At 38.8% G+C, this 122,155-nt stretch overlaps 4 protein-coding genes and 1 long non-coding RNA gene across 12 annotated transcripts in view; 2 read left to right on the top strand and 3 right to left on the bottom strand.

The window, feature by feature from the left end:
- The first annotated feature begins 9,621 nt into the window (after positions 1-9,621).
- Positions 9,622-24,055, top strand: LOC137045388 (uncharacterized). Its single transcript, XR_010898761.1, has 2 exons — positions 9,622-9,876; positions 23,436-24,055. It is a non-coding gene; the product is annotated as an uncharacterized lncRNA (long non-coding RNA).
- On the bottom strand, positions 13,243-47,378 carry LOC137045376 (Na(+)/H(+) exchange regulatory cofactor NHE-RF2). Of its 2 annotated transcripts, none has more exons than XM_067421972.1 (7): positions 47,301-47,378; positions 46,816-47,038; positions 45,384-45,626; positions 24,327-24,527; positions 18,858-19,011; positions 16,085-16,188; positions 13,243-15,028 (listed from the first exon to the last, which is right to left on the bottom strand). In XM_067421972.1, the coding sequence occupies exons 1-7, from the start codon at positions 47,342-47,344 to the stop codon at positions 14,861-14,863; spliced, it is 1,137 nt and encodes a 378-aa protein (XP_067278073.1). In that variant the 5' UTR covers positions 47,345-47,378; the 3' UTR covers positions 13,243-14,860. The 2 variants fall into 2 exon arrangements, with proteins under 2 accessions (XP_067278073.1, XP_067278081.1); XM_067421980.1 differs by having other exon boundaries at positions 13,244-15,028; positions 47,237-47,365.
- A 1,538-nt stretch (positions 47,379-48,916) lies between these two features.
- sun1b (Sad1 and UNC84 domain containing 1b) lies at positions 48,917-102,337 on the bottom strand. Of its 5 annotated transcripts, none has more exons than XM_067421932.1 (21): positions 99,958-100,237; positions 97,431-97,525; positions 76,163-76,369; positions 74,162-74,364; positions 71,322-71,549; positions 70,917-70,997; positions 68,152-68,259; positions 67,850-67,948; positions 67,366-67,459; positions 66,941-66,999; positions 58,970-59,172; positions 58,594-58,854; positions 54,520-54,612; positions 54,012-54,055; positions 53,774-53,918; positions 53,401-53,667; positions 52,964-53,048; positions 52,766-52,881; positions 51,952-52,119; positions 51,716-51,808; positions 48,917-50,775 (listed from the first exon to the last, which is right to left on the bottom strand). In XM_067421932.1, the coding sequence occupies exons 1-21, from the start codon at positions 99,967-99,969 to the stop codon at positions 50,659-50,661; spliced, it is 2,778 nt and encodes a 925-aa protein (XP_067278033.1). In that variant the 5' UTR covers positions 99,970-100,237; the 3' UTR covers positions 48,917-50,658. The 5 variants fall into 5 exon arrangements, with proteins under 5 accessions (XP_067278033.1, XP_067278040.1, XP_067278049.1 ...); XM_067421939.1 differs by having other exon boundaries at positions 100,166-100,189; XM_067421948.1 differs by lacking the exons at positions 97,431-97,525; positions 99,958-100,237 and adding an exon at positions 102,084-102,337.
- A 947-nt stretch (positions 102,338-103,284) lies between these two features.
- LOC137045318 (centriolar coiled-coil protein of 110 kDa) lies at positions 103,285-119,662 on the top strand. 3 transcript variants are annotated; one of them, XM_067421897.1, is made up of 15 exons: positions 103,285-103,534; positions 104,076-104,257; positions 107,162-107,290; positions 108,630-109,620; positions 109,948-110,069; positions 113,412-113,580; positions 114,399-114,449; positions 114,542-114,648; positions 114,749-114,865; positions 114,944-115,045; positions 115,138-115,254; positions 115,459-115,532; positions 118,291-118,353; positions 118,499-118,561; positions 119,005-119,662. In XM_067421897.1, exons 1-15 carry the CDS (start codon positions 103,483-103,485, stop codon positions 119,075-119,077), a joined length of 2,412 nt encoding a protein of 803 aa, XP_067277998.1. In that variant the 5' UTR covers positions 103,285-103,482; the 3' UTR covers positions 119,078-119,662. The 3 variants fall into 3 exon arrangements, with proteins under 3 accessions (XP_067277998.1, XP_067278006.1, XP_067278012.1); XM_067421911.1 differs by lacking the exon at positions 103,285-103,534 and adding an exon at positions 103,542-103,796; XM_067421905.1 differs by lacking the exon at positions 114,399-114,449.
- A 131-nt stretch (positions 119,663-119,793) lies between these two features.
- Positions 119,794-122,155, bottom strand: part of dnaaf5 (dynein axonemal assembly factor 5) — a 24,139-nt gene continuing 21,777 nt past the window's right edge. The window contains exon 13 of the mRNA XM_067421887.1: positions 119,794-120,134. Within this exon, the coding sequence (XP_067277988.1) occupies positions 120,010-120,134 (125 nt within the window). The 3' untranslated portion in view covers positions 119,794-120,009. The remainder of the gene's footprint in view (positions 120,135-122,155) is intronic.

Raw genomic sequence — 122,155 nt, 5'->3', positions numbered from 1 at the left:
AATTTTTTTTCCGTCCTATTATTGCATTCGGTCCGTATGCAATAATAGGATTTACAACCTTACTGTCAACGTATGTTTCTCCATACCTCCGCACTCCTGCAAGCGCAGACATCATGTGCTATGCAGAGTTGTAGGCGTTCACATGTTGCATCTAAAACAAGTGGAAAATGCAGACTGCATCACTTTCTCCTCTTTTTAAAAAAACGCTCTACTACTAGCCTGACAAGCCAGACCCCCATCAAGATGTTTGGTCTGGAAACTCACCATAGACAGGGCTCAATCCGAGGGGCGGGATAAACGGTTGTCTTTCAAACTCCCTCTGCACGCGATAGTACAGCGCTACAACCAACCAGAGCAACGAAGGTGAAGCAGAGCTCGCTGACTGATTAAACATTCGCCGTATCCAGTCAGCAAAACCCCGAACACATCTTCCCTTTTTAAGAATGACTTCAGTGCTGCTCTTTGTTCTTTTCTCAGAGAAAAGCTTAACTCCAAGTCTTCCAGAGTCGCGGTCAGAGCTGATTCGAAAGACCGCCGCCGTTCGCCAGTTTCTGTGTTTACTAGAAGAACGCAAACGCAACTCGGCTGTCGTCATTATGGCCCCGCCCGCCGACTCTATACATGATGTGATTGGGCCGTCCAGATTTTGAGGAACACAGCTCAGATGGGTATTGAGAGTTCCTAGACGACACTTGCGGGCAAATTAAATTTGCTGCCGCTAGGGTGCGTCTAGATTTCTAGGCTACTCTACTACTAGATATTTATAGAAATTTAAAACCTGCCCTGTACAGCTATGATCAGCTCAGCTGTTTGTCCATCTTGGCTGAGCTTTCAATGTTGTTATTGAAAGACCGAATCTTACCAGTTGGTTCGTCACATGACCTGCGGTGTGCAGCAGCATTTTAAGAAGTTTGAGATTTTTTTCATCTCGCAGCGGCGTGGACATTGTCTGGCTATCTCCAGACCAAGTTCAATTTAAGACATTGGTCTGTGGAGTCTGCTCTGTATTTTCTACTGCACAAGAGGTGTGATCAACGGGCATAATTCAAATGACTTTGTACGAAATCGGATAGTCCTTTAACCAACCAGACCACAAGAGGCGTGATCAACGGGCAATGACCCATCGCTTCACTATCCGTCATCATGTTAAAACTGGCAATAGGTGGATAAGCCAGTCTGTGATTGGTTCCCACAAAAGTGTAACAGAAGCAGTAGAAATGAATGTACAGGTTTCCAGACTGAGCTGCAGGGCGAAATCAGATTGGTGGCAGATCAGGCTTGGTTTACCCAGTGGACATGTTTGAAAAAATACAAGTGTGTAACATCGCATGCGCGTCACATAATAAGACTGTATTAGAAGCGCACTCGCAGAGAGTCTACATTTTAAATAGCGAACTTTGCAATGCAAAAGACGCATCATGTGAATTAGAGCTGCAACTAACGATTATTTTTTCTATCGACTAATCTAACGATTATTTTTCCGATTAGTCGACTAATCTAACGATTTATTTTTTTACCCTTTGAAATTTTTCAAAATTCTGTGGCACCCCCTCACATAAGTTACGCTAGAGGTGTAACAGTACAGACTGCTCACAGTTCACTTTGTATCACGGTTTTAGGTTCACGTTTCAGTACAGTTCGGTATTTGCTATGTTCAGGGGAAAAAGGACTACTGTCAAATGAAAATAAATAAGAACAGATAACTTAAATAGAAGCAGCAGCACAAATAAATCCTATTGCGCAAAGATGAGAACAAAATAAACAATGCTTTTCAGGTGGGTCTAACATTAGTTTTTAGGTAGAGAAATGGAATGAAGTAATCAAAAGTAAAATAACCACACATTTAACTGTTTAAAATTAAAAAAAATAATCCTTATTAAACTTACAAAAGCTATTCAGTCAGGAGCATTGAGTGATGTCTTTATCTTTTGTTTGACATTAAACAGACAGCAGTGAATGCTACTGCCCCTTTAAGACCCACGGATAGTCGTCGTATTTTCTGTATAAAGTTCACTTAAGGCATAGAGTAGGCTATGACATTTTGACATACTTTTTGTGAGTTTGTCCGTTTAAGCACAGGATTTTAAAGATAACTCAATATTTGCGCGCTTTGGGACGAGTGCACAAAGACAGATCTTCTCATTCGAGTCTCCTGGCTACACGGGGGTGATGACTGTGAAAATGACTGCTCATATTCGGACGTACGGCAGCACTCGCATGCGTTTTATAAAGTTTACAAAGAGAGACCGTTTTGCCCTCGTTTTTCTTTTATTATCGCTGTTGTTGTAGTGCATACCTGAGGAGTCAGCACGTGTATCCATCGACAGAAACATACATACAGCATTATTTAAGTTACAACCCATATTAAAGATGCGTCATCAGATGCGAGATGAACCGAAGTGTAAGTGCGTCCCCGCAACTTTTGCTCGGGATCCCGGTTGGGAAACACTGGTCTGTATTGATTGACACCGCGCTGGTTTGTTTAGAATTATATGAGCGCCGTGACCGCCTTGTTTTACGGTCGAATGCAACGCGTGTGTGTGTGAGTGAATAAGAGACGCGCAAAAGGGCGGTGAGAGAACTTAAGGAAATGCAGTGCGTGCGTCTTTTAAGTAGTGTAAAAATGCATGAATGACGAATGTGGCGGCCGTTATTGATTATGTGGCAGTCCGCCACAAATTAGTCTATGTGGGAAACACTGTTTGGCCTCTGTTTAAAGTATTCACGGTCTTGGTTTTTGTGATAGAACCAGGAGCAGAAGCCAACATTACGCGAGATGAACATCTGACACGACGCGTCGACGCATTTCACGAACGTCAACGTATTTCCGTAGTCGACGTCGACGCGTCGTTGCAGCACTAATGTGAATGCTCCTCCTTGAGATGGCAAACCGTGATGTTCCCAGAATAGGATTTATGCATTTCTATGTCAGCATGATCAATGCCGAAATAGTGTTGTCTAAAGTAGCAGCCGCGATACCAAATCGGTACTAACATTTTAAAAATGCTTTGAGCGCTGTATAGCTGTAACGGTAAACACCTCTGACTGTCCATTGTGCTCACGTGCTCATCGGATGTGCCTGTGATTGGCTACAGGACTGATTGGGTATCGCTGTCGGTACTTTTGACAACATTATGCCGAAATGAATCTGCAGCAGTCAGATGATACAAGTGAAAGCTGGGTAAGCTGTTTACGTTCATTATTATTGTAATGTTTTGTGCTTTGAGACATGAGGTAGTTAAACGCTGTCTCTCCTGTCTTGCAGAATATGCTGTCTGTGTTCATGTTAAGTAGGTGTGGCGTTGGAGATGCTCTGAAGGGAGGGTGGGATCTCATGCACTCAAAGCTAACTTGTTATAGCTAGCCACTCCAGAATTACCTACCCTACCTTTAACTATAATTAACTGCTTCCACTAAAGTCAGAGTCTGAAATACAGAGTCTGTGAGAACTTGAACCTGTATGTATGTGTACATTTTAAGCTAAAGTCTTGATGTTAATAAAAACAACTAAAATCTACCCATATAATGTAATATGCTGTGATTGCATCACTACCAATCATAATCTAAAAAAAACAACTAATAATTTCAACAGCAAAAAAAGCTGAGGTGGTACTGCAAAGTTGAAGCCTATTTTTCCATAGCAAAATAGGCTACCTAAACCGTTTGCGATGTGACTCATCTAGCGTTAGTGAAATAGTGTCAGCTAAATCATGTTCGGCCCGTAAACGTCTCTGGTTACTCAACGTAACCTTAGTTCCCTGAGAGGAGGGAACGAGACATTACGTATGGGGAAACCCTTTTCCTCGAAATGCTGAAGCCTGATTGAATCACTCTATTGCTTTGCAATAGCCAATGGCGTCCTGGCAATCGCCTGATTGGCTGGCCCAGCCACTATAAAAGCGATGTCAGGCGCCAAAAAACCTCAGAATCTTTCGACTGAACGAGAGCTATTGAGGCAATGAGGAGGCGTTTCACACGGCAGTTTACGTAATGTCTCGTTCCCTCCTCTCAGGGAACTAAGGTTACGTTGAGTAACCAGAGACGTTCCCTTATCGAGTCGGTTCCTCGACATTACGTATGGGGAACGTATAAAACCCCGCCGTGTGAAAAGAAAATAGAGTCGGCCCGGTACAACAGAGCCAATGGCGCTTTCGGCTGTAACCACTGGTATCAGCGCGTTCGCCCCTCCCCCTTCAGGTCAGGTATCGGACCTGGTTGAAAACCCTGGCAGAGAGCCAACTCTGCGTTGACACTGTCAGCGTCTCCCTTGTATACAGTCGAACTACGTTGGACTAGTGAATTACAGGGGGTGAATAAGGCAACAAGATGTTGGTGCTCGAATATATAGCCGGCGTGGATAAGCGGGCATAGATAATGGGGATAACACTGAAAATGTGGTTATGACTTAAAGGCGCTATAGAGTTAACTTGACTCTGTATTGTCCCGTGCTGCTTAGACGACCTAGTTGAAACCACGTCTGAAACACGCGCTGGGTTGGGGCGTGTCTTCAGGTGACTCAGTCGTCCAATGGCTGTTCAGCCTTCTCCTCCTGCACTGACAGAACGTGTGGTGCAAACGAGGGAATATCTAAGTTATAAAATTTCGCAAAAGTGTTGTGAGATGACCAGCCTGCCGCAAGGCAAATGTCTTGAATAGACATACCTTTAGCCCAGGCCCATGAAGATGCCAGACTCCTAGTAGAGTGGGCACGCACTCCTATCGGGCAGTCAAGTCCCTGGGAATGATAAGCTAGGCGCACAGCCTCCACAATCCAGTGCGACAGTCTCTGCTTCGACAGCGGGCCACCTTTCCTGGCGCCAGCGTAGCAGACGAAGAGCTGTTCTGAACTTCGAATCTGACTAGTTCTGTCTACATAAGCACGCAGCGCACGCACGGGGCACAAGGCGCACTTCTGTGACGCTGAATCTGAGGTTGGCTCTGTGGAACAAAAAGCTTGTATCGTGACAACCTGGGCCCTGAACGGGGTTGAGAGCACTTTAGGCGTGTAGCCGTGTCTGGGCGTGAGTCTGACCATACAATCGTCTGGACCAAACTGCATACAAGCATTACTAACTGAGAGGGCATGTAGATCACCTACCCGCTTCCCACACGCCAGCGCGAGCAGCAGCGCCGTCTTAAATGAGAGCACTTTCAGTTCGATAGACTCAGCTGGTTCGAACGGTGTGTCAGATAGCGCTCTGAGCACTAAGGCTAGGTCCCATACTGGCATTTGGCGAGGGCGAGGGGGATTCAGTCGCCTCGCTCCCCGAAGAAAGCTCGTTATTAAGGGGTGTTTACCCACTGAACGGCCATCCAGTATACTATGAGAGGCTGCGATAGCGGCCACATAGACCTTCAACGTAGAGGGAGAGCTGCCATTATCCAGACGTTCCTGTAGGAAGGTTAAAACTACGGGAATAGCACAAACCACAGGGTCTTCATTTTTGCTATCACACCAGTGCGCAAACACTCCCCATTTCAGTGCGTATAAGCGCCTCGTTGACGGTGCTCTGGACTCTGCTAGCGTGAGCCAGACTCGGTGTGAAGCATCCAACTGGTTCACTCCACACTGATTTTCCACACGTGTAGGTCCCACAATTCCGGCCTGGGGTGCCATATGGAGCCCCTCGCCTGGGACAACAGATCCCTCCTCAGTGGAATTCGCCACGGAGGAGTTGACGACATGTTCATCAGCTCCGGGAACCACGGTTGGTTGGGCCACTTTGGCGCTACCAAAAGCAGAGCGTCCCTCTCCTCCCTGATCTTTTGCAGCACTAGCGGCATTATTTTGACTGGGGGGAACGCGTATTTCCGACCCGTGGGCCAACGGCTCGACAGCGCGTCCCCTTTCAGGGGAGCGGTCGTCAGCGAGAAGTATAGAGGGCAGTGAGTGTTCTCTTCCGACGCAAAGAGGTCTATTTCCGCTTCGCCAAAGATGCTCCAGACCATCTTTACTGTTTGGGGATGCAGTCTCCACTCCCCATGAACAATGCCCTCCCTGGACAGCATGTCGGCTCCGCGGTTCAAGCTGCCCGGTATATGTACTGCCCGGATCGAGAGAAGTGCCCGATCCGTCCACAACAGCAGGCGTCTCGCCAAGCCGTGTAGGGCGCGGGAGCGCATTCCTCCCTGGCGATTGATATACGCGATCACCGCCGTGTTGTCTGTTCTGATCAGAACATGACGGTCCTTCAGAAACGGAAGAAAAACCTGCAGCGCCAGACGAACAGCCTCCATCTCCAAGCAGTTTATATGCCAGCGCTTTTGGTCTCCCGTCCACGTACCGAACGCTGGTCTGCCATCGCAGAGGGCTCCCCAGCCTGACAGCGATGCGTCTGTGGTCACCACTATCCTCCTGACCACCCTGCCCATAGCAGCACCCTGTTCGAACATAGCTGTGCCGAACCAGGGCGTCAAGGTCTCGAGACATGCTCGCGTTATGACAAGGCGTTCTGTCCCTGCCCTCCACGCGTGTGATGGGGCTCTGTTCTGTAGCCAGAGCTGCAGCGGTCTCATATGCAGTAAGCCCAGCCGACAGACGGAGGCTGCAGCCGCCATTAGACCCAGTAGTCTCTGGAACGTTTTTAAAGTGACTGCCCTGTCTCGCACAAACGAGGCCAGTGTATTGTGAATGGACTGGATTCTCTGTGTCGATAAGCGCGCGATCATCGTGCGCGAGTCCAAAACCATACCCAGAAAGGTAATGGATTGGCAGGGCTGAAGCGTGCTCTTCTGCATGTTCACAGACAAACCTAGGCGCGCTAAATGAGCGAGGAGCATCTGTTTGTGTTCCTCGAGCACACTTTTCGATTGAGCAAGGATCAGCCAGTCGTCGAGATAGTTTAGCACGCGCATTCCACTGAGTCTCAGGGGAGAAAGCGCCGCATTCATGCACATCGTAAATGTACGGGGGGCCAGCGCTAGGCCGAAGGGTAACACTTTGAACTGGAATGCAACACCTTCGAACGCAAATCGCAGAAAACGCCTGTGATGAGGGGCTACCTGGATGTGAAAATAAGCGTCTTTCAGATCCACCGCAATGAAATGATCCCCGGGCTGAATGTGCGCCAGGATTTGCTTCACTGTAATCATTTTGAACGATCGTTTCGCGAGCGCTTTGTTCAGCGGTCTTAGATCTAAAATGGGGCGCATGCCCCCGTCCTTTTTCGGAACAAGGAAGTAGCGGCTGTACAGCCCGCACTCCCTCTGTTCCTCGGGTACCATCTCTATCGCTTGCTTCGCTATGAGGGAGGAGATTTCTGCCCGTAACAGTGGGGCGCTCTCTTCCGACACTTCTGTCATAATCACACCGTTGAAGCGGGGTGGTCTGCGAGCGAACTGTAGCGTGTAGCCGCGCTTTACAGTGTTGATCACCCACTCTGACGCCGCCGGTAGCTGTGCCCACGCGCTTAGGTGGTTCGACAATAGTGACGGCGGTGTTCGCTGCGGCGAGGGCGTCGTGCCAGTCGCCGGCAGAGCATCGCTGCTTACAATGACGGCAGGTGATGTGTCTGTGGTCTGACCCACGGAGACATTTAAAAACTCGGGTTGCGCCGAGCTTCCGCTCCGCCAAACATCTCCCGAGGGAGAGGTTTCGCTTATGTCGCGGACAGTAGTTAATGGAGGAAAAGAGCTCTTTTGGTGAGTCATGTAACGTTTTATTGCAACACAGTACATTGTATTTGACACAACATTTGAATGCACATTGGGATTCTTTGTTGGCTGCTGAAAGAACTCTGAGCGGGAACGCGCTCTTTTGGCCGCCGGTCCGCTGTCGTGCGCGGGCCGCGCTCTTTTCCTCCTCACAGGAACATCAGGAGCGCTGCTCCTTTTTCTCCGCCTGCCGACCCTGATGATGAGGGGCCGACTTCGCCCCGAAACGGGGTTTCCTGAACTGCCTCTGACGGAGTGGCGGTTCCGGCTCGCGGCGCGGATTCCCGCCCTGGACAGGCGCGCGCCCAGCGTAACCTGCCTGACGTTGAGCCGATGACGATCTGGACCTCGCTCTGGGAAGCGCATTCGATCGTTTGGGGAGAAGATGCGGCAGCATCTTAGATTGCTTCAATGCCTCCGTGTACTTCTCTGAAAACGCCTCCACCGCGACGCCAAAGAGGCCCTGCGGGCTTACCGGCGCGTCGAGGAGTTGCTTCTTCTCCGCGTCCCGCATCTCCGTGAGTGTCAGCCACAGATGTCGATGCAGGACAACGAGGCTGCCCATGTTGCGGCCGATTCCCTGGGCCACCTTCTTAGAAGCGGCCAATCCGAGGTCCGCTGCTATGCGCAGCTTACGGACTGATTCTGGGTCCGGGCCTTCCTCGTCCAGGGACCGCAGGAGTCGCGTTTGGAAGACCTGCAGGATTGCCATCGTGTGGAGGGCAGATGCTGCATGTCCTGCTGAAATATATGCCTTTTCAGCGATGTGAGCAGTGGCTCGGCATGGCTTAGAAGGCAGTGAGGCGGCTTTCCAACCGCGGGACGGGCATAAGTGAGCCGCGACGGCGTCCTCGACGGGAGGCGGTCTGGCGTATCCTTTTTTCTCCGCCCCTTCCACTGTCGTGAGCAGTTGAGTCCCTTGAGCATGGGCCCGAGCTGAGTGAGGGGAGCGCCATGAACGAGTGAGCTCCTCGTGGAGCTCGGGAAAGAAGGGGGCGGGCCTCTGCGCGACGTCCGCCTGGTGGCTAGCGCCGAGGAAGGACCCGTCCATCCAGCGTTTGGACGGCTGTTCAGGTGCCGCCCAGTCCAGCTCCATAACCGCCACTGCCTCTGAAAGAATATTCATCAGTTCCGTATCCAGAGAGGTTGAGGTACAGCCAGCCTCTGAAGGAACTTCCGACCAGGCACCCGGATCGGAAGCACTCGTGGACATGGCGTCGTCCTCTCCGTATCCGAATGAGACCATTTCCCGCGCTTCGGCCGGAGGGCGGGAACTATCCTCAACATAGGTGAGTGGGGGTTCTGACACGCGAGGGCAACGTGGGGGATGGGCCGACGTCAAACCCCCCGCAGAGCCCCTTGAAGGGGTTACCTGCGATCTGCCGGCCCGCGGCTCGACGGCGGCGGGCTGAGGAGATGCAGGAGGCAGCGGGTCGTCGCCGCGAACGACGGCTAGCCGCGCACGAAGGATCCTGATTGGCAATTCCTCACAGGCTCGGCAATCTGATCCTTCCAATGCCGCCTCAGCATGGGCTAGGCCCAGACACAGCACACAATCCTCGTGTGCGTCCGGAAAATCGACGGGCCCGCCACACTCGCGACAAAGAGACATCTTGAAGTTAGTAATCCGCCGGAACGCAAGAGGGGATTCGCAATCCGCGTGGTCCACTCTCGTAGCGTAAATCAACGACGAAACCAGGCTCCAGGTGAAGAAGAAAGATTCTGAGGTTTTTTGGCGCCTGACATCGCTTTTATAGTGGCTGGGCCAGCCAATCAGGCGATTGCCAGGACGCCATTGGCTATTGCAAAGCAATAGAGTGATTCAATCAGGCTTCAGCATTTCGAGGAAAAGGGTTTCCCCATACGTAATGTCGAGGAACCGACTCGATAAGGGAACTGAGGTGTGTGAAGTCGCTGGGTGTGACCGTTCCCCAATCCCCTCCCCTCACTCACAAATTCACAGCCGGCCACTGACAGGACAGATTTCCCGTCTCTCCTTTTCTCCCCCTCTCTCTCTCTCTCCGAGCTGTTGTCCTTATTTGGCTTCGGTAAGAGTGTGTGGTTGTGTGAATTGAGAACAGAGAGAATTTCCTCCTGACTGTGACTCACTGCTCCTCTGACTCACGCGCATGCTAACAAAAACACTGCATCTCCATGGAGACCCAGACTGCCGCCCTCTCGGCCTGTCTTTCAATGGCAGCAGCTGCCCTTCACTGACAAAAGGTAAACTGCAACCCGATAGTAGCCTACTTGTTAGAATACCTTGGTTTTACTACGTAGTTTGAACTCAAAATACAATTACAACTGCACAAATATACGTAGACTAGACGTAACGCCAATCAAACCAAATTTTAATATTGATATATTTAGCACATTTTGTGGTTTACATGCAGAAACATGCTTTTATTTATTTTGGAGGTGTACTCATTTGGCTTGTTTTAAATGAACAGAAATCTGTTAAAAAAAACATCATGCTCAGCTTTAAAATGCTTTTTTGAAAATGTTTAATTATTTGTTGTTTATTTTCAGAATAGGCTGACTGTTACAATTAGAGAGAAACATATTATGCAATTATGTGTTTATTTAACTTTTTAATTCTTATCTATCTTTTGATTTGATTCCTGTGTGTGTCTGTGTGTGTGTGTGTGTGTGTGTGTGTGTGTGTGTGTGTGTGTGTGTGTGTGTGTGTGTGTGTGTGTGTGTGTGTGTGTGTGTGTGTGTGTGTGTGTGTGTGTGTGTGTGTGTGTGTGTGTGTGTGTGTGTGTGTGTGTGTGTGTGTGTGTGTGTGTGTGTGTGTGTGTGTGTGTGTGTGTGTGTGTGTACACCCTGGTTGTATTTGGAATTTTTTTAAATTATACACTGCAAAAAATATAAATCACTGTTTGGATTTACATTGGCAAATGCTTAAGAGTCAATGATTGGATACTTGTTGCAGTGATTAATTATATTTGTAGTGTTATGTTATATGTTTGGAGTTAATTGGTGGAGTGTGTAGTTTAATAATTTCTTAAACAACCACGTAGGACGACCCATTATGACCATATTCCAGGATGACAATGTCAAGATTCATCAGGCATGAAGAATCATTTTCACTAGAATCAACGCCTCTGAATCCAGACCTTAAATTCATTGAAAGTCTTTGGGATGTGCTGGAGGAGACTTGACAGAATGCTGGACTTTTGCATTGTCAATACAAGATCTTGACCAAAAACTGATGGAAATTAATGTTATGCGTGTTATTTTCATTAATGCAAGACTCTAGAATAACTATTGCAAAACATAACATGCTAGAATCATAATAAACCACTGCAACAATGATCCAATCATTGACTCTTAAAATGATAGTTCACCCTAAAATTGGATTTTTATCTGCGTACCCCCAGTGCATCCAGATGTAGGTGTGTTTGTTTCTTCAGTAGAACACAAATGAAGATTTTTAACTCCAGCTGTTGCTCGTATAATGCATGTCAATGGGGTGTTTTTATGAGAGCCACTATGAGAGTAAAAAACACATAGATATACGAATCTATATTAAACCCTGTGGCTCGAGACATTTAATATTTAACTAAAATATTTACTTTAATGAATTGTATATTTTAATAATTTAAATTAATATATAATTCATAATTATTTAAATTGTAAACGAAATATACCATGTAACATTTTTCATGCAATAAAATAGCAGTTAAAAATTAAATAAAGAAATAGATGGACATTTTGTAGTTGTAAAGCATTACTAGATTATGCCCATATTAATGTGATGATAAACTGCATCTGTATGACTTCATACACCAACTAAAAACACCAGCTGGTTAAAAAAATCACTGAGCAAAAATTTGTGTTAGTGCAGAGAGCATTTGAGATAGACACTTGATCTGATGCACCAACAACAGACATTTTAAGTGCGACTTAGCTGTCAAATACTCCTTGGATTTACTTTATGCATAGTGCATGCATCCAAACAACTTTTGCTAAGATATGGAGGTTTCATAAAAAAAATAAGTCATTCTTTTGCTGCTCTTATAGTGCAGGCAAAGCCTCCAGTTCCTGCGATGCATTACATTGCTAGATAAGAATGACAGTAAACTGCTTTTTTACGGTCCTTGCCGCAGGTTCTACTGGTTACACAGACTTTACAACTTTCAGCACCATTCTTAAGTGTTTTCAGGGATTATGAGGCATTCATTTTGTTCAGCAAAAGACATAAAATCCCTGTTGAGCAAAAGCACTGATTTGTAATGGGCATGTTGATTGTCTTTTTTTATTGCATTGCAATTGCAAAATTTTATTGTTCAAAAACGTTGTACCATTTTATATAGGTATAAGTGACATGAATCGGGTCTTTCCCACAGTCTTGTGTTTGATCAGACTGTCTGCAAGATATTCTTATTCGTGGCACATCGTATACAGTATATGATTATATTGCTCAGGTTTTTAAAGCGCATCTTCAGTACAAACAGACACTCCTGTCTCCAATCTAAAGACTGGAAGATCCGCTCAAATATCATTATCATACCTCATCGGTGTAATCATGGGTTGTGGTTGAACATATTTGCTTGCTCTGAAGACAGTGCCTGTATGAACGATTGAACGTCTAGAAGCCGTGTAGAAAGGTGTGGACAAAAATGCTGTGTTAATGAAGGAGTGTTTGTTGGGTTTGTATGACAGATGATGAGAGAACTTTTTGCACAGATGGAAGGACAGAGAAAAATGAGAGCAAAAAGACTAATGTAATCTGTGAAGTACAAAATGTATATGAATCATTGTTGATTATATCATTTGTGGTGTTATACAAGCATCACTATTACTAATGCTCATTATTATAGGTAGCTTTACAGTTCAAGTAACTGTAAATAATTATATCATCAATAGGCCTTGACAACGTTGTTTTTCCATTACTTTAACACATACAAATAATTGAACCAATTTCAACTTCATTTGTTTAAGTTATACAAGCTTCAACTAAGTAAAATTAAAAGAAAAATGAGTTGAAATTACTTGTACAGCCAATTTGATTGTACTTAGAAATGTAAGGCAGCCAGTTTTTAGGTTGAATTAGGGGGAAATATAAAGGTTAAGAGGTGGGCTCTTTTGAAAAGTAACCACCTAGCAACCCTAGACAACACCCTGGCAACACAACAAAACACCAGAACACCTTAGCGACGGCATATAGCATCATGGCAGCAAGCTTTCCATGCACACACATCACTCGACCCAGAATCCAGATCGCGGTCAACTTTTAAAAAGCTTTGAGAAAATCCATTTAGACAGAGAAAAATGTACTGTACATTTTTACTTAATATACTTGTAAAATAATTGCAAGAATGACTTAACTAACTAAACATTTTTGGTTCAGTAGCCTAAAGGAAGGTACTAATAAATCAACATCGCAAATGTTTTGTAATATTTTCATTTTTACAAAATGTTATGCACATTAATAATGCTATTTATTGTGTAAGATTACATTATCAGTAAATGCTGCTGAGGGAGTGATGGCAAATTTGACATCCTTATCTTCAATCTTGATCTTTTCACTTATCGTGGATCACAGTTTTTTTTTTTTTTTTTTTTTTTTTCTATTGAAGCAAATGGAAATATATTAGCTGTCTTCTCTTGTTCACTGCCAAATTTACCCAGCTAAGACGCCTTCTGCTTCTGAGAAACCCCAGACATGTGAAACAATGTCATGAACAAAATCTACCAAACATCATTGTGAATTGACTAAGAACAAATCGTAAAATATTTCCTTGGCTTTGCTCAATGGGACTTCCTGCTGATAATGCGTTTAAAGTACAACAATAATCTTATTCTGATTGTGATTGTCACACTTTATTGAAAAAAATAATACTAATATGAATATTTCTGATAGGAAATGATTTCCCATTGGTGCTCAATGGCGGCATAGGGGAGCAACAGAAAAGAAAAAAACAAGCTATTTAACTACATTAATACTAAATTGCAAACATGGAATGTATTATGAATTATTAAGATGAATAATAGTAATGCTGATGATGCTATATATCACAATATGTGTGCAGTAAATGCATATAGCGCTCTCTTAAAAGCTTTTATGATTGTCTGCATTATGAACTGTACCAAAATAAAGGTGTGAATCCTATATCCCAATCAGCCATGTGTGAGATGAGCTTGAGGGTCACTGTCATGTGTAAATCCAGCTGTCTATGCACAAAGTTCAGTGACCTTCACAGCATCAGTCCTGTTACATCTGTTCCTCAAACTCTGTATAGATAAGATGTACGTTAGGTTTATTACTTTAGATTTGCTTTTCTTCTTAAACCGATTCGGTTCCTTGCGTGCCATCTGTCTGTCAGTATCCATCCATCTCCCAGAATGCACCAGTAGACAATATACTGCAAATGGAGCAATGACTCTTTGTGGCAACTTGCAATTTCGCTCTTGTTCAATGCAAAAGTTTCAAAAGTCTTGCAGTCAAGCTGTAAGACAGTAGCATGTGTTATGATGCTCCCTCTGGTGGTGAATGCTCTGCTATAGTCCCACTGCTTTCATAATGACCAAGAGTGCATTAACGGCGCCCTCTGGTGGCCAAGAAGAGATGTGCAATTCACACTCCCCTTTCTGGGTCACTCGTTTTTTCTTCCTTTTAAGAATCTCAGTAATTCTGAGACACTTTCTTCTTGATTTCCAACAGTGGTATGTCCCTTTAAAACGGTCCAAAAGCATAAGACTTCATCTGATCAGGTTGATTATAGGTTGTGTCTTTGGCAAAAATAAAATTCTCATTCACTGATGATTCACATAAAACATGTAGGCTACGACATAAAATGAGCTTCATTATTATTATTATTTATTTAATGATTTTGTTCTGTTGAGTTCACAGACTGATGTGCTGTGGTAGTCCATATGCAGCGTCATTTGGCTTTTGGTACCTGTATGTAGAAGTGTAGCTGAATAAACAGCATGAAAATGAAATTCTCCACAGAAACCTCTCCATACGTACAGCCTGACCATCGTTTTTCCCTCTGCTGACTTTCATAGGCATTTACAAGACAGAAATCCCATTGTGTAACTTACAATATCCATTCCGGGTGAGTTTTTCAACTTTTTATGGTTCAAGTTTTCTTTTTCTACAAAAATAGGTGCCTCTTTTTTCATCAAAAGTAGTCCCGTCGTGTCCAGACTGTTGAATGCAACACACGTAGGAATCTCTGGGGTTTGGGAAGAAGATTCAGAAATTGCTAAAAATCTCGTGCTTCTTGTTCCAGTCCATTTGGGGCGCTCTCTTTCTGGCACGCTTGGCGTGAGCTTTCTCTTTAGCCTCCGCCGCCGTGGGGCTCAGAGATAGACCTATTTCTTCAAACGGGTCGAGAAGATGGCTGCTGCTTTCCCTCGAGAACTACAATGCATAAATACACACATTACACATGGAGACAGCTTCAAAAAAGCCATAAAATGCATTATATATATATTACTGGTATACCGGTGTGTGTGTGTATATATATATATATATACAGTACAGGCCAAAAGTTTGGACACATTACTATTTGTAATGTTTTTGAAAGAAGTTTCTTCTGCTCCTTCAAGCCTGCTTTTATTTGATCAAAAATACAGATTTTTTTTTTTTAAATATTGTGATATATTATTACAATTTAAAATATTTCTATTATACTTTAAATTATCATTTATTTCTGTGATCCAAGGCTGAATTTTCAGGATCATTACTCTGGTCTTCAGTGTCACATGATCCTTCAGAAATCATTCTCATATTCTGATTTATTATGAGTGTTGGAAACAGTTCTGCTGCCTAATATATTTGATGAATAAAAGGTTCAAAAGAACTGCATTTATTTAAAATAAAAACATATTTTCAAATAATATAAATCTCCTTTACTATCATTTTTTATCAATTTAACACATCCTTGCTGAATAAAATTATTGATTTAAAAAAAAAAGAAAAAAGGCTGAACCCAAATTACTGACCATTAGTGTACAAAAGATTGTTATTACAAAAGATTTCTATTTTTAAAACATTTTCTTTTTTTCTTTTTTACTTTTTATTCATCAAAGTATTATAAAAAAGTATCACAGGTTATGAAAAAATATTAAGCAGCAGAACTGTTTCCTACTTTGAAAATGAATCATCATATCAGAATGATTTCTGAAGGATCACATGACACTGAAGACTGGAGGAATGATGATGAAAAATCAGCTTTGCATCACAGAAATAAATTATCATTTAAAGTATAATACATTGAAAACAAATTATTTTAAATTGTAATAATATATCACAATATTAAAATAATTTCTGTATTTTTGATCATAATCAAAAAATAGTAATGTGTCCAAACTTGCATACATACATATATACACAAACACACCCACACACACACACTGTTTCTTGTACAGTTGTTATCTTGAGCTTGCAGGTTTTGTTTCTTGTGGAAATGGTCACCTGTATGTTTGTGTCCTGACTACTGCCGTCTGAGTATGTGGATCGTGAAGACGTCCCGTTCACGTGTGGGCTGGAGGAGCCATTCGTTATGGACTCGTCAAAATCTGAAAAAAGAACCAATGCTAAGAACACTGTTCATTTAATGAGATCAAGATCAGAGAACATTGTGGCTGATGTTGAACAGAATATCAGCCATAAACATACATGTGTGTGTACATGTTGTGCATAAAGGAGAGAGATGCTGTGATGACAAGTTCCCTCTAGAAGACCACTGGAAGAAAACTGGGTCACCTGATGTTCAAAGACCTGACACAGAGGATTTACTGATACAGGATGAAATGCATGAAAATGAAACAAAGGAAACAGTGGCTGGAAAAGCAAGTTGATTGGTCTGGAACAACCATATAGTGGGCTGAATCAGGATCCTGCCAAATAACAATTATCCAAGAGATGTCAATAGCCTGTTTAAAGTGTTCAACTCAATTTAACTTTAATCTGAGCCACATTTCAGAAGCTGGACTGCTGGCTATCAGACAAGACTCAGAACTTTATTTTCCAGAATGGCCTCCAGCCTAGGACTTTAATGCGTGTTCAGAGGTACAACCTCTGTAGAGCCTTGAGAGGAAACTGAACATCTGTCTGTCTCTAAATGAAAAAAAAAAAACATCAACTCCCCCTCAAATCACAAGAAGAGGAAGTCAGGGCTGCACATACAAACTGAATAATAAGACTAACCATTATTAATAATTCTTGAGCAGCAAATCATCATATCAGAATGATTTCTGAAGGATCATGCGACACTGAAGACTGAAGTAATGATGATGAAAATTGTAGCTTTGAGTTATAGGAAAACAATGCATTTAAAAACATATTCCAATAGATAAATTGTAATAATATTTCATATAATATCAGTATTGTTGAGCAGTCTTGGTGAGCATAAGAACACCTTTAAAATTTCCAACCAACAATAATAATGATCAACTATACAGTGGGTATATGGACAGTATTCAGACCCACTTAAATTTTTCACTCTTTATTGCAGCCATTTGCAATATAGTTTGCAATATTTGCAAATAATTTAAGTAATTTTTTTTCTCATTAATGGACACACAGCACCCCATATTGACAGAAAAACACAGAACTGTTTACATTTTTGCAGATTTATTAAAAAAAAAAAAAAACCTGAAATATCACATGGTCCTAAGTATTCAGACCCTTTGCTCAGTGTTTAGTAGAAGCACCCTTTTGATCTAATACAGCCATGAGTCTTTTTGGGAAAGATGCAACACGTTTTTCACACCTGGATTTGGGGATCCTCTGCTATTCCTCCTTCTAAGATCCTCTCCAGTTCTGTCAGGTTGGGTGGTAAATGTTGGTGGACAGCCATTTTCAGGTCTCTTAAGTCAGGGCTCTGGTTCTGGTCACGGAGTTGTTGTGAAGCCACTCCTTCGTTATTTTAGCTGTGTGCTTAGGGTCATTGTCTTGTAGGAAGGTGAACCTTCAGCCCAGTCTGAGGTCTTGAGCACTCTGGGGAAGGTTTCGATCCAGTATATCCGTGTACTTGGCCGCATTCATCTTTCCCTTGATTGCAACCAGTCATCCTGTCCCTGCAGCTGACAAACGCCCCACAGCATGATGCTGCCACCACCATGCTTCACAGTTCACTGGACTGTATTGGACAAGTTATATTTTTCTCCACACATATCGCTTAGAATTAAGGCCAAGCAGGCCTTGGTCCCAGCAGACCAGAGAATCTTATTTCTCTCCATCTTGGAGTCCTTCAGGTGTTTTTTTTAGCAAACTTTCATGTGTCTTGCACTGAGGAGAGGCTTCAGTCGGGCCACTCTGCCATAACTGGTGGAGGGCTGCAGTGATGGTTGACTTTCTACAACTTTCTCCCATCTCCCGACTGCATCTCTGGAGCTCATCCACAGTGATCTTTGGGTTCTTCTCTCAGTTTGCCCGGACGGCCAGCTCTAAGAAGGGTTCCGGTCATCCCAAACGTCTTCCACTTAAGGATTATGGAGGCTACTGTGCTCTTAGGAACCTTAAGTGCAGCAGAACTTTTTTTCCACCTTGGCCAGATCTGTGCCTTGCCACAATTCTGTCTCTGAGCTCTTCAGTTCCTTTGACCTCATGATTCTCATTTGCTCTGACATGCACTGTGAGCTGTAAGGTCTTATATAGACAGGTGTGTGGCTTTCCTAATCAAGTCCAATCAGTATAATCAAACACAGCTGGACTCAAATGAAGGTTTAGAACCATCTCAAGGATGATCAGAAGAAATGGACAGCACCTGAGTTAAATATATGAGTGTCACAGCAAAGGGTCTGAATACATAGGACCATGTGATATTTCAGTTTTTCTTTTTTAATAAATCTGCAAAAATGTCAACAATTCTGTGTTTTTCTGTCAATATAGGGTGCTGTGTGTACATTAATGAGAAAAAAAGAACATAAATGATTTTAGCAAATGGCTGCAATAAACAAAGAGTGAAAAATTAAAGGGTGTCTGAATACTTTCTAGACCCAATGTATAGTATAGCAAATCTCAACTACTTGATTGTTATATCATCAAAACATATTACCTATCCGCAGACATACCATACGCTCATGCAAAGCAATATATATTACATAGCAACTGCCAGATTTTTTTTTTTTTTTTGCAGTATGTAACTATATTATCGCCATGCTTCTAAGCTATGAAACAATGTGTATTGTGAGAAGCACTATAGACTAGAGCACATTCATTTTCATCAAGTCTTTAACCGTACCTTTGACATGGATGCTGGTTGGGGTGATGCCCATCTTTTTGAAATGCTCATCTGTATCTGGATCCACCACAAGTAAACGCGTCTCATTACCGCCGTTCTTGATGAAGGCCACAACCTCAGCATGTCTCATGTTTTCAATGTTCACTCCATTCACCTGCACAGAGTTAATACAGCACAAGTTATTCCTTTAAAACAGAACAGCTCGAAACGTTTTTGTACAAAAACATTATTCATATACAATGATATTTATTTGGTACTCCAACAAATTTCACACAATACAATGATTCATGGTAGTATCCAAAAACTATGGTTTTACGATGGTAACATGTCCAAAACAACTTTTAAATTGAGTTGTATATGGTGAATTTAATATATGTATACAGTATATACATATGTTTTTTCTCATGAGTTTATAGTAATAAATAAAAAATAACTGTTAAATGCGCATTGGACATAAAAGTTTGTAAATATATATATATTGTATACGCTCTTGTTCAGAAAAGTAACCTGCGTATTTGTTTTAGCCGATTGTAATGTATTTAGTTCAATAAAACACATGTACTGTAAGCGGTGATGGTGTTGATGATTTACCTCGGGCTCGGACATGAGCGAGAGTGAGCTTCAGTGCATCGCCCTAAGACTGCAGAGAATGTGCTCAGTGTAAAACACACACTTCTTTCAACCTGGTGTCTAATAAAAGTTAAGCAGAAAATATGATAGCTTATGTAAGCTGTAACTGCACTTGTTTCAGAGTAACTTTGTCAACTATTGTCAACCCTTTTCTTTCCCTATTAATGTTTGCTGCTGCTTCCTTTACGTCTATGGCTGATCTATGAGGAGTGCCGTTAAAATTAATTTATGTTAATGCGTTATTAACGTGTTAATAATTAATTACATTTATAAAGCACTTTTCTAGGCACTCAAAGTGCTTTACATAGAAGGGTAATCTCCTCAAACCACCACCAATGTGCTGCATCGGATGATGCGACGGCAGCCATATTGCGCCAGAACACTCACCACACACCAGATGATTGGTGGAGAGGAGACAGAGTGATGAAGCCAATATATATATATATGAACATAAATATTTGATTAGCATATTTATGAACAAATAATTTAAAGGTGGGTTAAGTGTTATTTTAAAACCGTTTTAGAAAAAGGCCTCGGGCCGAGTGGAATAACAAACTTGTAGCCAATCAGCAGACAAGGGGCGTGTCTACTATTGATGGTGAGAAGAGCGCTCGCTCTCGCTCAGTGCACGTCATTATTCAAAACACACGAGTCACACACATAGGTCACACATGACGGACATTAGCCGAGAACTAGCCTAATATATGCTGCTTTTGCTTGACTATGGCCGTGTGTCATGTTCGCTTGTTTGTCCATTTGCGATCGTATTGTGGCTCACTTCAGCGATGATAAAGACCCGTTCATTTCCACACCGTATGGAGCATCTAAATCTCATCACTGTGCTTCAAGCATCAGCTCACAAAATGTGTCCGACAAGTAAGATACTATACTCCTAATATATGTTTGTTTCCTCTTTTCATGATCTATATAACCCTTATCCAGTCATAACTGTAATATGTCGTCAGTTGGACTGTCGTGCTCGTGTTCTATCGAGTTGTTCATGAGAACGGTTTGTGTTTTTGTGATCGCTATAACTCTAATCTTGTCATAACTGTAATATGTCGTTAGCTGGACCGTCGGCTCGTGTTCTATCGAGTTGTTCATGAGAACGGTTTGTGTTTTTGTGATCGCTATAACTCTAATCTTGTCATAACTGTAATATGTCGTCAGCTGGACTGTCGTGCTCGTGTTCTATCGAGTTGTTCATGAGAACGGTTTGTGTTTTTGTGATCGCTATAACTCTAATCTTGTCATAACTGTAATATGTCGTCAGCTGGACCATCGGCTCGTGTTCTATCAAGTTGTTCATGAGAACGGTTTGTGTTTTTGTGATCACTATAACTCTAATCTTGTCATAACTGTAATATGTCGTTAGCTGGACCATCGGCTCGTGTTCTATCGAGTTGTTCATGAGAACGGTTTGTGTTTTTGTGATAGAAGGGGTGACTTTTTTATTGAATTTTCAACCTGGATTAGTTAAACAGATTCTGCTACAGTCGTTCCCTGGGTTACGTATGTGTGGGGCGGAGCTATCAAAATAGAGCCGAGTCCCTTTTGGGTGTAGGGGGGGGGCGTGTTTGTTTTGGTGATTTTAAATATCAACAACGGTTATTGATAGCACTCACCCCACCTTTAAATGGTACTTTAAAGTACATCATGGTATAGAAAAGCTAGATATTTTCTATGGTGTATTTTAATGATAATATAGGGGTGCATTATTTTACTCTTTTAAAAGTTTTTTTTTTTACATTAATAGATTATTCTGCAATGAATCTTTAATCATAAGTAAAAGCTTTATTTATCCCATGATAAACCTGTTCATCCATTTTTGCCTTATAGTGCCCTGCTATTGGTTGCTTAGCAACATGTTTTGTGGTAGAATTAGGTGTCCAACAAGTCGAACAGAGGAGAGATGGTGAAGACATTTTACCGAAATTACAACCAAATCAATCAAAACAAAAACAAGGGCATGAGAGCCACCCGCGAGCACGCTCTCCTTCTGCTGAAGGTGATTTAATCTGAGTGTTTGTCCTGAGGACAGATGGACCGTGTGCTTTATTCAACTGAACACCATCAAATATTAATGCGTGTTGCTGTGGCCGCAGCAGCAGCCGTGTGGGTTTCAGGTATCAGTGTCCTGAGAGAAGCACAGAGAGGTTTGCTTCTGAAAACTGAAGGGGGCAGGACTCTCACTCTTTTACTGAGGGTGGAAACAACTGCAAATGGATACAAAAAAATAAAAATCCCTCCCAAAAAACTGTTTTGGTGTCAAATTCACAATTTATAGCATATACAATAGCTTTTTTTAAATTATTATTCCCAGTAATAATTGTCATTATATAGCCTTCTGTAAAAGGACACCCCTCAAAATCATTTAATTGAGGTTTTCCAGTCACTTCCATGACCACAGGTGTATAAGATCAAGCATTTAGGCATGCAGACGCTTCAAACATTTGTGAAAGAATGGGTCGATCTCAGGAGCTCAGTGAATTCAAGAGTGGTACCGTGATTCAAGTCCATTTGTGAAATTTACTCACTACTAAATATCCAACGGTCAACTGTAAGTGGTATTATAACAAAGTGGAAGCAATTGGGAACAACATCCATGAAGTGGTAAGCCACGTAAAATCACAGAGCGGGGTCAGCGCATGCTGAGGCGCACAGGTGCAGAAGTTGCCAACTTTCTGCAGAGTCAGCATCTAGAGACCTCCAAACTTCATGTGGTCTTCAGATTAGCTCAAGAACAGTGCATTGAGAGCTTCATGGAATGGGTTTCTAAGCAACTGAATCTAAGCCTTGTGCCAAGTGTAAAGTTTGGTGGAGGATGGATTATGGTGTGGGGTTGTTTTTCAGGGGTTGAGCTTGGCCCCTTAGTTCCAATGAAAGGAACTCAATGCTTCAGCATACCAAGAAATTTTTGGACATTTTCATGCTCCCAAATTTGTGGGAACAGTTTGGCTATGGCCCCTTCCTGTTCCAACATGACTGCACACCAGTACACAAAGCAAGGTCCAAAAAGACATGGATGAGAGAATTTTGTGTGGAGGAACTTGACTGGCCTGCACAAGTCCTGACCTCAACCCGATAGAACACCTTTGGGATGAATAAGAGCGGAGACTGCGAACCAGGCCTTCTCCCCAACATCAGTGCCTGACCTCACAAATGTGCTTGCAGAAGAATGGTCAAATATTCCCATAAACACACTCCTAAACCTTATGGAAAGCCTTTTCCAGAAGAGTTGAAGCTGTTATATCTGCAAATGGTCGGCCAACTCCATATCAAACCTTACGGATTAAGAATGGGATGTCATTAAAGTTTGTGTGCTTGTAAAGGCAGATGTCCCAAAACCTTTGGCAATATAGGGTACATGTACATATATACACACACATACTGAAAGATCTAAATCTTCTTTTCTTTTTTAACGCTGTGTTTTTCTTATATTTGACCTTTATTCCACACTGCCACTGTCCTTTGAACGGCTCGTTTGCTTCCTGCTTCTATGAAGCCCATCCCTCCGAAAAACACAATGGTCTTTGATTGGTTAGGTAACGCCACACCCGTTCCCATTACGGGCAGAAGTCACATCTGCGCTGACTAGCAAGGGTTTATGATGTCACCAACCCGGGAAGACGCTCGTTGTAGTCCAAACCAAGTTTGCATTGAACTTTCAGTGCTGTAACTTTGCAGATACTGTTTATGTTCAAGCAGCAACATTACACACTAACTAAAGTTAAAAAAGGGAAATAGCATTCAACCACCCCTTTAATAAAAAATTATTTGTATTGTGACGCATGTCCCGAGCACTCATCAGCGTCGCCCTGGAAGCAGAGAGGGAACACCTGTGCACACTCAGCATTGGCTGGCCGGCCACAGCTGAAGCTAGACACACACTAGTGAGATGCGTCTCCAGAAGACTCCACGCTAATGCCTCTTGTCCCTTTCTTCCAGAGAGCAGTGTGTGACCGGCCAGCCCCAGCACGAGAGCTTGATGCGGTCACCCAGCACTTAGCAACATGGAGGAACGACCAAAGCAGAGCATGGAGCACCACCAGCGCACTTCACCACGACACGCTGGCACCACACTTCTCAATAATCACCCTTTGGGGCCTTTATTGAAGACCTCTTGTTGTGTGACTCCTCACCCGTTACAGTATATAGTATAGATATTTTTTTAAAACTTTATTTAGCTCAAATATCATGAAAATATTGTATTAAAACACGCACAATTATTTTGAAGCATTATCTTGAGGCATGTTGCTATATTCATTCATTAGGGCTTCATGAGATTCACCTATTTATGATTGCAATAAGTGAAATGTCTAAACCAATGAGCATTGTTTTTCTTATTTTCATATGGATAAAATGTACCTTTATAGTATATTAAGGTTTTTCTGAAATACAAAAATGATTCATCATTTGCACATTTAAATGATAAGATGTGGTTAATGTGTTTAATCAGTACTACATCCATCTTAATCACACAAGTTCAGTTAATGGAGCTCATAAGAACACTGCATTCATTTCTGTGACAATAAAGGATTTTTTCAGCTCTACCCATCAATCTCAAATGTAAGTTTCAACACCATGTTATTTTGCTTGACTCAGTCTCTCAAGAACAGAAATATTTTTGTGCGAGTCATCATATCGCATGCCGCCCACATGCATCTGAATGTGATGGTTGGTCTCTGTGTGAGTGTGAATGTAGAAGTGAATTTAGAAAGTGTGGGTGTATATCTGGCATCATAAAAGTGTATATTGATGCATGTGTGTAAATTATAGAAAGAAATAGATAAAAGGCTATGATTCGTTTCAGCAGAATCAGATTAATTCCTGTCTCACCTCTATGAGTCTGTCCTGCGGTTTGAGTCCAGCGCGGTCAGCGGGCGAGCCGGGGTCCAGAGCCCGTATGTACTGACCCGGTTTGGACTTCTCGCTGTGGAGATTAAAGCCGTATCCTGCCTCGGACCGAACCAGGTAACACATTCTCGGTAGAAGCTCAGATGGATCTCTTGTCGAGGACTCCGGTGAAGGTTGAACCTCCTGTGACAGGAGAAATATAGACTGTTAGGCCCGGTTTCACAGACAGATCTTAGATTAAGCCAAAATTAGGCCTTAGTTCAATCAGAACATTCAAGTAGCTTTTATAAACATGCCTTAAAACATTACTGGAGTGCATCTTGAGACAAAACAATGGCACTTACATATTTCAAGATATATCAGTGCAAGTTGCTTTCAGTTAAAACAGCTCAAACATGCATTTAAGTCTAGGATTGGACTCATGCCTGGTCTTTGAACCTGGAGAATAAGGTGTGCTTACACTTAGCATGTTTGGTTTGATTCAAACGAACCCTGGTGTGATTGCTCTGTTAGTTTGGATCACTGATGAAGTGCGAACGCTGGCATCCGAACCCTGGTGCGCACCAAACAACTGAAAACCCCCCATCTTTTCAGGGGTCTCATTCACTTCCAAACAAACTCTGGTATGGTTTGAATTAAATATAAAATGTAATCTGGATCAAAGACGTGTAAATTATTCGAAAACAGGATTTGATATCACCAGGTGAGACCCTAAATCGGACAGAATTCTGAAGAAATGCCTGTTTTTTCTTGACATATGAGCTACGTTGGCCATTACAGTTCAGTCTAGGCGTCAGAGACGCGATCTCCTCGAAGCAGATCTTTAGCTGCTACATGTTCAGTAAATGTGGTCCAAATGGACTTAGATCTGTTTTTCTCATGACATTGAACAGCACAAACCACATGGATTCACATGGATGGATCTTTTCAATTTCGGATTTGTGCCACTTTTTATATGTGGTCATAAAATGTTTTGTAAGCAACCGCAGTCTGAACGAGTATGGGGTCTCTGCGGAACAAAAGTGGGCGTTTCTAAATTTGCGAGTTTCAAAAGGAACATCTGCGGAACAAAAGGCGTTTCTAAATTTGCGAGTTTTAACTAATTAACTCTAAACACCTGCAAAAGATTCCTGAGTCTTTTAAAAACTCCCAGCCTGGTTCATTACTCAAAACCACAATCATGGGTAAGACTGCCAACCTGACTGCTGTCCAGAAGGCCATCACTGACACCCTCAAGCGAGAGGTTAAGACACAGAAAGAAATTTCTGAACGAATAGGCTGTTCCCAGAGTGCTGTATCAAGACACCTCAGTGGGAAGTCTGTGGGAAGGAAAAAGTGTGGCAAAAAACGCTGCACAACGAGAAGAGGTGACCGGACCCTGAGGAAGATTGTGGAGAAAGACCGATTCCAGACCTTGGGGGACCTGCGGAAGCAGTGGACTGAGTCTGGAGTAGAAACATCCAGAGCCACCGTGCACAGGCGTGTGCAGGAAATGGGCTACAGGTGCCGCATTCCCCAGGTCAAGACACTTCGGGCTACAGAGAAGCAGCACTGGACTGTTGCTCAGTGGTCCAAAGTACTTTTTTCGGATGAAAGCAAATTTTGCATGTCAATCGGAAATCAAGGTGCCAGAGTCTGGAGGAAGACTGGGGAGAAGGAAATGCCAAAATGCCAGAAGTCCAGTGTCAAGTACCCACAGTCAGTGATGGTCTGGGGTGCCATGTCAGCTGCTGGTGTTGGTCCACTGTGTTTTATCAAGGGCAGGGTCAATGCAGCTAGCTATCAGGAGATTTTGGAGCACTTCATCCTGGGCCTCCATAACACCTCAGCAGTGCCACAGGCTGATCGCCTCCATGCCACACCGCATTGAAGCAGTCATTTCTGCAAAAGGATTCCCGACCAAGTATTGAGTGCATAACTGAACATAATTATTTGAAGGTTGACTTTTTTTGTATTAAAAGCACTTTTCTTTTATTGGTCGGATGAAATATGCAACTTTTTTGAGATAGGAATTTTGGGTTTTCATGAGCTGTATGCCAAAATCATCAGTATTAAAACAATAAAAGACCTGAAATATTTCTGTTGGTGTGCAATGAATCTAAAATATATGAAAGTTAAATTTGTATCATTACATTATGGAAAATAATGAACTTTATCACAATATGCTCATTTTTAGAGAAGGACCTGTATAATTACATCAACCATCAGTTCAGTGCTTACACAACACAGAAATCATGATAATACACACAAAATAAAATGACATTGTAAATACAAGGTTAATTCACAAAGAATTCCACTATTTAGATTTCAATATGAGTTTCCCTCATAAAAAATGTGCAATAGAGGGTTACAAATGTGGTACGACCAACCAATACCAGTAATTCTGGGAAATCTGCTATTTCATCCAAGACAGAGGATGGAAAAAAATACAATGCCACGAAGCATGTTGTTTAACAATGTAGTGCCTGGAAAACTGAAACCGAGGTCATCAAAAGAACAGAAAGATATATACTGTATGATTAATAGTCTGCCATTTGAAAAAAAAAACATCTAAACTTAACCATTACATTTCTGCTCATAAACTATTGGTAGAACACATCAGCAACCGGATGGCAAAACCCGTATTATTCAATTAAAATACTGAGCTCGGCCGTTCTCAGGGGGGTAATCTAGCGCTCGGAAAGCGTTCCACCCATAGGGCCTGCCATTGCTAACCAAGCCATCACCTGCTGTTAGCATCCCATTGACTCCCATTCATTTTTGAGTCACTTTGACAGTGAAAAACTTTACATCTGAGTCATTTAAAGACTCCATTTGTCCATTGTTTATTTATAAAGAAACACGACAATTCATAAAAGGCTCCATTACCTTGTATCTTACACTATTGCCCTGTAGAAGCTGTTTTTGTACAAATAGGCTAACAAATGCGTCATAACCAATGCGATTCCGTCACACAGTTGAGAAATTACCGTATAGACAGGAGGAGACGCTCAGAAACAATCTTTTACTGTCTATGAGACAGTCGGGGGGACGTGGAGACATAAAGTCTGATAAAGTCAAGGGGGAAGAATGGGGAGAAGCCCATAGTGAGCCAAAAGCAACGGGAGAAAATATTTAAACAACGTGATTCAGCTTTCACTTTCCACAACTACTAGAAGACCTACAGCTGTCCGACAGGAGGCTCACGTCACATCTACGTCGTCAAGCTCAGTCTGAGCCTGCGCAGTTCGCTCAGCCATCAGGAAGTGAGTGCTTCTGATTGACCTCACTTTCTGCCGTTGAAGTCAATGGGAACGCTCTGTCCATTTCTTTTACTGTCTTAGTTACTCTGTGCATGTTCCAATGAGTGTGTTTGTGCCGTCAGCATGCAGCCGCTCATTCAATGTTGTCATGACAACCAGTACACAACATTGATTCACTTCAGGAAGTTTATCTTATTATTAGTATTAGTGTATTATTTATTATCAAATACCTTATAGAAAGAGTCACTTCGTTTCTATTGAGCCTGATTTCTCAAAATTGTGCGTGTGTGTGTGTGTGCTTATCCTGAGTGCCATGACAACAGTGCGAGTTGTAGTTAGCATGAGCACTGGCGCCCGCACGCACTCAAAGGAGTGCGCACAGAGTAACGGCTGAGCTTAGTATTTTAACTGAAAAATACGGTATCTTTATCGCAAAACCTTATAGTATGCAGTCGGAACACTTTCCATACGGCGCACATCTCACTGCATCATTGCGTGAGACTTTTGTATCATTTTTGTAACTGGTCTTAACTTAGACTGGTCGCCATTCAATGCCATTATATGGAGTGTGCAGGATGTTTTTTTATTTTATTTCTGCTTTTGAGGTCCAAAAAAGAGAAACAGCAGAGTAGGTAAAAGATGACTTTTAGGGTGAACTATCCCTTTAAATGTATACTCTGTTTTTTTCAGATTAATATGGAGGTTAAAAATTCAGACTCATAGCAGATTAAAGTCAGCATCTGTATAAAACGAAAGGGAAATGTCCTAGTTTATATGTCCAAAGCAAAGAAGTTTGCTCTATTTAACAGCAAGGAAAAAATGTGAATACAAAATAAGAAAACATAATTAAAAACCAAGGAACATCTACAAGGTGTTTTTTTATTTTTTAGAGAGAATTCAAAACAGGCAGTAATGACAGTGAAGGTTAAAGGTCAAGGTCCATTAGGCAAGTCCATTAAGAACAGGAAGGTACGATCCATTATGCTCTTTCCTAAAAAGTGACAGCAAAAACAAGAACAAACACTGCTGGACAAAGTGTTACAGAAGTAATATTTACTCACCAAATGTCCATTAAAGACCAGACATTTCTGCACAGTAAAAACATTTTTTTTTTTACACATACATACAGTGGGTATGGAAAGTATTCAGACACCCTTCAATTTTTCACTCTTTGTTTATTGCAGCCATTTGCTAAAATAATTTAAGTTAATTTTTTTCTCATTAATGTACACAAAGCACGTCATATTGACAGAAAAACTTTTTGACATTTTTGCAGATTTATTAAAAAAGAAAAACTGAAATATCACATGGTCCTATGTATTCAAACCCTTTGCTGTGACACTCATATATTTAACTCAGGTGCTGTCCATTTCTTCTGATCATCCTTGAGATGGTTCTACACCTTCATTTGAGTCCAGCTGTGTTTGATTATACTGATTGGACTTGATTAGGAAAGCCACACACCTGTCTATATAAGACCTTACAGCTCACAGTGCATGTCAGAGCAAATGAGAATCATGAGGTTAAAGGAACTGAAGAGCTCAGAGACAGAATTGTGGCAAGGCACAGATCTGGCCAAGGTGGAAAAAAAGTTCTGCTGCACTTAAGGTTCCTAAGAGCACAGTGGCCTCCATAATCCTTAAGTGGAAGATGTTTGGGACGACCGGAACCCTTCTTAGAGCTGGCCGTCCGGGCAAACTGAGAGAAGAACCCAAAGATCACTGTGGATGAGCTCCAGAGATGCAGTCGGGAGATGGGAGAAAGTTGTAGAAAGTCAACCATCACTGCAGCCCTCCACCAGTTATGGCAGAGTGGCCCGACTGAAGCCTCTCCTCAGTGGAAGACACATGAAAGTTTGCTAAAAAATAACACCTGAAGGACTCCAAATGGTGAGAAATAAGAATCTCTGGTCTGCTGGGACCAAGGCCTGCTTGGCCTTAATTCTAAGCGATATGTGTGGAGAAAAATATCACTTGTCCAATACAGTCCAGTGAACCGTGAAGCATGGTGGTGGCAGCATCATGCTGTGGGGGAGTTTGTCAGCTGCAGGGACAAGATGACTGGTTGCAATCGAGGGAAAGATGAATGCGGCCAAGTACACGGATATCCTGGATCGAAACCTTCTCCAGAGTGCTCAAGACCTCAGACTGGGCCGAAGGTTCACCTTCCTTCAAGACAATGACCCTAAGCACATGCAGCTAAAATACAAAGCTTAAACCCAATTGAGCATCTCTGGAGAGACCTGAAAATGGCTGTCCACCAACATTTACCATCCAACCTGACAGAACTGGAGAGGATATTAGAAGGAGGAATAGCAGAGGATCCCCAAATCCAGATGTGAAAAACGTGTTGCATCTTTCCCAAAAAGACTCATGGCTGTATTAGATCAAAAGGGTGCTTCTACTGAACACTGAGCTAAGGGTCTGAATACTTAGGACCATGTGATATTTCAGTTTTTCTTTTAAATAAATCTGCAAACATGTCAACAGTTCTGTGTTTTTCTGTCAATGTGCGGTTCTGTGTGTACATTAATGAGAAACAAAATTACCTTAAATGATTTTAGCAAATGGCTGCAATATAACAGAGTGAAAAATGTAAGGGGGTCTGAATACTTTCCGTACCCACCGTATATGCACTATTTTATGTTTATGCATATGATTACTGCAGACTTATGCATTATGAAAATAAAACATGACTTCAAAGAATATATTTCATATTTAGTTATAAATATAAAATAGAGTATTATTTTGTTAGAGTATCTTATTTTTTTCTTATTTAAGTTTGAATAGTCTTATTTTAAATTCATGCATGCATCAGATTCATGCTTTATTCAAACCAAAAACATAATTATCTAATCAATTCAATAAAAGTGTAATATATTATATTATATAACATGATATAATTACAAAAAAAGTCAACTTTAACCTTTAAAACAATATGATTATTCCCATCTCAATATGCTTGCAAATGACACTGTTTGTACTGTACTACTCAAAAACAAAGTTAAGCGCTTGTAAGGTCAACTTCCAGATGAACGGTTGATGTTCTCACAGTCTGTTTGTTATTTGACTGACAGCCGTATGTAAGCTGATCTCACTGACTGCAGACAGAAGACCCCCAAAGGCACATTGTTTCGAAGGAAGAACAGATTACAGCATTTCCGATACTCACACGTCCGAATATGGTCATTATTTGATGCATATCAGAACTTGAGACAGACGGATGTTCAGATAAGATGTACTTTTGTCACCACAAAAGGGAAATTCTGATTTTAGAGAGTGTGTCTGACTTAAGTGTCCATATAACCATAACCAAAACAAAAATAAATGCTTTTTAAGTGCCTTACTCTACAATTTTTCTATATTCTATGGAAATAAATGGTATTTTGTGGACGTATAAAAGTTTAAGGTCTCTTGTATAGGTATATTAACCCTGTAAAGCCTGACATATGAATTAATAGTCAGATAAAGGTACTAAAACTTTAATGTTCACATAATATATTAACATCAATATGTAATTAATAATTTAAAAAATCTTTAAAAAGTTGGTACTTTTTTGTTGATTATCACAATTTTATAAATCACATATTTATGCCTCATATGATATAGGAAATATAAAGCTCATCATACTTTATGAGGAAAAACACCTCTGTTTTATTCCCTCACCACATATTTTATTTATATGGCCAATATGAAATTCTGATATCTTGAGATATTCAAGAGACTACTTACATAAAATGCATATAAATATATCTCCCAACAATATATAAAATATATACAGTGATATAATGATACAGTCGGCTTTATAGGGTTAAGCACAATAATTTCAGACAGGCGAACAGGAACACTTTATTTCACTGGATATTCAATTTAGGAGCACACGTCTGTCCCACCAACTCAACACAGCTGACCTCTGAGAGAACAACTACTGTTAGTGAGAAAGCAGAGAGGAGTTTGGGACTGGTGGGAAGAACAAGCATTTCTCTGTTCCCGACAATTCCACTCTAATTCTAAATACCTCCATTCGGCATTATGATTCTGGGCCACAAATAAAAGCGTTCCAATATTTCCATTGTCACAGCCCTCGGCTCTTCCTAGCATTACGCCTTCTTCCTGTCACTCTGCGTCCTGAGGTTTGGGTTCCTGGCTTGAACTTGGAGATGTGTGGGATAAGAATGGGAAAACACTCGGGAGAGCGGCAGATGCGGCACAAAGCATTCCTGAAACTTCCTGTCACAATAAGACGCTGCCTGTGTGTTTCAAAGCATGGGCTTGTAAAATGATACAGATGCTTCTGAATTATTGACACCAGGACCTCTGGGATTTCTCGCACGTGACTATCATTAACCCTTTCTCTGCAGGGGCTTGCACAGAGCACAACATAAATTGCACACTCATACCTCAAACATAAATTTTGAAACCACTGTTGTTTTCTTAAAACTCTACTGAATTGATATTAAGTAGGACTGAGAATTGAGAAACTAATTATAGAACACTTTAATTACCAAGTACTCAAATGAATTGGATCTTGATAATAAATCAACAGCATATGGTGCAAACAGTGTAATCTGAAGGTGTTTCTCAATGTCAAGGATGCTTCCTTGGAAGGACTGATCCTTCCAAGTCACTTCCTTCAGAGGCTAGGCGAGGCTCCTCTTTAGCATTCGGAGAACACGTAAATGGAACAGGCTAGCAAGTGCACGTCATTGCATCAGTGAAAAGGTCCGTTGGCCATCAATAACGTTATGTGTAACGTTATTTGTATTTTTTTTATATCAATACAGTAGTAATTGGTACCGGCATTTAAACGTTAAACTTTACTTATATTTACTACGGTTATAACACATGGTTGGTAACGTAAATAAAAGCATTGTGGCAATCAGCAAGGTGAGGGTCCGTGAGAGCGGGCCGGTGGAGTGATGAGCGGCAGCTGATCGCCACACCGGTCTCGGCTCACGGCAGTGACGGGAGTATAACTGGAGGAGCGTGGAAGACGAGAAAGGACTAGACCTGGACTTTATGTTATGGTTTGTTTATGTTTTATTATGTTTAGTCGCCCGCGTTACTTTCGTTTTGTTTATTATTTATTATAAAGTTGTGGAACGTTCGCCGGTTCCCGCCTTCTTCCTTCCCATCTACAAACCTCGATACAAGCATATTTGCCCCGTTCAGGCTCCGACTCCGGGAACGTCTGAAGATAGCAAAGCTGCGCGCATAGGATTGTGGGTGATTTGAGAACGTGAAGAGCGCGAAGGCTACTCATATGCATCCTTTCCTGTATATGACATATTTTTCGAACGAAGGACTCAGTCCTTGGTTGAATTCCGAGGATCCTCGACATTGGAACAGTCCTTCGTCGGATGTCGATGCCGTAGCATCCTTGGAATTCTGGCTTCCGAGGATCCTTCCTTGACATTGAGAAACGCCTTGAATCTCACATAAACGGCCGGTTCTTTAAAGGTGCAGTTTGTAAATTGTTGTGGCATCTAGTGGTGAGGTTGTGAATTGCAAAAACATACCACTCACTCCTCCCCTTCGAAACGTAGATTAGCTACGGTGGCTGACACAGGACAAATATGTCGTTGTCTGAGACAGTTGTATGAGCGACTAGCGCTCTGTAGAGCAGTTTGTCCGTTTAGGGCTACTGTAGAAACATGAGAGCTCAAAATGGAGACTTTACTTTAACGGGACCAGCGGTGTATGTAGATAGAAATGGCTCATTCTAAGGTAATAAAAACAACGGTTTATTATGTAAGGTCTTTATACACTGAAAACATAGTTATGTATATTATATTGCATTTCTGTCAGTAGATCCTCATAAATATTACACACTACACCAGTGAATCAAAAACATGCAGTACAACTAGTCCAATCTGAATCTTAAACAAATGAGCTGTTCAAAAAAAGTTCAGAACAGTGCAACTAGTGCAGTCCAGATTTCAATCAAACGAATCTAATAAACTGGTTCTTTATTGTGAATCAAAACCATTGAGTGCAGCAAGCCAAGTCAGATTCCTGAACAATGAGCCGTTACTGACAATGTTTAAATGATGAGTAGCTAAAGATACGCATCATGATTTTTGCCAAAAAATGTAATGAATAAAATAGTTGTTTAATGTATATTTCATGCCAATTAGACTGTGAAAAAAATGCCAAAAACGAGCAAAAACTCATTAAAAGGCATTGTAAACACTTTTAGAACTGCATGTCTTTTTCCCAAATATTAATTCCTTTAAAGTACTAAATGTCAATGTCCCTATTAGGAACCTGAACTAGAATCGTTTACAGTCTTTCCGATTCTCATTCCTATTTGTGAGCATTACTTCATGTGTATTGACTGTTTAGCTGCTCTTCTCACGCTTTTAGTGTTTTTTTTGTATGTTGATGATGCTCCACAGCCCCACACCCATGTTATCAGTCCAGCACAGACACACACCACACAGCAGCACCGCCTGCCGCCGTTGACACGCGAGGGTCCCAGACGGCAGCACGCAAAGCAGAGGGGCCCGCAGACCCTGATGGCTCGCAGCTCTGCAGATGGACAAACTGACACGGGCGCTTCACCCCCAGCAGGAAACACAGGAGGGAGTCACACAGGAAGCACACAGATCAGAGCAGGGGAGGAGGCTGGAAACATATACACGCATCATCTTATTTTCCCACATCATATGGATTTTCCACAAAACGATCTAAAACGGTATTGTATTTTTGTCCTAACTATGACTCAGGCTAACCATAAGTTCTGTTAAGTCCGCCAAAAATTTGTTCCAGAAGAAAAATCCTCCATCCTGCAACATGCCTCACTTTAGCCTTATTCACAAGTAATCAGTCTCCCGAGCAGAAAACATCTACACACAGCGGTGTCGTGTTACGCCGCCCCCCTCGAAGCTGCGTGACCCCTAGCCAGCATGTTGAATCAATTAGACCGAATTCCCGACCACTTGCGACATGACTTCCCCCTACAAAAACACGTTTAGCTAGTGTAACATGCAGTTAACCATAAGCATGAAAGCTAAAGATTAAACATGAGAGGATATGGACTACAATAAATGAAACGCTTTCAATATAACCCATTATGAAGGTAAATAATTATAATGCAACATAACACGTTCTGGTGATACAATTTAACCGCAGCTACTTATGTACTAAACTTATGTACTGTAATTCATGAGGGTGGAAATCTAAGATGGTCAGATGGTTTTAAGTATTTTTAACCATTCAGGGCACAATGTTACATTTAAACCGCCATAGGGTGATAACCTTTGACCTTTCCTCACAATCTGACCCGCAAGGAATCTGTGAATGTTCTCAGATTCTGTCATTTATAAAGTTTTACACATCTTCCACACTTTGCATGCTTATTTATTTTAATATTTTGACTAATTTGATCACGACTTCGGCTAAGTAGTCTTGCCTTAATATTTAAAGGTGACATGCACAATAATTACAGAGATTTTCCTGCAAAGTATTTTTTCAAGCATAAAAATTGCTAAAGATTTGCAAATGTCTTGCTCATAATTCTACATGACTGGCCTCTTTATATTTCATTGCGTTTCTTGTCATATGTGCGTAAATGCAGCCTTGGTGGGCATATGAGACTTTTCGTTTATGATTTAATAATGTGTGCATTAAATTACAAGATAATACACTTAAAAAGCATGTACTAATATTGTGTGTTTTAATGCATCATATTCTTTAAGCTTGTAACTATGAAGAAGTAATTATTGACAAGATCATAAAGCTGTTCATAAGGCATTATAATAGCTTTATAAGGCATATACATAACATTTATAGAAAGTGTTGGAAAAAGTAGACATGTGTAGATAAGGGGATGTGACACTAAAGATTGTGCAAACGCTTATCCCAATGACAAACCAGCGATACAAACGTGTGTGAAGAAGGCATCATTACGCACATCTCGTGTTGTATCCCAGAGCTCGCCTCTGTCTGTCAGGACCATGTGTTCGAGAGAGAAAGAGACAGCATGAAGACTCCCAGCGTGAGGCTGCCGCTCAACCTACGCATTGTGACCTCCAGTTACATCACATCAACGCTCTACATTCACAAGCTCCTAATATCCTCTATGTGTGACCACTAAATGTGTCAAGAATCTCTTCCGTTTCAGCCTCAGCGGAGGCTTTTTAATCTGTGGTACACAGAAACACAGATGCAAAATCATACTGAACACAGAGAGTTTCCAACCGTCACAGGTCTATTTTTGATGTTAAAATACTTTCTCCTACCCTATCTTAATATACAGACAAAAGATCTGGGTCATAAAACTATGTTTTTGTAAGAGGTCTCTAATGCAATATAAAAGTATTTTAATGCATTAATTATGTCTTATAATGCATTGTATTATCTAGTGAGTTATCGTAACCAGTTATAATAGTAGATGTATTAAAACATAACAACCAATTTCAGATGTAACAAGGAATCTGTGAATATTATTGTAACTTTAAAGTTGTGAAATTTGTAACTTTTGTTACAATTATTTTTGAATAGATATGATGCATTGTAATGTACATCATGAATACCTTTATTGTGCATTATACATAAAAGCTTTGAGTAAAGTGTTACTTCGAGTAAAGTGTTTTGAATCAAAAATACAGTAAAACAGTAATATTATGAATATTTTTCCATTTTTAAGTGAAACGCGTCACTTCCGGTAAGGTGTCCCATATCCAGAGCGTTGATATTAACCTTACCAGAAGTGGCGCATGTATATTGACCTTACCGGAAGAAGTGATGCGCGTTCCAGGCTGTTGAATATAGCGTTGTATTTGAGGTAAAAAATTATATAAATACGATTCGATTACTCACACAAACTGATCGTTTTGTGTCTAAAGATATCAATGTGTCGTCATGAGCCACAGGGCTCTTTGTGCATGTTGTCTAAGAGAGTTAAAAATTTTAGAGTTAAAAATCTTCATGTGTGTTCTACTGAAGAAACATAGACACCTCCATGTTGGATACACTGGGGGTAAGCAGATAAACATCACATTTTCATTTTTGGGTGAACTATCCCTTTAAGGTGTGGGTTGTTTTCCAGGGGTTGGGCTTGGTCCCTTAGCTCCAGTGAAAGGAACTCTAAATGCTTCAGCATACCAAGAAATTTTGGGCAATTTCATGTTCCCAACTTTGTGGGAACAGTTTGGGTATGGTCTCTTCATGGATGAGTGAGTTTGGTGTGGAGGAACTTGACTGGCCTGCATGAGTCCTGACCTTAAACTGATTGAACACCTTTGGGATGAATTAGAGCGGAGACTGCGAGCCAGGCCATCAGTGCCTGACCTCACAAATGTGCTTGCAGAAGAATGGTCAAATATTCCCATAAACACACTCCTAAACATTGTTGAAAGCCTTCCCAGAAGAGTTGAAGCTGTTATATCTGCAAATGGTCGGCCAACTCCATATCAAACCTTACGGATTAAGAATGGGATTAAGAACGGGATGTCATTAAAGATTGTGTGCTTGTATTCCTGAAATGGCAGATCTGAATTTTCTATGTAATTACGTCAGTCTCCAGTGTCACATAATCCTTCTAAAATCATTCTGATATGAGTTCATGCTCAAGAAACATTTATGATTATTATCAGTTGAAAATAAAAATAGTATAACATTTTCACGACTCAAAAACGAATTAAAATAACAAAAATATCCTTTTTCTATTTGAGTTTTTGACATTTTGACAAACTTTTATAACTTGCCAACACTCAGCATGAAAATGCCATCACATTAAATGGAAAAAAGTTCAACATTTCTAAATAATACAAGTTGCACAAGTGCATTGTCTATTCTAAAATACTAAAACTGAATAAACTGAAAACTATAAAACATTGATATAGTGAAAGCAACTACTGAAAACAAACTAAATCAAATAAAAAAAAGGGAAATACAAACTAAATCTTATTTCTCCAATCTTGGACCTGCTGGCAGGCTAATGAGTGATATACTGGGCGTCCCGCCATGGCTTTTGCTTACAGTCACATGACTAACATGTTCAATGTGAAACTGGTCTGGGCTGTGTTTCCCAAAAGCATTGTAAGCCTCTAGAACCACTGCCACCAATCAGCCAAGGTCTCAACTCTTTTGTGAAACGCAGCCCTGGTTAACATCCTCAAAGCAGACAAACAGACACCATCGCTCTGGCTTTTAATAAGCCCAACAAAAGTGGGATAACGTCTGTCTGTTTTGTCACACATCTGACCCTTTAATGGAATCTGCACTCCCTCCCCCTCCCGAACCCCAGCCTGAACCCCTCTTGTTCAAGAATGTTCCACAAATGCGCACATCTGGACTCGACACAGTTGCCCCTCGTCTCTCAGCGGGAACATGGGGGGATAATGAGGAGGAGCTTTGAGAGAAAGAAGCCGTGAGGTACAGCGGTGAGCAGAAACAACATAGAAACCACAACCAAACCAGAACTAATGTTTAAAGCATCCGTGTGAGAGTCTGCAAACCAAAAGTATGCTAAGCTACAGTGGTACCAGACAGCATTGGCTACTTAAAGCGATAGTTCCCCCAAAGAGAACATTTACTCATCCTCATGCTGTTCTGTTGTTCCAAACCTCTATACTGTCTTTTGTCTGTCTGTCTGTCTGTCTGCCCACCCGTCCATCCATCCATCCATCCATCCATCCATCCATCCATCCATCCATCCATCCATCCATCCATCCATCCATCCATCCATCCATCCATCCATCCATCCATCCATCCATCCATCCCTGGTCCATCCATCAATCCATCCATCCCTGGTCTGTCTGTCTGTCTGTCTGTCTGTCTATCTATCTATCTATCTATCTATCTATCTATCTATCTATCTATCTATCTATCTATCTATCTATCTATCTATCTATCTATCTATCTATCTATCTATCTATCCATCCATCCATCCATCCATCCATCCATCCATCCATCCATCCATCCATCCATCCATCCATCCATCCCTGGTCCGTCCGTCCATCCATCCATCCATCCATCCATCCATCCATCCATCCATCCATCCATCCATCCATCCATCCATCCATCCCTGGTCCATCCGTCCATCCATCCATCCATCCATCCATCCATCCATCCATCCATCCATCCATCCATCCATCCATCCATCCATCCATCCATCCATCCATCCATCCCTGGTCTGTCTGTCTGTCTATCTGTGTCCGTCCGTCCGTCCGTCCGTCCATCCATCCATCCATCCATCCATCCATCCATCCATCCATCCATCTAATATATCTAGACATAATATATTAAATGTTTTCTATAAAATACAAATAATAATGAAAACAAAAAATGGGGTGAATTTAGATTTCGTTCTGACTTAACAGCACTATCTCAGTGCACTAACACTAATTATAAAACTTTAAGCAGCTAAACTTTACAAAGGTCTAGTTTCATAAGACTGTTTCACTTCAGGCATCATAACAAACATATTTATCCAAAACAAATGAATCCAAACAGCAGAAAAGCAGCCAAGCTGTGATGAGTTAAACCACAAACTCTCACAGAAACAGAGCACAGAGGTTAAGCAAAACAATACTGGATCACATAAGAATCATTTTATAAGGTGAAACTGCATACCAGTGTGTTGAAATTGAACACATATAACTTTCTGTTAGTTTCCATGGAAATATGGAGCCAAAATTGCCTTTGAGAGCAGGTTTGGCTGGTACTTGCCCACAGGGATATTAGCGATTCAAAAGTCCACTAATGAACCAACCACACTGAGTGATGTTCAAGTATTCATACACGTCAACTACAGAGACATGCAAACATGCACACATTGTGCTCTGAATGTCATATGAACCTTTACCTGCATGTCTGAGTTCAGACATACAGGTCTGCCTTTCCCATGATGCTTGAGTTTCACTCTCGTGGACGTTAATATATACAGGTGATCTGTATTCGATTACTATCGAGGCCACAGTTCATCCTCAACTCAGAATCAAGCACTCAAAAATTCATTCATATGTTTGTTTAGACAGATGTGTCTAAACAAGTGGCAGATGGTTTCATTTATGCCAGCGCAAAAACTATGCTTGAAAAACAGGCAGGGGAAAAAAGGTTCGAGAACCGGAGACATTGGGATCCGTTTCGATCTCTCGCGTTGAAAACATCACAAGCTTGTGTGGAAGTAGGTCAGTCCAGCAGCGTTCCAGATCTCACGTTCTCTGACCCAGATGACTGTCAACACCCCAGGACGGGCTAAGTGTGTTTAACTTTCTTAAACAGCCTCGTTCAACTACATGAACTTTGCTTGTAAGCTCCATGAAAAAAAAGTGGATTGGGGGTACAGGACATTATTCTCAAATCCACGTTAAAGGGATATTTAACCCCAGAATGGAAATGCTGTATTCATTTACTCACCCTCATATCATTCCAAACATGCATGCATGAGTCATTTGTTTCTGTGGATGCCAAGAGATTTTGTCTGTTCAATGAATGTCAATGTGGTCCAAAACTACTGGGTTCATCCTACTGACTTTAATAGTACGGTAATTTTTCAAAACATCTTTTTTTTTTTTTTTTTGTTCCACAAAAAGAAGAAAGAAGAGACTAACGAGTAAAAGACGTAATTTTCCTTTTTACCTGCACAGTTCCTTTAAGACTCACCTAATTAATCATACAAATTCAGTAGAATGCACTAGCGACAGCATTGTGATGGTGAGTTAACAGAAAATGTGAAAATACAGTAAAGGTACATGTGCTGTCATTGAGCTGAAGTGTAATGTAACCGGTTCAGATTGTTTTTTTGCATGTGACAGTGATTTGAACAATTCAACAGATATTTAGGGTCAAAAATCAAAGCCAATATCAATCAGCTAAGGAGGGGAATGAGGCAGTTTTAGTTTCTGACTGCTTGTTCGGTTTGCTCTTTTATGAACATTAGTAGATTGTGAAATGCCCGCACATCTTGAGAACAGCTTCAGATGATCATGCAATTCTTCCATAAGAGCAACAGCTGGAGAAAGAGCTACTCTGGAAAACAGGGAGAAATAACCACGCTAAAATCTTCAAATATTTATAAAGTGCTATGGAAGATCTGTACAATGGAGCTGCTGGACCAGTATTAACAAATCGCTCCTTGTAACTTTTCATAGAGCTCCTTGAAGGAAAAAATGAAAGGGAAAAGGAAAGATGTAAAGAGTCCAAACATCCTTCTCGGGTTGCTGAATCTGACAATTTGCTGAGTATGAAAAAAAAAGAGAGAAAGTATTATGGCCAATAAAAATAAGCAGGCACTTTACTCTGGAGGGGATTTAAATATATATTTCAGCACAGCCTTCTTAACAAACTTCTCAAAACTTTAGGTAAAAAAAACAAATAAAAGAAACAAATAAGAAATAAACAAAAGAACAACCTGTAAAAACACTAAATAAAACACTAAAACAAGCAAACAATAAACAAACGGTAATCACAAAACAATAAATAAAAACAACATAAACAAAAGAGTAAACAACACTAAAACAATAAATAAAAACACAAATAAAAGAAACGAATAAACAGTAAAACAAGCAATAAAACAATAAGTAAAAGAACAAATAATAAATAAACAGTAAAACACAAACAATAAATAGAAAACAAACAAGAGTAAACAACACTAAAACAATAAATAAATCATCAAATAAAAGAAACGAATAAACAGTAAAACAAGCAATAAAACAATAAATAAAAGAACAAATAATAAATAAACCAAAGAATAAAAAGTCAAACACTAAATAAACAACAAAACAAACAAAACCAACAGAAAACACAAACAATAAATAAAATATAAACAACAAACAAAACAAAACAAACAAACAAACAAACAAACAAACAAACGCTTTTAAGGACTATCTAGTTGGAGTCACCAGTTTTCCAGATTAGTGTCATCAAAACTTTGATGTGTGTTTGATGTGCAGAACTTTGTGCAGATTGTGCTATGTCGTAACTGATATCTGTGAATTTACGTTTGTACAGACACAGATTCTGATTCCATAAGTCTATATTTCACTCCGTAAGGACCAGCAGTCTGATTCACACAAACCGTCTTCAAATGCCACGAGTTGAAGGTTTTTTACCCCTTCCTAGGACCCCTTCCTTTATGGCTCAGGACTCCCATATCACCTCAAACACACACATGACTCCTCTGCTTCCAAAGACAGCCTCTATTTCCTGCCCGAGGAGCTTTCTAAAGTCCTTATGCTTCCTAATGTGCTAATTTCTGATGTCAGTGCCATCCTGGAGACGGTGGATTTGGTCATGTGACCCTGGGTCTAGTTGTCGCACAGAGAAGTAGAAATCAGAAAAACCTGTTTTTAAGACAATGAGATATTTTTCATAAATTGCTGGTGGTCACATACAATATATCTGATTTGTTGTCATTTTATGAATGGTAGTGTAGGTGATCCACAAAAACGGCACAACTATTTAGAATTTAAATATCTGAATTGTTAAAGTGGCTATGTCTAACCAACAAAGAAAAATTATAAAAGATGATAGCTACTAATTATCACATAAGAGCAGCCTCAAATATGACCCAGCGCTGTAAAGCGAGAGTTTCAGAAGACAACATTTATGGCAGGGCGACAATTCAAAAACCTCTCGTCTCCAAGAACAACACACAAAGGCGGATAATTTACATTAGAGGCACCAAACCTGGAACCCTGAGCAATGGTCTGATGGGAGTTTGGTTTCATGAGTCATCACTTTCCTACAGACTATACCGGCATCTGGAGAAAGTCAAGGGATGGTTAAAACACGACCAACTGTTAAACACTCAGAGGAATCATCAAGTCCAATGATAGGTCTGTATGGGAAATACTATCAACCAAATTTGAGGCCACTGGACAGGAAGACGTCCCTCAAGATTGTTCCCACATACACATTTAAGACTTAACACAGTCTTACAATGAAGATCAGGATATGGCTTTTCCAATCACCATATCCAAAAACTGTCATTATGGGAAATTTTGGAGCAGAGCATTTCCATGGCCTTCAGAAAACAGGAGGTTCTTCGTAAAGAACGGGGCAATATGCATGGAATATTTATTACACAAATTAATGTTGGAATTAGAACCAAAACAGGTTTTATAGCTCGATTAGAACATGGTAAAGTTCTACAAAGAACTTGTTATTCTCTAGTTCTGTCCTTTAAAGAACACAGAACTGAAAACATTGATCTGAAGAACCAAATGGAACCTTTTTTGATCTACGAAATAAAGCGACTTAAGAACCACAAGCAATTCAAACAACGTCAAGAAAATCTCAGAGTCGACACAAAATCACACCATTCTTTGGAATTTAGAATATGACTGAAATGTTCTTGACAGAGTTTGAATTACTCTTGGTTCTTGAGTTGCTTTATGGTACATGATGAAATAAGGCATTTTTACTACATTCAACCATCATTTTCCCAAGGTTTCTCTTTGTATTTGATTAATCTTCATTGGCTCGTATTGAAAAGGAATCGGAATATGCAAGTAAAATCAAGTGCGAAGGGCTCAGTAAATGCCGTCCGATGGCGAGCTCTGCTCTGCTCATCCTCTGATGGATTCAGAAACAGTTTCAATGCATCTCGCTGCTTTGATCATTTGGCTTCTGCGATGTTAACTAATTTACTGTCATAAGTCAGTATTATCACACACATAGCTGTTACACACCCACCCTCTCACACGCTCTGTCTTTCCCACTCGACAACATCTGAAACAGCACTGGGTTATGTAAACCCATTTGGAAAGTGGGCTGTAAGTGAGAGCAGATGTTGGATGTATGCATTAGGCTCCGGAAAAGACAAATATATGATTTAAGACTTTACACAAATATTGCATTTACAGACCTAATGATGGCCATTTTTTGCCATGTGATATCTTCAAACATGATCTACATTTGCTTGTCGCTTCTCTTCCTTGTTATATGCACATGTTCAATAAGCACACTTTTGAACCAGCCCGACCCTAAGTATTACACTTCAGCAAGTCAATTGTAAAGCAATGTTTGTGGAGAGATGTGCTAGTACTTCTTTGTGAGATAAAAGCGGAGCAATTTTGCCTGAAAACAATACAAAAAGTACAAGTATTTGAGACTGAGGCTTTTGAAAACCACATAGTAATGTGAACATTTCGAAAACCGTAGTAACTGCATAGCATCACTTGTTCTTGAAAATGTTAAGTTGTTATTTACGCAAACCAAAAAGTAATTTGCTTCAAGAAAAATTTGTATCAATACATGTAGTGTTGATGCATCAAGGTCCGAGCATACACGGAATAATAACTGAAGAATCTTTTATGGTTTTTAAAGGCCAAAATCCAAGAGCAATTTTCCTGAATATATAGCACCATGGGAAACCCGGTCATGGCCCTCCTGGAGAAGCTCATCTCACATGCACACTTACTGCAAAACAATTACAGCGACACACTTGGACGCCGACCAACCATGACAGAGCCAACAAGATAGTATCTGAGCTACAAACAAAGTCACTGAACACGATATTATTTCAAACCCATTAATCCATAATTACGTCAGCGTATACATTATGACCAAACACATTTTCTCTGGTACACAATTGGAAAAACTAACTGATAACCTCTAAATAAACTGTCTGTTAACATCTATGAGAACTGTATCCAACTCTGGTGACGTCACTCAGTCCAGCTGTCCCAGATGTTCAACCTATTTATGATGCAATGAGCTTTATTTACATTTTAGTCAAGGGAAAAGGGCCAACATATCAATGTGGCTTAATCAAAAGGTTATACACTCTTAAGGCTATTTCACCGTGCGTCACTTCTCAGACACCGCATGACCTGGCAAACACAGATTCGACAAAAACAAGGGCCGACCAATGGCAACAGATGCCGACAAGGGTAACACACTGATCCGACAAAACTAGAGATGCTCTGACATATTGGCCAATAATCGCTATCTGTCAATACAAGCAATTATTTTCACATGATCGGAGCTGATTATATCCTGTCAATCAAAAGGGTGGCAGAAAACGTGTCAGAAGCTTTTAGGGCTGTCAAAGTTAACACAACAATAACGCATTAACAGTTAAAAAAATTGCGAGGTTAAAGCAGGCTCTATTTGACCCAACTGTAGTTCAAGCCAGGGTTGCCAGGTCTGCAGTTTATCCCTATATTAAACATTATTTGTAGTCCCCGCCATTTAATAATCATGTTTCTGATAAGAAACAAGTCTCAGGTTCCACATTTTCAAATGATATGATACAATTCAAACAATAAATGCAATTTTGACACTCTTTAATTTGTCAGATTGCTGTAGTGCCTCAGTTCAAAAGGCAGCGCAAGAGTGTGAAAAGTTACAGCGTGAAAAAACACGCATGAACATCAGAAGGTACGTTGTAAGATACATCACAACTTGCCAAAATTAATCATGTCTCATGTAATCGCTCAATCAGTGTTTCAACCGTGGAAACACGACAATAAAACAGCTTGTGAACAATGGATGACTTTCCTGAGGTAAATGTAAGTGACATTGTTCACAATTCGTTAGTAAGCAATAAAGAAACACTAGAGATAATCTTATTTTCTATTAATTATTTATGTATGCTTGAATAAAATTGTCATGAATATAAGTGTTTATTAAACCACCTTATATGCAACCGACAAACTGAATCGGAATTGGAAATGTGAACTGGCCTTTAAAATCAAAGGTCCTTTATTGGCTTCCATGAAGAACCTTTAACATCAAATGGAACCTTTCCATTCCAGTGGGAAATGTGTTTTAGATTATTAAAATGTTCTTTACGTGATTCTTTTAGGAACGGTTCTAGACAGATAGTGAATGGACCCACACACCTTCTTAGCAGCTCGTGACGGAGGTTTCCTGATGGGTTTGGAGATCTCGCTTCGTTTGGACACCGATCCATTGCCCTGTTTACTGGTGGACGGAGAGGGTGACGGGGTCGTGGCTGCGGGGCTCGTTTGGATGGCCATTTCCTCCGTGCAGGTGAGACGCAGGCTGCGGAAGTACTCGTCAGTTTCCCGGTCCACCACCAGCAGTCTGGTCTCCTGTTCCACGGCCTTGATCCGCTGCACCACCTGAGCGGAAGAGAAAGCAAAACCGCTGAGCCTTAAGAGATGTGAACATGATGAAAACATTTGTGCTGCTTTTTTTGTTTGGAAAAATCATGATACATCAGGATTCTTTGAATAATAGAAAGTTCAAAAGAACAGCATTGATTAACATTATACATGTCTTTATAGTAACTTTTGGTCAATTTGAGGCATCCTTGCTGAATAAAAGCATTAATTTATTTCCAAAAAAATCTTACTGGCCTTGACCCGCACTAGGCCTACCATTCACACGGTCTTATATGATCCTCCTGTCATAACTGGAACTGCATACAAAAAAAATATCTAGTCATACAGTCTACGGCTGTAATACTAGTAGCCTCCAGCTGCTGTCAAAGCTTCCACATAATTAGAGTCAGCGCAACTAAAGAAATGCATGGAATTTAATTGTGCATTCTCAAATCCACAGGTTTCTGATACGCAAGGCTCTTTATTTTCCATGCTAAGTTATTTCCAAAGCCCAAACCTTCTTAACCTCAAATAAAGGGATATCAATCTATGCGGTTTATACTGGCATGCATATAGCTACACAAATACCAGGTTTGGACACACTGACACATTCTCATGATTTTTTACACATTTAGTAAAAAACAGTAAAAAAACCATTGAAACTATCAAGTAACACTAATGGCACTATGGATGTGACCGAAACACAAATGAAAAGCTTCTTATATTGAGTCTCTGTGTGTCTAGATTGCAACTCTGCTCGCCTCACACTCTCATCCAACTTCATCTTGGGATGCTTTTAAACATTTTTTTTTAACGTTCCACCACCCCCGTGATGGTAAAGCTTTATTTTCATCATCATCATTCCAGTCTTCAGTGTCACATCCTTCAGAAATCCTTCTGATATCATGATTTGAAATATAAATCTTTTCCAACATTATAAACGTCTATACTGTAACTTTTAATCAATTGAATACATCCTTGCTGAATAAAAAAATCGTACTGACCCCAAAATTTCAATGTTATAGTGTAAAACTATGAAACAACATATCATGAAGGCTAATCACAACGCATGTTTTTACACAATGATGTTATTGTTAGCCACAAAATATATGCCGATATTATATAGGCCTATATATGCCGAAAACACGTATCATGGACAATGTAATGAGCCCGGAATATGCGAGATCAGCACAGGTGTGTGATGTACCTGATGGTGTGTCTCTCTCTCCACGTTCTCGCCGTTCACCTCCACCACACGGTCACCCGCGCGCAGCCCCGATGCCTCAGCCGGGGACGCGCGTTCCACTTTCCGTATGTACTGTCCGGTTTTTCCTTTCTCTCCGTGCAGATGAAACCCATAGCCGTTATCTCCCTTCTTCATTACACACAACCGAGGCTTCAATTCACTTGCCATTGTATTCCCCTTTGGTCTTCACATTCAAACGTTATATAAAAAAATAAAAATAAAAACTTAAGGTAAAAGCATCTGCAAATGTTTGCAAGCAAGCATCGTTGTCGGCTCTATATGGTCTAGTGCACAGTCCACAGTGTATTTGCAATAATGCATGCACGTATCCAGCTCAACGCAATAGTTATAACAGACAGAAAGCGGAATATTCAGTACGAACCGATTAATTGCTTTTGCAAGAGAAATGCAAAAGTGTTGCAGGCGATAGCTGACTGTGTAACTACCTGTGGATGTTCATAGACGCATCCAAAACTCCTCCATGAGACATTCTGCCCACGGAGAGAGAAACGCAACTGGTGCTGCTGTCCACTGAGAAACTGTGTGGCGAGGAGTGAAATAAGACCGCCCATTCACAGACACAACAGAAACGCGCAGAGGACAGTCGCGAAAGAGCCTTTCTCTGTCCATCAGAAATGTGTGTGTAGACAATGACTTTAACAATAACAGTGCTGGACACAACTTTTAGGCTAGATTAAAAACGCTGTGCGATTTATAGGTAGTTATCGATTTCAAAGGGAATTTGAAAGAATTTTACGTCTGATAAGTCAACGTAAAGGTAATACAAATTTAATTTTCGAGAAACAATCAGTCGAGAGGTTTGTCTTTGAGTTGTACTAATTTCGGGGGCGCGAGCGTCGTTACCTTAGAAAAGATTTAAACGTCGTTTAGAACAAAAGTATGTATAGATAAAAAAGAAAAAAAAAAGAAAAAAAGTGAACTAAAGGGATAGCAACATAGCCTAATTAGCACTCGTCAAGGAAAACGTCAATGTTCTGTTATGTTTTTCGGGAAAACGCCACTTCTATTTGTTATCGTTTGGATATACATGTAGCCTATGTAAAAAAAAAAAAAAGAACCAAAAAAAAAAAAATCCGTTACAGCTCTCACAGGCCATAACACCATAATTGCAAATCAATAACATTCCAGTAAATGTATGGTATTAACAACTTGCACACATATGCCTACAACACATGAGCTGAGAAGAGAGGTGAATGCCTAGAAGAGAAAGTGTTTGGTGTTTATAACACCGTCTCATGTGCAACTTCTCATAAAATATAAATAAATAATATGAATTTGAGAACATTTCAGGTCACAACCCACATATAGGCTAACACAGCCTGAGTGTGCTGCACTCTGCTGGTGAAAAAATATCTATCTATCTATCTATCCATCCATCCATCCATCCATCCATCCATCCGTCCATCCGTCCGTCCGTCCGTCCGTCGTGTAGATTAAAAATGTAAAAACAGCATTTTTTGAACTCTAATCAAGTGAAGCTCTATACAAATGATTTATTCTTGGCTTTTCTGTAGGTTCTCTCAATTCATTATTTAATAAGGGTACAGGATTTCACTACACTTTTTTTTGTTATAAAGGCCCGCTCACCCAGTTGTTTAAAAATGTTCATAACGTTCTGTGATGTTGTTTTTTTTAAATTCTTCTTTAGCCTTATAAATAGCAGGACAGCGTAGCAATTGAGATATGCTAGAATACAATTTACAAAAGAGCAAAATGCAAAATGAGGGCCATCATTCATTATACGTGCATGTGTTAGACAGCTGGCAAACATAAATGATTACCAACACTCAAACATGTCTTTTAGCAGATGTGAACAGTTCAACCAAAGCCTAAAAAACCCTAAAAAAGCATTTCTGAAGGAGTGTACATCAGTTTAAAGTAAAAAATGATTTAAAATAATACTCACCGTCCTTGTGTGGTTCCAAAAATGTACAACTTATCCTCCATAAAAAACAACATATAAAAATATAAAAGCATTTTGACTTTTAGGTTAACTTATTTGAACCACTTCAGCACACTTCAATAAAAAATACAAATATCCTCAAAATTAAAATTCTTTACTGGTACAATTCATAGTACTGTAGCCATTTTATAACGACCAAAAACAAAAACAAACAAAACTAAATATAACCGGCTAATTTGCACTGAAAATCATTTTACAAAACACACTGCACAAAGTCCTATTTCTCGGCTAAATTTCTGTAAAATAAATAGGCATGAGGAAATCAATAGTATTTTACAAACAGACTCTTTTAGATCAACATAGCGTTGATGACATGGTTCTATAAATGAACCTCTGACTTTTTTAAACATATCCAATGAATCACATAGGACTTGTGCAACTTACATTTCCTTTATAAATCCATAACAGTGCACTGTCTACTTGAACTCAAAAGCTTGACAAAAACAATAAAAATCAAAATAATAATGATGACAGGGTGCACCCTTTTATGCAAAATAAACACTGATATAAGTCAATTAAAAAGGACTAATTACAATAAGTTACATTCCTGCGGAGTATCATGACTGCGCTGTGATATTACTACTGACGAGAGAAAAAAAAAACAGCGACTGAGTGAGTGTTTATGTCCAGTTTTGCTCAAATGTACACACATTAGTCCATATGCTCACATTAGTGTCCATAAACATCTGTTCCCTTCTGTGAAGATATTCCATCTGAGCTCAAGCTAGTGTCTTTTACATTTTATGGCTGTTTTCAGTTCATTTCTATCGTACAACATTTTCAATTATTTTTTGTCTGGGTCATATTTCACACTAAAAATAATATCAGCCCTAAATGGCAGATAAAAATATAACTGTGATTGGTTGCTTCAGCACTATAAAGTTTTTTTTTTTTTTTTTTTTTTTTTGCATAATCACATTATTGGAAAATTAAGAACATTCCTTTCCAAAATGACCACATTATTATAATGCAAAAGAAAAATGTAATTAGAATAAATTCTTAATAATATTTTTTTAAACTGTATTTAATTATTTAAATTCATACAATTGAAAAAAAAAACAGTAAATAAAAGGCTTTCATAAATGTAAAAACTATAGAAAGAAAATATATATTTTTAAATAATAATATATATATTTTGAAAATAATTGTTTTTAATAAAAATATTTTTTGTGTTGTTTAATTTTGAAAATAATGTCAATGCAAAAAAAAAAAAAAAAAAAAACATTTTGCACCCCTGATATAGGACTGCTTTTGTAAATATACATATTCAAGGGAGAAATATGACCCAGACATACTGGTTTGGTGAGATTTACAGGTTAAGTGGTGGTAAAGGTTTTAAAAACCAAGACAAATTCCCTCTTGTCGCTGATCACCACTGCCTGGGACCTTGCATACCAGTTAAAGAGGCAGTGACCAGTGGACGAGGCTAAAGTCGGATACTTAGATACTTTCATTAGTGTGTCCTAAACTTCATACCTCTCTACATTCAGAAAATAAAAGAAAAATGTACACAGAATGAGAGAAGCATGTTCTGTCTGAAGGCACAGATACCTCTATGGGGGCAGGAGAGTAACACTTGGCCCGGCCGAAAGGGCAAAAATCAGTGCAAGAACAGGGAAGTGGGGAGGAAATAAGTGGAAATCCTTAGCTTAAATGCATTGCTCATTCCCGCTGTGCTCCTTGTAACTCTGTTTCGGCCATCATTCGTATTAAAAGTCTTAAAAACGTAGCTTGCAAGCCCAGTTTCATCCGTGCTGCATCAAAGTCCAAGCGCTTCCTGTATTTACATAAAGGGTTGTATAGTAATGTACAGTGGGGCTTTATTGAGCGTGAGGTTTGCCGTGAACTCTGAAGCGATACAGGCAGGTGTATTCGGGATGACCCCAGTTCGACAGCACTCGCATCTCAATGATCTGAAAGGCCTTGTCATTCTTTTCCTGGAAAAAAAAAAAAGAGGCAAAAATTAAATGTGGTCAGCTATTCTGCTCAGTGCCAAACACTGTAGCTCCATTTCAAACCCTAGGAAGCTGCCCTGGGGTCTAGCTAGAGCAGAACTACACAGATGATGGGGATGGAACATACAGAGCATGTATTCGGTTAGTTAGACAGAAGCACTTTGCTAAGCTAATAACACTTGATTTTTTTATTAAAAGGATAGTTCAAAATGATTAGAAGAGCCAGGACAATTTTAATACAACTCTGATTGTGTTTATCAGAATGAAGAATGTCATATTCACCTAGGATGGCTTGAGGGCGAGTAAATCATGGGCTAAATAAAATGTTTAGGTGAACTATCCCTTTAATGCTTTCTGGGACAGCTTGTTGCTGGTGCAAGTTGCTAAACTTACGACAAGATGCTCTCATAAGCATAAAGAAGCTAATTCTACATTTAGTTTGAATGGTTTAATTACATTTTATTATTTAAAAAGGATGTCTAATCAATTGCATTCATAAAACTTAGAAAATTTAATTAATATTTGATTCAAACTTGAACAATAATAGCACCCTTTGAAATGCATTCCCCCCAGAAATCTGTGTTGTCAGTTTTACAATTTAATAAAAATGCATTACCGAAAACAGTGGTAATCAAATGAATATATAAAACAGTAGTTGGCCTTTTAAATGAATATGTATGGTTGAAAATTTTTAATATTCCTTAAAAATCCTTTAAAAAACTTGTATTGTTGCTATTACCTTGAGAAGTAAATGTTACTGTACACTAGTAATATACAGCATCTTTCATAATTTCAAGTTAAACCAAACTTCCAATCATCCTCTTTTAAAGAGGTCAGTTCACACTTTTCCCTAACCCTGACACTATCGAGGATCCCCGGACATCTTACAACTGCAAATTCTGTATGGATGTATATATTTTACCATAACTGGGAAGGTCTGGAGTGATTCTCCATCTTCTTCATAGGTGTAGTCACCCAGCAGTTTCCCTTCTTCCTGATATTCATCATCCAATCCCTGCAGATACAGACAGCAAGACTTATATACTGTTCCACACGCGACAATAGGCTACTTCTTAACACACATACTCAATGGTTTAAGCATCCATGAAACACGTGTGAGTACATACTCATAAACCAGACACAAGCATGTTTTCTTACGTAGACAGAGAATCGGCGTGGTGCACTGCTGATGTTTCCAGAGGGAGAGAGGCTTTTGGGAATATGCTCCAGGCAGAAGGAGGTAGGGATCACGCTTAAAGACAGCCTGATCACCAGATAACCCTGGGAGCCTTTAAATGCCCAGCAGTTTCCTGGGTACATGTCCGGCTACAAGGCAGACAGAAAATCACATCAAACATATTTTTATGTCCGTCTTAAGGCATTTTAGGACAAAGAAATGTTTACCTATCACCTTATCTGTTTGTTTTGCTTATTCACTCTTATTTTATTACTGACTAGTCATCTTAAAAATGTTTGAACTTTAGATTAGTTAAGTTAGCACTTTTTGTTGTGATATAAAAATTGTAATCGAGAATTGTGAAATTTCATTGGTATGTAAAAATGAGTCAGCATGCCCACATGGTAATTGCGAGCTACATAAAAAATTAGTCGATTTTGAGGTTCTCGCAAAAATGAGTTCATTAAGCCCTCGTCTAGCAATCCCAATGCGCAAAATAGCAATTAAATATTTAAAAGTGTCTTTTATTTGTAAGTTTTCTGAGAGGAGTACCTTTCCTTTGAAGAAAATGAATTATTGTAACAAATTAAGCCCCTGTTTCGTAACAAAAACCAACTATAGTTGAAAGTGCCCAAAGTATACATTTTATCTGGGATTTGAACCCATGACCTTTACATTACTAGCAACATTGTCTATTTAAGCTTTAGAAAAGTTGCATATATTGATATGTGTGATGGTGGTTTAGGTTATCGATCACTTCAAGTACAGTACAAAGCTAGTTCTTTGAGTTTTTACCTGGATGATAGCACGTGGAGACTGTGAGAAGTACCACAGTGGGATTCCAAACAGGCTCATCAATGCCGTCTTTGTCTCATACGTCTCGGAGCAGCGCGTGCTGAGAATACTGCCACCTGCACACACAATAGTCTTGTGTAAAAACGTCTTTAAAGGGCCAGTGATGATCATATGTACATGTTTTGTAGATGTGCTTACCTCCAGACTCCAGAGCGTAGTCCACCTGTCCGGTGCGATCCTCGGAGTACAGCTTCAAAGCACGCTGGACAATCAACTGGACTTGCTGAGAGATTGAGGGGAAACAGTTAGTATACATTTATTATAATTATTTATATAATTATAATTTATTGTAATATCACCTAATTGTTCATTAAAATTTCAGGCTAAATAACATTTAGCATTTGCTATGCTAGCTGCGAAGAGAAAAAGGTATAAATAATTGGTTACAGGACTACAGCTCAAGTAACTGAAGGAACCCGAGTTAAAAATGTGTTTAGGTTATAAATTAAGTTCCTCTAACTCAATGTAGTTTGTTAGTTGAACACAATTTCACAATTTTGCAGTTATAACTTAAAAAAACTAGCAAAGTGTTGCATTATTTTTTTTTGTAAAGTTTTTTCCCCCGAGTGTTGTACCTCTTCTGACATCCCAGCAGCCCCGGCGGTGTGGGCGACAGTCTGAGTAATTGTTTCAGTAGAGGACTGCTGCTGTTTGCTCTCCTGCATCTGAAGGGAGAGATTTCCCAGAATGCTGCGCTCCAGGGCCATGAGGGTCACGGTGAGGTCAGAAGAGCGTGTGTACTGAGATGCGAGCCACGGCAGCAAGGGCTCGGGAATCTCCACTTCACCCTCGTTACGGCCGTACAACAGAGCGTACAACTCTTTTTTCACCTGTGCCGACACCTGGGGAAGAAATTAGAGTATATATATAAGTGAAAACTTATATCACTTATATAAACCTACTTAGCAGCAGGACAAGCATAATATCTGCCGTATAAACACTACACACCGTTTCATGTATGGTGTCGAGTCGGTCGCATTTCCCTTGACATCCCATCACCCCTTGCAGGTCTCCTCTGATGCGGCCCAGCTCCGCTTCCAACCTCTGAACCTCAGAGAGCAAAGCATCATGTGTCTCCTGAGATACTCCAACACTGCAGAGCAAAAGCCAAAAGCGGACATTAATACTGTTACAGGAAGTGCCCAAAACAACTACATTTGCTGGTGATTTTTTTTAGCATGTTTACCTGACAGGGGCCTGTACTCGAGTCTGATGTGTTAGATGGATTTTCTTAGATTGAGAAGACAACCGAGACAGAGTTAAATGAACAAGTATAATCAATAATTACAAAGATTGTGCAGTTCAAAATTTCGAGGTGACTGTTTTTCAACTTTTATCATTAATAATAAGAAAAGTTTCTTGAGCAGCAAATCATCATATTATAATGATTTCTAAAGGAACATGTAACATGAGTAATGATGCTGAAAATTCAGCTCTACTGTCACAGGAATAAATTACATTGTAAAATATATTCAAATAGGAAATAGATATTTATTTTACATTGTAATATTTTACAGTATTACTGTATTTTTTATTAAATAAATGCAGCCTTCTTGAGCAGAAGAGAATTCTTATAAATTTTTTTTATAAAATCTTACAGACCTCAAAGAGTGGAGGATATGGGGGAACAACCTCTAAATTGTAATTGCAGTAATTCTGACAAGACACAAAGGCCTCAAACAAGTGTGTTATACCTCAGTTCTAGAGTTCAGGTTCTGAAGCAGGAGTTCCAGCTCGGATAGTCGAGCATCAAGACTCTTCTGATGCTGCACACGCTGTACATCAGTCTGGAACACACAGAGAGGATAAAAAATATATACATTATATAGTTAGTTGTAGGGTAAAATTATGCCAGTAGGGATAAGAGCAGGGCTGAACTGGTAATCTGGCATACCGGGCACCCGGTGGGCCGACGCACTTTGGGGCCGGTAGTAAAAAAATAAATAAAAATAAAAAATAAAATGTTGTACCACTGACAAAATGCAGCGACAGCAGCCCATTTGTTTTGTCTTCTAAATTGAAGAGCCGCCACGAGAGAGAACTCCCCTCCATATTAGGCGCTTTTTTTCTATGTATTTATTTATTAGTATTTGAGCACATCGAACTGCAAAAGGCGAATATCCGCACAGCGCAGCCGCTGATGAATGAACGTATGCTGCGTTTAAATGCTGCTCTATACGACACTTTGACTCTGAATTTTGTTTTATACAATCGTGTGATATGGGAACATTACAGGTTCTGTGTTGAATCAGCTGAAAACAGCCGCGAGCATGTTGTAGCTATTCATTACGAGGTAAAGCGGAAAACGGCAATACACACAAACATGCGTATTGCCGTTTTTAAATTCAGTTTAGAAGAACCGTTTACCATTTTTAAATTAAGTTTAGCAGAACCGTTTACCGTTTTTAAATTCAGTTAAGCAGAACCACAACTTACATTGCAGCTAACAGCGAAGAAATATGGTGTTTCGGAAGAAACATTTATTACAATTTTTGCTATTATTACTTAAATTAATATTGCAGAATATAACTCACTTTTATAGAGGCTGTTTTTGTATTTTCTACAGGTGTTTAGATTTTTTTAACTTACAAATATAATAGTTTATTATATGTTTTATATAGTTTTAGAAACCATATAGCCATATAATGAGGAACAATGTTTTTTACCCTGTGACTATCATGATCTTACATTTAAATGAAACAGGCCTACAGTTAAACTACAGTTTTAAATTCTGGATCCCATGAATTAAGGACAAAGCTTTTTCCTCTTTAAAAGTTTTATTAACTTTTTAATAGATTTAATGAAATAACATAAGACATAAGAGTGAGTAAAAGATGACAGCATTTAAAAGCAGTAAATTTACTTTACTGCATCCTAGCTCAAAATGATCAGTGCTTTACTGCCAAGGGCATTTCTGTGTGACAAAAAAAGCAATATTAAGTTTATTTGCATTTGCAGCAAATTCGATAATATCTATCAGTCTTTGTCCTTGTCCTAGTTTTATTTATATACGCCAATTTAAGGCCCCAACCCCAGCAAAAACATTCACGGGGAACTCATGGTCTGGATGTGCTGGGTATGCCAGAGCCGAATTTTAGCCCCAGTCCAGCCCTGGATAAGAGGTGGGATGTATTGTACATAAATGCCCATCCAACTTTTTTAACTTGCATATTTATTTATTAAAACCATATCAGCTTCAAAATAATATATAATTAAATATATATATATATATATATATATATATATATATATATATATATATATATATATATATATATATATATATATATATATATATGGTGAAGAAAAAAAGTATTTGAACACCCTGCTATTTTGCAAGTTCTCCCACTTGGAAATCATGGAGGGGTCTGAAATTATCATCATAGGTGCATGTCCCCTGTGAGAGACATACTCTAAACAAAAAAATCACAATATATGATTTTATAACTATTTATTTGTATGATGCAGCTGAAAATAAGTATTTGAACACCTGTCTATCAGCTAGAATTCTGACCCTCAAAGACCTGTTAGTCTGCCTTTAAAATGTCCACCTCCACTCCATTTATTATCCCAAATTAGATGCAACTGTTTGAGATCATTAGCTGCATAAAGACACCTGTCCACCCCAAACAATCAGTAAGAATCCAACTACTAACATGGCCAAGACCAAAGAGCTGTCCAAAGACATTAGAGACAAAATTGTACACCTCCACAAGCTGGAAAGGGCAACGGGGAAATTGCCAAGCAGCTTGGTGAAAAAAGGTCCACTGTTGGAGCAATCATTATAAAATGGAAGAAGCTAAACATGACTGTCAATCTCCCTCAGACTGAGGCTCCATGCAAGATCTCACCTCGTGGGGTCTCAATGATCCTAAAAAAGGTGAGAAATCAGCCCACAACTACACGTAAGGAGCTGTTCAATGACCTGAAAAGAGCTGGGACCACCATTTCCAAGGTTACTATTGGTAATACACTAAGACGTCATGATTTGAAATCATGCATGGTACCCTTCTGCAGTGTGTGCAAACCTGGTGAAAAACTACAGGAAACGTTTGACCTCTGTAATTGCAAACAAAGGCTACTGTACCAAATTTTACAATTGATTTTCTCAGGTGTTCAAATACTTATTCTGCCGTGCAAAGGCAAAAGACCTTAACTTCATTTATGGTCAAAAATGAGTTATTGCCATTTTTGGAACAATGGACATCATTTTTATCATGTGGAAAAATATCTTGAGTCAATTTTGTTCTTATCTGCTAAAAATAGGATGTTGTTTTTGCCATAACTTCCAAAAACAGAGGGAAAGCAAAGGCAGAAAACCTTAACATCAGTTAGAGTCTTTTGGCTTTGTTCCGCTGCGTTCACACCGCACGCGAATAAATCGCGCTATTCGCGCGAAGTTGGACGCGTGAACATTTTGAATCCATTCGCGTGTGACATTCCCTACACAACAGACGCGAATTCGCGTCATGGGAGGGGTTTCTGCTAGTCATTTTGACTGGGTCACTTGACTTCTTTTCTGTAAAAAATACTACTGTTAATTTGTGACAACGTAGTTTGAAGACTTTTTCAGGCGATAATATTGTTGTTTAATGCTCAAATCTGTGTTTTTTTAATACAAAAAGTGCTCATTCGCATGTGACATTCACTACACAACAGACGCGAATTCGCGTCATGGGAGGGGGTTCTGCCAGGCAGCGGCAGTCGGCAGAAAGACTATCCGAGTTAAGGCTGCTCTCACATTAAAAGTACATTTTGTGACACAATAGAGTAGTATTTTTAAATTACTCTGGCCTCGGGGTTCCTCTATGGGTTTCCCATCCGTCACTTCACCACGTGACAGCAGTAAGCAGGCTCCTCATTGGTTAACGCGGCGCGAATATCCGCCAAAGTTCAGATTTTTCAACTTGAGCGTTCAAAACGCTCAATTCGCGTGATCATTGCCGCTTCACTCGCACTGCCTCATTTGTGCAAATCGCGCCGCAGAATGCCTATTCGCGTCTCTGCATTGACTTAACATGTAAATCCCTCGTGCGAATCGCGTCATTCGCGTGCAGTGTGAACGCAGCATGAGGCTAATACAGTCATACTAAAAGCTAAACAACTTCGATTTTGATTTCAGTGGACCTTTAAGATACAGAACCTAAAGGCATAGGGACCTGTTCACAACCTGATTGGTCGACTTTTATGACGTTTTTGAAACGAGATACATGATACATATGATGGTATTTTGACCAGCTGAAAACTTGTGAAGAGCTTATAAAATGCGTAAAGGAGTCAAAACAGGGGCAGGAATCATCTCTCTCTCTCTCTCTCCCACACACACACACACACACACACACACACACACAATCATAGACCTGCTGCGAGGACACGTGGTTCTGATGCCTGTCCCGAACTAAGACGGGCAAAATCGTGACTATGACAAGAAAAAACAAGTATGCTTCAGCATTCTGCCCTTTTTAGGGTCACATCTTGTGACATCATGTCCTGTTTTTGGTTAGTTTACATGTCCTTTGGTCTGTGTTGCGTTCATATTTAATTCAAATCATACCAGAGTTAGTTTGGTGTGCACCATGGTTCAGATGGCAGCATTCACACTTATTAAAATGAACCGCACTGACAGACATTGAACCAGGGTTTGTTTTAATCAAACCAAAAATGCCAAGTATGAACACACACTAAAGATCAAAACAGAAAAAAAAACATTTTTAATCATGAATGAGTATAAAAGCTGATGGGTAGAACAGAAGCGCACTCATTCTCACCTCCGCCCTGCTGACCGTCTCTCTCTTTATCTCTCCCTTGAGTGCTGTGAACTTGGGTTCGAGGAGCTGTGAGACCCACAGGCCAAGACTCTCTCTGTCTGTTTGCGTGTTTATCTGGTCCTGAAGGGCCTGAACGAAACCCACAGCCTCCTCATGCTGCTGCTTGGCTTTCAGCTCCCCCTGCTGGATGCTTTCCCAAAGTGACGCCATACGCTGCTCGAGTTGAGCCAAACGCTCGCTGTTAATGGACTCAGATGCAGCCTGAAAGAGTTCACATTCAAATCAAATTCATGTACTTTTGCTGAATGAATCAGACATCCCTAAATATCAGCTCTGACTAGACATCGTTCGATAGCGATCGGTGCTAGTTTGTTACCTGAGAGACCGCTGCAGCTGGGATGTGTTGTTCTTCAGCTAGTGGCTTGTTTGCAAAAGAAGGTAGTGCAGGTAAAGAGGGAAGAGATGGCAGAGAAGGGAGGGGAGGAAGTGATACGAAAGAGGTGACCGCTGTTTTCCACTCTGTGAGGTTTACAGCTGGCAGGAAGGAGAGTGCGATGGGTGGACCGAGATACCATAATCCTATAAACACAGAGAAAGCAAAACCTTGGAAACAGGATCTCTAAATATCACATAGTCTTTGTTCAAAAGCTCATTTAAAGTGTTTATGGACTCTTTCCTGCGATTATGCTATTCATTTTAAGTTACTAGTGCATTTCAGGGCAACAACTTCAACTTCACATAAGCTTTTTGAAGAAGGAGAGAGAGAGAGAAAGAGAGAGAGATGTGTGTTTTTTGTGCAATCTTGGATAAGTGTGAAAGTAATCAAGAGATTAAGCAAAACCATCTGGGTATAAGTACAGATGATTGCACAAGTGTGGCTGTTTATTAGTGCCAGGGGTTTAGTGAAGGAATGTCTGGATCATTACAAATGTTTCTGTGCCATTAGTGTCACCAAAAGGAATCGCAACAACAATGACTGCTTTTAATATAACTTGTCTGTGTATATTAGATTCTATTAGATATTGGGAGAAAGAATTTTACCATATAAAAATGCTACACACGTCAGCATTATGTTCTGTGACATGCTTTTGATTACCACAAAAGCATCGAAGCAATTACATTGGAAGCCTAACAAGTAAGTATGCAGCAAGGTCAAAACACATTTAAAATACACTATTACAGAAGCTTAACAAAAACGCTTGCAAACACTGTATGTACTAAGACCAGTATGAGTCAAAATCGAAAACAAGCACTTACATTCTAAAATGATGTTTCGGAAACACTTTACAATAAGGCTCATTAGTTAACATGAACTAATTAATGAACTGTACTTATAAACCGTTTATTTAGCTTTATCAATGTTAATTTCAACATTTACTAATGCATCATTCAAATCTTGGTAAAATTAGTTAATGCACTGTGAAGTGTGAACTAACATGAGCAAACCATTAACAACTGGATTTTTATGAACTAACGTTAACACAGACTAACAAATGCTGAACAGAGGTGTTGTTTATGGTTAATTCATTTTAGCTAATGCATTAAAGGGTTAGTTCACCCAAAAATGAAAATTATTTCATTAATTACTCACCCTCATGTCGTTGGACACCTGTAAGACCTTCGTTCATCTTCAGAACACAAATGAAGATATTTTTGTTGAAAGCTGATGGCTGAGAAAGGCTTCAGAAAGGCCTCCATTGGCATTCAGTGCATTTCAACTGACCCACTCACAAGACCCATAAAAGGCACTAAAGACGACGTTACAAAGTCCATCTCACTGCAGTGGCTGTACAATAATTTTACAATGCGACGAAAATAGTTATTGTGCGCACAAAAATCAAAATAACGATACAATCCACCAAATTATTGACGTGAACTTGACGCATGCGCGAGAATATGACGCAGCTCCGCCGTTCGAATCATAGCGAATACATGACCCGGAAGAGGAGGAGCGCCACTATCGCGTGAGTTCACGTCCGAGACCTACACGGAAGACAATATCTTGGCAGATAAAGTCATTATTTAGATTTTTTTTTTTTTGCGCACAAAAACTGTTCTCGCCGCTTACAATTATTGTACAGCCACTGTAGTGAGATGGACTTTGTAGCGACGTCTTTAGTGCCTTTTATGGGTCTTGTGAGTGGGTCAGTGGAACTGTACTGAATGCCAAAGGAGGCCTTTTTGAAGCCTTTCTCAGCCATCAGCTTTCAACAAAAATATCTTCATTTGTGTTCCGACGATGAACGAAGGTCTTACAGGTGTCCAACGACATGAGGGTGAGTAATTAATGAAATAATTTTCATTTTTGGGTGAACTAACCCTTTAACTAAATATACACTCACCTAAAGGATTATTAGGAACACCATACTAATACTGTGTTTGACCCCCTTTTGCCTTCAGAACCGCCTTAAATCTACGTGGCATTGATTCAACAAGGGCTAAAAGCATTTTTTAGAAATGTTGGCCCATATTGATAGGATAGCATCTTGCAGTTGATGGAGATTTGTGGGATGCACATCGAGGACACGAAGCTCCCGTTCCACCACATCCCAAAGATGCTCTATTGGGTTGAGATCTGGTGACGGTGGGGGCCATTTTAGTTCAGTGAACTCATCGTCATGTTCAAGAAACCAATTTAAAATGAATCGAGCTTTGTGACATGGTGCATTATTCTGCTGGAAGTAGCTATCAGAGGATGGGTACATGGTGGTCATAAAGGAATGGACATGGTCAGAAACAATGCTCAGGTAGGCCGTGGCATTTAAACGATGCCCAATTGGGGCCTAAATTGTGCCAAGAAAACATCCCCCACACCATTACACCACCAGCCTGCACAGTGTTAACAAGGCATGATGGATCCATGTTCTCATTCCTTTTACACCAAATTCTGACTCTACCATCTGAATGTCTCAACAGAAATCGAGACTCATCAGACCAGGCAACATTTTTCCAGTGTTCAACTGTCCAATTTTGGTGAGCTTGTGCCAATTGTAGCCTCTTTTACCTATTTGTAGTGGAGATGAGTGGTACCTGGTGGGGTTTTCTGCTGTTGTAGCCCATCCGCCTCAAGGCAGGGTATCTGCAGGTTTTACCAAGTCAAATTTAAGACTTTTTAAGACCTTTTTAAGACCATTATGAATAAAATTTAAGACCTATATTGCGCAATAAAAAAAAACATGCATAAGAAATCCAGAATCACTCAATTACTTAAACTTATATTATTTAATTTATTTTAAATTGAACAAAGTATTAGTGAACTTATTATTCATAACTCAATCCCACCGGGATTAGCATATATATATTATATATTTTTTTGCCCAGCCCTAATATATATATATATATATATATATATATATATATATATATATATATATATATATATATATATATATATATATATATATATATATATATATATATATTAGGGCTGGGCAAAAAAAAATCGATTTTTCGATTAATCGGTTTTTAAAGTCTGGTCGATTCAGAATCGATTCTCAAAGGCCATGAATCGATTTTTTTGAATCTTTATTTCCGCTAACATTGAACATAAGCTTAACGTAAATCTATTTACTAGTCTTCTCCACTAGATGTCACCCATTTGCCTTGCGTGATCTTACGAAGGAGCAAGAGGCACATCATTTATCCATTCAGTGTTTAAATGGCAGCTTCCGGTGCGTTGTCGCCTTTTATAATGCTGAGGTAAAATGCTGTAGTAATACTAAAAATCTGCGGAACCATTTGATGTGACAACACACACACAGCTGAGCACACAACTGCTAAAAATAATTACATACACGCGAATGCTTGCCTTGCATTAGGATCAAACTTGAGCAGTCACTTAAGCACGTACGTTAGCCATTATAGACATATTCAAATTATAGTCCATATACAGCGCAGGATCAATAATTCAAACCCTAATAGCTTATATTATAAACAGATTTCCTCTAATAATAGTTAGTCCACAGTCAACTTAAGTCAGTTAAGGTATTGTTGTCTGTTACCACGACAAATACTCACCCATAGACTAAAAAAATTATGAACGCATTTCTCATGTATGAAAAGTAAATTTGCACACATGAGCAGCAAAATCGCAAGAAAAGCTTGTCGTATACTGAAAATTGCTATAAAAAAAACATCCAATATCCTAGCTTTTTATGTTTTAGAATAAATATATCAAAACATCCATAAAATACTTCTCAGATAAAATTTTTTTTTAAATAAAGTTGCATCAAAATTGTATTTAACAATTGTATGGATTTGAAATATAGAGATGCGTTCTGTTTTAATGTACTCAGGTGTACCTAAAATAAAAAGTTTAACATACATGATTGTGGCTCTTCATTTCTTTTTAATTACACATTTATGTTCACTGTTCTTTTTTATAAATACCTATAGTATTTGTATTAAATCTATATTCATTTGAGTTGAATCGAAAATCGAATTGAGAATCGAAATTGAATCGATTTGAGGACTTGTGAATCAAAATCGAATCGAATCTGAACATCTGAATAGATACCCAGCCCTAATATTATATATATATATATATATATATATATATATATATATATATATATATATATATATATATATATATATAATTTTTTTATTTATTTGTGGTGGTCACATTAACCATATTATGTTAGATGCACAATGATCACACATGGCAATAAAACTAACAAAATGCATGAATCTTGTTTGGTAGGCATATTACAAAAACAAAAAAGGCTGTTCCAGTAGTGCACTATCTATCTTTAATAACACGATCGCTTGGGGTGGGAAATATGACCAACATCTTAAAAGTAAACCACAGCAATAAGCAATTGCTAAATATAAGTAAAACGTTATTAAGTAATTACGTAATCAAGTAATCGGTCAGTAATAAAATATATACGTATAAACAAATGACAATAGGAAAAATAAATACAACATAAAGATGCATACAAAGAGGAACACTCCACTGTTTTTAGAAATAGGGCTTATTCAACTTCTTTTGGATAAACCCCATTTAGATATGTGGGCAAATGCATTTGTCTCAGTGCATGCATTGTTTTAGTTTGGCAGGGTCGCCGCTAGCTTAGCTTAAAATGCATTTCCCTACATATCTAAATGTAGCAAAGTAGAATAAGCCCGATTTCTAAAAAAGTTGGACTGTTTCTTTAAGTGTAAGTGCTGTTTTCCCCGTTGGTGTTGTTGTTGAGCTGTGTTAGTTTGCTTTCACTTTGAGAGCTTACTAATGCCCAGATCCAGTACTTACTGACAGTTCCCAAACTTTTTAACTCAAATCAGGATATAGACATATGCATAATGTGTATATTTGATCGTTCAAGAGTAACGTTAGGCTAATGAGCCTAAAAATAACACATTCAATACACTCGCGCGAGCGCTGTGTAGCGACTCAGGCGAATCAAACACACAATCGCCAGTTACATTTAACAAATATGCTTTGAAAGTTGTGCTGATGGACAGACCTTCCCCCAACACAACAGCTACCCTGGAAACCATCTGATAAGATGTTTTACGACCGGAAAGAATGTGGAGAAAGTCTTATACACAAAGAGCTTAAGACACAGAGCTTTTGCCTCAAATTATAGACAAACCCTCTATAGATGAACATGCACCCCAGGACATTATATGTAAACACATAATTGTTTTGTAAAATGTTTCTTCTGTATGGTATTTTGCATCTTTTTGTCTGTGTCTTAACAAAGTACTAGTTCAGATAACCTCATATATGTCATGTCTCCTATCAAATTAATGCTCACTTCACGACTTACACTTCCATGTATATCACTTATTCAGAAAATGCAATGTGTGTTTGTTGCATTAATTATAGTATGAAGACTCAGAGACCCACTGAGTCGAACTTTCAAACAAAGAGCCATAAATCTGCTGAGGAATTTCCCGCCGGGAAATCCCAACACTCTCATTGGTTAAGTCTAACCCCAGAGGGTGGGACTACCCCCAGACCTTAAAAGAGGTGCTCGGATGCCCTCCCTTCCTCTCTCTTCTCTCTCTGGCTGAACCAACACGTCATCGTGGCTGGCCCTTGAGCCAGGCCACCAATGCAGGCCCTCCAAGCAGGCCTCATCTCTTCCAAAAATCTTCTCTTCTACAATCCGATCTTCAAGAACACGAAGCATCGCTAAAGCAAACAGCCGCTTCCCTCCCAACCTCGGAAAGGACCGCCGGACCGCCGGACACGCAGACACACATGCACACAAGCGAGAAGCCAAAACGAAACCAAAAAGAATGCAAGTATTCTATTTCTTACTGCTGTAAAGAGGGTGTGTTATTCTCCCGTTGGGATAAATTAACTCCGTGAAGGTCGTATTTGGTTGAACTGAAGGAAAGCTGTTTCTTACCCTCCCCCACTCTCTTTGTCTCTCTCTCTCCCTCTCTCTTTGTCTCTCTCTCTCTCTTTTATCTCTCTCTAACTTCAGTCTATTCATTATTCTCTTTTATGTATTCTTTCGTTAATATCTATACTTCTACTCTCTTGATGCATATTTAGTATGTACTTTCTGTTTGAATTGTAGTGTTATTTTTAGTCTGTGTTTATTAAACCTCCAAAAGACATTTAATGAGTTGAATCTGTTATTCTGCCACATACACAAAGTCAATGAAACTTGCGATCTAAACGTTACCTAACTGCTTATGCTACTATGTTAGTAAAGTAAACTGTATGACCATTTGAAATATTGAACTTATCCTGATCAGTAAAGTTAATGTTTCTTATGCGCTCGTAAAGCAGTAATCCCTTTATTGAGAATTGATTTGAAAAGTCTATAACTAATTTGCAGGACAAACTTAGTAGGATAATTTCAAGCAATTCCGTAAAGGGTTACTTGTATTTAATTAAACAATTTTCCCTATCGGAAAATTTTAATACGTAATGAACAACTGGCAAATCATATTCATAAATTCATGAATATTGAATATTAAATCCCTTTTGAGTTAATTATTCCCCGAGACATTAAACTCATAAGCTCGTTGTTGTTACAGCTGACAGGCAGCAAACACATAACGTTACAGTCTGACATCGGAGTTCGGCGTTTACATCACTGTTATTAACTCTATTTAGTGCAATCGGGTATATTATACTTTTATTTGGTCATTATGCAAGATGGTGAGAAAGATTCGCCTTCGCGTTCACGATCGCGGAAAAGAACCGTCAGACTCAGCTGAAGAATAAAATCCGTTTTATGCGGGGTACGATCAGAAAGAGAGGCTCGTGCCAATAACACGAAAGCTGATTGGCTGCAATATAAGTGGCATGCTTGTCTAATTTGTAGTTGTAATAGAGCGAACAATAGTTGGTCTAGCGAAAGAAAGAACTACAAACACCACGGAACAAACACACACACACACACACACACACACACACACGTGCGCGCGTGCTGAGGGAGGCGAGAGCATTTCAATGAGGTAGCGTTACATGGACGAAGGAAAATTAAGACCTGTTTAACATTATTTAAGACCTAGACGCAATGCTTCCGCGAATTTAAGACTTTTTAAGGCCTTATATTTTGATTCTGAAATTTAATACTTTTTAAGACTTTTTAAGACTCCGCGGGGACCCTGTCAAGGTTGTGCGTGTTGTGGCTTCACAAATGCTTTGCTGCATACCTCGGTTGTAACGAGTGGTTATTTCAGTCAAAGTTGCTCTTCTATCAGCTTGAATCAGTCGGCCCGTTCTCCTCTGATCTCGAGCATCAACAAGGCAATTTCGCCCACAGGACTGCCGCATACTGGATGTTTTTCCCTTTTCACACCATTCTTTGTAAACCCTAGAAATGGTTGTGCGTGAAAATCCCAGTAACTGAGTAGATTGTGAAATACTCAGACTGGCCCGTCTGGCACCAACAACCATGCCACGCTCAAAATTGCTTAAACCACCTTTCTTTCCCATTCTGACATTCAGTTTGGAGTTCAGAAGATTGTCTTGACCAGGACCACACCCCTAAATGCATTGAAGCAACTGCCATGTGATTGGTTGATTAGATAATTGCATTAATGAGAAATCAGGTGAGCAGGTGTTCCTAATAATCCTTTAGGTAAGTGTATTTTAACATATAATTTATTTCTGTTTTGTAAAGCTGAATTTTCATCATTACTCCAATCTTCAGTGTCACATGATCCTTCAGAAACCATTCTGATATGATGATTTGATGCTCAAGAAACATTTATGATTATTATCAAATTAATGATAATCAGATGCATCATTAGAATGATTGGGTGAGTAATTAATTAGTGAACTATTCCTTTAAATAAATTGTATTATTTATTTTACATCAAGTACTAATATCCCTTTAATGACAATATTATATGAATCCAAATCAAATCTCACCGAACAGCAGCAGGAAGGGTAGCAGAAACAGAAGAAGCTTCAGTAGTTTGGGCAGAAACCTGACAGACAAAGAGAGAAAAATACTGTCAAAAAGAGCATTTACCAGCATATGCACACGTGATACAATTTTCATCCTGACCAAAGACACAGCACACGATTAGAGTGATTAATATCCATATCAGATGAGAACAAAAGCTGAACTGGTTTCAAAATTAATAAATTTTTCAGTTAATGAACTGCATCAACACTAAACAGACTTGAGCTGAATAATGATACTATATTTTTACAGCTTGTCTCATATTTGATGAAGTTTGTGAAGCTACTTCTACAGTATAAAGCGCTATAAAATTAAAGGTGACAACTAGTTTATATAAAAAAAGCAAAAGCACATTATTTATATCAAATAATTAAATACTTAGTTTTACCTGGTGAGAAGAAAGACGTTGATCAGAGACATGAGCGCCACCAGCTGATACCATCCTGTTCCCAGCCACCAGAAGGCGCCAGTCGCTGCTTTCCCTGTTCAGAGCACATGTGTAAGCAGAAGAGGAAGTTATATGGAGTAAAAGTTAGTCCTTGTGACACATTGACAGGTTTAAAGGATTCAGGGAAGAGAATTATTAGTCAAACAATCAGACACAGAGATGGATGCACTCGAATCACCAGAGCTGAAAAGTTAAGGAAGGAAGTGCTGGTTAAAATGATTTCAGTCCTCAGAAAGAAGTCATGTAGGTTCACAGTGGTTGAATACTGATCATATACTGTGAAAGTCTAATAAGCCAAAAGCCACACTAATGTGAGAAAGAGAAGGAAGTGAGAGAGAGAGAGAGAGAGAGAGAGAGAGAGAGAGAGAGAGAGAGAGAGAGAGAGAGAGAGAGAGAAGCATGCTGGAGTCATAATCATATCGACCTGGAGAACACATTGCCAACCACAGAATGGACTTCAGCTTCCGAGTCACAAATGCACCGGCAGAGCCGAAGCTTCGGCAAACCCTCAGAAGAGCGTAACCTGAGTGTGCGCGCCATCAAAACAGCCAAAACAGAAGACAATCAGACAAAATCCTGTTATCGAAGACTTTCAGCAAACAAATGGATAGAGAAAACTATAAAAAAAGTTGTCATGAAAGTTTACAAAAAAAATTCTCTCCTGGAGCGAGACACTGAATTCAATGTCTACTAGGAAGGTGCGTAAAGATCTGAAAGGTGTATAACCTGTGTAAGAAACAAGGGCCCACAAGGCTGTGAATACGTGGTGGGTGTAGGAATTGCGTTTATGCTCCATGTGTATTTCCATGTGCTGCTTCCCTTTGCAGTCATCGCCTGTAAGTCAACAGTGACGACGACATCAGCATCACAAATAAAACTCATTGAAAATACATACATGGATAGAAATACAATTTATATGAATAAAGTCTATAATATACATTTATACAATAATATATGTACGGGATAATCCACGGCTAGCTGCGCATGACATGGAGGCTAAGAACCGACGAGAACCTACAGCTAGTCGTGGATTTTCCTGCTTATGCCATGGTCATTTGCCAGCATTAACAACTTAAAGCTTTGATGTCTGCAGCACAATATTAAACCGGAAGGGTAAAATTGACGGTTATTTTAGTCAGTTACGGCTTGAGACCTAGCATTCTGTCCTTTTCAATCAGACAGAGAAGATAAAGTAATGTGTAATATAACATTTATTTGAATAAATTAATTATAGCATTTATTAATTATTGAGAGAGAGAGAGAGAGAGAGAGAGAGAGAGAGAGAGAGAGAGAGAGAGATTCATACCTGCGTCTGTTCAGCGTCTCTCTTAACAACGAAGATGTGCATTTGTTACTTTAAAAAACGAGATGTAACCCCATAGTTGCTGAGAAATATAATGTAGTGATCCAGCAGCAAAGTAGTCTGGTTAAAACCAGACTATTCTCAGTAGTAACTGAGTTATGGTCTGGCAAAGCTTCATAGACAAATAATTTCCAATGGGGCGCACAAACGGATGATAACGTAAGCAGAGCGACCGATGAGAGCGACGGAGAATCATCTGAGACAGCAATTCTCTGTTTGTGATTTTGAGGAAGATGTTGCAATGGCTTCTGATGACTTTTGCCGTTGTTGTAAAAGAAATATGATAATAGCTGGTCCACCGCCACTCCATTAACATTTTTGCAAAATTTGGAAAACCTAATAGCATTTCAGACCAACTGAAACATCTCGGAATGACGGTCAAACTGGAACAAAAATCAAGCACTGGTCGCATTTTCCCCAGTTGTAATGCATTTGTATTGTGAATAGAACGCGATTGGCAATATTCTGAAAAAATAAAATAATATTGAGGAGTCTTTGGAAAATTGTGTCTCACAAACTGTATTCAATTCAGTCATTTCAGATGTGTTAGAACATTTTCAGACTTGAGCATAGTTACGCTAGTTATTTATTTACAAGAATTTAGATTTTTTACATGATAACCAGATGTGAGCAGTGTTTTGATTACCTAGTGTGAGCAAATAAGCACAGAAAGGCCAGATACAGAGCTGCTCTGTGTGTTAGCACATGATCACACTCCCCATCCTCCTCATCAAAGTAACCGGTGTAATCCACATCTGGGAGCCAAGTGTTATTCTTTGCTCAGGTTTTAACGAAAAGGAAAAGTTTGAATCTCTTAAAACGGATGCGATAGCTGATTAGAACGAGCGATGTTCCACAGCGGCATCCTGCTTCACCGTCGCTGCGGTGCTGTCTTCATTGTGTAAATCCCGCCCCAACGTTTCTGATTGGTGCTGCGATTTCGACGGATTAGAAATAGGTTTGAATGGGCTCTTTGCCAGACTACTTGCAGAGCAAATCTAAATTTGCCAGAAGTTGTCTGGGTTTTCCCAGGCTAGCAGAAAAGCTATTTATGACAAAGTCGCAGGGTGGCGTTGATCACTGCTCTGTATACGAGTGACGCAAGCCTGTGTGTGTGAGCGTTTTAATGAAAACAGCACATTAATATAGAACGGTGATTCAATTGACTTGGAACTACCTGTGCATTAAACGGTTTTATTGCACACCTTCCAGCCAATCAGAATCGAGTATAAAGACAGACCATGGCATAATCAAAATAATACACTAACGTTTGGGGTCAGCAAAATATATTTTTCAAAGATATTAATACTGATAATCAGCAGTGATGCATTAAATTGATCATAAATTACAAAGACTATAATGTTATAAAAGATTTCTATTCCAAGTAAATGCTGCTCTTTTGAACTTTCTTTCATCAAAGAATCTTAAAAATGCATAATGGTTTCCACAAAATATTAAGCAGAACAGCTGTTTTAAACTTTGATTATAAGAGGAAATTATTTTTGATGGATCATGTACATATATTGTATTAAATATAGTTATTTTAAATTGTAACATTATTATTTCACAATATTACTGTTTTCGAATCAAATAAAAGAGACTTAGAAAAATGTAAAATGACATGTAAAATCTTACTGACCCTTACTATTGAATATTTTAATGTTAAAATATCAATCTATAAAATAACACATTAAAATGACTGAAAACACTAAGATAAAAGACAGGAAAGCCACATAAAAACTGTCTTGTTAAGGTTGTAGATATGTCCACTGTCCCAATGTCACTCTGTTTGACAACATTGAGTGGATAATTTGTCTCATTTAGAAAGGACCATCTCATGTTCTGTTGACCATCAGGCTTAAGTTCTGCTCTTAAATTAGCCATTCAAAAACAAATAACCCCTCAAATATCCTGACACATGGAAATCAACTCAAAGGGTTAGAAAGAGTGAAGTTAACCACACTATCTAGACTTCTATTGCTGCCCTTTCACTACTGAAAAATGTTCACACAAAAGTCCACATTATATGTTATAATAGTTCATTATCAGTAGTTTCTGAGCATTTTGTAGATATTGCCAACTGCTTTAACTGCCTGAAGGACTGTTTATACATCCTGCGTGTACTTACAGAGGGACCCGTTGAGATTGAGATGGCTTTCTGCGGTCACCAGATCTCGCACGTTCACACTGCCACAGTAGCTGTCATGAGCTGAAACAACACATAAGACAAATATCAGCCCCATCTCACCTAAAATCCCAGGATGATTATTTCAAAAGACCAAGCGGGCATGAATTTGCATATAAAAAATAAATATTATTAAAACAGAAATACACAAAGCACTTTTATTTTATTTAGGGAGATTATTTCCTTATTCATTTAAGATGACTTGCTTATTGGTGTACTTTGAATATTCACGGTGAACCAGAAATAAGGATGTTCAACAATATATAAACAAAAACAATTGAACGAGCACATTTTCAGGGTAAATGAAGTGTTGTAAAATACAGAGAAACATGAAAACGCTGTCCTCACCTGTTTTGTCAACACTGTTCAGAGAGTTTGTCATAGTGGCATCTGCAGCTGTCTGATACACTGACGACACGGAGTACGGTAAAGAATATGCCGTTTCTTCCTCCTTCTCATCTGCGTGGAACGAGCAGTCCTTACAGATATAACCATTGGCCATATTAGTGTGCGTCTCCGTTTTACTGGAATCTCCATTCTCCAACAGAGAGCTGTGAGCAGTTTTTCTTCTCCGTGCTAAACACAACATTAGGAAAAATATCAAATAATTTATCAACAAGAATCAAGGCACACTGTTAAAAGGCCATGTAATGCCTTTTTACTAAAGCTGTGTCCCAAATGACACACTATACACTTATACACTCAACCCTGTAGTGTATGAACTTTACATTGTTATTTTATCATTCAACGTCAGTATCAGCTAATGCCACCCCCTTCACTACGTAATTAAAGCTGTGACAGGTGAGTGCATGAAGTTTCCAATATTCCACACTCTCATCTGGGTATACGACAATTCACCATGACGTCACAACAGTAATAAACGTTCTTCCGGGTGGCAAAAGCCGAAGCGTTCCTATGGCAACGCTAGTAAATTGCTTGGGATTCAGACCAAGTTAACATGATTATTGAGGGACGGATTAACTAATTCAGGAGACAGCAATACATGAAATGCCTAACATGGTCCAGTAGATGTAGCGCTAGTCTAATAACATACTTTTTAAATGAGCCTCAGCCTACCATTGAGTAGTAATTTAGACAGTTGCTGTTTGAATTACAATATGTTAGACTATCGTAGATGGTCTATTTCCCTGTTATCTAACTATTTACCTATTCTCTGCTTTTCAACAAATCATTTGCACACATATTTTTTCTTTATTTTTTGTATCTGAAGCTATAGCAGCAACATTGAAAGCTCTGGTGTCTGTGTTTAACACGAAAGCTTGTGTGATCGCGGCCGGCTCGCGGTGCAAACAGTCGTGCCGCGTACAGCTGATTTGATGCGATGATCAACTTAAATGACTCGTAGCATCTGTAATATCTCACGACGAACTTCGGATGTTAAAATATGTTGTATTTATCATTTTATATGGAGCTAATCGCTACACCTGTTAGCAGTCATAATGTAAACATCTATTATTGATATAAAATAGCCGAAATCACATGAACAATCACACAAAAACCTTATTCCATAGTTACCGTGTGTTTATTAGCTTCTTAGTTCACGCGTAAAACAGACTCGTTCTTCACAGAGCCAGAAATGTCCGAGACAGCTGCGAGCGCGTCATGCGAGGGCGGTGTTGAGCAATATCAAAAGACTGACAGATGAGAGGACGAATGAACGCCTGATGACTGATATCCGATGCATATCATTAAGAAGAGACACAGAGAGAGGTCTGCGCATGTTTTAACTCTTTTATGTCGAATAATTCCGTGAGAAATGAATAGAAATGGTATTCTGTATGACGAAAATATTTTGCAAACGTGATATGTCGATATTTCTCCAAATAAGAGCTAAACTGAAAGCTGTTCTTTGCGATCTCTGTGAACACAAATGAACCAGTGCAGACGAGAGAATGAACGTGCGTGTGAAAATCTATTCAAAATATCGTTCATAACGGATCGATTATAATGCGATTGCACTCCTGACATAAATTAAAAAATGAATGTCACTGCAACCCAGGTTTATCATAAACAGTGTTCAAATATCGAAGCTGGAGTCTTTAATCTTTCTGATGATACTGAGTTTGTCCAGATAAAGTAATATAGAGTGATGAGCAGTGAATGTTGAACAATAGTAATCTGAGGCCGTATGATCTTTGAATCGTAAGGGGTTAAAAGAGATCTAAAGTTTACTAATATTAGTCTCGAATTTCCCCAGCTGAAGACAATTATGCTCTGCTATGATTTTGTCGATGGACCGTTTTGAGAATACTTCTCTGTAGCGCCACTTTTGACGACGTCCACTCGCTTTAGCCTCCTCATCCACAGGTTTTGCTGCATATATTTACTTCTTTCTGAATGAAATCGATACAATTCTACACCTTTTGCTGTATATCGGACGGCGCAACCCCAAACACAACACGTTTTCGTCATAGTTTCAACTTTAATCAACAACAATGTTCTTAACTATGTAACCGTTTACAGTAGCCGGCTGATCTCTTCAGTTTGTCAGTAGAAGCCGCTCGCGTTCTGCCACCCGGAAGTGTCTTGAGGCGATTGTTTACAAACATTCTGAAATGGTCTATTTAAAGTGCACCTTTTCTTTTTGGAATTTCAGTGTAAACACACTCACACTATTTATACATCAAAACGTTATAGAATGGTGCACAAGTACGTGATTTGGGACACAGCTTAAGTCTTGATTTTATTCTCGTTTACTAAAATATGCAGTGTACTTTGATTGGTCAGCTGGACCAGTGTGTTGTGATTGGAGAACTGCTTTGAGCATGTTTCAGAAATGTCCCGCCCCTTATCCTAAATACAAAGTTTCATCAAACTACTAAATCATCCAGGTCTTGTTTGAAACACAGAGGACGGATGATAACCTGACCTGGCCTAGCAGAGTTGTTTACTCTGTTACCTTAAACAAAATCTTCCTACTAAAGCAGCTGTTTATGCATAGTTGCATAGTTTATATAGTCAGGGTTAAATAAGCAATAGTTAAAACGTGACATTTGCCAAAAATGACAAGTGTTATGTTTTGCCAGTTTTTATGAAATATTGCAAAGACAAACTTCAGGAAAATAAGCACTAATTAATTGTGCACAATAGGACCTCGAAGAAGATGCATTAAAAATGTAAATGGGTTTTTCTGTTTTGACCACACTGACTGCATACAGACCACTGACCAGAGTACATGTGTGTCGTGGAGCTCTGTCTGAGCGTGGACTTATCCAGCAGGCTGGAGATCAGAGATGCATCACTGGCTGTACTGATGAAGCTCAGGTCTGATGTGCTCTGATCGTTCTGTGGCGTCTGAGTCACGCTCTGAGACTCGTAAATGGACGAGCCCTGCTGCTGCTGCTGCTGCTGCCTCCTGCTCCGCACAGACCTGTGGGGAAAAATACAGCGGGTCAATTACATTTAAAAGAGAGCATCACTATGCACTTCTATTACACCCTACAAACTGATTTGTTGTTGCCATTCATGGAATCTTATTAAGGAATATTTTCCTTTTATAGTGAGGACCATGAGTAATCCCAGGTTTGTTTTTGAAAGATCTCTTATGCTTACCACGGCTAAAAGTATTTGATTAAAATTACAGTAAAAACAATAATTTTGCAACTGCTTTCTATTTGAATATATTTTAAAAGGTAATTTATTTCTCATTCTCATATAATGATTTGATGATCAAGAAACACTTGATTACAAACTAACTATCAATGTTGAAAACAGTTGTGCTGCTTAATATTTTTTTGTGGAAACTGAGATACATTTCTTTCAGGATGGTTTGATTAATAAAAAAAAGTACAAAATACATTTTTGTAACACTATAGATGTTATTCCTGTCACCTTTGATTAATTTAAAGGGTCCAGACATCAGAAAATCAAATTTGAAAAATCAACCAACTTTCTGCAGTCTCATTATCTCTGTATTTTTTGGTTGAATGGTGATACACGATATATATCCCAGTATTGTCGACATTTTTCTATTTGGAATTTAAAAAAATATATATATTAGTATATTTATATGTTTATTATAATAATTTTATTTTGCATCCTGCCCAATGATGTCCTAAAAAATATGTAGATATTGAAGGCTATAAACAAATACAGTAAATTTAATGTAGGCTATGCACTATATTATGTGCAAAAAGGGTGTTTACAATCTAAAAAACTAAATCAATCATTTTGTTTTTAAAATTAGGAAACTAAAAATGACATTAAAACAAAAGCATATTAGCCTATATTTGATTTACCCATTATAATGTTCACTTTCATAAAAATACACTAACATGCAGGCTTAATATTCCACATATGGCATACAGCTGCAAAGGTTGGGCTAACTCCATATTAAACACTATTGATTAAGAATGGGATGTTCTTAAATTTCATGTGTATGTAAAGGCAGGCGTGCCAAAACTTTTGGCAATACAGTGTATCAGAAGCACAATGCATGAACCACTATTCAAAATCTCTGACACTTGACACACACAAAAATGCATCTATTAATTAATACTATTTATTGAAACACAAAATACTAACCCACTATTTAAAAAAAAAATATTTTTGTATTCTTTATTCAATAAATGTACATGCTTAAGCTTCCTTTATGAGTCATTCAACTGAAGCAAAACTAAGTACTGGCAGGTAAGTTGTACGAACTTGCTGTAAATCATGTAAAATATGTGCTGCCGGGCTGATCGAACAAACTTATCTTTTTGGGGAATTTCTGTAAGGTTAGAAAGTTGGAATTTTTACTATGTCAATTATTTTCCATTCATTCATTTTACTCAAGCACTAACATGTCAGCAATTGCAGGACAGACTCTCTTACTAGTGCAAGTTGTAATGCTGAATGTCACAACCAAATGTCACAATTTATAGTTGCATAATTTCTAAAATTCTTTGCAAATAATGCCCTTTAAGATAAATCTCCTTCCCTGGAAGCAAATATGTCCACAGTAATAAGATAAATGGATACATTTAACAGCTTTAAAAGACTAATTTGCCACATAATTGCAAAATTATTCATTTGGCAAAAACAGAGCAAGGAGGAGAATTTTGTCCCAAACATGCCGCTCACCTCACGTAGATGTGCTGGCATGAGGCTGTGCGGGGTTACCGATAAGAAGTAATGTTGCACACTTGGTTTGTAATCTTAAACTGACAGAGAGATGAACATCTGACCTGCTGACGCTGCTGCTGGTGGTGGTGCTGGTACGTTTGTAGGAGCCATCATTGTGATTCCCTGTGAGCTCATTGAAGCTGTTGTCCCCATAGAAACCACTGCTAGTCTGTAGTCTCAAACTACGCCGTGACATTCTGGGCGAATCGAACACAGGATTGATTTTGTGCTCCTTCTCAAACTCAAGGGCTGCAGATGAGTAACTTGAACTGAAAAGGGGAAAAACATGTACATTCAGATACAAGATTTTCAAATATTCATGTGATGTAACTAGGGATGCACGATATAATCCGCCAAAATATCTGTATCGGCCGATATAATAAAGCTGAAAAATAATGGATTACTTACTTTAGCTGAGACACTTCAAATGCACACTTTTTACCATGATGGTTTTTAATAGCTTGAAATAGGATTTAAATCATTTTGAAAAGGAAAATACAGTTAAATGCAAAACATATACAGAGCAAGTCTTATTTAGATTTTATCGGCCAATATATCAGCTATCGGCTTTCAAATATAAATAATTATTGGTTATCCATATCACCCAATATGTTCATATCAGTGCATCCCTAGTGACATAACCTGTGGATTACAGCTGCTAAAATTAACAAGTTTTATCTTCTGATAATGTCAGCAGTAAAAACCGATAATCCAGAATGAATACATTCCAATATAGAATATGCACTGAACAAAATACTCAAAGAACAAAAATGCTAAATTTGAATGACAGGACCATTGGAAAGCGATGGAAAGTTATGAAGTTTTCAAAGCAATGAATATACTTTTAAAGCTCTTTGAGGCTATAATTACAGATGACAAATGTGAGTTATAGCCCAGCCCTTTCAACTGGGTGTTGCAGTAAGGAGTACAAATAAAAAAAAGAGTCACACAAGAGGCCTACGGCAACACTACAGGAGTTACAATCCTCCATGAAAGACATGGAGAAAGAATTGAGATGATGACAACTGTGCACAAACCTGTCTGGCTCAATAAATCAGACTTGCTGAAAAAGTCTTGCACAAAAAAAAAAAACACATTAAATCTTGGCTAAAGAAGAAAGTTGAAAAGCTTTAAATAGATGAATGGATGAATGAATGAATTACTTTGTGTGAGATGATTTGGAGTAAATTGATTAGTTTGTGATTAGTTTGCATAAATGCATAAAACCATTTTTTTTTTGCTCCTGGGGTTAATAAAGGCCTTCTAAAGTAAATCTTTTGAGTTTTTTAAGAAAAATATCCATATTTACAACTTTATAAAGTAAAATATCTAGCTCCTGCCATATCGCCTTCTATTTTCCACTTATGCAGAAAGTTTAATGCCTCTCACAGTTCTTCAAAACGCTCAAGTTTTTTTTTTTTTTAAAGCTCAGTGTTTGGGCACCCGGGTTTCCAGATCTGCTCTAGTTCACCACATCTGCAGCTACAAAAGTTGCTGCTGATCCTGCAGCCTATCTGGCAACCTCGAGTCAGGGGGGAGGGGGATAGTGATTCCAGTACCAGTTTTGGACACAATCTTACATACATTTCCTTTAAAGGGTTAGTTCACCCAAAAATGAAATGTATGTCATTAATAACTCTAATGACCCCAATGTTGTTCCACACCCGTATTTTGTTTAGTTTTTTTTTTTTTCCAGAATTGTGATCTCTATTAGGAAAAACAACAAATAGTGATTCTCAGTTTATCCAGAATTGTGCAGCTCTAGGACATAGTCAAGATTAAAGCACAAATCAAGCATCAAAACCTTAAGGAGTATCACTACTGTGCATCTCTCTCACGCTCTCTCCCTGAATAAACCAGCAGGATTAACCCACCAATTAGAGCCAATTAAGGTCTCAACCTGCCTCTGGAGGGCTTTACAACAATCACATGAGTGTCAATGTTACAGCAGGCTAAAAGGCAAGATTACCAGTGAATAATGACTTGCATATAGTCTGCTTCTCATGAAAAGCTATCGTATTGCATCAGAAGACTTGAAATTAGGGTCTGGTTTTATAATACTTTTATGGTGTCATTTTGGAGTTTGAACGCCCCAGTCCTCTTTATAATAATGTGTGTATGTATATAAGGTCATACTAGAGCTGCAAGATTAATCAATAAAAGATTGTGATCTTGAGCCAAACCGACTTGCCTGTGTCTAATAAACCTTTGACAAAAAACCCCACAGTGGAACATTCAAATCGGTGTTGGCGCTGCCGCTGCCGCTGATCAGAGAGACCAGTGATCATGTTTGAATCAGCTTCAAACAATATTTTCAACAACACTACATCAATATTTCTGTTTTACAAATATGGAAATTATCAACAGAAGTAGGGATGTCAATTTTCACAAATTCCCATGATCGATCGTCGTTTAAATTAACAATCAATTAATCGATTAATCGTTAACCATAATACTGAAATATGCGTCTACAGCAGTGGCTTGTAGCCGACAGCATGACAGTAGGCCTATGTGCAATGCTGCTCAAAACGCCATGTTCTTCACCAAATGAATGAGAAGGATTTTTTTTATCTAAACAAAGGGCTATGGGATTGTAATTAGTCGATGTTATTTATAATTTAATTAAATTACTTATTTAATAACCGAATATAACATGTAATACAACACGAACGCTGCCTCAGATCTGTTATCCAGCATTTGTGGACGCACTTGCAAGAGCAACATGCTGAAACGTCACCTAAACCCAGTTAATTCAAAACGATTTATTAAAATATTGTTTTCATTAATGTTATGTAATGTGACCGTCCCAATCAAAGTTATTATTAGTCGTGCGTTGCTGTTTGAACAGCGCGAGCTGAAGCTGATGCGCTGAATCAACACTGGTAAGTTACACTGAAACTTTGCTAGCACGTTATTTAACTCAACAAAAAGCTTCCTATATGAGATTAATCAGATTTATATAAAGTTAACAAAATATTACAAATTATATATCTTCACAAAATGATGCGAATGGACAAGTGAACTTGAAGAATGGGAGACGCGTGGTTTGCACGCGCTCTAGGAACAACGCTCTGAACACGGCACCTAAACCCAATGACTTTACAACCATTTATTAAAATAGTGTTCTCATTTCTGTTATATAATATGACTGTCCCAATCATCGTTATTATGCATTGCTCTGTATGCGCTAAAGCCGAAACACTGAATGAAAACCGGTAGCCATCACTGACTGAAGCCATTTGTTAGTGCGTTTTATTTCGCTGAAAAAAACGCATCCTATATGATTGATCACATATATAACGTCACAAAATACATGTAATATTACAAATTACTTCAGCACAATCTGATGCGAATGCACAAGTGAACTTGAACTGAGTTACATGCGCGAGTCAGAATGCGTGACTCATGTTGTGCATGCGCTCTTCCTGGATCAACGCAATGAAACACACGGCAAATAAACCCAAATAATTAACAATCACAATGTTTTATTACAATAGTGTTCTCATTAATGTTGTGTAATATGACAGTCCCAATCAGTCATTATTAGTGCTGTTGGAGCTACAGGCTGAAGATGATCACCGCCACGCTTTTACTACCGCTCGCCTCTAACGTTAATTATTAACCAAATGCATCCTTATGAGATAAATCAGCTAAAGATAGGCCTGCACATTATAAACACAATATTACAACTTACATTTGCACAAAACAAAAGGCTGCGAATGCACATGCAAGCTTGCAGTCATGATGAAGGTGTAACTCCAGCTGTAAAATGGTTCCAAATAGAACTCGGGCGCGCTCGCATCATTTTTCCTCCCGTTTCCTCACGCAGTCGATTAAGCAGCATGACCCTGCTTAATCGATGATCGGTAAGTCTTATCGATCAAATGTCTTATCAACAATTAATCGATCATCAATTAATCGTTGACATCCCTAAACAGAAGTACTGAGATGAAAGTTAATAGTTCAGATATTAATAAACACAATTGTATTGATCCATATATTAGAATGATTTCTGAAGAAATATGTGACACTGAAGACTGGAGGAATGATGCTGAAAATTCAAATCAAACTTTAGCCACAGGAATAAATTACATTTTACTATACTACAATATGGAAAACACTTATTTTGAATTGTAATACTATTTCACAATCTTAGATTATTTTTTTTTCTAAAATAAACACAACACACTTCTTTCAAAAGCATTTAAAAGATCTTACAGAGCAAACCCCTAACTTTTCAACAATAGTCTATGACATTTTTTAAAGGTGCCCTAAATTGAAAAATTGAATTAACCTTGCCATAGTGAAATAATAAGAGTTCAGTACATGGACATCACATACGGTGAGTCTAAAACACCAATGCTTCCTCCTTCATAAGTAAATCTTGTGCATGAAAAACACCATGGAAAAAGAAGTGCTTCTCAACATAATGCCAACCGTGATGCAAGCATTGGGGATCATTTATATGTACGCCCCCAACATTTGCATATGTCCGAACATGTTCATTGTCAGGTGGAACTGCAGGTAAACAAGCGACACTCGAGGATAGCAAAAACGACAGCTCTCATGGACACGTCATGTTCCAGGCTGTGCAGGGGACGTGAGGACTTTTCTACCCTTCCCACAGATAAAAAATGTCAACAGTCATGGTTGATATTTATTATAATCGGATACCACAACAATTTAATTCAAGATCGTTCGTTTGAAACTGAAGAAAGTGGCAATTACAACTGTATTCCTGCAAGCAGTAAGTAGTGATTTATCCACTTATTGACTGTTTAAATAATTTCTGATTAAATTGAAAGTTTCTTAAGCCCCTTTCACACTGCGATTCCGGCAAATACACGGATAATGCGACCCGGCATTTGTTCCCGGGCTGCTAGATTTGGTCCATTCACACTGCCAGCGAAATACCGTAATATGTGCGCTTTCACACACAACGCTTAACGGTCCCGGGTTGAGTTGACACGTGACATCCTGATGTGACGTATAATGGCGAGCGATCTCAGCTTCAGCGCGGATAGTAAGGAGCTCCGTGGTCTCGACTTGTGTCCAGTTTGCACACATTTCTGCTTGTTTAATTTGAGTTTCTTTTGTATACGAACACTCTCTGCGGTTAAAACACCGACTAGCTCTTCTGGCACTGCAGGGTTGTATTATTGAAAAAAAAAGCTCTATGAGTCGCACGAGAACTACGTACACGTTGCGGCATTAGTTTCGGCTTTTGCTCACACAGCGCTCGTCCCGGGTTGAATATCGCAATATTACTAGGTCGCCGACCCGGGTCGAATTCGGTAATCAATCCCAGGACGTGGTTGCTTTCATACAGAAGGCGACCCGGCAATGTTCCGGGAATATTGCAGGTCCGACCTGCAGTGTGAAAGGGGCTCTAGGGAGACCGCATTGTCTAGATAACGCAAGATGCTTACAGTAACAATAGGAAACCCCAAGTACCATACAAAACTAAATAGTGTGTCTAATGACAAAGGGTAATATTATTTTGTATTACAAAATACAAACGTAGATACGTTGCTTACAGATCGTTCACTCGATCCTTCTAGCAAACGTCACCTTTTCCACCATATACCGTATTTTCCGGACTATAAGTTGCATCAGTCAAAAAATGCGTCATGAAGAGGAAAAAAAACATAAGTCTCACTGGACTATAAGCATAGACAGTAAAAGAAATGGACAGAGCTATCCCATTGACTTCAACGGCGGAAAAAGGAGGCCAATCAGAGGCACTCACTTCCTGATGGCTGAGCGAACTGCGCAGGCTCAGACTGAGCTTGACGACGTAGATGTGACGTGAGCCTCCTGTCTGACAGTTGTAGGTCTTCTAGTAGTTGAGGAAAGTGAAATCTGAATCACGTTGTTTAAATATTTTCTCCCGTTGCTTTTGGCTCACTATGGGCTTCTCTCCATTCTTTCCCTTGACTTTATCGGACTTTATGCTTCCACGTCCCCCCGACTGCCTCAAAGACAGTAAAAGATTGTTTCTGAGTGTCTCCTCCTGTCTATAAGGTAATTTCTCACCTGTGCGACGGAATCGCATTGGTTATGACTCATTTGTCAGCCTATTTTTACAAAAACAGCTTCTACAGGGCAATAGTGTAAGATACAAGGTAATGGAGCCTTTTATGCATTGTTGTTTTTCTTAATAAATAAACAATGGACAAATGGAGTCTTTAAACGTCTCAGATGTAAAGTTTTTCACTGTCAAAGTGACTCAAAAATGAATGGGAGTCAATGGGATGCTAACAGCAGGTGATGGCTTGGTTAGCAATGGCCGCCCCTATGGGTGGAACGCTTTCCGAGTGCTAGATTGCAGTGACTATAAGTCACACACATATCTATATATATATATATATATATATATATATATATATATATATATTAGGGGTGTAACGATACGCGTATTCGTATTGAACCGTTCGGTACGAGGCTTTTGGTTCGGTACGCGGTACGCATTATGTACCGAACGGTTCTTGGACTAATTAATTAGATTTGGAAAATAAGTTTGTGAAATATAATAATATGCGTTCAACAAGGTAGCCCAATAACCAAAACGACATAACAGGCAATGTCCCTGACACCGCCGAAGTGAAAGAAAAAAAAAACACCAAATATGTTTTAGGCTGCTCAGTCAGGTGCTCGCTTACTCAGTAGGCTACGCGCTGAATGCTCGTGGCAAAATGGCAATTGCGTTTAACAAACCAGAAATAGAAGATCCTCCAATAACCAACAGGTGTTTGGGTGAACTTTGGATTCTTGGTAAGCTATGATGGTGTTGGCAAGATTGATGGATTAAAAAACAACTGTATGTCGCATTTGCTGATGGTACAGCAGCGGGAATAATTCATGTCATGTCAATCAAAGCCGACAACAAGACGATCTTGTTGTCTTTACGCCGACAACAAGACGATAAAAAGGAGAAACAGCCACAAACTATCCCACAAACTATCCCCGCAGCATTTAGACAGACATTTCCAACTTATTCAAATGGCAAAAGACATCACCGCGGCGAGTGGTCCATTTATAGCCGCGGATATGAGACCTAACGCCCGTTTCACACATACTCCGTCTGCAGTGCGTGTGCGGTGCGTATTTTTTTCCGTACCCATGTTAACGGATGACAGCTTTCAAACTGCACGCGGGTGCGGTCCGTCAGTCCGTTCCAGGTGCGGTGCGTCTGCAGCAGTGCACGGATCGTTTTCGTACCGAGTCTATTTTTTGCTGCGCTGCGTTGCTGCATTAAAATGGTAGAACATTGTTCGCATTAAAATAAACATGTACTGACGCGAAAATCTAGTAATTTCACCACAGATGCATCTCATTTAAAATATACTCTTGTTTCAAAGTCAACAGATGGCTTTTTTTTTTTCTCAAGTAAAGCAACAAAACGACACCTTACCTGGCATTTAGGTTAAAAAAATGTGCCATAATGGAGAGCACTCATACTTTGGAGGTGAAAAGCAAAGTTCTTTTTGACCTGCAGGATTTCTTTTAAAAGGGTGTAAAAACGAAAGTAAAGACTAGAGTCGGCTGTTTTTGAATAGACTATTGTAAGTTTCTAATTTAAAATGTTTGTGATTTAAGGCTATAAACTATGTTTAAATGTTTTGCCACTTGTGTGAGCTAAATCTAAAGTATAAAAATATGAATAAATGAATTTAATAAAATGTTGTTTAAATGTAGGAGGCTCCGTAACCTGACTTCTATTAAAGAGTAAACAAAGAAAATTGGAATTCTGACGAGGCATGTTCAGTAAAAACTTTTGGATTTTAAATAAAAATATGATTAAATGCTGTGTTTGTGATATGCAACAGTGGATCAGTTGCGGACTGCAAACGCAGCATATGTAAAGCACTACAGGGTGTGGGGCTCCTGCAACGCACACGCAACGCAACACGCACCGCACACGCTAATGTAAAGAGCTAATGTCTTATTCCTGTAACTACATAGAAGATGGGTAAAATCATACAACAACAAAAAAAATCATACTTTGTTAGTTTTAATAAAATAATAATAAAAAAGGTAATTTCTGCCAATTTTTTCTTTTTGCTGTATCTAAAACATACCGAACCGTACCGAACCGAACCGTGACACCAGTGTATCGTATCGAACCGAACCGTGAATTTTGTGAACCGTTACACCCCTAATATATATATATATATCCCCTTGTCTATAAGTCGCATTAGGGCAGAAGCATAGCGGGAGCCGCGCGTGCATGCGTGCACCCGCTCACTGTGCATAACCGAGCAGAAGAAAGAAAGTTTGAAGTGAGTGAGAAACTTGTGAGGGACTGGCGAAAAGCAGAGGTTACTTTAACTGTAATGAAGAAAACAAAGAAAGCTAATCGCAGACTGTAAACAAGATGGCCAGAGCTGAAGGAACGAGTCCACAGATGCTTGAACTCTCTGCCGGCAGAGGCTCAGCCGCGGGAGACGAACGCTGTGTGAATCGTTCTCGGCTGCATATTTTACTACATGCAGTTTGTAATTTGCAGAATAAGATTTTCTTTATGGGGACATTTTTTTTTTGTATTCAGTCTAAGTTGTTGTCTTTAAGTTAATATAGAGTTTTTTTCAGTTATTTTTTTCAGGGGTAGGCTACAGGAGCAGCATAAAGCGCCCTCTCGCGGCTATATGTTTATTCTTCTCAGTCAGTGAATTAAATTTGATATACAAGTTGCACCTGACTATAAGGTCCGGAAAATACAGTAAGTTAAAACGATAGTCATTTGACAAGGCCATTCATTCTCAAAAAAAAAATCATCTATATCTCTCAATCTCTCTCATTCTCAATATCCATTTTGAGAAATGTTGGTTATTTGACATTATTATTTAAGACATCAACAGTCAAGTTCATTCACAATTTTTTGTACATTAAACTATTACTTAAGCTCAGTGTAGGCCAGGGACACAATATTCTTCAAATATCAACTATTTTTTATTTAATTTTATGTCCATAAATAGTTAATAAATAAGTCAAAAACAATGCCAATATGCAACATATTTATCTTAACATTGTCAAACATCTTAAATTGGTTAAAAAAAAACAATACATCATAAATATATGGAATAGTATATACAAAGATTGATTAATAATAATAAGATTCCAAGTTAGTTTGGCCAGAACATACATAATTTTTTTTTTTTTTTTTGCAAAATGCTATCCACCATAGGCTATTTCATTCTACTGTAATACCATTAAGAAAAGCGAGTGTGTGTGTCTGTGTGTGTATATGTGTGTGTGTGTATGTGCGCGCGCGCACATGACACAGACCAACGTTACTCGCAGTCGCACGCTGACCAAAATAAATCTTTGGATGTTTTCCCTCCCCTGAATGCCTTGCCCGTTTGGTCTTCTCCCTTTGATGATCTTCTTAAGATACCTTCCTTACCGGCTCGAATCCGTTATCGAAATCCATAACGTTAAGCTTGACTCTGAAGCTTTGATTCTCTAACTGACAGACAGCTGTTGATCAGTGACGTAGCCTACGTGACTGACAGCTCGCCTTCAGTAGCCTATAAAAAATTAAACGATAAACCTTTTTTAGTTAGCCAATTGAATCCTCTTTTTAAAAATATGTTTTTTGTTTTGCTATTATCGTTAAATCACTGAGCAAACTCAGAGCACTTCACCGGCGGTGACTCTCTCCTCGCGTGACATCCTGAGCTCGCGCAGCATCCTGAACGTTCTTTATCGCACTTTGTAAAGAAACTGGGCTGCCGGATATCGCGTTTTGTGAAAAAATATATTTTGCAGGAGGCTTAAAATGTACATTTTTAAATCTTATTAATGGCAGCAATTCACACATAGATTAAGGTACATCTAAACAATGACATCCAATAATAAAATCTAGATGTCAAAAAATGGCCTTTATCGCGTTTTGCAACCGAACTCTTCATATATATATATATATATATATATATATATATATATATATATATATATAATATATATGTATATATATATATTTTTTTTTGAGAACTTAAGTATGATGTTTTTTCATGCTTGTATTTCAGAGTACATCACAGTCCCTGCGTAGCCTACATTGTAACTAACATTATATAAACATGCAATATCGTTGACGAAAAAAGTAAAAAAACACTGGTTTTAGTTTTGTCTGAGGGAATGAAGAGCGTTCGTGCAGTTGCCAGATTTCAGTAATTTAAATCCCCCAAACAGAGCTTTTCTGTCAAAAGAACACGTATACTATCCGGTGTTTTACCTTAACGTACAATCTGGCAATCATATGCACGTAAGCTCTCTCTCACGCGGGGATGATCTGAAAACACCAATAAACAAGTAAGCTGCATTTACATTTACATTTAATCATTTAGCAGACGCTTTATCCAAAGCGACTTACAAAAAAGGGGAGAGCAATAGAAGCAACGAAACAAACAAGGCCAACAACCTGTAAGAGCTGTAAGAAGTCTCAGTTAATTAGCACAGTACACAGTTTTTTTGTTGTTGTTTTTTTTGCTGCATTTCAGCAATCTCTATTTGAAATGTTCTGCTTAAAGTGTGTCATTCAGTCGGTCTTGTGTTCTGTCAGGATGGTCAGGACTCACAAGCCGCTTCACTGAACTGCTGTGTGCTGTGAGCTGCTGAAATAAGCCAATCAGAGCAGAGCTCTAATTTTAATATTAATGACTCTTCCAAATAAGGCATTACAGAGCATTACATAGGGACAATTTATAGGGTTGTAAATGGACCTGTAAAACTGTATCTGGACAGTTCTTGCCCTTAAATAAGCCACATACCCTCTATGTAGATATCAGAGAACAATTTAACATATTGTTTCAAATCATTCTAGGGCACCTTTAAAATAGACACACATCTGTTCACCAGCCAAGCCAGTAACATGGCCAAATTAATCTCAAAATATTACACCTACTCAATTTCAGCAGCAATCACTAATTAACAACTTTATTAACAAATGACACCACAATATTAGTATCAACATAACAAGCTGAGCTGGATACAAGTCATGCGTAAACACCAGTGTCCAGAACACAAAATAAAACAAGAAACGGAAATGAGAACCATCTTAAAATAACAGTCCCTTTAAGGCTGTCTTCCTATGAAAAATACCCATTGGACCTGCGCCATATCAGATTAGCTTGAATAAAACACACTCCTCCCAAAGCTAAAACTTCACAGAATTACTAGAAGGCACTTTATCTTCAAAATACACAATCTCTAACCTCCAGCAATATGGCAACATACATGTTATATCAAATCTTGAAAGATGGCTTCTTTGCCAATTTCTTACTTTGCAGCTGGTTATTATTGGCACAGAAAATAAAAGGGCTCTGTTACAATCAGGGAGAACATACACTATAAAAGACACTAAAAATAAATGTAGGCTACATGAATTCAATCTAAAGAAACAAAAAAACAAACTAGAGCTGCACAATTTGTTTTTCTGATAAAATTGTGAATAATAATTATCAGATAAAATTATGAGGAAATTATGATTTTACTATTTCACTGTAAAATAAAGTATTTAAGAAAAATATAATTAAATGCACATACTTATGATATATAATATAAATATAATTTGTTTTACAGTACAACTGTAAAATTGTAATACTGGTATTTATTTTTATCAAAATAATTAAAGTTCATTATGCTAAATCTTTATCATGGCCGGTTCTGCACTTTAGTACTTTCTTAAGTCTGTGGGACAATTTGAGGATCTCATCCCGAGACAGCAGCGCATCTGACGAGACAAACCGGGCTCTTCAGGAACCAATCCATCTGGTCTGTTTCCAGTTCAGTCACAATGTAAACATTTAAGTGCCACAGACATACTGATGGCAACACATTCACTTTCCATAATCGCGGACATAAGGCTAAAAAAAAAAAACGATATATAAAAGGTTAACTTAGGTTATTGCTGTCTGTAAACACAGTAGTAAACACAGCTGCAGATGCACAGCTTTGACTAGACCTACAGCTGTAATCTCATGAGATATGCCATACCTGGCAAAGGTTAATGTTGAGTGAATAGCTCATGACATCAACTTGACATTTCATCACCTTTGTTTACTTGTATGTGATTGGTTGAAGCCATTTTTAACGCCGCTAGAGTAAAAAAAAAAAAATCGAAACTGAAACGAAAAAAATAAATGCCGTTTTTTCGCCGCAGCACATTCGCGTTCGGTGTGGAAGCGCTCAATACAAACAGCTGACCAAAAAATCAAACCATTGTGCGCATTATTCGCACGTCAAAATCGCGGCCCCAGTATAGCCGCTCCTCTGTGTTTTTTAATGGATGCGAGGCAAACAAAACAATAAAATTACACTTCAAATATTTTCCCCCCAAAGTTAGTTTATGTCATTGAAGGCAGTTATCATCACGATGATTTAATTTCAAGTGTTCGTTTTTAAAATAAGTTTAGTTTTAGTTAGTTATTTGATGCTATAAAAACGGGGTGTGTGACGTCATGATTGACGGCTGAGATCGACGTCTTCTCTGAGTGAAGTTGTCACTGAGCCACTAACGGACTTTTTTTCAGGATTTTTGGGAGCAGATTAGAGCTTTAGCTTTATTTTCTAAATTTCCATTACTGTTTATTTCACACCAACATAATTAATTGTTCTGCATCTGTGAGAGTGTGGGCGGGCTTTTGATATCGCGACTGTACTTCCTGCTCTCTACTGGGCAAGATGTCAGTGGCAGCGCCGTGCAGGCCGTCTGAAAGCTTCAACTCGGGCAAACGGAAACGGATGATGTCGAGTCGTTCATATTTTTTTACGGTCTATGTGTGTGAAGAACAATACAATCTCTAGTCCAGTGTTGTCTGTTGTGATCTAACAGACACCCGGGAGAAAGTAACACGATTTACAGCAATAAACGGAAGCAGATATCTCTCCATCTTGGAGAGTTTCATCGTGTTGACTGTCATAACCGATATGACACACAGTTTGAAAGCTGGATAAAGTGACTGAGCTGCAGCGAAGGGAAGCATGCATTGACTTGAACTTGAATTTAATGACTTAAATATTCATCTGTACTCATATTAAACTATGGAATGGCTTCAGAACACTTATAATATAGTGCATGAATCGTTGATGCTTTATAATGTTTTTGTGCCTTTTGTAGGGCACTGGGGATTAAAGGGTTAGTTCACCCAAAAATGAAACTGATGTCATTAATGACTCACCCTAATGTCGTTCCACACCCGTAAGACCGCCGTTCATCGGAACACAGTTTAAGGTATTTTATATTTTAGTCCCAGAGCATATACAGTCAATGCCCACTTTACTGTCCATGTCCAGAAAGGGAATAAAAACATCAACAAAGTAGTCCATATGTGACATCAGTTGGTTGATTAGGATCTCTTGAAGCATCGAAAATACATTTTGGTCCAAAAATATAAAAAACTATGATTTTATTCAGCATTGTCTTCTCTTCCGCGTTCCTCCAAAAAGATTCAAACAGTGTGAATCGATCAATGATTCGGGTTGCCAATGTCACGTGATTTCAGCAGTTTGGATCGCATCAAACTGCCAAACCGCTGAAATCACATGACACTGGCGACCCGAAGCATTGATCGATTCACTGATTCATTAACCGTTTGAATCTTTGACCTAGACAAAGGTCAACCACCTCCCCAGAATCCACACACACACACGGCTGGCCTGCTGTGGGGACTCTCCACAGATGTAATGGATTTATACTGTACAAACCATATATTCTATCCCATTACAATAACCCCATGATCACACAAAACTTTCTGCATTTTTACATTTTCAAAATAATGTACCTGTATGATTCTTATTCTGCATGATTTATAAGCTTTTGTAGCCATTAAGGACCTATATTTAGGTCCCCACAGTGACACAAGCCCCCATGTGTCTATTCAAGTTGAAGTCCCCACCAGGATAGAAAAACATGTACACACATACACATACACACGTACACAAGCGCTGATACCGACGACTGACAAGAGGAAATCTGATTAGAGAAAGAACACATGAAGCTCACAGTGAGATTAAGAACCTCACGGCTCATGAGTGTCTGAGCTCAGACTGAAGAGTTTCATGGCTTTATTTCAGAGAGGCACTACAGGGTCTGAGTGGGCTTAACATTAGCTCCTGCTCTACGGTCAACAAGCAGCATCTTGCTCCACAGCTGACCCTCTTGACCAATCACTCGCTTCCCACTTACTATCTTAAATACTATATCCCTCTTCCTTTACCTCACTATACTAGGGGTGTCCCCAACTAAAAGGATTTACACATTCGAATCAGAATTGTCAAATCTTTCTATATTGGATGGGTTGGGAGGGGCATGACACTAGTCAGCAGGAGGGTTAAACTATTTTTATTTTCCTTTACACTCTGCACACTGCAACAACTTTTAATAAAGTGACCAAAACTGCCTGCCAACTGACAATGGCTTTCTTATTTAGGTTTAAATAAAAGGTAATGTGGTGGATAAACATTCGTAAAACGTTTTCTCATAACATTTTAAAGCTGCGATCGAAATACAGAACATCACACAAATATATAAAAGAACATTTTGATAAATAAACCTAAAAAAATACCTGCCTAGAGAGGAAAAGAACACCTTGAGTGTGATGATGAACATCTTGGTGAAATCAGTGTACATTGGCAATATGAAGGAAATATAATATAAATGTAATATAAAACCTTAAAATGGCGCTCTGTGGCGCGGCATGATTTTAAACAACTTCCTGAGGTGTCGCAGACAGGCGCCGAATGCCGCTGCCAGTGTGTGTACAGTGATTGAAAACAATGCGTTCGAATTTTAAAGGCGCGGCGCTGAGTTTCGCTCATTTTTTTTTTTACTTAGGCTAGAACTAGTAAAAAAAAAAAAAAATTCTATAAAAAATTTGGATATCATAAAAACCTTATTTAAAGCAAAAAAACTATTATCATGAAATAAAACGACTCATATTTTGTTATAATATTTTGGTTATAATAAAATTCAGGCATCAAATGTCACTTCCGGTGTGCATTAAGTAATGAAAGCTGGATAAAAACAAATATGCACAACATATTGTGCATTCCTAGTCCTATATATAATTGTATTTTAATTTTATTTCAGCTACCATCGCTATTTCCTTATAACAGAAACAAAAAGTATAAAACTTTTTAAGGCAAAATACATTTGTGCTTGGCTCTTCCAGAAAAAGAATAATTACTATCAGATGGGAGGAAATAAAAAGTGAGGTGGTTATTTAAATTCTGCGATTTCATTTCCTCTTATTACAGCTCAGCTTAAACAGAACAAAACCCCTATTAAGTAACTAAGTAACTTCAGTGCATTTAACACACACACACACACACACACACACACACACACACACACACACACACACACACACACACACACACACACACACACACACACACACACACACACACACACACACACACACGTTAGCATACAGCTGTCAGACACTCCAGCAGCTGCTGAGTGACAGGGGAACAGACTTAAGCCATTCCAACTTATTCCTGTAGAAGTATTTCCTTCATGCAGATGCAGGACACTTTCCTAGAATGCATGTCTTCTACAATCTTGCCTAACATTTTAATACAGTTCCCCTCAGATGTTCAAATAAGAATTTATTTCTTGGTGTTTCTGCCCGTTTCACAGGTTCCTCTGAAGATGCAACATGACATATAATTTGAACACAAATATGAATAAGCACAAACTACCAATACTCTGCAAACAACTGTTTGCAACCAAACATTAAACATGAACTGCACTGTCTGCCAAATGAGTGAAAACTGGTTTGTACCATAGCATTTACTCACCATTTTGCCAGTAATTGTACTAGTTATACACAATTGTATAGTTATACAACATAATACATGCTTCAAGATAAATCTCATATTTAATCACCAAAATATTAGGGGGTGGGGGTCACAAATATCACAATGGGTCACAATGTTTTGCCAGAGTTTACAAAATACAATTGTATAGCACATGAAAAATATTTTTGACCAGTACATATCCACAATTAACCTGATATTAGCTCATACTCAATTTTGAAAGCAGCTAATATATCATTTAAAATAATTTTTCAGGTCCACTGTCTCTGTTCGAGGCCTTGTGTCTGCATCAATCTCAAGTAATCATTTCAAAGGGATCCAGTAGGAAAATGTTAGCAGAAAACAGTTTTCACAAACACTCAACAAGCATGTTGCTCTATTCTCGCTGCACTCCTTTCTCTGTTGAGTGTACACAATAACTCTTTGTACGCATGTCTTCCCTGTTTGACACGTGTTGAGTAACTCTAATTCGTCACCTCCCTCTGAGTGCCAGCGACAGATGGCTCAACGGTTTGTCACTCGATCCCACTTCTTTTTACGACGGTTTCTGCCTGAAGACCACAGTCATGCAACCAACGCTGACACACTCATGTGATACACCCACTGGCACCGCTGAAACAAACCTGTACGGCAGCCAGTTAGGCAGAGGATATCTTAGTAAATATAACAGCAATAAAGCTGTGTCGGATATTCATAATTGGAATAAAAGTTTTATTTTTCATGCTTTAATTACAGACTACAATGTTTCTGTAAAATGCAGGACTGAATATGAAATTGCGATGTTTGACCAGTGTTGGGCAGTAGGACCAAAAATCATACAGATTTTTTTTGGCAAGTTCAGTGTTTAAAATAAATGTATGAAATTATGCAATATTGCTTAAAGGGGGGGTGACACACTCAGTTTCAGTCAATCTCATGTCAATCTTGAGTACCTATAGAGTAGTATTGCATCCTTCATATCTCCGAAAAGTCTTTAGTTTTATTATAAAAGAAATATGGGCTGTACCGAGTCTTTCCGGAAAAAAACGAGCGCCTGGAGGCATATCGTGTGGGCGGAGCTAAAGAAGGACAAGTGCGCAAAGCGGTGACGTCCTCAAGCGTGGAGAAACCCATGGCTATCACAGATAATGATCCAGAATCATTCGGAGGCTGAAATAAATTGAACAGGAGAAACGGCAACAGCAGGATGTCCGTCTCTGTGGTATGTACTGTATTTAGTGGCCTGTCAATATTTGTGTGTCTTTACTCGCAGTTAATGAGGACATGATTCGGTTTATGGACTATTGTATGTGATTAAACCTTAGCAGTAGCAAGCAAAACGGTTTTGCACGTCAGACTAGTGTACATAGAACAACAATAGAGTCCGTTAGCGCATTTGAATGACGAAGCACGCGATTGTGTCGTTTACTGATGTTTACTCACGCGACGGTAGCCAATAGCACAGACATTTGAAGCAGTTTTACTCACCGAGTGCTTCCAAAGCAGGACCGAACCTTTATCGCTGGGACCGTTCCGTCAAAAACACACTTCTTTGGTATGATTTGGTGAAGTCCTGACAGCAGTGAACAGTGGAGATCCACTTTTGCGTCGTGATTGAAGCGATGTTGTGAAGCTTCCCGTCATTTCTGCGTTCAAATCGGGTCAAATGCAGCGCTGCCTTCCCGGAACGCTGTGCTGAAGCGTTGAAGTCGCCCATAGGAATAAAGTGGAGCGCGGCGCCTGGAACGACTGGATCTGCACCGGAGAGAGTGTTTATGGGCGTGCATTTCCTCTCTCGCTCTATTCACGCGCGCGCACACCCTACCGGGAGAAGAGCCAACATACAAGGACCTTCCGATCTATTAACGTCAAGTCGAGCCATACTCGAAAAAAACTCTGTGAAACTTGTGAAAGGAGTTTTTGACCCAGAAATACTCCATCAAACGTCCAACATTAGTTTTTGAAACTTTGTCTATGTTTAGGATGGGAATCCAAGTCTTTAAAAGTGTAAAAAGCTCAGTACGCATGAAACAGCATTTCACCCCCCCTTTAAAAACAGCGTTTTATTATTTATTATTTAAAAATATTATTTATTTAAAAAGAATATTATTCTATTGTGAAATAGTAATGTATTTCTTTCATAATTTCTCCAAGTTAGACAGAACTTTTATTTTGGCAGGTTGTAATATAGATGAAGACCTTTGATATATGGTGTCTTTAGTAAACTATTATTACTACTACTTGAAGTACACTATTGTGCAATAGTAATATATTCCTGTTATAATTTCTTCATGTTAAACCAAACTTTTATTTTGACGGGTTGTGGTGAAGACCTTTGAGTTTCCATGTGTATATGATAAGGCAATTAGCCTAGAAATCTAGACGCACCCTAGCGGCAGCAAATCTAATTTGCCGCGAGTGTCGTCTAGCAACTCACAATACCCTTCTGAGCTGTAAAAACCAAACTCTGGTCGGGCCAATCACATCGTTTATAGAGTCGGTGGGCGGGGCTTAACATAATGATGGCAGAGTTGCGTTTGCGTGCTTCTAGTAAACACAGAGACTGGCGAACGGCGGTCTTTCGAATCAGCTTTGACCGTGACTCTGGAAGACTTGGAGTTAAGCTTTCCTCTGAGAAAAGAACAAAGAACGGCACTGAAGTCATTCTTAAAAAGGGAAGATGTGTTCTGAGTTTTGCCGACCGGATACGGTGAATGTTTAATCTGTCAACGAGCACCGCTTTACATTGCTCTGGTTGGTTGTAGCGCTATCCTATCACGTGCAGAGGGAGTTTGAAAGACAACCGTTTATCCCGCCCCTCGGATTGAGCCCTGTCAATGGTGAGTTTCCAGACCAAACATCTTGATGTGGGTCTGGATCGTCAGCTATAAGGCCATTTTTACTATAGTTTCTTTTTTACTGCGGTTAATTCTATTTATTAATTTTATGGTTAATTTATATTTATTTACTAGGGATGCACCGAATCCAGGATTCGGGTTCGGATTCGGACGAATATTGGGCTTTTTGACTGGGTTCGGTTTCTGCCGAACCTTAGAATTTTTTTCCACTGAACCGAACCCGCTTGCACTACGCGATACCGGTCGAACATGATGCCGCGGTTGATTATGGCAACGTGTTTACTAGGTGGACCGTTCGAATGCAGTAGGCTGTGAGAGAGTGAAAATGGAACTTGTGAACAGAAAATGTGTTGTTGTTTGGCAGTCCTTTCAGTCACAAGAAGGCAATTCAAGTCGAGCTATATGTTCAATTTGCAATGCCGATTTGTCTCGTGGTGGCATGAAACCCAAAACAATAGCCACATGATGTCCGGTTCGCGAACGAATCGTTATTTTTAACCGGATCTTTTCAGTGATCTGGTCGAACCAGTTCACCAAATCGGACTGAATCGTTCTAAACAGTTCGCGTCTCAAATCAGCGCTGATCTCACAAGTTACTATAGTTACTGACTTTCTGACATGAGTGACATTCCCTCAGACTAGAAATAAACTAATATCTTGAAGTATATGTTGTAACTCCAACAGTTCACTGAACTGAGACATGTTTTGCTGTGAGAACCGGTGAGCTGAGACACTGCATGCGTGATAGCATGAACAGAACTGTTTCTCTCGGAGTGGGACGGCTGCTGTTTCTCTCGGAAAACTGATGCTGATAATATATGAGCACGGGTGAACCAAGGATTTGTGTAAGTTTAAGTTATGTCAATGTAAGTTTATCTGTGTAAAACATCAGTGTTTGCACGACAGTGGCTGTATTGAGTGCTTTTGCAAAACATGAATTAAAAAACGTATCCAAGATGACGATGATAATTATACAATAATAATTATAACTATACTAAGTTTTACTTACAAATACTTTACATGAATGTGTTTGAATGCATTTCATCCGCCGGTATGATAGAAATGACGTCATTACGTAAGGATATTAAGTAAAAGAAGCGGTGATCCGTTTTTTTGTGCATGAAGGAATCTACAGACAGCAATACGGGACAGTCATCCTGGCATAATGTTGCTGGCACTGCTGTGGACATTGTTTATGCCATTAATGTGTTTACTGTGATAATGGACTGAGGATGGGAGTTGGATTCGGTATTCGGTTTCGACAGAATCTTAACCAGTGGATTCGGTATTCGGCCGAACCTCAAAAATCTGGATTCGGTGCATCCCTATTATTTACTATAGGTTAATTTTTACTACGGTTTAACTACAGAAATGGTGAAATGCTGTTAAAGTGACTCTCAGAACAGCTCTGCAGATGAAGTTCACTTGTCCATGTATAGGGAGACGGTAGAAGTTGAAAACACAAGCGTCACGCGTGCTACAGAATGTGTGCAGAGTGTCTCCCATCGGACGACAGTCCTAAACCTGCCAATTTATGAGCACAATTACAATTACTCTGCAAAATATTGTCTAATAATCGTTAGAAAAATCCCAGAAAATATTGAGATATAATTTTTTGTCAATAGCGCACACCCCTACACAGCGTTATTTTACTATTATTTTATTATATATCCTTATAATATTAAATACATAAGACCAAGTAATACTACTTTTAATATTTTAAATCGTTTTTTATTCCATTTTCATTTTAGTTTGTTTTAGTGATTTTCTTGGGCGTATGCCATTTTTATAAGCGAGAGATTTTATAGCTTTAATTTACTTTTTATTTCAGTTTTAGCAACTTTTCATACGAAAATTTTCATATACGTTTTCTAATGTTATTTATCAAGTAATAAATAGTTTTTATTTTATTTCAGACATATTTTAAATATGATTAACCATGACCACAACTTTAATTAATTTTTTTCCCAAACAATAAAAACCTTAAATGATATTATTATAAACATTTAATCTTTAAAGAGCATTTCACAAACCAGCACTACCCCCAGCATGAGAACAGACCTGATTTCGCTGGAAAAGTGGTATCAGTTAGTGCAGCGAGTGGGGGTACAAATCGCTATCTGCATACATACGTCAGCAAGGTCAAATTCAACATTACACTGTTTTTGCTCACCACACTATTTTCTACAAGGTACTGATCTAAAGTACAGTTCACAACCAAGGGGATCATTACACAAATTCATGTTACCTGGCCATTCATTCCGTGTAAATTCATAACTTGCCTGAGGTCAATAACCACACCTGTCATTCAACCCTCTCACCTGGCTCTTGACAGCCATGGAAAAAAAAAACTACACACCTGAATAAAACGACTAAATAACGACTAAAAGTATGAAACCTAATGGTAGAACTACTGAAGTTATCTATGATCACATTCTTTGTCTACAACAACTTGCATGAATTGAGAAAACAAACAGGTTCAACCTGACATAAACATTCTCGGAAAATCATTTGCTGACGAGGAGGAAAAGTTCTCTATTTAGTTACACAAATCCCTGTAAGGTTTACAGGACTGTAAACTGAGGTGCACTACAGAAAAGAAAGAACACATTTGGGAAGTGCACTGTAGTTCCACACAGTCATCTCTTTTTCATTTTCACAGAGATCTCACCTGAGTGAATAGGTATAGCCCGTGTTATCCGGAGTACAGTGAGGAGGAGTATACGTGTGCAGACGGGAAAAATCCATGGTAATTCGCTGAACACGCTGTGAAGATCAAATCAGATGTGAAGAGCAGACTTCTAAAACTACGGCAACAACTAATGTGCGATGATGGGTGTCACCTCATTGCATAAACAGAGTCACACCCATGAAAGCATGCGCACAATGCACACACACACACACACGCACAGTGGTTCAGCCTGCCTCTGGGAGGAACCCTGATGAGCAACATAGAAACGACTTTAGTCTGATCCAGGTGATTGAACATAGTAGTAACTATAAACAACACCTTGCTCATAGTAAACTGTGCTCTTTAATTTGCAAACAAATGATCTAATTAGACATGTGCCGATTTTTGATAATGCAATATATCACGATATCGGCACATGCCTAGATCTGATAGTATCAATCGCGCAGCAACACTGTCCAGGGTGACTCCAACGAACAGGACAGTGAGACATTTTAACACGTTATATACACAATGGCTCTTTACAGCCAGTCATGATTACCGATTGAAGACATTTAACAAGTGTACAGAGATTGCATTGCACTAATAAGAAAAGCAATTTCAAGCCAATTAAATATTATTTTAGAGCCGAAAATTTGGATAAGACTACAATAATGATGACATGAATTATGTCTCAGGAACTAAACATGAAAAGTTACACAACACTTATTAATAGGTTAATATAAATGTGTACATTTAATAAATAACATCAAGTTAAATGTATAATTACTAAATTATAAACTGTAATCAATAAATAAACATTAGGTAATGAATTATGTACAAAACATGTATTGCCAATGAACAAAAGCAATTCAAAAATAACATCAACCTTCATATTTATGAATTAAAACATAATAAAAATATATTTTAATTTATAAATCATTATAAATTAATTAAAAATGGTTGTTGCTGCTAGTTCATAAAATTGTATACATTAACAAACACAAATGATTCAAAATTGACTATTGTTACTGAAATTTATCTATAGTGAATATTATGGAAGCCCGTTTCCGCCACTAAATAAAAAAATAAAAAGAGTAATTGCAACATTTTCTCTCAGAATTCTGACTTTTCTTCTCACAATTGCAAGTTATAAAGTCAGAATTGTGACTTTATATCACCCAGTTGCAGTTTATATCTCAGAATTCTGACTTTATATCACGCAATTGCGAGAGAAAAAAATGGCAGAATTCTGAGATAAAAAGTCGCAATTACTCTTTTTATTTTTTTTATTTAGTAGTGGAAACGGGCTTCCATAGATTATAAACGCTTAGCTTTGATCACAATTTGAAAATCCCTTAAGTGTGTAATGGTGTGTAAATGTTTTTACTGAGCACTTTGTTTAGTTATCTATAGCCTAGACCAAGAATTTGTATTCAGATTTAATTTCAAGAGATTACTAAACTCATTATCGGGTTGACATGAAGTCAAACAGGATCAAAAATTGTCCTGGACCTTTTTGAAGTCCTTTAAAGTGCTGAACAAATAGAACACTCTAGGGTCAACTATAACGATATTCAGATAATATAACATACTAGATCACCCAGAGTCCAATATCTTGTTTATTATGTTTACCTTTCCTCTAACTGCATGCCTGGTCATTCTCAAAACCAGAAGAGATCCCAAAACACACTCTCCAATACCCAAGAGACAGGCTGAACAACCAGAGGAAAAATGTTTCACCTATTCATTTTTTTTTTTCTAAACTCACATTTCACAAGTCCAAACAAGCACAATTGTCTTCCAAGCATGATGACATGCCACTAATAATTTAATAAAACAAGTCAATGGTGAACACCATGAGCTCCTTTCTTTGTGCATAAGGCAGGGAAAAAAGTCAGGATTTATGCATCTATCCTGCACTAGTCAAATCTTCACGCACGTTTGCATCTTTATCTCTTGTGGAAAAGATGCATTTGCATTTATAAACATGACAACGCATAACTCTCAGTTTTGACGTCTCATATCTGCTTATCAGAAACTAGTGAGCCGTCTACCTAGACATCATTTTTGAACATAGCAAACGTATTATGAACATACGAATCGACTCGCATTTGCACATAAAGAAACTTTCGATTGGATGTCCAAAAAGTGATTCGATTTTATTGTTTAGACTGAGTCTACGATGCTATCTGTAGGCAGCTCTCTATGTTTTGACACGCATCTTTGAATTGCAACACTGTAGCAGAGCAATGCCTTTCTCTGAACGCGTAAAGGGCTTTCTGCGCACTTCAGCAGTGTTTACATTTGAAGACGTATGTTTATAGTATCATAAATCAAGTAGAAATAAAGCAATGGTTGCGTATATGACAGTTAATCCAGGGCCATGTTTTCTGTCAAGAGTTTGGAAAGAAAGGAGCTTCACTGACTGTCCCCCAAGGACTGTATAAATCATTTTCAAAATATCAATGTATCCGTGCATAAGGCTTGAATGAAATCATAAACAACATCAAAATATTCTAGCACTTGCCAGTTTGACCATCAGTTTCTATAATCTCTTGTTGTTTTGAAGGTAGTCCAGATCAGAAATGACAATCCAGTTTAAGGATGCGCAAAATGTGTGGCGCATCTCGACGGGAATATAAAAAAAATAAATCAGAAATGACTATGTATCCAAACACCAGATCCAAATTCCGCGATCTTCGTGAGAACAGACAAAAGTTACGGGGTTGACTCACAATTACTACTAGGAAAATCCCAAAATGGCTTCCACAACAGAGTAAAGCCAGACGGATAAAGTCGCACAAACGTTTCTCCTATTTTCCAGGCTCAACTGTCAATCAGCGGCATACTTTGAATCTATTGGTGGAGACACGAGAGTCCCGCCTTCCGGCTGACGTCACAGCCTTGGAATAAGGATTCAGATGCGCCCGTCCGTGAAGCTGTCAACAGATTCACTTCAGCGTGAGAAACGTAAATACGGGATTCAAAATAGACTGTAAATGATGGACTCGTTTGTTTTAATTAATGTTAATTCTTTACTTTTTGACCCAATAAATGTTAATTAGCTATACATAATCTCGAAAAGATGTTTTGCTGTTTAACAAAACAGAAGATAAATGTTTGAATATATGTGGAACTTCTACTTTTTGCATGGCAAATAGGTCTATTATACATCCATAAAATGCTAAATGTATACTGTGATTATTCTCAATAGAGAATAAGTAGTTAAAGTTAATTAATAACAAAAACAATGAAATATTTGATAGACAGATAGACAGACAGATAAAGATAGATAGATAGATAGATAGATAGATAGATAGATAGATAGATAGACAGATAGATAGATAGATAGATAGATAGATAGATAGATAGATAGATAGATAGATAGATAGATAGATAGACAGATAGATAGATAGATAGATAGCATTGATTTGTTTTTGTATTTTAAGTTATACAACATTAAAAATGCATGTTATTGATGAACATATTTAAGCCATTGTATTCTGTTTGAAGACTGTAAAAAACGTTTGTTTTAAAATAAGATTGGGGTACTTTTTTATCATCTCTTTATTTGCCACTGACTCACAGTGCCTATTGGTAGACTGATTATTAAATCATCCAATTTTCTGTACCAATCCACCCTGTGTATGTGCCAAAGTTTAAAGCAGCTATTACACAAATCTCCAAAACAGAAAACCTCAAGTCTTGTATATATTAAGCAAATAAATTCCAAAAGCTGACTCAACACAGGAATAGAGTTGCTTTCTCTCTAGTTTTAACACACAATGTCTCTAAAAGCCATTCAACAATCAGTCAAGCGCACTATAGATTAGAAGAACAATCTCTTTGCAAAACACAAACCCAAACAGCTGCACAGAAAATTGAAATAAAAAACAAAAACACAATCGGCAAGACAGACAGATGCAAAAACATTGCAGTGCAAAAACAGTGACAGCAGATGCAAAAGACCTTGCTCAACAAATGTGGTCAAATAGTTTCTTAGTGCCAAGAAACAAATGCTCTTCAGTCATTATGAATATAGAGAAGATACACAACTGTAACCAATTTCTTTAAAACATGTGGACTTGTCCTCAGCAATGTTTGTACATTTTGCAGTTGGCTCTCAGTCTACAATTCAAAGTTCCTATAACTTATACCCTCTATAAAGCAAACTACAATAAGATCAGATTTATAGGTCTCTTGGTGATATTGCATGACTTTATTTAGCAACTACTACTCAATAGGACAAATGCACGAATCAACAGCGCCATCTACCGGTCACTGTGTAGACTTCTGCTGCAGTGACGTTAAAACAGCTCACAGCTAAACATATTTGAAGACTGAATGTACGTTCAGGGTGGAGTTACCGCCTTATAGCTGATCATAATTCAAACTCACTTCTTCTAGGGAACAAAAGAGATTTTACAATAAACTGCGATATAACGCTGATATAATCTACTTACCGGGAGTCGCCCTTCAAATGAGGTACAGGGAGAGTAGGATTTAAATCTTTAAAAACGTCTCCTTTTTCACTATTATTTAAAAGTGTCAGATACCCACATTTATTGAGTAAAAAAATAAGTAAGTATAATCACTAATCACTTACTGTTTTGTTTTCTTTTTTCCCGAGGTAAGTTACTTCTGCAAACTCACCCAAGCGGCGGCAGTGTGGCAGTTGTCAACGTCCACTGGTTTTGGTAGCGAGAGCGAGTCATTCAAATACAGCATTCAACAGTTAACTTATATTGAGCTTGGAAATCGACGAATCAAACGATTTCTGTAAAAACCGCTTCCAGTTCCAGTTAACTGTCTGTCTCTAATAAAACAACACTGAAGTTCAGCGACGTCTCCCTGATGTCCATCCACAACAGACCACTGAGTTTGAGAAGCGAGTGGCGCGCGCAGCGAGGGCGAGACACCACCACCACGAGAGGGAAACCACGCCCACACCAACCGAACGCATGACAGTTACCACTTACCACTGGTCATCTATTATTATTTTACTTTTATTGGCTTATAAAACGCTACTGTACATGCTTGTTTTGATTTATTTTTATTTTTTCTGTGCAATTGTTAGATTTTTACTATATGATTATATTTGAAAACGTTAAATGTGAACGTTAACGTTCCCTGTTTTGGCTTTTTAAGATAATTTTAAGTAATAATGAGTAAATAAATAAATGCAGCCTAATTGATAAAAAAGAAAAAAGAAAAAAAAGACATTTTGCCCAAAGCAAAGTAAAAATATAAACAAACAAACAAATAAATAAACAATCCAGTTTGCTCAGAAATAACTGCAGATATGACAGAAATAGGAAAACTGCAGATGCTCCAGAAAACATCTCCTTATTTTAAAGAACTTTATTTTTTTATTTATTCTTTCATTTATTCATTCATTCGTTGTAATTATGAGTTATATACTACTGGACAACACATTATTTTATTTAATATAACCTATGCAACTTTTATTGGCTAACAATTACTTGCTTTAAAAAAAAAGTTTTTACTTTTTTGGCAATTGCTAGATTTTAACAGCCTATATAGGCTAGTGTAATCTTAATAAATGATTATGCTTGAAAACGTTAATTGTGAACATGCTGTTCCATGTTTTGGCCTGTAAAAGTAATCGGCTAAGTAAAGAAATACATGTAATTAATAAGTAATGTGCGATTTTCACCAAAGCAACGTAGCCTAAACAAATAAATAAATAAATAAATAAATAAATAAATGTAGGCTATTTGTTTTCATATATATATTTTTCTTTTCAGACCGCGTTTGCTCAGAAATTAGTTCCTTATTTTAAACGGACTTTATTTATTTAGCCTATTTATTATTTATTAGCCATTCAGGCTAATTGACAAGTAAAGCATAGGCCTATTTGCGGAAGCATTTCATTTTCTACGAATACAATTTTGAGCAAAGTGTATTTGGGCTACTGCGGTAAAAGATAACGTGGATATGAATATGTATCTTAAAAATGTATAGCCTAAGGTGTGAAGGAATCTTCCTATAATTTTACTTCCAAATGAATGAAGAGAATGACGGCGAGTGAATGGGCGGTGCTGATGAAGACCACAGACACACAAGACGGACAGATAGAAGAGGTTTGGATATTAAATACACCTTCTGCCGACATAATAATACCTACGTCATGGATGTAGAGTAGCTAAACCAGATTAGTAGCTTCGTTATCATTCACAGCGTAATTACGGACAAAGCAGGAAACGATTACGCGATTAGCATCTGTACGTCCAATGTAAACATCAGCACAGCGACATCATACGCTGTTTCACATCTGCGGTAGTAGAGGAACGCCATTTAATGATACACTTTATTTATTATCTTGTCTTCCATTACGATATAAAGGTAGGTGTTGATGCTGAGGTTTTAACCTGTGCATGCATCATGGTTATCTGTTAGCAAATACATTGGTGAATAAAGCAATGGAATGCAGAGACATTCATTCATGGATAGAATAGGCTAGACTATGTTCAAAATCTGAATCAAAAGCCTGCATTACTAGCAAACGTGGCTGCTGACTGTGATCAATCTGACCGAATGCAACCGAATAGACAACTTATTATGCACATTTTCTGTCATTTTCTGTCAAATAACACTTGCTCTAATGTTTGCATTTGAAAATAGACTTTTCCAGTTGTGCAGACCGCTGTAGAGAAAACATGGACAGCTATGAGGAGTTCTGCGCACGCATTCTGTCTAAACTGCAGTCGGAAATGATGGATGAAAAAAGCTGCAGTACCGCACCTGCGCGGGGGTTGGCGCACCCTCTCATCTGCTTTCATGGCAGGCCAGTTCTGTCTCCTGTTGTGAGTACAAGCTAAATTTCACTAGTTAAAGGCACAGTATTTAAGACTTTTGGATTAAAATATCCCCAAGCCACAGTTATATATTTTGTTGACTTGTATAGGCCTACTTAAATTATCCCAGATGATTCCATGCATGTTTAAATCCAGAGAAATAAGCCTTTTTACCAGGACACAGTGTCTGTGCGTTGCCTATCAATGACATCATACCCTCGATTCCGGTTTTATTTTGTAGATACCATTGCAACACCAAAGACGCTTTAATATATTATGTGTTTTATTAGACAAAGGACAACTCTTTGGATACATTTATCGACAGAAATGTCATTTTATAGCTCAACACGTTGACAACACTTATTGTTTGAATCTCTTTTTCTTGATTTACTGTGATTACCATGTTTTGCTATTGATCTCTTCTCTCTGCAGTCTGAACAAAGTGTATCATAGTAGCCGCGGCGAGTAATATAAGTACATAATCTACTAATAACATGCTCCAATGTATCTAATAAGAGCAACAGCGCTGCGTTTTCCCACATACACTTGACTGGAAGAAGCGGAAGCAGTGAATGTAGCTGCGTTTCCATTACAGATTTGTGTAAAATGTAGATAAAAAACTATTGCGAATTGACAGTGTTTCCATAGCTGCAGTTATGCTACTAAAACGTTTTATTTTCCCCTCACGATATGTCATTCCAAAATGATGGCACTTGGTTTGTATATCCCATCCACCACACTAGTCATTATTTTTATTGGAAAGTGTGTGTTATCCAAGCATTTGGCAAGGAAAGCCCCTTAGGTTACTTAAGCGGCACGGAGGTGTGTGTGTGTGTGTCAGATCTGCTTCAAGGTCTTCATGATAATGTGGCATTTCTGTGTTTAGAATCCAGTATTCCTGTAATTCTATTGTCTTTTATGAGTTTAATAAAGAACTCTGTCACGTCTTCTCTCCAAACAAGAATGATCGACTTTTACTCGCGCCATGTTGACGCATATAGAGAAGAGCGAAATGTTTGAATTTGCATGGTAGCTCAAATGTTTTTTTGTTTTGTTTTTTTACTACTTTTGTTATTTTGGCTAGACATTTGGTTTGTTGGGCATATGAACTGAATTTAGAAATGCTTTAGATTGGAAAAGAAAAAATTGTCATTTAATAAACAAAATATAAAAAAATAAAAATAAGACAGCGTTTGGAGTGAGTGCATGCAAAATAATTAGTTCCCTGAGTCCACAAATAAAAGTAGACAGTTTATAATTATGTCTTGAACCTATCTGTATAGCTAAAAAGGACAGAGTATTGCAAGTTGTTTCCGCTGTCTTAAAGGAAGAAGGAAAAAATGAGAAAACGTTGGCGCTTTTATCGGCCGTGGGTAAAAAAGAAAACATAGCCTAACTATAAAACTAAATAGGCTACGTTTAGGCCTAAACATTAGCTTGTAATATTATTATTTTAATTTATATGTTGATTATGAAAAGTGAGCAGCATTAGTATAAGATTCGCAATATGTTTGAAATGGGGAGTCACATGATTTTGACCACTTCGAGTTTTATTTACTAGAAAGTCTTTCTTAATAAAATTATTTAGTTTTGTATAAATTGTATTTTTATTTTTATTGATATTTCATAAATTAATTGCCTCTATATTAAATAAGAAGCAAACCAAGATCGTCTGGAATGGACTGACGTGCGTAGCTGGCCTGTTTCTTCGGCCTTTGAGTAAGGCTGAAGCTATAGCTCTTTCTGTTTTAATACATTTCTTTAATATATGTCTTAATTACAGTAGGCCTATATATTATTTGTGGCTGCACCGGGGTCTGTCATTACTAGGTTAAAGTTACGCCACTGTCCTTATTAAGAGAAAATATATGTCCTTTTAACTACATTATATCTTGTTAAGTTGTTAATAAGAAAATATAATATATAGGCCCTATGTTGCAGCAATGCGTCACTGCACCTGTAAATGCGAAAAAACTTTTCCATTGCAGTTTTGCGAAAATGTCCTTTTCCGGATTGCCTGAAAAACCACCTCATGAGAGCTTAACAACTTTTTTGCAATATATGGGAGTTTTTGCAAAATTGCAGCGTTTCCATTGAGCGTATTTTCAATTCGCAATTTCAATTTACTCAATTTGAAGGGTAATGGAAACGCGGCTTGTGGCATAATAAAAGTTCAGCAGCTGTCTCTGTGTGTTGCACTAGTCTCTCATTAGCAATCGCTTTAGCAGCCACATCAGCTCCCACATCGTCAAGCTACGCCTTTGTTTTGAATAGGCGACCTCTAGCGGGGGAAAACTACACATTGTGCCTTTAAAGCAAGCGGCAACCTCCCCAAGTTTCTCTTGAAGCCATGTTGAATGCTTGAATGCTATTTAAAATGCCCAACTTTCCAGCCGAAGAAACATGTTTACAGCCTAGTACAAATTGTGGTTTTGGCTTATATGGCTAATTTTGCCCTTCATGACAACTCTGAGGGGGTGAATTTTTTTAATGACTAATTCGTTTAAATTATATTAAACCTTCAAATTCTACATAAATAAGGGCATGGCCACTAGCTGTTTGTTAGTTCCACCCACTTTGTTAGTTGCCCGTTTTCAGTTATCCAGGAGTGACGTCCTGCCAAGATGGCAACGGCCGCACTTTAGGCTTCAGAAACCTATGGGTGACGTCACGCACAATACATCCACTATTGCAGTCACAGTAGGCCTACATATGATAATGATAAACTTTCAAAAGCAAAATAAAGACTTATTCAGCACAATACACTATTTTGAAGACAATTAATAACAATAATAATTATAACATGTAGCCTAAGTTTGGTTTACACATTCAAGTTATTATCTTATATTCAAGCTTTGCATTTTCAAAGTATTATTCATATTATTTGAACGTTTTTACATATTGTCTTTCCAGCTAAGTGAGAAACAAAGAAGAGAGATGGTTGAATACAAGAAAAGAGCATCACAAATGGAGGCAGAGATACAGATTCATAATAACAATAACCTCCTCAATCAGATTCAGGCCATTCTTTCCACCAGTAAGGTAAGAAAATAAGTGTTTCTTCGACTAACGGGCACTTTTATGCCTTATATTTATTTATTTTGATTAAAACTAATAGATTTAGAAAATGATAGATTTTCAAAACTAATAGTTTATCAAACTGATAGACTTTATTTTTTGTTATATGAAAGCCACATTCTGGTAAATATTTTAAAACATTTACGTTTTCTTTCTATGTATAGATTTTATAGTTTTCTTTTTTTCTATTCAGCTATGAAAATTCACATATACATATAGATCGATAGATTTCAAATACTTATTTTTTTTTATTAAAGTTGAAGGCCACATTCTGGTGAAATTTTTTAACCATGCATTTATATTTTTTTTATTTTTGTTACTTTTTGTTTGCTTTTATGTACAGATTTATTTTATATAAAAATATTAAAATTATATGTAATTTCTGTATACCTGTATTATTATTTTTTACTAATAGATATATTAATACAATGTTGTTTTTTTCAAGTTGAAGGCCACATTCTTTTATTTCTTTTTTTTACCATGCATTCATTATTTATTGTTGTTACTTTTTTTGTTTTATTTATAGATTTTGTTTTTAACTCATATCTTCAACATACAGGGGCGATTCTAGGATTTCAGCCCCCAATGAGGGTAAACTAATTTAATATATTGTTTATATACTAGGGTAATCAATCCCTGAATATTGAATTAATGTCTAATCATTCAAATAACCAGCTTTTAACTCTACATTTGTGCAGCCTGCAGTCACTTTAAAGAAGCTCATCTACATTTCTCATTTAATTCATGGAGATAACATGAAAAATGTACCATGCTTTTGAGGATTTCTGTCACCTGGTGGAAACACACACACCTTTAACATGAAAATGACATGAAATTACCACTATAACCAGTAGATGACAGCAGAGGACCACTCATTAGCTCATTTACCATTCTTTTTGCATTTCTTGCTTTTGGATTTATTATAAAATGAATATTACAGAAGCACTGAAGTATTTAGATTTTAAGGAATTTCATAAAAATAAATAAATAAGCTCAGATTTTACAGTGGATGGAAATTTCTCTTGTATCATATTATGTAAACTGCATTAATGACAAAGAAGTATAAAGATGCAGATATCATAATCTATCAATAAATGCACACACTGCACTGCTGCTGATTGAAGAACAAACTGCATAACTGAGGTGATCACGAATTACATATTACATATAATTACATATTATATAAATATTACAGAGTTAATCACAAATTTTTAAGGGGGTTGGATGGAAATATGATCTAAATAATAATATAACCTAAATGGACCTAGTGACACCCCTGTTTTCATATTTTCTTTCATTATAGGCACCAAAAATATTGGACATGCCAAAGCCTTCAGAGCCATGCTTGTCTCCTTCTCCAGAACCAGACTGCAGGAATGGTTTTACTGATGCTGCACATCTTACACCTACTGGGGCCACCGAGCCTTACATTTTGTCCAATAAGCCAGCAGTGACCCCATCAGCTGAGCTGCCTGGAGTTAAGAGAGGAAAAGCCACGGAGGAAAAACAAATGCAGGAGGAAACTGAAACGGAAGGAGTTTGTCTGCAGAACCTACTCAAGAAATCACGTGAATTTATTGAAAAAGAACAAGTTAAACAAGGGTCAAAGGTCATAGGCACCAAAATCTCATTTGATAAAGAAAACGGCAGTTCTTTGGATGGGACTGTCTCTGGCTTACCCTGTTATATTCCCTCACCCAATCAGACCTCTCCAAGTTACCTAATAAGTCCAGAATCCGGTATAAATGGCAGTTTAAGTGCCAGACCCCATCGCGGGCGTCCTCGTCCCATTTCTGCTGGCAGCATCTTCTTCTCTTTCCCTGACAGCCCCAACCAACCAAACAATACAGCCAATGCTAGGCCACAGGAAGTAAAAACAATTGAAACACAGGAGAGGAAACTCGGAGTGGAAAATGTGAGTATTGGTCGATATGATGACCACTCCAGGTTGAATGAGACCATCGGAAGATTAGATTCATCTCTGTTGGATCCTGAGCTCACAAGCCCTCTGTTCCGAAGGAGATGCCACACGATGGATAGCCATCTGTCTTCCCGACATCAGAGTCCGCTCATAGACAGGAGCCAGGAGAGAATGCCTCGGTTTATGGCCGGGGTCACTGCGAAAACGCCCACTCGACTGTCTCCTCCTTCACCAATGAACAAGACATTCACACGAGAGAGTCCCACAGCAGCATTTATGGGCTCTGGAATCACCCCAGACTCTCCTTCTCATGCCAAACTACCATTTGAGAGAAACAGTGTCATTAGCACAGCGCTGAAAGAGAGGAGAGCAGGTAAGAACAGAAAAAATGAGTGCACTAATAAAATTATAGGCTTAAATTAGATCGAAATATATATTATATATTTTTTTTTATCATTTTTATTAGATTTTTCTATTATTATGTTATCATGATTATTTATACTATGAGAAATAACTACTATAGATAGGCTTATTTACAGTATATATATATATATCTATATAGCCACAAAATGTACATGATATACATTTACATGGTATAACATTGAGAGAGCCATTGATGAACATTCTATTTAGTATAAAGACAACATTTTCAGCTTTATTTGATATAGTGTCCTCTCAGTTGTGTATGCCTGTGTTTCAGATGAGATGCAATGGCAAGTCCAGGCTCTTGAAGACATGCAGAGGTCTCTGGAGGATGATTATGCTTTCAGAATATCGTGTCTGGTGGCAGAGCAAGAGAGAGAACAACGACAACACAGTCAGGTCAGCATTGGTATATCCAGATATGCCTGGGCTCTGTTCCGAACCTTTGTGAATTGTCAAATGTTAACTAACCCAATTGGGATCTTATAAGTTCTTCATGGATGGCAACTACTTTAAAGCTATACTGTGTAACTTTTTTAGTTTATTCTTAACTTAGTTCTTTCAAAAATATATGTGCTCATTAATGTATATTTACTTCTTTCAAGTAATAAAGTATTCTCGTAAGTTTATAATATGCCATTGAAAATACATAGGGGTGAGGGGTTCTAATGCTGGTCGCCATGTTGCTCCTCCATCTTGAAAGTACATTAGCCAAAGAGGGACATAGCCGTAAATTCAAGCTTCGCCTTTCGCGTTTTAACACTCAATGGCACCGTGTGGAATGTGAAGAGGGGGATTGCCATGTTAATCTTGGACTAAATCAGCCACTGTAGGAGTTAAACCGAAATCAGAATTGAGAGGAACAGAAACTATTATTCACTGGAAGGTCATATACCCTTTCTTCGCTAAATGGGGGAAAATATCACACAGTGTAGCTTTAAGGTTACTCACATCTTCTACGCATCTACTAATTCAGGGGGTTTTAAACGTTATGATGCCAAGGACTCCCAAATATGATGAAACCTTTCATGAGGGACCTCATTCCTAAAATCCACCTATATGTATGGAAAAAAAACCCTGTTTCTGTTAGATAAATAGTAAGTGTGTGACATTATAAATATAAATTGGCTATATGTATTGTTGGATGTATAAAACTAAAGAACAACGTTTTCAATTAAAAATGATTTGTATAAGCAACTTTCACAATAAATGTATGTAAGCAGCTCACGTCCTGAGTTAAGGGGGGGGGGGGGGGGGGGGGGTGAAATGCTGTTTCATGGATACTGAGCTTTTTACACTGTTAAAGACTTGGATTCCCATCCTTAACATAGACAAAGTTTCAAAAACTAATGTTGGACGTTTGATGGAGTATTTCTGTCTTAAAAATACTCCTTCCGGTTTCTCACAAGTTTCGGAGAGTTTTTTTCGAATTTGGGTTGGCTTGACGTTAATAGATCGGAAGGTCCTTGTATGGGCCGTACGGGCTCTTCTCCCGGTAGGGTGCGCGCGCGCGCGACTAGAGCGAGAGAGGAAATGCACGGCCGTAAACACTGCTCTCAGGTGCAGATCCAGTCGTCCGTGAACACTTATGTTGGTTATAGTCCGCGCCACGCTCTTTATTCCTATGGGTGACATCAAGCGACTTCAATGCTTCAGCACAGCATTCCGGGAAGGCAGCCGATTTGAACCGATTTGAACGCAGAAATGACGGGAAGCTTCACAACATCGCTTCAGTCGTGTTGCAAAAGTGGATCTCCACGCCACTGCTGTCACAGGACACCAAATCAACAGTTACCAAAGAAGTGTGTTTTTGACGGAGCGGTCCCAGCGATAAAGGTTCGGTCCTGCTTTGGAAGCAGGCGGTGAGTAAAACTGCTTCAAATGTCTGCTGTTGGCTATCGTCGCATGAGTAAACATCAGTAAACAACACGATCGTGTATAACGTTAGTTAATTTATCAATGGAGCATGCGATCAAACATAAACCTAGTGTTCTCACAAAGCGTGCTTCGTCATTCAAAAACGGTTACTCCATTGTTGTTCTGTATAACGTTACACTATTCTGACTCTGACATGCAAAACCGTTTTGCTTGCTACTGCTAAGGTTTAGTCACATACAATAGTCCATAAACCGAATCATGTCCTCATAAACTGCGAGTGAACACACACCAATGTTGACAGGTCACTAAATACAGTACATACCACAGAGACGGACGTCCTGCTGCTGCCGTTTCTCCTGTTCAATTTATTTCAGCCTCCAGATCTGATTCTGGATCATATATGTATTAGTTGAATCTGATTTAGGGTAGCGTTTTCTTCTCCACGCTTGAGGACGTTACCACTTTGTGTGCACTCATCATTCTTTGGCGCCGTCCACACAATACGCCTCCAGCCGATCGTTTTTTTTTCCGGTACAGCCTATCTTTCTTTTATAAATAAAATAAAACTAAAGACTTTTCGGAGATATGAAGGATGCAATACTTCTCTATAGGTACTCAAGATTGACATGAGATTGACTGAAACTGAGTGTTTCACCCCCCCTTTTCAGAATTTTACAACCCAAGTGAGCAAGTGTCACAGCCAGCTTGCATGCCGTGACAAAGAAGGAGATGACACTTTGTATGATATGCAAAAAGGAATAACATTTATTAAAGTAAGAGTAATAAAGTTAAAGAGAAAAGATTAAAACGAGAACAAAACAGTAAGTAGGACGACAACAAAATGGTATGAGGGGAGAGGGACCGTCACGACTGAAGGGAGCTGCTTTAATTTGCCGGCATCAGCTAGCACAGGTGTAAATCATCAGTCATCATGACGTAACCCACTCTAACTCCAACCTACGAAACGAGACAAAGAACAACCAAACCCACACTAGGGCTGCGTCTAAAAACCTAGGCAGCTGACTCGTTGCCTCGCTGCCTCATCAGCTGCAGGCAGCGTTTTGTGCATGAAGGCAACTCACAAAACTAATTTCGGACAGACTTCTAAGGCAGTGTAACAGTTTAATGATCTACAGCTAAATAGAGAGAGCTCTGGTGATAACTAAACACATATTTAATTACTACAGTAGTGATTTCTCGCTAGAAATTATATCAGAAGTGGAATATGTTGGTAAAAAACGTATATTTACACACAAACTGACCCGCAAACGCAACTTCTAGACGCCATCTTTTTTTCCCAGCTAAACTGTCACTGAATGGAAATCACAGGATTATGGGATATCAGAGGCAACGAAGGACACGTGTGCTGCCTTCAAACATCGATCAGATGGAAGTGAAGGGAAGCAAACAATAGATTCGGACGTGGCTCGATGCCTTCCTGCCTTGAAATGTGTCCTCCGAAGGCAGCATTTTGCAGGTTTCGGATGCATCCAATATGACCCATACTGGGATCGTAACAGCAAGATAAAGGGGACTATAGTAAGAAAACACTTACTAGAAAGATACAAAGCAATTCTGGAAAGAATGTTCAGTAGACTTTATCCATTTTGGTTTTGGTTTATTTGGTTTAGTTATTTGGTTTGGTTTATTCTCTGAAATTTTCTGGGGACCCCTTAGAACCTTTTGGAGGTTAGTTTGAAAACCCCTGAACTATTATATGCTGGGGTAATCAATATAAATGATATATTCACAATCAACATTACCCTGGACTGCAGCTTGGAGTCTCTGGTCTTGGAAATGCATCACTGTGTGTTTTGTATTTATTCTGATTTTAGTCACTGCACCTGTCTTTTCCTCATACAGGAGTCAGAAGAGTGGACCAGGAGACTGAGGGGTCAGGGTGGTCTGAGTCCTGTAGGAAGTGAGGACGGGTGTGAATTAAGGGCTGGGGAACGTTACCCTATACTGACCCCCATGTGCCCTTTAAGCCCTGGAGAAAGATCACCAAGACACCCTGTGCCAGTCATTGTTGGTATGTCAGCCATGGCTTTAAGATGAAAGCGCATCAGTTTTAGCCCAATGTCTTTAATTTTTTATGATATTTATAATCATCTTTAATATTTTTTCTATGATGCATACATTTCAGCTTTTATATCCTATTATATATATATATATATATATATATATATATATATATATATATATATATATATATATATATATATATATATATATATATATATATATATATATATATATAAAATAGGATATAAAAGCTGAAATGTATGCATCATAGGTTTAATGGTTTTTACACTGCACAAACTGTACATTCGATCCCCCTACAATGCCCCTGCCCCTGCACCTACCCATCACAGAAAACATTCTGCATTTTTACATGTTCAAAAAAACAGAATTTAATATGTTTATGAATCCATTTGCATTGTGGGGACTGCTGGCTGGTCCCCACAATGTAGGTGAACTCAGGTTTATATTACATTGTGGGGACATTTAGTCTGCACAATGTAACAAACAAGCACACACACACACACACACACACACACACACACACACACACCCTTTAAAGCCTATATAAAGCTGAAATAAAATAAATATATTGTAAACTAAATAAGAAGTAATTTACAGCTATACAAATAAAAAGTAGTATAAATGACAAAAGTACACAATAAAAATTATAATAGCTAATTCACAAGTATTATAATAGTATATAAATAGTGCTAAAATAACAGATTCAATTGCATGTGCACAGGCACGACCATGTGCTTGACTACATTAAGAATGCCTTTAGTTCTTTTTAGAGCTTGGGAATTTAAACATCTTTGTGTTTCACAGAAGAAATAAAATCATATTTAGAACAACATGATGAAATGATGTCATTTTGGGGTAAACCCTTTTACCATTAATTAAAATCAAAAGAATACAGTATACATTTACTATGGTATATATTAATATATTTCTCTATTCTATTCTTTTAGGTTTTCCTTCGTCCAGTTTAGATGTGGCATCACCCTCAATACAGGCTTCCATTTATATGAGAGGCCTAAATCACAGCACAGGAAAGAGCAGAAACAGGCTGAGCCAGGTTGTTTTTAATGTGCTTTTGTCTCTTCTAAATTGGTCCATGTAGAGTAAAATAAACCAAAAAATAAAATAAAAGTGATGAATTGGTTAATAAATTGCAGGTCGTCACAGCGGAGCAGCAGAGGGCGCTGTGTCGCCTCACTGCTATCGTGAAGGGCTTCCTGACCAGACGACTGCTGAGAACAGAGAAAGTCAAACACCTGCGTCAAACCGTACAAGTGAGAACGCACAACATAGTGTTCATATGCATGCTAATAAAGACCTCATATCTTATTTCTACATGTATTTCTGTACAGGACACGCAAGAGTTTATTCGTTCATTCAGCACAAATGCTCCTCAAAGAAACGACCGACTGTCAGAGCAAGATCTGTCTCTGCAAGAGCGCGTCAGAGCTCAGGTCACACATTTGGGATGGTTCGGTACATAAAGAACAGTGGATATAGCTTAAGATTTGGCACTAAATATTTCTGTATGCTTCTTTTTTTTTAGTTACGTGCGGCCTTGTTTGACATTCATGATATCTTCTTCACAATGACACTACAGGAGCGTTTGTCTCTGCTACAACAAGACCGAGATCTTCGCACTGAGAGAAAACTCAGAGAGATGGTAACATTCAGCACTTTTTTTTTGTTTCATCTACACTGGTTTATTTACTTTTTTCCCTTCTTTTTTCTTTTTTGAGAAGGTTTTGGTTGATGCTTGGCATCTTATCTTCTGTTTTGAAAAGTACAAACTCACTTCGATATGAATGTACAGCAGTACAGAAAGTGTTTCCTCAAATAAATAGCCTACTATTTATTTTGAATACAGGAAAAAGCGAAAAGCCCCAAGGACAAGGTGATTTTGTCTGCTGCAACCCAGAAATCTCTCGATAGAAAGAAAAGGTGAGGTTTTGTCTGTTTTGTCTGAGTAGAGTAGAAATATTACCTTTAAGAAGACCGAAGACAAAAGACCGAATCTTGTTTTTTGGGGAAGTCTTGTTTTATTATGGTTGTACTATACTATTTTACTGGTTTTGCTATAATTTTGGCATTCTGGATATTCAAAGAATATAACAATAAGTCATGCTATATTTGAAAGCTATCATTTCATGTTTTTTTAATATATGGTTTATAGATTTATTTTTTGGAATCATGTGTAGCCTATTATATTATAATATTGGAAATAATATATACGTACTTATCATTCTTATAATATCAATATATACAGTATATATACACCCATCGGGCATAACAATATAACAGATGAAGTGAATAACACTGATTATATCATTATCATGGCACCTGTTAGTGGGTGGGATATTTTAGGCTGTAAGTGAACATTTTGTCCTCAGAGTTGATGTGTAAGAAGCAGTTCGGAAGCAGTAGGAAGTTTGACAAAGGGCCAAATTGGGATGGCTAGATGACTTGAGTCAGAGGATCTCCAAAACTGCAGCACTTGTGGCGTGTTCCTAGTCTGCAGTGGTCAGTATCTATAAAAAGTGGTCCAAGGAAGGAACAGTGGTGAACAGGCGACTGTGTGGTCCAATCAAACAGATAAGCTACTGTAGCTCAAATTGTTCAAGAAGTTAATGCGTGTTCTGATAGAAAGGTGTCAGGATACAAAGTGCATCACTGTTTGTTGTGTATGGGGCTGCATATCTTCAGACCAGTCCGGGTGCCCATGCAGACCCCTGTCCATTGCCGAAAGCGGCGGACAGTGGGCATGTGAGCATCAGAACTGGACCACGGAGCAATAGAAGAAGGTGGTCTGATGAATCACGTTTTCTTTTACATCATGTGGATGGCCGGGTTACCTGGGGAACACATGGCACCAGGATGCACTATGGGAAGAAAGCAAGCCGCTAGAGGCAGTGTGATGGTTTGGGCAGTTTCTGCTGGGAAACCTTGGGTCCTGCCATTCATGTGGATGCTACTTTGACACGTACCACCTACCTAAGCATTCATGTTGACCATGTACACCCTTTCATGAAAACTGTATTCCCTGGTGGCTGTGGCCTCTTTCAGCAGGATAATGCGCCCTGCCACAAAGCAAAAATGGTTCAGGAATGGTTTGAGGAGCACAAATACGAGTTTGAGGTGTTGACTTGGCCTCCAAATTCCCCAGATCTCAATCCAATCGAGCATCTGTGGGATGTGCTGAACAAAATCGATCAGATAGAATCGATCGAGAATTGTGGGATAGTCTGATCCATGGAGGCCACACCTTTTACAGGACTTAAAGGATCTACTGCTAACATCTTGGTGCCAGATCCCACAGCACACCTTCAGTGGGTCTAGTGGAGTCCATGCCTTGACGGGTCAGAGCTGTTTTGGTAGCAAAAGGGGACCAACAAAATATAAGGTCATAATGTTATGCCTGATCAGTGTATATTGCTATATACAGTTTCTGAAAAAAAATTGAGACCACTGCAATTTTTTCTTAAATCAGCATATTTACAAATATGTAAGCCATTCTATTCCAATGTCTGTTGAATTCCACTACTGGCACACCTCATTCTATTGAATGAGGTGCTGATTAGGGGATCATCTGAACCAAATCTTATTTAATAAGTTAAATTATAAAAAAACACTTCTGTTGTCATCCCTATCCTCTTGCAGTAGGACCAGCTGGATGGCAAAAACATTGCTAGTAGTACCTCAAAAGTAATTGGAATCAAAAAAATAACTATTGACCATGACAAAAAAGTCGAAAAGGAAAGTTTTGAGTGAGGAAAATAAGGGTTCAAATCTCGCTTTACTGACAGAGGGATACAGTGAGCGCCGGGTTGTTTCCATCTTTAAGATTTCAAAGACGGCGGTTCATAAGAACAAGGTCAAGCAGCAGACATTGGGGACAACAAAGCTACAGACCGGCAGATGGGAAAAACGACTCTCCACTGACCGGAATGACCGCCAACTCATTTGAATGTCACTCAACAACCATAGGATGAGATCAAGTGACCTACAAAAAGAATGGCAAAAGGCAGCTGGGGTGAAGTGCACGGCGAGGACGATTCAAAACAGGCTCCTAGGGGCAGGGCTGAAGTCGTGCAAAGCTGAAAAAGAAGAGCCAGGCTGAGGTTTGCAAGATACCATAAGGATTGGACTGTAGAGGACTGAAGTAAGGTCATCTTCTCTGATGAGTCCAATTTTCAGCTTTGTCCAACACCTGGTCGTCTAATGGTTAGACGGAGGCCAAGGCCTACAAGCCACAGTGTCTCGCACCCATTGTGAAATTTGGTGAAGGATCGGTGATGATCTGGGGGTGCTTCAGCAAGGCTGGAATCATTAGTTATTTCATCAAATATTGATTTATGAACTAAGTTAAAACATTAGTATTGTGTTGTTTAAAATTAATATAAACTTTCCATTATTCGAGGTCTGACAACACTGCATATATTTTGTTATTTTGACCAGTTGTTGCTTTCTGCAAACAAATCCTCTAAATTACAATATTTTTATTTGGAATTTGGGAAAAATGTTTTCAGTAGTTTATAGAATTATTTTTTATTTTACCCAAAACCATACCTATAAATAGTAAGACCAGAGAAACTGATATTTTGCAGTGGTCTCTTATTTTTTTCCGGAGCTGTATATTTACAAATCATTTGTATGCAATATAGTCACTTACTGACCTCCTCTAAAATATTATTTTCATTAGAGTTGGTGAATCTCCAGGTCAGACCAGACGAGCTCAGAAAACCAAGAGTCCCCCGGCAAAAAGGTGAAGACAAAAACACTCCAAGAGACTCAAAATCACAGAGGGAAAAACAGACACTTTACACATTAAATATTCACTGCACCATATATTTGTGATAGTTGCGTACAGCTTTCCAACAGTCTTCCTGTTCCTGTGTGTTGTGTTGAAGGATCCTGCAGCCCAGTCAGGGCCAGAACGCTCCAGTTTCAGGCCAGCAGCTCCTGCGCCGTGGGTCAGTTCTCCACCTTTTGCTTTCTTTGATCATGCAATCTCCCATTCTTGCCATTTCCATTTTCTTTTACGCTGTTGTTGATGGAATTTGAAATTCAATTCCGTCTTTGCTGGACAGTTACAGTACTGGAAATGCCACAAAGCCTCTGCCAGAAGAGTCACCTGACATTTAAAATTGGCTGCATTTATTTGTAAATGCGTTTGGCAGGATCTCATGTAGTCATTTAGTCAACTGAAGTGTGAATAAATATCACTGTATTATATTACAAAGAATCGCTCCGTATGAAAGTAACCTTAAAACAAACCCAGTACGTTTTGTAGAATGCATTATATATTTGCAAAACCATGTTCACATTAAATGAAATAATTTGAATATTATAAATCAACATTAGATGCAATATTGTAATAGAAAACATACAAATAAAAATGTTTTATGTGTTTCAGGAGTTACAAGAAGACTCCAGAGGAGAGAGTTCAGCATTCAGAGAGGCTGAAGAAACAGCATTCACTGGGTTGATCATACCTGTTATGAACTGGACATGAAAATAATATTGTGCTAATCATAGAGACACTTGCCATCTCATTGAATCATGGTTATTAAATGTAATTTATTTATTTCTTCCCATTATTCTACAACTGCTTATGTGGATATAGAATAAAGGCCTGTTCACACAAAGGATGGTAACTATAATGATAAAGATATGGTTCTAAATAGTTATAAATATAAATTCCACACAACAAAACAATAACCACAAAGAGGAATGATATCATTGGAATCACTTTCAGATTCAGCGTGCTTATAATAAACATAATTTTAACAATGCATTAGTGTGAATGCTAATGTAGTTTGGTGTAAGCGGGGCTTTAGTCCAGATATTATTTAATATAGGATACATAAATTAATAAATTCCCCTTCTATAAATTACAAATTCTATATTTTGAGATTCCTTAAATGTAAAGGTGGGAACAATAGAAGCATAAAGAGAAAACTGATCAAGAAAAAAGTTAATGCTGCTTTAATGCTATTAATATATTAAAATGTGTCAATAATACATTGGATGTCAAATAGTAGAATAAGAATAAATGTTCTCTGGAACATTGGCATCATTGTTCTCTGGAAATTATTGTTTTTGACCTGCTAGCTCTACAAACAAATTTGTACGTTTAGACCTAATGTGGTTTAGGTTTAACCAGAATACGTACTCAACACATCTGCAAACACAAATATGAAATAAAACAAGTTTAATAAACAAGTTTATTTAATAAATCAATAAAGATGTCAATGTCAAATAGAAAGGCACATTTCAAACAATTGCTTAAAAGAAAACAAATTTCTGTGAACAGATCTGAAGCTAAAAAACAGGTTATCCATTCACAAATGTTGTGAATTTGGCTGTTTACATCTGCAATAAACAGAGTAAAGAAACAGTATTGAGTGGCAGATGTCTGTTATAGTGAGTGGATGTGCTGGAGGAGTTTATCACAGTACTCAGGGCTGCGCTGTTTCTCTCTCACCGCCTCTGTTTGCTGCTGTAAGAGACCTCCGTCCACTGCACTGGCTACTTTCAGAACCTCTGTGACAGGAAAAAAGAATTGTACACATTTGTAGAGGTTATGTTATGTTTCTCTCTCTCGCTTTCTCTCTGTCAAATTCAAATGAGCTTTATTGGCATGACAAATTGTACATTGTATTGCCAAAGCAAATACACCATACCACTACTACGACTATGTGGCATTGATTCAACAAAGTACTGAAAGCATTTTTTAGAAATGTTGGCCCATATTGATAGAATAGCATCTTGCAGTTGATGGAGATTTGTGGGATGCACATCCAGGGCACGAAGCTCCCGTTCCACCACATCGCAAAGATGCTCTATTGGGTTGAGATCTGGTGACTGTGGGGGCCATTTTAGTACAGTGAACTCATCGTCATGTTCAAGAAACCAATTTGAAATGATTCGAGCTTTGTGACATGGTGCATTATCCTGCTGGAAGTAGCCATCAGAGGATGGGTACATGGTGGTCATAAAGGGATGGACCTGCCCGAAATCCTCATCTGTCATTTCAGACATTGCTCTACACAAACTTCATGTCTGACTTATCATACAAGTCTAGCTTACTGGTACAGTAATTTATATGGTTTATCATATTTGGTATTTATGTACTTATTTACAAAGCGTGAAAAACAACACACCTGTCATTGCTGTAGTGACAGAAGATGGGTTTCCGTTTTTGGTTCGCCTTCGCCACTAACGTTAACGTTACAACAGCTGTTTCAGGCTGCGGTGTCATTTTTCTGCCACTGTTGTGGCAGGCTTGGAGGACTGGGGGGGTCTTTGCGAAGGGTGAATTAACAATTGTGCTGCTTTATATTTTTTTGTGAAAACCGTGATGTTTTTTTTTTTTTTTAATGATTATTTGATGAATAGAAAATTAGAAAAGCATTTATATAAAAAAATATGTAACCTGAAAAATGTTGTTACTGTCACTTTTAATCAATTAAAAGCACAATTGCTGCAAAACGTATTAATATCTTTCAAAAAGTCTTAAAGACCCAAAACGCATGTATGTTTTCTAACTAGAGTACGGTAAATTAATACTTTTTGTAGTTTATAATAATGGCAGGTTCATAATGAAATAGTGATTATAATTGTCTGGTCTATTGTTGCATGCATACTCCATTCATTATGATAAATGTCATTATTTTGCAGTGTGATTACGCATTTGTTTTACCTTAAAAAAAAAAATCTTTCAAAGTTTTTCAGCTCACGATTTAGGCCCATAAAGCTCATTTGTGTTCTTTCAGCAGTCATGTCTTTGTTGTGGGGATTTGGTTTTATCCTGATTTGTTTGGTCGGGGGATTTACTTTTATCCGCCGCTTTATACGTTTGTAAATGCACCAGAAAACAAAGTTTTCTTTGTGTGAAGAAATGGGTGAATTTCCTCAGTAACTCAAGCGCAGTGTGAGAGTGCTGTTATTATAAGCTTAACAAATGGAAAGAGGGATTATGGGATATGGCAAGTCTGGTGTTATAATGGACATTAATCTCATCTTGGGTGTCTTTGAAATACAAGATGCGTTTAAGAGCAGAATGTAAAATAAAGAAAGACAAGAAGAGGAAATCAAGATCAGACGGTGTTTTCCACCAGGTCTGTGGTGCTGTTTGCATGATGCCAAATGTTATCATTAAATAAACCCCTTTTGTATAAAACAAATGCATTCAGGATCACACTGTCAGGGCTTATTTTGCGACATCAGCAGGATGGAAATTATGCCCTACTTACTATATGTTACGTTTTCAACATCCTTTGTAGGTTCAAAGCTTAATTAGGGGCTATGAATTGTTTCTGTACGCCATGTGTGTGTGCACTAGGACACATTGGCATAGGATTATGGGAAGGTGTTGACAGCCCATGACCCTGCTGGAGGCAGGCCAGTAGCAGAGGAGCGTGTGATGGATAGAGTGTAAAAATGCAGGATTAATGAGGTTCTTTGAAGTGAAGAACAGGGAGATCAGTGAAGTGGACCGTAGATGAGCGCAACACCATTAACACAGGCCTGAATCACTTCCTTATGCAGCAGGAAGAGATTTA

The sequence above is a fragment of the Pseudorasbora parva genome, chromosome 2, assembly GCF_024679245.1.
Source record: "Pseudorasbora parva isolate DD20220531a chromosome 2, ASM2467924v1, whole genome shotgun sequence".
NCBI classification, from domain to species: domain Eukaryota; kingdom Metazoa; phylum Chordata; class Actinopteri; order Cypriniformes; family Gobionidae; genus Pseudorasbora; species Pseudorasbora parva.
The sequence above is the reverse complement of the archived record's forward strand: the minus strand, read 5'-3'. Positions and strand labels throughout refer to the sequence as shown.

What these genes read in the sequence shown, in the direction of transcription:
- LOC137045376 (XM_067421972.1), bottom strand. Translation starts at nt 47,344, where the DNA reads ATGTCTCATGGAGGAGTTTTGGATGCGTCTATGAACATCCACAG. An exon ending in GCGTCTATGAACATCCACAG is followed by an intron (nt 47,039 to 47,300) that starts GTAGTTACACAG and finishes TTGAATGTGAAG; the next exon opens with ACCAAAGGGGAATACAATGG. An exon ending in AACCAGCATCCATGTCAAAG is followed by an intron (nt 16,189 to 18,857) that starts GTACGGTTAAAG and finishes TTCTTTTTTCAG; the next exon opens with ATTTTGACGAGTCCATAACG.
- sun1b (XM_067421932.1), bottom strand. An exon ending in CTGCTGGGATGTCAGAAGAG is followed by an intron (nt 53,049 to 53,400) that starts GTACAACACTCG and finishes TCAATCTCTCAG; the next exon opens with CAAGTCCAGTTGATTGTCCA. An exon ending in CTACGCTCTGGAGTCTGGAG is followed by an intron (nt 52,882 to 52,963) that starts GTAAGCACATCT and finishes TTGTGTGTGCAG; the next exon opens with GTGGCAGTATTCTCAGCACG.
- LOC137045318 (XM_067421897.1), top strand. Translation starts at nt 103,483, where the DNA reads ATGGGCGGTGCTGATGAAGACCACAGACACACAAGACGGACAGATAGA. An exon ending in GCAGAAACAGGCTGAGCCAG is followed by an intron (nt 114,649 to 114,748) that starts GTTGTTTTTAAT and finishes AATAAATTGCAG; the next exon opens with GTCGTCACAGCGGAGCAGCA. An exon ending in AAGAGCGCGTCAGAGCTCAG is followed by an intron (nt 115,046 to 115,137) that starts GTCACACATTTG and finishes CTTTTTTTTTAG; the next exon opens with TTACGTGCGGCCTTGTTTGA.